The following is a 144,179-nucleotide window of genomic DNA, read 5'->3' on the forward strand; positions in this document are numbered from 1 at the left end:
TTGGGTCATGCCAGACACTATGTACAATCTGCTCAGCTCCCCCTGCTCTATAACATGCTGCCTGCAGATAGGACACTATGTACAATCTGCTCAGCTCCTCCTGCTCTATAACATGCTGCCTGCAGATAGTAAACTATGTACAATCTGCTCAGCTCCCCCTGCTCTATAACATGCTGCCTGCAGATAGGACACTATGTACAATCTACTCAGCTCCTCCTGCTTTATAACATGCTGCCTGCAGATTGGACACTATGTACAATCTGCTCAGCTCCCCCTGCTCTATAACATGCTGCCTGCAGATAGGACACTATGTACAATCTGCTCAGCTCCTCCTGCTCTATAACATGCTGCCTGCAGATTGGACACTATGTACAATCTGCTCAGCTCCTCCTGCTCTATAACATGCTGCCTGCAGCTTGTAGTGCATTCTCTAATAACACGTTATAAGTTAATCATTCGGTGTCTTCATAGCCCTGCTGGAAGGCTGGAGTACCCTGCTATAAAACACATGACCCGCCTTCAAGTGTTAAACATAGTGTGTGACACAGCACCCTGAGCACTGACCGGGAATAACACCCCATACACACTCATGTTAGGACCTGTCATACACTACTCAGAGGAGCTGAAGAAACTTTAGGGTAGAGTAGTATCACACGTGCCAGTGCCCACAGCTATGGCACAGGAACACAGAAAATGCTGGGAATAGCAGGAAGGAACAAAGGACCAAGATGATCCAGTACCTGAGAATCCGCTCCAAGCTCCTGAGGAAGGTCCTGCTGGTCCTGTGTCTCATCACCCTCTTAGGACTACTTTTCGCCCACAGGGACCAAATAGTTAATAATATATCGCCGAGGTTGACTTCCTATTACAATAGGTAAGAAACTCTGCGGATTCTTGGAGGAATGTCAGTGGATTGGCCATGGAATCCGGTATGGGGGCGCTCATCGGGGAGGGTGGGTATTGGGGGGCACTGAGGGTACAAGGAGATGGGGATGATTCTTGTTCAAAAATTGCAGCGTTTAGGAAGTGGATGTATAGGAAATTGTAACAGACAGAAGATGGGGGTGGTAGTTCCTCATTGTGATGCCAGAATAAACACATATGGATGTATGTTAATATTTATGCATCAGTGTATATACTCATATACACACTAGGAGTTATTATATGTAATAAAATTCACTGGAACTAAGTGTATATATTAGTGTATATGTTAGGACTTAGTGTATATATTAGTGTATAGGCTAGGACTTAGTGTATGTATTAGTGTATATGTTAGGACTTAGTGCATGTATTAGTGTATATGTTAGGACTTAGTGCATGTATTAGTGCACTGTATACATTAGTGAATCAGCTAGGACTTAGTGTATGTATTAGTATATATGCTAGGACTTGTTGTATGTAGTATTGTATGTATTAGTATATATGCTAGGACTAGTATGTAGTACTGTATGTATTAGTATATATGCTAGGACTTGTTGTATGTAGTATTGTATGTATTAGTAAATATGCTAGGACTTGTTGTATATAGTACTGTATGTATTAGTATATATGCTAGGACTTCTTGTATGTAGTATTGTATGTATTAGTATATATGCTAGGACTTGTTGTATATAGTACTGTATGTATTAGTATATATGCTAGGACTTAATGTATGTAATAGTGTATTACCTTGGACTTACTATGCGTATTCGTGTATATGTTAGGACTTAGTGTATGTAATAGTGTGTTCACTAGGACTTATTGTATGTAGTAGCGTATGTATTAGTATATATGCCAGGACTTAGTGTATGTAATAGTGTATTACTTTGGAGTTACTGTGCATATTAGTGTATATGGTAGGACTTAGTTTATGTATTAGTGTATTAACTGACAGTGTGTGTATTAGTGTATTTGCTAGGACTTAGTGTATGTAGTAGTGTATGTACAGGCGGTCCCCTACTTAAAGGAAACCTACCACCACAAATCTACCTATAAAGGTAGATCGGGTGGTAGGTGAATCAATGGGACGTGAGGATAGCCCTTTTAAGGGCTAATCCTCACGTCCCCGCACTTTTTTGTAAACTTTTATTACTCGAATATGTTAATTTTGTTATGTGGCTACTTGGGCGTGGAGTAGCCGCATCTGAGATTACACGAGGCGGCTACTCCACGCCCCGGTAGCCACTTTACCCCTCCTACTCACCATGTTCGGCGCGCAGCTGCTCGTAGCTGCGCGCCCTCGTCCGCCGATCCTGCCGTCTGCGGATGCGCAGAACAGCAGGCCCGCGCCTGTGCAGCCCCGGCTTCGGAGCAGTGACCGCGCAGGCGCGGGCCTGCTGTTCTGCGCATGCGCAGACGGCAGGATCGGCGGACGAGGGCGCGCAGCTACGAGCAGCTGTGCGCCGAACATGGTGAGTAGGAGGGGTAAAGTGGCTACCGGGGCGTGGAGTAGCCGCCTCGTGTAATCTCAGATGCGGCTACTCCACGCCCAAGTAGCCACATAACAAAATTAACATATTCGAGTAATAACAGTTTACAAAAAAGTGCGGGGACGTGAGGATTAGCCCTTAAAAGGGCTATCCTCACGTCCCATTGATTCACCTACCACCCGATCTACCTTTATAGGTAGATTTGTGGTGGTAGGTGCCCTTTAAGGATACTCAACTTACAGACGACCCCTAGTTACAAACGGCCCTCTGCATGTTAGTAATTTACTGTACTTTAGCTTAAGGCTACAATAATCAGCTGTAACAGTTATCACAGGTGTCTGTAATTAAGCATTATTGGTAATCCTGGTTTTTATGACAACCCAACATTTTTAAAATCCAATTGTCACAGACAGCAAAAAAATTTTGGCTGGGTTTACAATTATAAAATATACAGTTCCGACTTACATACAAACTCAACTTTAGAACAAACCTACAGAACATATCTTGTACGTAACCCGGGAACTGCCTGTATTAGTATATATGCTAGGACTTGTTGTATGTAGTACTGTATGTATTAGTATATATGATAGGACTTGTATGTAGTACTGCATGTATTAGTATATATGATAGGACTTGTTGTATGTAGTACTGTATGTATTAGTATATATGCTAGGACTTGTTGTATATAGTACTGTATGTATTAGTACATATGATAGGACTTGTTGTATGTAGTACTGTATGTATTAGTATATATGCTAGGACTTGTATGTAGTACTGTAAGTATTAGTATATATGATAGGACTTGTTGTATATAGTACTGTATGTATTAGTATATATGATAGGACTTGTTGTATATAGTACTGTATGTATTAGTATATATGATAGGACTTAGTGTATTACCTTGGAATTACTGTGCATATTAGTGTATATGCAAGGACTTAGTGTGTGTTTTAGGGTACTGTATACACTAAAAGTTTATTTATTAGGATTTAGTGTATGTATTAGTGTCTACTCTTGCACTTAGTGGGTGTATTAGTGCATTTGCTAGGACTTAGTATATGTAATAGTGTATTCGCTAGGACTTATTGTATGTATTAGTATATATGCCAGGACTTAGTGTATGTAGTGTATGTATTAGTGTATGTATACGCTAGCACTTAGTGTAGGTATTAGTTTATGCGCTAGGACGTAGTGTGCGTATGAGTATATTCACTAGGATCTAACAAGTAAACTGTATATTCTGTAGACAGTTATCTTTTGTCATCTCAGGCACTATGCATCTATGTAACCATTTGTCTATATGTATCTATATTGTATTATGTCATTATGCTTTATGTGCATTATGTATGTATCCATTTGTTTCATTGAGAGAATTGGGGGAGCTGTGAGTATTATGGGTGCATGTGTGTGTGTTTGCGTAAGAAACAAAATAAATCATTCTTTATTTCTATAGCACCATCATATTCCACAGCGTTGTACGGACAGAACAAGACATTACAGAGCAATAACAGATGAAACAATAGGAGTAAGGGCCCTACGCACAAGAGCTTACAGCCTATGACAGTGATGGCGAACCTTTTAGAGACTGAGTGCCCACAATACAACCAAAACCCACTTATTTATCCCAAAGTGCCAACATTTAAGTGCAATTTATGCAGTAACTTTTTGCTCCCTTCTAATGTATCAGAATCCTAAGAACACCAATAAAGTAGAAAGAAAGGGTGAGAAATTAATGTTCCCCTGAATAGGAAGAATTTTCAGGCCCTGAGCCAAAGCTACAATGATAATCCATATCTATCCACACCTTCCCATTCCTCCTGTAGTCACAAGCAGCACTGTTGTTTTAAGATAACACTGAGTGCAGAAAGTCCTGGGCTGTCTGGGAGTCCATGAAGATACCTTGTGTCCACTTTGGAGATGGCCCGGGTGCCCACAGAGAGGGCTCCAAGTGCCACCACTGGCACCTGTGCCATAGGTTCGCCATCACTGGCCTATGAAGTACTTCTTTATATGTGGTATATTACATGCATACATCATGGGGCTCATTTACTTACCCGGTCCTGTCGTGATCCCGCAGTGCGTTGTCCGACGTGGATTCGGGTCTGCCGGGATTCACTAAGGTCGTTCGCCCAATATCTTGCAGGTGTCCCTGCTGCGCCGAGGTCCGCCGGAGTTCACCTTCTTCTTCCCGGTGCGTGTAAGTGCTTGATCTTGTGACACATTTCGTTTTTTAAATTCCGCGGTTTTTCCGAATCCGTCGGGTTGTCCGACGGCCACTTCCCCAGATTTCTGTCTCGTGATTGCGCCAAAATCCGATCACGGGCGCCGATGGAAATGCGGCCGCGGAGCCCTTAGTAAACGAGCCCCCATATGTACATATTTATGACAGTACATACACTGGCGCACATTTACTAAGAACAGTGCCGTGTGTACTATGTGCAGTGTCCAGTGCAGTGTACAGTAGGCGCCAGATTCAGGATTTATGGCGTCCGTTCTTCATTAATCTGGCATCCCCTGCAGTGCCCGACAGAGTGCACCAACTTTTTTTTCGGTGCACCTTTAACATGGGGTGTAGAGCACTACGCAATTTGATGGGGCTTTATAAACAAAATATTATAATTTTGGGCGATCGACACATTTCTGGTGTACAATTGGTGTATGTAAATGTATTGGTGTCATATGTGCAGGGGGGTTTATATGAATGTATTATAATTTATGTATCTGTGTGTATGATAGGATATTGATCTGTGTGATTATTTGTGTGTATTATGTATCAGCAGGTTTATACCAGTCTATTAGAAGTTACATTGGTTTATTATAAGCATCATACAGCCAATAATAGTCAATATATTTTTGGATAGGAATGAGCTGGAGTATGTGGAGTCCTGCCAGACAGGGAGGAAGATATCATAAAAGATGTCAGCTGGCGTTAGAGATCCGGGAGTGTGAACGATTGCATAGAAAGCTGCTCCCTAAATGTGCCAAAGGATTGACCTTATGATATGATTGGACCCTAAGGTTAGGGTGTTGTCATTTATGCAATTCCCCAATACAGCCACAGCATCACAGAGTATTTCAGAACAGAAGTGTGGTGATTCTGTGCGCACTCAGTGTAGAATTTGGAGACAAGCGGGCATTCACAGGCTGATGGAACCGCTACAAGGCAGCACAGAGTGTTTCAGGAATTGGTGTATTCACTTTGAAGTGATCAGTTTCCCGGTAGGATATGAGGGTATGATGATCCAAGCTAAACAGAGTATTTCAGGAAGGGGAAAGTCATTCTGAATAGGGCGGCAAAATATCATAGTGAGGTAATGTGATGGTATCATCATGTGTGGAAGGAGGTTGCAACAAAACTTGTTCTCTCTCAAGTTATGGGATGATTTTAATAGTGGGACGTAATGTAATGGCTGGAATGTTAGGGGAGGAATGGAAAATATTACGTTCACAAACTGGGAGTGATATAGTTAAGTGATATAGTTATAGTTAAGCAGTACTTTTTCACTGCAGTACAGAGTGTTTCAGGAAATGAGATAATACAGCAAAGGGTCAGTTATAAGAGGACAAGATGGACAACAACTTCATAGGAAAAATATAGTGGGGAATTTATCAATTTTGGCGCCGGGTCTGTGTTATTGTCGTATCGTGCTATAATTTTCATTGGGAAAAAGAAAATCCACCAGAAAACGGTCGGAACGTCAATAACAATGCCCCCTTTGTACTTCATTTGGTGAATTCTATGAATGTGTAGTAGGCATCCAGATACAGATGGAAGCGGAGGGTATCGTCCAATTAAGATGAAAGATCACACTATCCGTGCACTTATATGTCAAGCCCCTTATCTGCCGTGTCAATCGCTCCATTGTTGTATTGTGCTTCTTACAGGGCAGCAAAACTCAAAGTCACAATGACATAAGTGTGACTGCTGCCTTTGGCGACCGAGAAAATATTCACCAAATACACAGTCCCATAACTTTTCTTAAAGGAGTTGTCTACTTTTCATAGATTTTTTAAAAAAATTTATTTACATTTTTGAATTTTTTAAGTGACCACCAATTATCGCTACATAAGAATCAAGTAGCAAGTGTGTGATTCATCTACAGTGCCACCACTGGTGGGATAAAGTACTGCACAGTGCCCCCCCCTAAAATCAATACATTAGTGATGGGAATTCCTGCTCTTCTTAGTGAGCTGGCTCATTAGGCTCTGCTCACTAAGAAGAGCTGGCTCTTATGGCTCCTGAATGGCTCCCTATTAAATATATAATAGGGATCCGCAGGCTAGTCAGTCACCAGACACCACAACACTTTTAACCCGGATTGGGGGGGGGGGGTTAGTTGGGAGCCGACTCCCGGCGTTCACGAAAAAGAGACAGCTCTTTGTGCCGACTCGTTCACGGACGACCCATCACTACAATACATGTTGGGTCCTCCATGGTGAGGTGCGTTTGACAAGAATCAAACTTTATCGAAAATTAGTGTAATGTCAGAGTACAGAATCCCTGGAGCTAGACTGTAGCCCCCATAAATGCTTTAGTCTATAAGGTGTGCATGGCTATAGGATGCACCCTATATAAGGGATCATATATATACATATATATACACATAAACAGGGAAAATTTCTTTGTTGCCCACAGCAACAAATCAGAGCTCAGATTAAATTTCTCAAACTGCCCTGGAAGAATGAAAGCTGAGTTTTGATTGGTTGCTAGGGGGCTGCAAAGACAGATTTCATAAAGGAGGCCTAGTCGACTATTCCAGGCCTCTTGACCCCTTCCCCATTTACAAATTCCAGACTATAACCCATAACCCCTTCCCCCATTAACAAACACCATGGGTTCCCTGTATAAAGACCCCAAATCAGAACCCAGCAGGGAGGTCAATATCACTTTACAGGCCTCAGACCAGATGTTTCTCAAGTCTGTGATTCCTTGACTCCCTGATGGGAGACATTACCACCCACAAGTGGAGGGAGGTGCAAATATGTGGTAATTGAGAGATTTTGACCCTCCTGGGAAAGCCTCACTTTAAAAAGACTTGTCAAACCTTGAAATAACTCAAGTAAGGAGTATCATGTGTTTAAACCAGCTCCGTCCCTGTTTACCCAGCATGCTTTAAACTGCAGCTCTACTTCTCTGTATAAACAAATACTCACCACCAGTGCATGGAGACCAAGCACAGAAAACTACAAAAAGTCAAAATCAAACAATTTATTTAATGAAAATGGCTGTAAGGTGGACCGTCTATTGGTTTGGAGGACCCAGCTTTTCCACCTATCTTGGGCAGCCCATAGATTTTCTATGCATACTCTGTAATACCTCATTCCCCCTGTGGAGGCGCTCGAGGTAGAGCAGGCCCTCTCTCCCAGGTTGTCCTGCATTATAGTCCGTCAGTTTTGTCTTTAAACGAACAGTATATCTAGTAAGTAGACGAAGTTGGTTGACAATGATTGTGGCGGCCGTTTTGGTTGTCACCCAGCTTTCCCAGAAATAGATATAACTAAGGAATCAGGAAGAGTCTTGTTCTTTACGGGTTTTATAGTTTTTATAGATAGTGGTCATGTTTTTTTATGACAGATGTTTCACTAGAAAGCATATCCTCAGGGAAGAATGCTAGCTATGTCTGAAAGTGATATCACCTCAGCAGTGGGACAGATGGGGCGGGCAGGCACGGGCTTCACACCTAACAGGGGGAAGTGGATCAAAGAGGCGCAGAGCAGCTGGATACTCAATGTACACACATCCTAAGACCCTTGTTTACAACAGGATTATGCGGCTTTTATGTGTCCAAGGGGGGTAACTTGTGGGGGGAAGAGGGGGTGAATAAACCTGGATCAAGGAGACTAAAGGGGCGTAAGGTGAAGGGATCTCTGTTATAAATGATGCATATAGCTACAGAGCCTGGCTCCAAATCACATCTATCTATCTATCTATAATAATAATTTAATAATAATTCCTTTATTTATATAGCGCACACAGATTAGGCAGCGCTGCACAGAGTTTGCCAAATCGGTCCCGGTTTTCAATGGGGCTCACAATCTAATCTACCTACCAGTATGTTTTGGAGTGTGGGAGGGAACCCACGCAAACATGGAGAGATCATACAAACTCTTTGCAGATGTTGACCCTAGGACTTGAACCCAGGTCCCCAGCGCTGCAAGGCTGTAATGCCAATCACTAAGCTTCCGTGCCACCCTATCTATCTATCTATCTATCTATCTATCTATCTATCTATCTCATATCTACCTATCTCATATCTATCTATCTCATATCTATCTATCTATCTATCTCATATCTATCTATCTATCTATCTTCTATCTATCTATCTATCTATCTATCTATCTATCTATCTATCTCCTATCTATCTATCACATATCTATCTACCTATCTATCTATCTATCTATCTATTTCTCCTATCTCTCTTTTTATCTATCCCCTACCAGTGCCAGGGACCAGGACCGGGGGCTATGACTGTAGTCCAGAAGCTAAAATGTGGCCGACAATAACCAACTTCTCTAACATTTGTTTAGAAAATTCCAAGAAAAACACAACCACTTCTAATGCAAAGCAGCGCTTTCTGTTTAAAACTATAGAATTTCAGTTTTGCATTTTTGGAAAAGTCGAGAAAGTGGAATTAATACAAAACATTTTAAAAAAACTGCATAAAAAGGATAGAAAATTATAAAACGCACTATGTAGTGCAATAATAAAAGTAGAAACTAAATTGTAAAATTTCTTTCGAAGTAAATTGGAATGAGAATTGTTTAGAGAAGAATTTTCAGAAATGAAAGGGGAAAAAAGTGGGCGAGGGGCTTATCTTTTAGGCTGTCTATTACATGGCCAGGGGAGTAACTTGAGGGGTGCAGATGCCAAGGTGGCCCATATACTGTACCTTTCCTATATGAAAAGATAAGTTCTATAAAAACTTCTGTACTTGGCCTCCATCTAGAAAACCCCCATTTTGAGAAGGTGGTCATGGAACATCACAGAATACCAGAAATGTCTCAGAAATCGATTTTCGCAATCAGATCTATAATATCTCTTGTGGTTTAAAAGTTATCACCTCCATGGATTCTCATGTAGGTTCATAAGAATCAGATCCAGCACCTTAAGCTCAGCACAAGGGACAACACGGAGGGGATCCAATATGGTGGCCTTCAATATGGAGGCTATGTTCCAGACATAGCATGAAAGATATGCATCCCCCCAGTAGTGGTTTATAATACAGGCGGTTTGGGTGGTATCCCGGGGCCCAAGCCTACTAGGGGGCCACCCAAACCACCCACCAAATTTTATACTGAGAATTTCACCTATGAAATCCTTGACCAGCTGTTCCTGCTCTCAATACACATGTGCACAAGAGCCATTTCAGGACCTTTGAAGGTCCTCCAAAGGTCCTGAAGCTTCAGAAGCTTGATCCTAGTATCAAATGTAGAAAGTGATTTCAGACTTGTAGGGGCTTTAATATTCATACAACCCAAGGCCCATGGCAGTCTTATCCACTTATCCACTCCTGCATACCCCCCCCCCCCCCCCCCTCTATTGCACGCTGGGTTATTCAGATGTGTAATTTTCCCTTTTGTTTCTGAAATACATGCGGTGCCCTACTTAAGGACACCCGACTTACAGACGACCCCTCTGCCCACTGTGACCTCTGGTGAAGCTGAAGGTGTCTGTAATGAAGCTTAATTGATAATCCTTGATCCCATTACAGCAAAAGATTTTGAGACTCCAATTGTTACTGCGCCCAAAAATTTTTTTGTTGGATCTACAATTGTAAAATATACAGCTTCGACTTGCATACAAATTCAACTTAAGAACAAAACTATGGAAGCTATCTTGTACGTAACCCGAGGACTGCCTGTATAAAGGGCGACTTTTGACTCCCCTTGTATATACAGTACATATCAACAGTTATAAAGAGTAAAGAATGTCTTCGCAATGTAAATTGTATGGTTCAACATTTCAAGGAGTTATAAAAAATGTAAAAAAAAAGATCTTAAAAGTCATCACTTATTGACGGAAAGTGACAATTTCTCCTATAAGATCATCACGATATCTGTGAATGCTCCAGAGCTGTAAACTGCCCAACCTTCTGCTTCTCTAGAGGTGGTCACAGCTACTGACGATCCTGATTTTTGGTGGATAACTATTGATCCTGTAGAATATGTTGTGTTGTTCTATAGCTGAGATTATATTTACCAAAGACCAGCTTTCTGTCATGTCCTAATAAGTAAAACGCTAAAAAAATTTTTTCTTTTGCTCGGGTATTGTAATAGTTGTATATATAAGGTATATAAAAAGTTGTGTAAACTAAGCTTGTATGTAAAACCTGTAGTGACAGGTATACGGCTCATTGAACAATTTTAACAAGTGTATATAAAATCTAAATAAACCACATAATATGTAAGATATACAAACTATATTAACATGAGCCATATCCCCAGTATGTAGCGCTGTATAAACTATACTTAAAAACCTATATAACCTGTATCTGCACATATAAACAGATGTATAACAATATACATAATCCAGTAGGTTTATATACAGGTTTATATGTCACAGGTTTATATATAGAAGCTTATAAACCATAATCTACATGACAAGTAGCCGGCGGAGACGTTTGTGCGCGACATGCTGCTATCAATGAGCAGTGTGTAATACTTCATTTCTCCTGTGGTGGTGCTGTTTGGAAACTGAATACTTGTCCCTTTACAGATTACTCTATGATCATCTTGTCTTCAGGAACTAAAAAAAGCCATCTATTTTCAGAATCAGACCGAGTGTGTTGCTAGGGTACTGCAACTCACCCCGATTTGTTTCAAATGTTGCTGTACTAAAATAACAAAACCACTCAGAGACAGGGTGGATGGTTTTGGATGAAGAAACAGGGAATGCAGGAAGATTTCAGATCTGAAGCATGCAGGATTATTAATTCAGCTCTGGAGGATTTAAGGTCTGAAGCCTGCAGTATTATGAATTCAGCTCTGGAGGATTTAAGGTCTGAAGCATGCAGGAATATGAATTCAGCTCTGGAGGATTTAAGGTCTGAAGCCTGCATGAATATGAATTCAGCTCTGGAAGATTTCAGCTCTGAAGCCTACAGTATTATGAATTCAGATCTGGAGGATTTAAGCTCTGTAGCCTGCAAGAATATGAATTCAGATCTGGAATATTTCAGCTCTGAAGCCTTCAGGAATATGAATTCAGCCCTGGAAGATTTCATCTCTGAAGCCTGCAGGAATATGAATTCATATCTGGAAGATCTCAGCTCTGAAGACTGCAGTATTATGAATTCATCTTTTAAATCTGCAATATTATGAATTCGGCTCTGGAAGATTTCAGCTCGGTTTATGAAATCAGCTGTGGAATGTTTCGGCTCTGAAGCCTGCAGGATTATGAATTCAGCTCTGGTAGATTCAGCTCTGAATCCTACTAGATTGTGAATGCAGCTTTGCAATGTTTCCAATCTGAAGCCTGCAGGATCATGAATTCATCTTTTAAAATTGCAGGGTTTTGAATTCGGCTTTGGAAGATTTCAGCTCTGAAGCCTGCAAGATTATGGGGCAGATTTACTTACCCGGTCTGTTCGCGATCCAGCGACGCGTTCTCTGCGGTGGATTCGGGTCCGGCCGGGATTCACTAAGGTAGTTCCTCCGAAGTTCCTCTGAAATTCACCGGCCTATACCTGGTGAAGGTAAGTGTAATTTTCGCGACACATTTTTTGTCTTAAATGCGGCGGTTTTTCTGAATCCGTCGGGTTTTCGTTCGGCCACGCCCCTCGATTTCCGTCGCGTGCATGCCAGCGCCGATGCGCCACAATCCGATCGCGTGAGCCAAAATCCCGGTGCAATTCAGGTACAATCGGCGCAAATCGGAAATATTCGGGTAACACGTCGGGTAAAAGCGAATCGGGCCCTTAGTAAATGACCCCCTATTAGTTCAGCTCTGGAGTATATTTAGGAACTAACAACATAAACTCGCAGAAGTTTCCACCAGTGGATAATCTTAGTTAATAATGAAGCTGAAGCGAAGATAAACATGGGCAGGACAGAAACCTTTAATCTGTTAGTATCTAAGGAATTCAGTTCATTCCTCCCCTGGACCCGGGCGACTAATATCTCATATAAGGGAAGAGCAGCCATAGATTTTTTTTACATATTTTGTCACCGACAACTGGATAAATATCTTGATTATTTGATATTCAGACATGTGATGTGCATAATGTTATTTAACATTCATCACAATGGAAATAAAACATGGTCGTGTATGATAAAGTAGTAACCTATGAGTAGTGTGAACCAGTGTTCAGCTCTGCTGCAGTGCCCCCGCAGGGGAAATGATGCATTACACAATTTCCATTAATATCAATGACCATATGAAGATGATGGTGGTGGAATATTTTTGTCGGTTTACTAGAAGATGACTGAAGTTCTCGTTGGAGGGTTTTGGTCACTTTGCCTTATTCATGGAATTTAAGTCAAATTTTTGTGTCCAAAGAGCAAGAAAACTTAACTCTTTCCTAATCTGCCTCAGTATATTTAGAAACTCATGATTATAACCTGTGCCTATACAATTCCTACACTTCAGATCTCCCTGGTGTGTAAATACAAGCCAATCCCAAATTTATTAGTCTTCATTTGTAGATCCTGGACAGATTATGTGGATATTTTGCTAAAATTTAGGTCAGGAATTCAACTTAATTTATGGAATTTATCTTAAAGTAGCGTAGGGATTGGGTAAGGAGATTTTAGTGGTCAAATTGGGTCATTATATATTTCCAATGTGACTTTTAATGAAAAATAACCTCTTGGACTGGTAAGAATCAGCTCATGGTTTTCAGAAATAACTGGAACGTAGTTGACCTCATTATCTTTTACAGCTTCCAACTTGACCCAATAGAAGACGATAGTGGCTCCATACGAACAGCAGAAGAACCAGTAGTAGCTGCACCAGATTCCCCAAAGTCTTCACCTAAGCTACCTGAAAAAGTCGTAGAAACTACACAAAACAGCCTCACCCTCCAAAACCGGCTAAACGAGTCCGTAATATCACCACATGGCATCACCCAAACACCAAATGTGGCTGCCAAACCCTCGACTGAAGCTCCAACATCTCCACCTAATTCGACTGCATTTAATCAAGTCCTCACCACCTTTAATCCTTTGGGAGATAAATATGCCACCGATGAGACACACGTCAATTCTGTAAGTAAAAAGTTTAGGAAGTGATGATACCATTGATCGTTTTGGGAAGAACTTAGTTGGTGACTGATGTTTAGTGTTGGTGATGCATCTTCCATGGTAGTGGACATTAGTCCAGGTTCAGGAAGGGGGTATAAGCCATGATATAAGAATAGAATGGTGCTACTTCATTCATGGTTTGCTCATCTACAATTTCTTCCATGCCAATTCCAGCCTAACCCGCTGATCATCTAGTGTGTATGGAATTCTACTTTGATGGCCAGCAGACCCCTTGTCTGCTGGTAATGGATCTCATACTGACTTTGAGAAGTGCCTTTAGACAAGTCTTAAGTTTTAGCAGACGTTCGAGACAAGAGGTAGGCATTAGGAACTCTTCTAGACGAGAGGTAGGTATTAGGAGCTCTTCTATATGAGAGGTAGGTATTAGGAGCTCTTCTAGATGAGAGGTAGGTATTAGGAGCTCCTCTAGACGAGAAGTAGGTATTAGGAGCTCCTCTAGACGAGAGGTAGGTATTAGGAGCTCTTCTAGACGAGAGGTAGGTATTAGGAGCTCTTCTAGACGAGAGGTAGGTATTAGGAGCTCCTCTAGATGAGAGGTAGGTATTAGGAGCTCCTCTAGATGAGAGGTAGGTATTAGGAACTCTTCTAGATGAGAGGTAGGTATTAGGAGCTCTTCTAGACGAGAGGTAGGTATTAGGAACTCTTCTAGACGAGAGGTAGGTATTAGGAGCTCTTCTAGACAAGAGGTAGGTATTAGGAGCTCTTCTAGAAAAGAGGTAGGTATTAGGAGCTCTTCTAGACAAGAGGTAGGTATTAGGAGCTCTTCTAGACAAGAGGTAGGTATTAGGAGCTCTTCTAGACAAGAGGTAGGTATTAGGAGTTCTTCTAGACAAGAGGTAGGTATTAGGAACTCTTCTAGACAAGAGGTAGGTATTAGGAGCTCCTCTAGACGAGAGGTAGGTATTAGGAGCTCTTCTAGACGAGAGGTAGGTATTAGGAGCTCTTCTAGACAAGAGGTAGGTATTAGGAGCTCTTCTAGACAAGAGGTAGGTATTAGGAGCTCTTCTAGACAAGAGGTAGGTATTAGGAGCTCCTCTAGATGATAGGTAGGTATTAGGAACTCTTCTAGACTAGAGGTAGGTATTAGGAGCTCTTCTAGACGAGAGGTAGGTATTAGGAACTCTTCTAGACGAGAGGTAGGTATTAGGAACTCTTCTAGACGCGAGGTAGGTATTAGGAACTCTTCTAGACGCGAGGTAGGTATTAGGAGCTCTTCTAGATGAGAGGTAGGTATTAGGAGCTCTTCTAGACGAGAGGTAGGTATTAGGAGCTCTTCTAGACGAGAGGTAGGTATTAGGAGCTCTTCTAGACAAGAGGTAGGTATTAGGAGCTCTTCTAGACAAGAGGTAGGTATTAGGAGCTCTGCTAGACAAGAGGTAGGTATTAGGAGCTCTTCTAGACAAGAGGTAGGTATTAGGAGCTCTTCTAGACAAGAGGTAGGTATTAGGAACTCTTCTAGACGAGAGGTAGGTATTAGGAACTCTTCTAGACGAGAGGTAGGTATTAGGAACTCTTCTAGACGAGAGGTAGGTATTAGGAGCTCTTCTAGACGAGAGGTAGGTATTAGGAGCTCTTCTAGACGAGAGGTAGGTATTAGGAGCTCTTCTAGACGACAGGTAGGTATTAGGAGCTCTTCTAGACAAGAGGTAGGTATTAGGAGCTCTTCTAGACAAGAGGTAGGTATTAGGAACTCTTCTAGACAAGAGGTAGGTATTAGGAGCTCTGCTAGACAAGAGGTAGGTATTAGGAGCTCTTCTAGACAAGAGGTAGGTATTAGGAGCTCTTCTAGACAAGAGGTAGGTATTAGGAGCTCTTCTAGACGAGAGGTAGGTAGTAGGACCTCTTCTAGACGAGAGGTAGGTATTAGGAGCTCTTCTAGATGAGAGGTAGGTAGTAGGACCTCTTCTAGACGAGAGGTAGGTATTAGGAGCTCTTCTAGACGAGAGGTAGGTATTAGGAACTCTTCTAGACGAGAGGTAGGTATTAGGAGCTCTTCTAGACAAGAGGTAGGTATTAGGAGCTTTTCTAGACAAGAGGTAGGTATTAGGAGCTTTTCTAGACAAGAGGTAGGTATTAGGAACTCTTCTAGACGAGAGGTAGGTATTAGGAGCTCTTCTAGACAAGAGGTAGGTATTAGGAGCTCCTCTAGATGAGAGGTAGGTATTAGGAGCTTTTCTAGACAAGAGGTAGGTATTAGGAGCTCTTCTAGACAAGAGGTAGGTATCAGGAGCTCTTCTAGACAAGAGGTAGGTATTAGGAGCTCTTCTAGACAAGAGGTAGGTATTAGGAGCTCTTCTAGATGAGAGGTAGGTATCAGGAGCTCTTCTAGACAAGAGGTAGGTATTAGGAGCTTTTCTAGACAAGAGGTAGGTATTAGGAGCTCTTCTAGACAAGAGGTAGGTATTAGGAGCTCTTCTAGACAAGAGGTAGGTATTAGGAGTTCTTCTAGACAAGAGGTAGGTATTAGGAACTCTTCTAGACAAGAGGTAGGTATTAGGAGCTCCTCTAGACGAGAGGTAGGTATTAGGAGCTCTTCTAGACGAGAGGTAGGTATTAGGAGCTCTTCTAGACAAGAGGTAGGTATTAGGAGCTCTTCTAGACAAGAGGTAGGTATTAGGAGCTCTTCTAGACAAGAGGTAGGTATTAGGAGCTCCTCTAGATGATAGGTAGGTATTAGGAACTCTTCTAGACTAGAGGTAGGTATTAGGAGCTCTTCTAGACGAGAGGTAGGTATTAGGAACTCTTCTAGACGAGAGGTAGGTATTAGGAGCTCTTCTAGACGAGAGGTAGGTATTAGGAACTCTTCTAGACGCGAGGTAGGTATTAGGAGCTCTTCTAGACGAGAGGTAGGTATTAGGAGCTCTTCTAGACGAGAGGTAGGTATTAGGAGCTCTTCTAGACGAGAGGTAGGTATTAGGAGCTCTTCTAGACAAGAGGTAGGTATTAGGAGCTCTTCTAGACAAGAGGTAGGTATTAGGAGCTCTGCTAGACAAGAGGTAGGTATTAGGAGCTCTTCTAGACAAGAGGTAGGTATTAGGAGCTCTTCTAGACAAGAGGTAGGTATTAGGAACTCTTCTAGACGAGAGGTAGGTATTAGGAACTCTTCTAGACGAGAGGTAGGTATTAGGAACTCTTCTAGACGAGAGGTAGGTATTAGGAGCTCTTCTAGACGAGAGGTAGGTATTAGGAGCTCTTCTAGACGAGAGGTAGGTATTAGGAGCTCTTCTAGACGACAGGTAGGTATTAGGAGCTCTTCTAGACAAGAGGTAGGTATTAGGAGCTCTTCTAGACAAGAGGTAGGTATTAGGAACTCTTCTAGACAAGAGGTAGGTATTAGGAGCTCTGCTAGACAAGAGGTAGGTATTAGGAGCTCTTCTAGACAAGAGGTAGGTATTAGGAGCTCTTCTAGACAAGAGGTAGGTATTAGGAGCTCTTCTAGACGAGAGGTAGGTAGTAGGACCTCTTCTAGACGAGAGGTAGGTATTAGGAGCTCTTCTAGATGAGAGGTAGGTAGTAGGACCTCTTCTAGACGAGAGGTAGGTATTAGGAGCTCTTCTAGACGAGAGGTAGGTATTAGGAACTCTTCTAGACGAGAGGTAGGTATTAGGAGCTCTTCTAGACAAGAGGTAGGTATTAGGAGCTTTTCTAGACAAGAGGTAGGTATTAGGAGCTTTTCTAGACAAGAGGTAGGTATTAGGAACTCTTCTAGACGAGAGGTAGGTATTAGGAGCTCTTCTAGACAAGAGGTAGGTATTAGGAGCTCCTCTAGATGAGAGGTAGGTATTAGGAGCTTTTCTAGACAAGAGGTAGGTATTAGGAGCTCTTCTAGACAAGAGGTAGGTATCAGGAGCTCTTCTAGACAAGAGGTAGGTATTAGGAGCTCTTCTAGACAAGAGGTAGGTATTAGGAACTCTTCTAGACAAGAGGTAGGTATTAGGAGCTCTTCTAGACGAGAGGTAGGTATCAGGAGCTCTTCTAGACAAGAGGTAGGTATTAGGAGCTCTTCTAGACAAGAGGTAGGTATTAGGAGCTTTTCTAGACAAGAGGTAGGTATTAGGAGCTCTTCTAGACAAGAGGTAGGTATTAGGAGCTCTTCTAGACAATGCCTATATCTTGGGACCACTTCTAGCCAAGTTCTAAGTCTAAGAAACACTTCTAGACATTCCCAAGATCTTAGGAGCTAGAACTATTTTAGACAAATCCTAGGTCTAGGAGCTTTTCTAGGCATGGGCTAGGATATTAAAAGTTCTTATGGACAATCCCTAGATCTTAAGAGCCTTTCTAGACTAGTCTTAAGTCTGTCTAAGGAGCTCTTCTATACAAGTCCTAGGTTGAAGAAACTCTATTGGACAAGGACTGCGTATTAGGAGTTCTTGTAGATTGAAGGAGCTCTTCTAGGAAAAGGCTAGGTATTAGGAGCTTTTCTAGTTCAGCTCCAGGAGCTCTTCTAGGAATGGGCTAGGTATTATGAGCTTTTCTAGTTCAGCTCCAGGAGCTCTTCTAGACAAGTCCTAGGTATGAGAAGCTCTTCTAGGCAAGGGCTTAATATTAGAAGCTCTTGGCAATTTCTTCTTGACGAGCCCCTGGTATGTTAATTCTTCTGTAAACATGAATCTCTTAGGGATTTATTCACGTCACCAGATACTTGTGACACATACAAGGAAGGCAATATTGATAGAGCAAACACTGTCTATAGATATCTTTGGATTGAAGAGTAAAAGTTGGAAATTCCAACATCCTGGAGCACAACTAATTGTCTACCAATGGCCATGCTCTTACATCCTGGTCATTAATGAGGTTAATAGGGTTTAGAGTCTAGTTGTGGGAAAGTAAATCTTGACTTAACCTGAAGATCCTGGGGACCAGAGTAGAAGTTGTATCTGGGAATGTCATACTACATGGTGAATTATGAATTTGCATGATCTTTATCAATAAATGTCATAGACAAGGTCAGTTTTAGGTGCAATGGAGCCTTGTTCAATATTGTCTATTGACCCCCAACATACTATATCGTGCCCAAAAAGGGTCCCGTCGTAATAAGCTGACCACAATGTATCGTCCTTCTGGGAGCCCCACCAATTAACTCATATTTGGGAACACTGCTACTTACTAACTGGCCCCAACATGAGTAGTTCAAGTACTGTCTATCCCTACCTTGTCCTAGGTTGGTAAGCTGACCAGTGATCATAATGTCCATTGGTGAAGTCTTAGCAACTTCCCTGCCCCTAGACTAACCTAATCCTCTGGAATCCTCTGGAAAAATTCTTGAAATTTGTAGAAACTTTGAAATGCATCTCTACATGGTCAATGTTTTTTTTTTTCACATATCCACAGAAATGTCCAAACCGCACCAGAGATAAGCTTCGGAGTGAGGAATTCAGACATATGTTTTTGGAAAAGATCCCAGTTTTACAGTGGAAAAAACACGCTCAAGAGTCAGAATACGAGAGACTTAGGAAGTACATTGGAGCTCAAGGCTGGATGGGAGTGACATGGGAGAGTAAGTTGTATTGTTATATCATAACCTACACAACTTATATCTAGTATGAAAGTCCTGGAGACCTGAGGTCTAGAATAATTCATAATTTGAGTAAGATGGTCCTAAATGGACTCTGAAACTTATCAGTGATTGAGGTCAATGGATGGTTTGGTCCCATAGTCTACAAAGATGAATAGATTGATCATCATGAGGGCCAGACTATGCAGACAATGGGGCAGATTTACTTACCCGGTCCATTCGCGATCCAGCGGCGCGTTCTCTGCGGTGGATTCGGGTCCGGCCGGGATTCACTAAGATAGTTCCTCCGACGTCCACCAGGTGGTGCTGCTGTGCTGAAGTTCCCCGGAATGCACTGATCTTCACCAAGCCGGACCGAGTAAAGGTAAGCGCGAGTCCCGCGACACTTTTTCTTTAAAATGCGGCGGTTTTTCTGAATCCGTCGGGTTTTTGTTCGGCCACACCCCCGGTTTCCGCCGCGTGCATGCCGGCGCCAATGTGCCACAATCCGATCGCATGCGCCAAAATCCCGGGGTAATTCAGGGAAAACCGGCGCAAATCGGAAATAGTCGGGTAACACGTTGGGAAAATGCTAATCGGGCCCTTAGTAAATGACCCCCAATATGTGGACTCCTAACTATCCCTCCTATATCAGCTTGCTGGACATCCCAGTCCAAAGCCATGATAGAGTTGGCCACTTTTAGCAGCCTCCACCTTTCTGTGAAGACTTTCTGAAATATCTAGGTTTTCAAGATGTGAAATTTTGTCCATTAAGCCAAAAAAGGATTTGCGAGAAGGTCTACCTTGCAGATAGTTTTCCTGTTCATCTTTAAGGTGTCCATTTTTGTAGAGAAAACAATTCCACTAATCTGAGGTCCAGTGATGATGTGCTTTACACTGGTGCAACAGATGCTTGGCAATGTGCACGACGTCCTTATGATTTATGGGCAGCTACTGCTCCATGGAAAGCCTTTCCATTACACTCTATGAAGTGACAAAGGACCGCATTGGGGCACATTTACTTACCTGGTCCAGTCGCGATCCAGCGGTGCGTTCTCCGACGAGGATTCGGGTTCTGCCGGGATTCACTAAGGTCCGTTCGCCGATTTCCGCTAGGTGTCGCTGCTGCGCCAAGGTCCGCTGGAGTTCACTGGAGTTCAACTTCTATTTCTTGGTGCAGGTAAGTGCGTGTCAAGCGACACTTTTTTTTAAAAAATACTGCGGTTTATCCAAATCCGTCGGTTTTCCGACGGGCACGCCCCCCGATTTCTGTCCCATGCAACCCGGCGCTGAAATCCGATCGGATGCGTCAAAATCCCGGCGGAATTTGGCACAAATCAGAAATCGCGCGATTCGGACCCTTAGTAAATGAGCCCCATTGTCTCCAAAATCAAACTTACCTCCGATGCTACCTCTTTCTGATGCTACCTGAGTTTTGGCCAGTCTTAACACCCAGTTCCCTCTCCAAATAAAGGAGAAGCTTGCTCTGCCAATCACTACCTACAGTCATGGTTGAGACACTGGTGGAGGTTGGGCACCTAATTAATTCTTTCTTGTATATTTGTTTCAACAGTTCTTAATGAAACCTTGAATCTGATGAACTCCTCGGGCAATGCCTACATGTTCGACACATGGCAGGGACAGTCACCTTGCATTCGGTGTGCTGTGGTGGGCAATGGTGGCATTTTGAATGGATCTGGTATGGGACAAGAGATTGATGCCCACGACTACGTCTTCAGGTATGAAGTTTCACTTATGGAACCTACTGTGGAGAACAAGATGGAGACTTATTAATCGTCTACTATCTTTTGGCTTGGCTTGTAGGGTGAATGGCGCAATTACAAAAGGTCACGAGATGGATGTTGGAAACCGGACGTCGTTCTTCTCGTTCTCAACAAATACTTTGATGAACTCCTTATATGTATATGGTGGACTAGGATTTAAGACAGTCCCTCGAACACCGGTAAAGCACATAATTTACATAGTTTTTACCGAATATTGGATATGTAAATCTTAGGAGGACCCTAGAGGAGTGAAGGAGAGAACCTCCCATCAAAACACCCTCATGGTCTACTAGAATAGACTATGCTCCATTGCAGGCAGGGGCATCACAATAGGTGGTGCAGATGTAAACACCGGTCAAGGTGTACAATGATAACTGTTCCACAAGAGGAGACAGATACTTATTAACCCTTAAATAATGACTATGGGTCCTACCTCTCTGTTATATTTTTCATCCGAGGCATCCTAATGCTTGTACCCTGGGGCCATATAGAGGTTGTAAAGTCAAGCCACATCTTCTTGAACAAACAAAGACTATGTTTTGGCTAGTGCAGAGTCTGCAGGGGCAAGGCATGATGCTGAAATTCCATGCCCCGCCCCTGCGGAGCCGTAATGATTGCCTCGGTTTGTAAATTATGTTGTAAGCTTATCAGTACGTGGTGTGTCCTGATAGCAGCCAAGGTTATAACCACAAATCTTCATCTCCACAGGAAACACGTTACGTCATCTTACCAGATCATAACAGAGATTATTTATTAGTACGGGCAGCGCTCACCAACAGCCTCATTGATCAGGGCAGAGACAAGGGCGTAAAGTAAGTCCTAGTATTCATCTTCTATTGGATTTCCTATCAGAACTTGATGTCTGAAAAAATGACTGCCCCACTACAGATCAGCCTAGATGTTTGGTGACAAGCTTGCTGACTGTTCCCACCAGGGGTGGACTAAGACTGCCCTGGGCTGTATAAATATTATAGCCCCGCCCCCTACAGGTCTGGAATCACTTCCTACATCTGGTACTAGAATCAGCTTCTTGGGGAATGGAGGAAGTGTCCCTTCTTCTGCTTTCAATCTGCAGTTCCAAAACCTTTGGAGGACCATCAAAGGTCCTGAAATGGCTCTTGTGTACATGTGTATTGAGAGCAGGAGCAGATATACAAGGATTTCATGGGTGAAGGTCCTTCTGAGTATAAAGTTTGCTGGGTGGTTCTGGTGGTCATGGGCATCCTAGAAGACTTGGGCCTCAGGCTACCACCCAAACCGCCGATAATATAACGCACTAACACATTATCACTTTCTTCTCGTTTCCTTAGTGTTTCCCGATATTTTGGCAAGAACCTCACAACAGAACATTTTAAGATCCTGCACCCAGACTTTATGCGATACTTGAGAAACAGGTGAGCAGGGTGACCGACCTACCTGTGACTTACTCTGCTATGGGAGAATTCTCCAGCCCTCAGTACACGCTCTGACTATTATTAGGTGGTGTAAGTAAATAGAAGCAGTTGTCAGTAAGGGCTTTCAAGCCCTTTATCTGTGTGTGCAGTGGTGTGTCCTGTTTATCTGCCTTTGATGGTCTTTATTGACCCAAGTCCGAGGCCCAACCTCCTGCCATAAAGATAAAAGGACATGGCTGACACCTGCACTAGTCACCTCCAAAGCTGTAGAGGAAATTCCAGCAGGGGCTGCATGTAACTGGACCTTACCTACTAGTAGTTAAGAGAAACTTTACAACTTTAGTGACCTAGTGGGAAGGTAAAAATTTCCTTCAGCCAGCCAGAAATACTGACATCTTCACGTCCTGGTAGTTGACATCACTTAAAGGAGATGTTTCACCAGCTCCAGGTCTCTGCTTCCTTAATAGATGAAGTTTTACTGATTCCCACCCACTTGGAAGTTTCTTTCTACCCCTCACCGTTCCCGAGCAATCAGTGCCATAAGTTTCCATTCCAGATATGCTAATTAGAGTCTGTACCATTAAGTGGGAGGTGCCTCTCTGCGCACATCAAGGACCGCCTACCTGACATTTCCCAGCACAATTAAGCTTATATCTCAGGAACGGTAGGGGCTATAGCAAAAATTCCAAATGTTCCAGAATCAGGGGAGAGACGTCTATGAAATGGTGGAAGAATGAGAAGTAGGTGAGAGGTCTCCTTTAACATGGGAGTCTCATCGGGTAAATCGTTGGAAAGGAGAATCATATAGCAGTGGAAGGTCCAATACTGGCGAAGTCAATGTCCAAAAAGTTCCTAGCAAACTACAATGTCAGGCATGGGCTCTGAAGAACCCCTAGAAGATCGTTACCGCTCTCTTGTTATTGGAGTTGATGGTGTCAATTTGCAATTATTTTGTTTTAAAACGGAGACGTCTGACACCCAGATATCTGACATATTCATGGGAATAAAGTTCATGCACTTTGTACTCTTTTGATAAATGTCATTAATAGAGTGTGTGACAGTCAGCACCTTCACTCGACTCAGGTCACTAGTGCCGAATATCCTTTGTTTCTCAAGAAAGCAGAAAATAAATCGGGTGCTTCCCGTCGGGTTGTAATTGCACACAGGGGCAGTAATATAGTAGTTATATTCCTGTACATAGGGATAGTATTATAGTAGTTATATTCCTGTACATAGGGGGCAGTATTATAGCAGTTATAGTCTTGTACATAGGGGGCAGTATTATAGTAGTTATATTCTTGTACATAGGGGGCAGTATTATAGTAGTTATATTCTTGTACGTAGGGGCAGTATTATAGTAGTTATATTCTTGTACATAGGGGGCAGTATTATAGTAGTTATATTCCTGTACATAGGGGGCAGTATTATAGTAGTTATATTCCTGTACATAGGGATAGTATTATAGTAGTTATATTCCTGTACATAGGGGGCAGTATTATAGCAGTTATAGTCTTGTACATAGGGGGCAGTATTATAGTAGTTATATTCTTGTACATGGGGGGCAGTATTATAGTAGTTATATTCTTGTACATAGGGGGCAGTATTATAGTAGTTATATTCCTGTACATGGGGGGCAGTATTATAGTAGTTATATTCTTGTACATAGGGGGCAGTATTATAGTAGTTATATTCTTGTACATAGGGGGCAGTATTATAGTAGTTATATTCTTGTACATAGGGGGCAGTATTATAGTAGTTATATTCCTGTACATAGGGGGCAGTATTATAGTAGTTATATTCCTGTACATAGGGGGCAGTATTATAGTAGTTATATTTCTGTATATAGGGGGCAGTATTATAGTAGTTATATTCCTGTACATAGGGGGTAGTATTATAACAGTTATATTCTTGTACATAGGGGGCAGTATTATAGTAGTTATATTCCTGTACATAGGGGGCAGTATTATAGTAGTTATATTCTTGTACATAGGGGGCAGTATTATAATAGTTATATTCCTGTACATAGGGGGCAGTATTATAGTAGTTATATTCCTGTACATAGGGGGCAGTATTATAGTAGTTATATTCTTGTACATAGGGGGCAGTATTATAGTAGTTATATTCCTGTACATCGGGGGCAGTATTATAGTAGTTATATTCTTGTACATAGGGGGCAGTATTATAATAGTTATATTCCTGTACATAGGGGGCAGTATTATAGTAGTTATATTCCTGTACATAGGGGGCAGTATTATAGTAGTTATATTCTTGTACATAGGGGGCAGTATTATAGTAGTTATATTCTTGTACACAGGGGGCAGTATTATAGTAGTTATATTCCTGTACATAGGGGGCAGTATTACAGTAGTTATATTCTTGTACATAGGGGGCAGTATTATAGTAGTTATATTCTTGTACATAGGGGGCAGTATTATAGTAGTTATATTCTTGTACATAGGGGGCAGTATTATAGTAGTTATATTCTTTTACATAGGGGGCAGTATTATAGTAGTTATATTCTTGTACATAGGGGGCAGTATTATAGTAGTTATATTCTTGTACATAGGGGGCAGTATTATAGTAGTTATATTCTTGTACACAGGGGGCAGTATTATAGTAGTTATATTCTTGTACATAGGGGGCAGTATTATAGTAGTTATATTCTTGTACATAGGGGGCAGTATTATAGTAGTTATGTACTTGTACATAGGGGGCAGTATTATAGTAGTTATATTCTTGTACATAGGGGGTAGTATCATAGTAGTTATATTCTTGTACATAGGGGGCAGCATTATAGTAGTTATATTCTTGTACATAGGGGGCAGTATTATAGTAGTTATATTCTTGTACATAGGGGGCAGTATTATAGTTGTTATATTCTTGTACATAGGTGGCAGTATTATAGTAGTTATATTCGTGTACATAGGGGGCAGTATTATAGTAGTTATATTCCTGTACATAGGGGGCAGTAGTATAGTAGTTATTTTCCTGTACATAGGGGGCAGTATTATAGTAGTGATATTCTTGTACATAGGGGGCAGTATTATAGTAGTTATATTCCTGTACATAGGGGGCAGTATTATCGTAGTTATATTCCTGTACATAAGGGGCAGTATTATAGTAGTTATATTCCTGTACATAGGGGGCAGTATTATAGTAGTTATATTCTTGTACATAGGGGGCAGTATTATAGTAGTTATATTCTTGTACATAGGGGGCAGTATTATAGTAGTTATATTCCTGTACATAGGGGGCAGTATTATAGTAGTGATATTCTTGTACATAGGGGGCAGTATTATAGTAGTTATATTCCTGTACATAGGGGGCAGTATTATAGTAGGTATATTCCTGTACATAGGGGGCAGTATTGTAGTAGTTATATTCTTGTACATAGGGGGCAGTATTATAGTAGTTATATTCTTGTACATAGGGGGCAGTATTATAGTTGTTATATTCTTGTACATAGGTGGCAGTATTATAGTAGTTATATTCGTGTACATAGGGGGCAGTATTATAGTAGTTATATTCCTGTACATAGGGGGCAGTAGTATAGTAGTTATTTTCCTGTACATAGGGGGCAGTATTATAGTAGTGATATTCTTGTACATAGGGGGCAGTATTATAGTAGTTATATTCCTGTACATAGGGGGCAGTATTATCGTAGTTATATTCCTGTACATAAGGGGCAGTATTATAGTAGTTATATTCCTGTACATAGGGGGCAGTATTATAGTAGTTATATTCTTGTACATAGGGGGCAGTATTATAGTAGTTATATTCTTGTACATAGGGGGCAGTATTATAGTAGTTATATTCCTGTACATAGGGGGCAGTATTATAGTAGTGATATTCTTGTACATAGGGGGCAGTATTATAGTAGTTATATTCCTGTACATAGGGGGCAGTATTATAGTAGGTATATTCCTGTACATAGGGGGCAGTATTGTAGTAGTTATATTCTTGTACATAGGGGGCAGTATTATAGTAGTTATATTCTTGTACATAGGGGGCAGTATTATAGTAGTTATATTCTTGTACATAGGGGCAGTATTATAGTAGTTATATTCTTTTACATAGGGGGCAGTATTATAGTAGTTATATTCTTGTACGAAGGGGGCAGTATTATAGTAGTTATATTCTTGTACATAGGGGGCAGTATTATAGTAGTTATATTCTTGTACATAGGGGGCAGTATTATAGTAGTTATATTCTTGTACATAGGGGGCGGTATTATAGTAGTTATATTCTTGTACGAAGGGGGCAGTATTATAGTAGTTATATTCTTGTACATAGGGGGCAGTATTATAGTAGCTATATTCTTGTACATAGGGGGCAGTATTATGATATTATGATTATTGTCATAGGTTCCTCTATGATCCGATTTTAAAAACAAGGAGTCGTGATATCTATCGGCCGTCCACTGGAGCCTCGCTGCTGCTTAGCGCTATACACACATGTGACCAGGTGAGGAGGGATGCTCACATTAATTCTTCACCTCTATAGACTACAAAGTATCGACCTCATCTGCCCATGACCATCAGAGATGCTAATGTTATCAGCCCTCGCTACCCTTGACCTGGGCACCATTGATCCGGAGATGAATACTTGTAGTTGTTGCTGCTAATGACCTCGTTGGCTCATATCCATGTACTGGCAGGTGTGGACGTGGTTTAGACAAAGACTACTAAATTAGACGCTCACAGGGAAATAACAATGTTTATTTAACAAATGGAGGAACAAGGAAGAAACCACAAGTCAATTATGTACTTTTGATAAGGAGCAACGTACATACGGTGTTTATTCCCAGAACATAGTGGATTGTAAACTGTCTCATAAGATCGCCCCCTAGAGGTTGGAATGCTGTAATTACTGTCTTTATTCGCTTTTTTTTTGCACAAACAGCACCACACCTGTTCACGGGTTGTACCTGGTATTGCAGCTCATCCCCTTTAACATCAATGGAGGAAATATGTGATAATAGGATCTAACTTGCTGATCAGTGCGGGTCTCAGTGCTGAGACCCCCAAAGAGCGCAAGAACGAGGAGCCCAACCGACCCCTCAGCCTTATGGAGCAGACGGTCGCACATAACCATTCTGCTCACGGAGATCCGTGTGATCGGCCGTCTGCTCCATTAGTCTGAGGAGCAGCAAAGGGGTCAGTCGGACCCCTCGTTCTCGCTATCTGCGGGGGTCTCAGCACTTAGACCCCCACTGATCAGCAAGTTAGGCCCTATCCCATGGAGAGGGCCTAACTTGCCCTCTCGGAAAAACACCTTTAAGAGTGCAAGGCTTCTAGAAAAGCTTAGTAATAGCCCAATGTCGGCGAATATGGACCCTGGAGAATACAGGCCCAAAGCCTGAGTCTGCAGTACTGAGACAGCACGATTCTGCCCGGTGCTGTGTTGTCATGGAGGTTTTGTGTGGATCCATCCACATCACTGATCTCTGGTAAATCTATACAGGCGGTCCCCTACTTAAGGACACCCGACTTACAGACAACCCATAGTTACAGACAGACCCCTCTGCCCACTGTGACCTCTGGTGAAGCTCTCTGGATGCTTTACTATAGTCCCAGACTGCAATGATCAGCTGTAAGGTGTCTGTAATGAAGCTTTATTGATAATTCTTGGTCCAATTACACCAAAAATTTTAAAACTCCAATTGTCACTGGGGCAAAAGAAAAAAAATTTCCTAGAACTTCCATTATAAAATATACAGTTTCGACTTACATACAAATTCAACTTAAGAACAAACCTCCAGACCCTATCTTGTATGTAACCCGGGGACTGCCTGTATATGGGCAGACAGTGATGGTGATGGACGCCATATTTGTTTCCATGGCTACACTGACAGGAATCTCTCAGCAGAGAGGCCTGTAACTTCAAGGGGCTTTATCACAGTATCTAAGCAGAGTATTAGAGTCATGTTTTCAGTTAAAATCGCCCCCTTTAAGCTGTGGTGACCCGTGGTGTTTACATTTGTTGTGAAATGATTTGCCAAATTACATTGTGTTAACACAGCGAATAATGTCAGCCGCCATGTGATTAGGCAAATCTCCTCAGGTTGTAGTGCGTTTCAAAACAAATGTAAATGGCAAGTGTGAACGCAGCCTTATACGTCAAAGTTCCCCTGCTTGGTTTCCATGACAGAAGTGAAGCTAGTGGTGGTCACACACAGGCCCGGACGTGACACCTCCTATAGCTAGGCCTCGCCATCATTTCACTCCATATTTGGTGACTGTCTCTGCCCAAAATAAGGCCCCAATTTTTGGGTCCCTGTCACAATTAACCCCTGCCTTTCGTGTCTCTTCAGGTCAGCGCTTATGGATTCATGACGCCAAACTACGCAACATTCTCAGACCACTACTACGACCGTGTCTATCGCAGGGTGGTCTTCTACGCTAACCACAGCTACCTCCGGGAGATGAAGCTCTGGCAGAAGCTACATAACGCCGGGGTGATAAAGCTCTACATGAGGAACTGAGGCTCGAATGTGAATGATAGGGATCATGGGGTCGGGATCATGGTGGGTCAGTTCATGGCCACGTGATGGACTCTATGAGGATTATCTCCTGAGGAATAGACTGGACCTCCAGCAAGAACCAACATGCAGCTGCCAGCTGACTGTGAAGTTTTAAAAAAAAATGTTTTTAATCCCAAACTTGAAAAGCACTTTCCAAAAAGGACAGCAACCCCCCTCCTCCCCCGATAAACACGGCTTTACGTTTTTTTCCCCAAAGCAGGGGTCACATCATAGTCACCAAGTGGTCACTATGTGTGTTTGTATGCAAATAGAGGCAAAAAAAAAAAACCTCTTAAAAGTTTTTTTTATGGAAAAATCACTTGAAAGATCACATGATCGCCGGCAATATGAAGTTGCTACGGTGGCCACTAGAGGAGTAAAGTGGTATTACATATTACTCATTATCTAAGCAGTGGTGTATATCGTGTACCCCGGCACCCATGAGCCCAAACAGGGGATTTTACTGGGGATTTTCCCTCCAGAGGTTTCTGAGAAAACTTCCAAAGCATAGGGGGCGCTCTAGGACCTGATTGTAGGATAGATTACAAAACATGAAGTTTTGCTGCAGGATCTTTTTTTGCGGTTACAGAGTTTTTCTTTTAGTGCACTTCCTCCATGATATGTGACTACACCCGGGGATTGTCTTCTCTGATCGTACGTTGTGTTTCTAAGCTGCAATTAATTTAATAATTTATTTTTTTTTTGTTTTTGGGAAAAATATCAGAATGATGTACAGGGGGATTATTGTATTTTTAATGATTATAATAAATTTCAATTTTGTTTTTTGTATTCATGAGTTGATTTTGATTCTGTAGGTTTCTGTCCTCAGCAGGACTGCACTCAGGACATTTTATAATAAATTTTCCTAAAATAATTAAAATGTAAATCGTGTGGCCTGTTACAGGGTCTATATATGCTGTGCCCATATATACAGGATAGGAGTAGTAGTACTGTGCTGTGCCCATATATACAGGATAGGAGTAGTAGTACTGTGCTGTACCCATATATACAGGATAGGAGTAATAGTACTGTGCTGTGTACGTATATACAGGATAAGAGTAGTAGTACTGTGCTGTGTACATATATACAGGATAGGAGTAGTAGTGCTGTGCCCATATATATAGGATAGGAGTAGTAGTACTGTGCAGTGTCACCATATACAGGATAGGAGTAGTAGTACTGTGCTGGGCCCATATATGCTGGATAGGAGTAGTAGTACTGTTCCGAGTCCATATATATAGGATAGGAGTAGTAGTATTGTGCTGTACCCATATATATATAGGATAGGAGTAGTAGTACTGTGCCCATATATACAGGACAGGAGTAGTAGTACTGTGCTGCGCCCATAGATATAGGAGTAGTAGTGCTGCGCTGTGCCCATATATACAGGACAGGAGTAGTAGTACAGAACAGTGCCCATATATACAGGATAGGAGTAGTAGTACTGTGCTGTGCCCATATATACAGGACAGGAGTAGTAGTACTGTGCTGTGCCCATAGATATAGGATAGGAGTAGTAGTACTGTGCTGTGCTCATATATACAGGATAGGAGTTGTAGTACTGTGCTGTGCCCCATATATACAGGATAGGAGTAGTAGTACTGTGCTGTGCCCCATATATACAGGATAGGAGTAGTAGTACTGTGCTGTGTGCATATATACAGGATAGGAGTAGTAGTACTGTGCTGTGTGCATATATACAGGATAGGAGTAGTAGTGCTGTACTGTGCCCATATATACAGGACAGGAGTAGTAGTACTGTGCCGTGCCCATAGATATAGGAGTAGTAGTGCTGCGCTGTGCCCATATATACAGGATAGGAGTAGTAGTACTGTGCTGTATCCATATATACAGGATAGGAGTAGTAGTACTGTGCTGTGCCCATAGATATAGGATAGGAGTAGTAGTACTGTGCTGTGCCCCATATATACAGGATAGGAGTAGTAGTACTGTGCTGTGTGCATATATACAGGATATGAGTAGTAGTGCTGTACTGTGCCCATATATACAGGATAGGAGTAGTAGTACTGTGCTGTGCCCATATATACAGGATAGGAGTAGTAGTACTAAGCAGTGTCCATACAGTACAGGATAGAAGTAGTAGTGCTGTGTTGTGCTCATACATATACAATAGGGGTAGTAGTACTATGCAGTATCCATACAGTACAGTATAGGAGTAGTAGTGCTGTGTTGTGCTCATACATATACAATAGGGGTAGTAGTACTATGCAGTATCCATACAGTACAGTATAGGAGTAGTAGTATAGTACAGGGTGGACACCCCGTCAGTGTATAAACTACTCCTTGGCTTCTCTCCTGCTACAATGTGACCACAGGACCTGCAGTATTGGACCAGGCAGTTCAGTTACTGGGGCAACCGCAGGACTCCTGAGGCTTGCTCAGGAGCAGCAGATAAGGAGCAGCTTTTAGGGGTAGATAAGACACTATTCCTTTTATCAGGCCACACGGGGCAGCACATGGCAATCTCTCCCGTCAGCTCTGTCATAGAATATATTTCTATTTAGGGATTTTTATATAACTCTTTGTCTCGCTGTTCCTCTGTTATTCCATCTAGAAATCTGTGAATACATTTCCAGCTGGGTGTTACCTTTCCCATATTGTCAAATTGGGCGTGTCCTTAAACAATCAGTCCTGATTGGACAGAGTCTGCAGGGACAATCTCCCACAATTGTTAACACCCAGTTGTCAATGTATTCATCCAAAAGAAGTCATCATGGCCGCCCGGGCTGAAAGGGGAATAAGAGGCGAGTGAATAACAATCACTGGAGCAGACGTCACTTGATTGACCTTTCTAGGACATTATTTTGTATTTTGGCTAGTGAGACCTTTCACCTCCCAAAAATGAATCCCTAGATTATTCCACCAGAACTGGAGGACAACATCCGCTCATGGCAGAGACTTTCCTCAATCTACTTGACCATATTATTTCGGTAAGTCATAAAAATGTCCCCAATTTTGGAGAAACCAATTACAGGACAGAGTACAATTATACATAGAAGACTAGCGAGTAGCACCGCCCACTGGACTCCTAAACCTGGACGGAACAGGAGTACGAGTGACCATAAGATAATGAGACGGACACCTAACATAAGGGCTTCAGTGGTGTCCTCCTTCTGGACACAGTCATGTGACGAGGACCTTACGTTCTCCCCTTTGCTCTTCTTTCCAGGTTCCTTCACCCGGGTTGGTGTCATCAGGATTCTGGACCTTCCTTCACCGGACCATGAAGAACTTTGATGTAAGTGGATCATATGTATCTAAGTTGGAGGCCACCTCCATGAAGATCCATGAGATTATATTGAATGATCCAATAGGAGGAGCATCAGGTTATTGTCCTTACACCTTTACAGTGGAGTCCTCCGAAATCTGTTCTGAGGTCAAGGGGGCTACAATAATTTTGGAACCCACATTTGAGGATCATATAGAGGAGACCAGGATTCTTGTCCAGGATGGAATTGGTTCTGAAGAACTGATTATTTAGTCTGAGCTACATGTAATGCTTCATTTCTCCTGCGGGGGCGCTGCAGGGAAACAAAACCCCTGCTGTCCGGTTTCCAAGCAGCTAAAAACCTGCCCCTAGTTAATTTGAAGGGTAAAATATGACCCGTCCTGCGGTTGGGCTGGACAACTTTTCCTAAAATCATCCGTTCTAGCTATATGGAAACCAAATGTTTCCAGAATATATCCATTAACTCTTGATTTACTTCCACCCACAGGGGCTCTTCATTGTTTTCTACCTCTGTTACACCGTGTCACTAGGTAGGTTTTAAGCAAGTATCACATAAAAGGTCACTAAATTTTCCTAAAAAGGTCCTGCAAAGGAGGCAGAAGCTGTAGGCAGTGAGCTCCCTCTAGTGGTGGAGACAGGTAGTCCGAGTAACAGCGTCACACTGGAGCAGATTTAAAATTCTGGAATTTAATAGGGAACCTGTCAGCAGATTTTACCCCATTAAACTTCCTACCCAGGGATGAAATGTTCTTTAGAATTCCCTCTTTTATGTGAAATTTCATCACTTTACTTATATATAAAAAAAAAAAATTCTCCTTCAAAGTCCTTTGATAATGAACAAAGAAGAGACAGATTTTTGCCTGAGATGAGTCACTTTTAGAAGCTAAAGGAAGACAGTCACTTCAGATGCCACTATCTTCTTTTCTATAGCATCTAGGAAGATGTTGCTGGTGTCATTTTGGAGATAGGAATCTCATCTTTCATAACACATCAGGTTTGTGGATCTGTCATTTACTAAAAACCTGGTGACAGGTTCCCAATAAATCAGACATGGCCGTGCCCTGACTGCCGTATTCCGGCTCCTTGGCGGGTCCCCCATTGCCAGTGACCTTACCCGTATCCCTCTCTCTCTACAGTCTATTACATCAGCCTGCAGGAGCAAAGACGGGCAGATCCATGAGGTGAGTGATGCTGCTCACTACTGCCCCCTGCAGTCTGTATCAGCTACTGCAAGAAGTGGGGGATGGGAATTGACAACTATGCCCTGTGCTGCACCCCTAGCAGGGTTTCAAAACACAGATGTCTAATATGAGTTAGAACATCCGGAAGACCCCTTTAATCTGCGCCGCCCCTTTAACAAGCCTCTAATAAACCAGGTCAGACCAAAAGTATTAAAAAAAATAATAGTTTTATAATTAGAAACGAGGCACCAACGAAAAGTGTGCAAAAGACAAAAGCACAAACTAAATGTCCTGCAGTAGTGTCTGTCACAGGTGAGGCACGAGCGGGCACACGGGGGGCAGCGGGGAGAACCAGGGGGTCACTTTAGTAGCTGCTTGCGCTGCTGTTCCAGGAGAGCTTCCAAGTGATCGGCCCTCTTCACTGCCGCCTGCAGGACAAAACACCGGAAGAGCCGTCATCATATGACTGAGGAGACCCCCGACCACTAGTCCCCCCCCCCCACCCACTGCCTCCTGCACTAACGAAGAAATTGTATTAACCCCAGAGCTGCACTCACTATTCTGCTGCTGGTGCAGTCACTGTGTACATACATGACATTACTTATCCTGTACTGATCCTGAGTTACATCCTGTATTATACTCCAGAGCTGCACTCACTATTCTGCTGCTTGTGCAGTCACTGTGTACATACATGACATTACTTATCCTGTACTGATCATGAGTTACATCCTGTATTATACCCCAGAGCTGCACTCACTATTCTGCTGCTGGTGCAGTCACGGTGTACATACATGACATTAATTAGCCTGTACTGATCCGGAGTTACATCCTGTATTATACACCAGAGCTGCACTCACTATTCTGCTGCTGCTGCAGTCACTGTGTACATACATGACATTAATTATCCTGTACTGATCCTGAGTTACATCCTGTATTATACACCAGAGCTGCACTCACTATTCTGCTGCTGGTGCAGTCACTGTGTACATACATGACATTACTTATCCTGTACTGATCCTGAGTTACATCCTGTATTATACCCCAGAGCTACACTCACTATTCTGCTGCTGGTGCAGTCACTGTGTACATACATGACATTACTTATCCTGTACTGATCCTGAGTTACATCCTGTATTATACCCCAGAGCTGCACTCACTATTCTGCTGCTGGTGCAGTCACGGTGTACATACATGACATTAATTAGCCTGTACTGATCCGGAGTTACATCCTGTATTATACACCAGAGCTGCACTCACTATTCTGCTGCTGGTGCAGTCACTGTGTACATACATGACATTACTTATCCTGTACTGATCCTGAGTTACATCCTGTATTATACCCCAGAGCTGCACTCACTATTCTGCTGCTGGTGCAGTCACTGTGTACATACATGACATTACTTATCCTGTACTGATCCTGAGTTACATCCTGTATTATACCCCAGAGCTGCACTCACTATTCTGCTGCTGGTGCAGTCACTGTGTACATACATGACATTACTTATCCTGTACTGATCCTGAGTTACATCCTGTATTATACTCCAGAGCTGCACTCACTATTCTGCTGCTGGTGCAGTCACTGTGTACATACATGACATTACTTATCCTGTACTGATCCTGAGTTACATCCTGTATTATACTCCATAGCTGCACTCACTATTCTGCTGCTGGTGCAGTCACTGTGTACATACATGACATTACTTATCCTGTACTGATCCTGAGTTACATCCTGTATTATACTCCATAGCTGCACTCACTATTCTGCTGCTGGTGCAGTCACTGTGTACATACATGACATTACTTATCCTGTACTGATCCTGAGTTACATCCTGTATTATACTCCATAGCTGCACTCACTATTCTGCTGCTGGTGCAATCACTGTGTACATACATGGCATTACTTATCCTGTACTGATCCTGAGTTACATCCTGTTTTATACCCCAGAGCTGCACTCACTATTCTGCTGCTAGTGCAGTCACTGTGTACATACATGACATTACTTATCCTGTACTGATCCTGAGTTACATCCTGTATTATACTCCAGAGCTGCACTCACTATTCTGCTGCTGCTGCAGTCACTGTGTACATACATGACATTAATTATCCTGTACTGATCCTGAGTTACATCCTGTATTATACACCAGAGCTGCACTCACTATTCTGCTGCTGGTGCAGTCACTGTGTACATACATGACATTACTTATCCTGTACTGATCCTGAGTTACATCCTGTATTATACTCCAGAGCTGCACTCACTATTCTGCTGCTGGTGCAGTCACTGTGTACATACATGACATTACTTATCCTGTACTGATCCTGAGTTACATCCTGTATTATACTCCATAGCTGCACTCACTATTCTGCTGCTGGTGCAGTCACTGTGTACATACATGACATTACTTATCCTGTACTGATCCTGAGTTACATCCTGTATTATACTCCATAGCTGCACTCACTATTCTGCTGCTGGTGCAGTCACTGTGTACATACATGACATTACTTATCCTGTACTGATCCTGAGTTACATCCTGTATTATACTCCAGAGCTGCACTCACTATTCTGCTGCTGGTGCAGTCACTGTGTACATACATGACATTACTTATCCTGTACTGATCCTGAGTTACATCCTGTTTTATACCCCAGAGCTGCACTCACTATTCTGCTGCTGGTGCAATCACTGTGTACATACATGGCATTACTTATCCTGTACTGATCCTGAGTTACATCCTGTTTTATACCCCAGAGCTGCACTCACTATTCTGCTGCTAGTGCAGTCACTGTGTACATACATGACATTACTTATCCTGTACTGATCCTGAGTTACATCCTGTATTATACTCCAGAGCTGCACTCACTATTCTGCTGCTGGCGCGGTCATTGTGTACATACATGACATTACTTATCCTGTACTGATCCTGAGTTACATCCTGTATTATACTCCAGAGCTGCACTCACTATTCTGCTGCTGGTGCAATCACTGTGTACATACATGGCATTACTTATCCTGTACTGATCCTGAGTTACATCCTGTTTTATACCCCAGAGCTGCACTCACTATTCTGCTGCTAGTGCAGTCACTGTGTACATACATGACATTACTTATCCTGTACTGATCCTGAGTTACATCCTGTATTATACTCCAGAGCTGCACTCACTATTCTGCTGCTGGCGCGGTCATTGTGTACATACATGACATTACTTATCCTGTACTGATCCTGAGTTACATCCTGTATTATACTCCAGAGCTGCACTCACTATTCTGCTGCTGGTGCAGTCACTGTGTACATACATGACATTACTTATCCTGTACTGATCCTGAGTTACATCCTGTATTATACCCCAGAGCTGCACTCACTATTCTGCTGGTGCAGTCACCATGTACATACATGACATTACTTATCCTGTACTGATCCTGAGTTACATCCTGTATTATACCCCAGAGCTGCACTTACTATTCTGCTGGTGCAGTCACCATGTACATACATGACATTACTTATCCTGTACTGATCCTGAGTTACATCCTGTATTATACTCCAGAGCTGCACTCACTATTCTGCTGCTGGTGCAGTCACTGTGTACATACATGACATTACTTATCCTGTACTGATCCTGAGTTACATCCTGTATTATACCCCAGAGCTGCACTCACTATTCTGCTGCTAGTGCAGTCACTGTGTACATACATGACATTACTTATCCTGTACTGATCCTGAGTTACATCCTGTATTATACCCCAGAGCTGCACTCACTATTCTGCTGCTGGTGCAGTCACTGTGTACATACATGACATTACTTATCCTGTACTGATCCTGAGTTACATCCTGTATTATACCCCAGAGCTGCACTCACTATTCTGCTGCTAGTGCAGTCACTGTGTACATACATGACATTACTTATCATGTACTGATCCTGAGTTACATCCTGTATTATACCCCAGAGCTGCACTCACTATTCTGCTGCTGGTGCAGTCACTGTGTACATACATGACATTACTTATCCTGTACTGATCCTGAGTTACATCCTGTATTATACTCCAGAGCTGCACTCACTATTCTGCTGCTGGTGCAGTCACTGTGTACATACATGACATTACTTATCCTGTACGGATCCTGAGATACATCCTGTATTATACTCCAGAGCTGCACTCACTATTCTGCTGCTGGTGCAGTCACTGTGTACATACATGACATTACTTATCCTGTACTGATCCTGAGTTACATCCTGTATTATACTCCATAGCTGCACTCACTATTCTGCTGCTGGTGCAGTCACTGTGTACATACATGACATTACTTATCCTGTACTGATCCTGAGTTACATCCTGTATTATACTCCAGAGCTGCACTCACTATTCTGCTGCTGGTGCAGTCACTGTGTACATACATGACATTACTTATCCTGTACTGATCCTGAGTTACATCCTGTATTATACCCCAGAGCTGCACTCACTATTCTGCTGCTGGTGCAGTCACTGTGTACATACATGGCATTACTTATCCTGTACTGATCCTGAGTTTTATCCTGTATTATACCCCAGAGCTGCACTCACTATTCTGCTGCTGGTGCAGTCACTGTGTACATACATGACATTACTTATCCTGTACTGATCCTGAGTTACATCCTGTATTATACTCCAGAGCTGCACTCACTATTCTGCTGCTGGCGCGGTCATTGTGTACATACATGACATTACTTATCCTGTACTGATCCTGAGTTACATCCTGTATTATACTCCAGAGCTGCACTCACTATTCTGCTGCTGGTGCAGTCACTGTGTACATACATGACATTACTTATCCTGTACTGATCCTGAGTTACATCCTGTATTATACCCCAGAGCTGCACTCACTATTCTGCTGCTAGTGCAGTCACCATGTACATACATGACATTACTTATCCTGTACTGATCCTGAGTTACATCCTGTATTATACCCCAGAGCTGCACTTACTATTCTGCTGGTGCAGTCACCATGTACATACATGACATTACTTATCCTGTACTGATCCTGAGTTACATCCTGTATTATACTCCAGAGCTGCACTCACTATTCTGCTGCTGGTGCAGTCACTGTGTACATACATGACATTACTTATCCTGTACTGATCCTGAGTTACATCCTGTATTATACTCCAGAGCTGCACTCACTATTCTGCTGCTGGTGCAGTCACTGTGTACATACATGACATTACTTATCCTGTACTGATCCTGAGTTACATCCTGTATTATACTCCAGAGCTGCACTCACTATTCTGCTGCTGGTGCAGTCACTGTGTACATACATGACATTACTTATCCTGTACTGATCCTGAGTTACATCCTGTATTATACTCCAGAGCTGCACTCACTATTCTGCTGCTGGTGCAGTCACTGTGTACATACATGACATTACTTATCCTGTACCGATCCTGAGTTACATCCTGTATTATACTCCATAGCTGCACTCACTATTCTGCTGCTGCTGGTGCAGTCACTGTGTACATACATAACATTACTTATCCTGTACTGATCCTGAGTTACATCCTGTATTATACTCCAGAGCTGCACTCACTATTCTGCTGCTGGTGCAGTCACTGTGTACATACATAACATTACTTATCCTGTACTGATCCTGAGTTACATCCTGTATTATACTCCAGAGCTGCACTCACTATTCTGCTGGTGCAGTCACTGTGTACATACATGACATTACTTATCCTGTACTGATCCTGAGTTACATCCTGTATTATACTACAGAGCTGCACTCACTATTCTGCTGCTGGTGCAGTCACTGTGTACATACATGACATTACTTATCCTGTACTGATCCTGAGTTACATCCTGAATTATACTCCAGAGCTGCACTCACTATTCTGCTGGTGCAGTCACTGTGTACATACATGACATTACTTATCCTGTACTGATCCTGAGTTACATCCTGTATTATACCCCAGAGCTGCACTCACTATTCTGCAGACTTCAGAGCTGAAATCTCCCTGCAATCCCCTCATGGTCACTAACCTCGCACTGCTTCCTCAGGCTGTTCACAGTCTCTTCTTTCTTCACTATGGCAGATTTCACTCTGAAAAAAATCTCATTATCAAGAAAGGAACAGAAAAAAAATGGACACGGCTGCCCCCGATCAGATCTATGAAGGGGTCACATCATTTTTGTTGTTCATACAGACATAACCTTATACATATGGCTGATGCTCTGTCCAGTCCTACAATTCACTACCATTCAGGTGCAGTACCATCCATAGCCACAACTCTTTTTATGGCACTGTGTAAACAATGCTAAAGAAATCATTTTTTTTAATCAGTCAGGGAGGTCAGGATTCGGATGTTCAAGAAAACTCAAGGAAAATCCATTATCCCATATGATTCGATTGACTTGGTAAAAATAACCAGCTTCACAGCAGCGCAAAGTGTTTCAGGAACGCATGACCCTGTGGGAACATTAAACAGTCCACTCACAGGTGAATGGACACCGGTAGAAAAGGGTCTCCCTCAAAATATTGGTCTTCTCATTTTACAAATGTCTTAAAGGGGTTGTCCTAGGTTTGATGGCACATTATAGACATTCCCTTTAAGAAAATTTTTGCAGGCTGCCCCATGCTCACCTCTTGTGCACCTCCTCCAGCTCCTCCTCCTTCTCCCGTGTCACCCTCTCTAGCTCCAGGCGATGGCGCGCCTGAGCCTCCGAGGACTCTATTTTTAACCTCTTGTTTTCCTCCTCAGTCGTGACAAGTCGATCTGCAAACTCCTGGCGGATCACGTCGGACAGGCTCCTCCTCTCCTCGTTCAGGCGCTCCGTAATCTGTAATAACAACATCAGCAGGAAGTAAAATTAAAGGCGAACTCCACTTTTTTTTACGTCGATTTAAATCGTGTCTCCTGCTCTAGTTACTTCCAGAGCTGCATTCAAAATCAAGAGGTTTGCGTTACCTCTGACAGTGCATTATGACAAATCTCACGCAATGTTGGGTTAGTTTAGTGTTTCCTTCAGTGCATTGTGGGAAATGTAATTTTTTAACTGGCCCTTTAAAGGGGATCCATTACTAACACAGCTGTGCTCTGTGCACTGAGCTGCTCTACAGCCCCCTCTAAGCAAAAGCTGTATCAGCCTCCTGGGTGCATACTACAGCAGTTACTCATAGCAGCAGCTACGGACTGTGCAGAAACTCAATGCGGAGAGCTAAGAGCACAGCAGTGTGAGAACTCAATTCAGTGCACTTGGAGAAGATACAATCCTGCAATCTAAATCCATCCTGACCCAGAATGTTATTCAGCAGACAGCAGAGCATAACGGTACCGAAGACTAGATTTGTTACAGTGTGTCAGGTTTTTAGATGCAGCTCTAGTTGTGACTAGAGAAATGCAAGGTAAAACAAAAATATTTGGAAAAAGTAACACTGTATTTTCCAGTAACAAGGAAAGAGACCCTCCCCTCACCTTCCTGAGGTCCTCCACCTCCTGCTCCTTCTGCTTCAGGAGTCCCTGCAGTCTGATGTGTTCTCCCTCCAGCTCCGTCACCCTCCCTTTTAATTGGTTGCAACGGTCATGTGACTTCTTCTCGGATCGCTCCAGTTCCTGCAGCTCAGATTCGTACTTTTCGCGAACTCTCTTAATCCTGTCGGGACACAAATGAGTCACATTGAGGTCAGTGGGGGTCACTTAAAGGGAACATGTCAGCAGCTCTGACTGTGCTCTTTGCAGCCAGTGTTAGTTATTGGTCCCGGGGAGGTGTGTAATCATAGCGCTGTGTATGTTAGTAGCAGCAGGACTGTGAGATGCAAGATTCTAATTCCAGGTATCCTCACACTGCTTTGCTCTTAGCTCCAGAGCCCCTCCCCCCCCTATGCTCCAAATGACGGCTTTAACAGTCTCTTAATCACTGCTGATACTGAGAGCAGATAGAGGAGGGCTGAAGAGAAGGTCAAAGCAGAGAGCTAAGAGCACAGCAGTGTCAGGATATGCCATTAGTACAATCCTAGAATATAAATCCATATTTTACGGTATGATTACACATCTTTCCAGGTACAATACCCAACACTGGCTGCAGATCCCTTTAAATGGCAGTTACTGCAAAGGAATGGTCATCCAGCTTTCCCAGAATCTTTAATACGAATATGGGTAGAGCGCCACAGTTGCCTACAGGCTGCGCCTGGTATTGCAGATCAGCTCCATTCATGTGAAAGCAAGGACCTGCATTACCATATTCAGCCTGTGCAAAAGGGTGGCACTGCTGCTCACAAATCCTCTATGTGCGCTGATTATCACTACACAAGGACTAAGTAGCCGGTACCTGTTCTCGGCGGCTCGCTCACATTCTTCCCTGGCGGTTGACATCTCGGCCTCCAGCCGCTGGATCACCAGTTCGATCTCCTTGTCCCTCCCCTTCCGCACTTCTTCCTTTAGTTCCCGCTCCCTGGTGAGGAGCCAGGATTCCTGAAAATAAGCGGATATCCTTAGATTTACAGAACTGAACCTTAAAGGGGAAGTACACCATTATTATATACATTGTGATGTGGTCACTTACCTCCCTCTTCCTGTAGTTCTGCTCCCACGCCTCCTTCTCTATTTCCAGCCGCTCCTTGATGGCCTTCAGCTCAATCTACATAAAGGGGAAGGTTACAGATGTCTTATGCTCCCCTCATCATCTATAGGCAGAGGATAGGTCATATCCAGGAAACCGTCTTCCCCCTCCCCAATGCCTGCACTGGGCTTCACCTGGTGGCGGCGCTCTTGCTCCTCCTTGCTCTTCTCGTACTCCTCCTTTAGGACCCTGGTGGCCAGGGAGCAGTTGTCTTCTAGCTGTTTCCGAAGTTCTTCTAATTCTGCTCTTTGCCTGTGAGATAATCACATAAGGGAATGGGCGGCTCTGTTATTCCTCCTGGAAATCTGTGGTCATCACTACTTTGTCATATCTGACTCTATCCAATCAGAGCTGCCAGTGCAGAGACACCTCCTCAGGGGATAGTTCACGCCCCTTTGGCAATTTATTACTTACATGAGGAATAACAGAGGGACAATGCCACTTACCCCTCTCCCTGGCAGTGCAGGGTAGTGACCCACCTACCGTGACAGTAGGTGGGCGTCTCTCACCTGGCGGCCTGCTGCTTCAGTCTCTCCTTCTCCTCCGATACCTCGCTGTACAGTCGCCTGCGCTGCTCCTGCAGGGACTGCTCCTCGTGTCCCAGCTGCTTCTCGTACCTGCACAGAGGAACGAAAACCTGCTGTGTAACATCACCAGCCTGTGTAACATCTGCATGCTGTTAGCCAGCCTGTACTTATCACAGCTGAGGGTTTGCTACAGTTGTATCCGGTCTAAATATCCCATCAGCAGTGGTGAGAGGATGTTACAGTAGTGCAAGTAGTTTGTATCCATCAGAAGTATCCAGGCTGGGTGCAATTGTAACAAACCCTGAGCTGTGAGTTTTAGTAGTCAGTGTGGCCCCTCACCTCTGCTTGGCCAGCTCCCGCTCCCTCTGGCTCACTTCCTCCTTCTCTCGCTCCAGGTTTTGGCGCAGTTCCTCGGCCTGGCGCACGTATCGCTGCGCGGCGCGCTCATCTGACTGCAGCAGCTCCGCCTCGTGCAGAGCCTTTAACTTGCGGATCTCCTGCTTGTGCTTGGATATAAGTCTCTGGATCTCAGGCTCCAGCCCTGGAGGGGGAGAAGAGGATACACGGCATCAGCCTGGGGGAGCAGCACACCTAGTGGTCACCGAGGGGAATTACAAGTTCTCTATGGTGTAGAATAACTGAGTCACTTCTAGGTCTACAGAGTATACAAAGTAACAAATATATAATCATATCTGCAAAAGACAATGTACATGTGTGTGTGATCACTGCCAAGAGGTTGCCTTTAAGGGGCTTCACCCTTAAATGTTCCCTTTAAGAGCAAAACTTGTTCAGATGAGGATACACAGGATCGCGGTGTTTCCACTAGTCAGACCCAAACTGAACTAAAACTCACAGTTTAAAAGGGAACCGTTCACCTTTCTAGAATTCACACTTTATAGGAAATCTCATCCATTTACCTATATAAAAAAAAAAATCTCCCCTAAAGACAAATATGACTCATTTTCACATGAGATGAGTCAAGAATAGTGGTTGCAAGGGGAGTTTCAATTCAATTCTGTTCTCTAGCACCTAGAAACATGCTGCTTGTGTCGTATTAAAGATAAGGATCTCGTCTTTCAGATCCCATGAGGCTTTTGTTTCTGTGAGCTTTAGAACTGGACATACAGGCAGTTAAAAAATAGGCAGGAATGGCTTCTTTACCTGCAGGTTGCATTTCCAACTATGTCTTTAGCTGCCAGTATCTCTGGTTCTGTAGCTCACACAACCATCTGGAAGATGAGATTCTTACCTTTAATATAACACCAGTAGCATGTTTCTAAGTGCCATAGAACTCAAGAAAGAAGCATAGGACTTTCCCAGGCAACCAGTAAAACTTGACTCATCTCGTGTGAAACTGAGATGAGAAGAGTCATATTTGCCTGACTTTGGAGGAGATTCTTTTACATGTAAACAGGTGAAATTCCACATAAAAGCTGGAATTCTAGAAAGGACATTTCATCCTCTACCTGAGGGGACAAGTAGTTTAAATCTGGTGACTTTAGTGGGAAAAATTATCTTTTGTGGGAAAACCCCCCCTTTAAACGTAACCCAGCTTTCCCAGTAATGGCTATAACTAAACCAGAAGGAGTAAAAATCTGATGCAGAGCGATGAATAAAGGGCCGATGGTAGTTTAATAACATTATAAAGAATAAGAATTTTTTTGAATCCGATATACAGCGCCACCCTCATTCATGGCCATATCTGGTACTGCAGCTCCTATTTCTACACATCCCCCTCACATTTACCCTTCACTGTGATCTCCTTGATCTTCTTGGTCTTCTCGTCGATCCACTTCTCCCGCCTCACTTTCTCCGTCGCTGTCATGAGCTCCTGCAGCTTCTTCATCTCCTGGAAGACAAGATGTCAAGGGACTGTTTGCAGTTTGTCTTTAGGATGCTGGTTAAGACCTGACTAGTCGCTATCACCTGTGATGGTGCCAACAGGGGGCAGTACTGAGAACTTTGGAAGAAGAAGTATCTTTTACCTGTTACTTTGCTCAAAAATCTAATGAGCTCCCCCTAGTGGTGACCGCAGTTAGACAGGATTTAAATAAAGGGGTATAAAAGGGGAATAAAAGGGGTTCTCCACTTCTGATGTACATTAGATGATGTCCCAAGATCCAGGGGAGTTGCAGTTACACTTACATAATGATTTGACTCCGTGTAATGTGGTCTTCCCCTCGCAGGAGTCAACGTGCCATTAGATCATGTGACCGGGGGTTGGATACAAGCTGTAGTACTAAAGAGATCCAGACCCCTTAGTCACAGAACTCGCTATGCAGTGCTCCATTTATGATCAAGGGAGCATAATAGGCCCCTAGGGGGCAGTATTATACACAGCTGTGCTGAAGTGTCACAATGACAATGGCCAGGAGAAGTGACAACCGCTTCCCCGAGTGTGACATGTGCTCCCTATAGTTGTCACTTCCCTTCCCCCACTCATACTAGACCATAGGGATTAACAATCAGTGTGGTTGTGCATGCGGATCAGGCAATATTTATGGTGTTACGCCCTCTTGAAACTTCATGCAAAGCAAAACAGAGAGACCCGGCAAACAGGAGACTGGCAGGAAACATAAGGGAACAATCAAGGACCAAATTATTGGTTCTTTTGTGAAGCAACAGCGCCCCCATTGTCTATGGGTTGCTTCTGGTACTACAGCTCAGTTCCTATGAATAACCTCTAAAGTTTCGCTAAAAGCTAAAAAACTCATCAAATCTACGCTGTTCCGATATTTTCCCCCTATCTATGGCGACCCATACATAGGGGGGATGCAACATGGTGCACATTTAAAGTGGGACACATGGGTGAGGAGCTGGACCTGTTAGTATAAAGTAGTGACAGGTCATGCTGTGGACACACATATAAGACAGTGGACTGGTGAGGTTTCTGCACAGTGTAACAGTAGGGGCGTGCAGGGTGCATGTACAGGGCTATTACCTCGCACAGGGGGCCCAGAGTTTGCCAAACCTGGGGGAAAGCAAAGAGAAGGAGGAAAAGGGGGAGGGGAAAGATAACAAAATCAACAAGAGAAGGCAATGAATCATTAGAAAGGTTGATACTTGGAGGGTGCTGAGGCTTAGAGACTTTTGAATGCAGCTTTGGCAGGGAATGGAGTATAAGACGGTTCTTCTTCTTACCATTTCGTGCTGCTCTTGCATCTGGGAGATCTTGCTGGAGTACTTGTGGTCCACCTGCTTCAGCTCACTTACCAGGGACTCGCAGCGCTCGCTCAGGGCTTTCTTGTCATCGATGAGCTGTGACAGTGCGGAGAGTAATGACTCGTCATGTCATGGACATCCCTCCCCCAAACCGCTAATTCATTACCTTCCTTAATAGGGTGTAAGTGTTGGATCAGTATCCCCAGTATAGGGGATAACGTGCTGATGCTGCATGCAGGATCCCTCACCCTATTTATTAGGGAGAGCAGGACCCCCATTCTTGTTATTGCTGTGGGTCCCAGTAGTGACTGATCCTCGGTACAATTGTGCGGGTTTGTATTACACTTCTTCCCTATTCACAAGACCTCTGCTTGAGGTCACTAAATAGAAGCATTCACTGCTCACACAGCTGCCCATCTCTGCCCATCACAGTGTGTCAGTGCAGGATGTGATCAACAAATATTTCCATCGCATGCACAGCTAGCAGAGATCTTGAAATGGTAATGATACACGCAGTATATGGAAAAGTTGCAGAACTTTCCATTATACAATAATAAGTCCTTTAATTTGCGTCTGCAGCGCTGCAGATCAGTCAGATCAGAACTTGTCAGATCAGTTATACAGTTTATGTAAAATACGAACACTGGGAGGTGTGGGGCAGCACAGTGGCTTAGTGGTTAGCATTACAGCCTTGCAGCGCTTGGGTCCTGGGTTCTAGTCTCAGGGTCAACATCTGCAAAGAGTTTGTATGTTCTCTCCGTGTTTGCATGGGTTTCCTCCCATTGGGGACAGGGACTGATTTGGCAAGCTCTGTGCTGAGCTGCGTAATTTGTGTGCGCTATATAAAGAATTATTGTTATACTGATGGGATACCTGGTCGATGAAGCTGAGGTGCCTCTGTATGGTGGCCTCGTACTGCTCGCTCTGCTGTTTTAGCTGGTAGCTCATCTCTTTCTCCGTTTGCTTTACATGTCGCACGGTTAATTCCCGCTGCTGGGCCTGTGGGGAGGGGGACACAAGATGATGGGGACATATTACAGAGACAGCTATCACTAGGGAGATACCACTGCCCATGTCTGCTACTAGGCCACTACTACTACCACTACTCAGTGAGAGCTATAAAAATTCATGTGTAGCTCCCCTCGTAGTTTGGCAATGGACTAACCTTCCCTGCTAGGGGCGGCAAGATCTTCTTTATATTTGGGGAGACTTCCAGACAATCCAGGGGAGTGGGCCCATATGCTATAACAGTGATGGTGAACCTTTTGGAGGCCGAGTGCCCAAACTGCAACCAAAATCCACTTATTTACCGTGAAGTGCCAACATGGCATTTTAAGCAGTAACTTATTGCTAGTTGTTCTTCCACATCTTTCAATCGTACCAGCCCCTGAGGCCACCAATACAGTCGAAAGAAGGAGGACAAATGCAGACTATCATTGTAGCTTCTATCCAGGGTCTCTCTGTAGAGGAAGAATGAAGGGTCTAGAACAGGGGTCTCAAACTCGCGGCCCGCGGGCCAACTGCGGCCCGCGGGACAATATTTTGCGGCCCCCACCGGGTCGCGCTGCATGGAGAGGGCTCACGGGCTGAGCCCTCTCCATAGCCGGTAAGTCTTTGCTGCATATTGCAGCAAAGACTTACCGGTAACACCCGCGATCGGTGCTAGCACCGATCGCGGGTGCTTTCACAGCGATGGCTGCCGACAAAGCTGCCGGCAGCCTCAAAAAGATAGCGGCGCATGGGCGCCGCCATCTTACCTGGGATCGCCGCTCCCCGTGACGTCATCGGGGGGCGGAGATCCGTCTCCATGGTAGCCTCAGGTCTTCCGAAGACCCGAGGCTATTTCATTTTAACCCCTTCATTACAATGTGCTGATAGCACATTGTAATGAATGAGGAGGAAAATCTCCATATACTGCCATACTGTAGTATGGCAGTATATGATAGGATCGATCAGACAACCTAGGGTTAAAGTACCCTAGGGAGTCTGAAAAATAGTATAAATAAAAATAAAAAAAAGTTTAAAAAAAAAAAATAATAATAAAAAAACCTAAAATTTCAAATCACCCCCCTTTCCCTAGAACTGACATAAATATAAATAAACAGTAAAAATCATAAACACATCAGGTATCGACGTGTCCGAAAATGCCCGATCTATCAAAATATGATGACGGTTTTTCAGTGCGTTTAACCCCGTTACGGAAAATATCGCCCAAATTCGAAAATGGCACTTTTTTGCCATTTTGAAAAATATAAAAAAATCTATAAAAAGTGATCAAAAGGTTGTACAGTCCTAAAAATGATATCATTGAACATATTATCAAATTTCGCAAAAAATGACAGCACCCACAGCTCCGTACACCAAAGTATGAAAAAGTTATTAGCGCCAGAATTTGGCAAAATAAAAAAAAATATTTTTGTACAGTAGGTTTTAATTTTTGTAAATGTATGAAAACATTATAAAACCTATACAAATTTGGTATCCCCTTAATCGTACCGACCCAAAAAATAAAGTAGACATGTCATTTGGGGCGCTCAGTGAAAGACGTAATATCCAAGCCCACAAGAAAATGGCGCAAATGCATTTTCATTGCATTTGGAATTTTTTTCCCGCTTCCGAGTACATGGCATGGAATATTTAATACCATCACTATGAAGTGCAATTTGTTGAGCAGAAAACAATCCATCACACAGCTCTTTACGTGTAAAAATAAAAAAGTTATAGTTTTTTGAAGGTGGGGAGTGAAAAATGGACATGAAAAAACAGGAAAGGGCCCGTAACCGGTTAATCCCCTTCCCTTCGGTACTTGAAGAAGATGAAGTCGCCGCTCTGAACGCACTTGGTGCAGGTCAGAGCGGCGACTTCATCTTCTTCGATGGGAGGGACACGGGGAGACAAGTACCGGGTGGGTGGGGGGGGGAATGGAGTGTCCCTGACTGGGCTCAGTGCGGTAGGAGCTTGGGACCCCTCGGTACACAGGACGCGTTCATAGAGAAAACACGTCTCCCAGCTCGGGGCTTTCCTTGCACTGGGAGACGCCGTGACATTTGAATCTGAATAATGATATTTTGTAAGCGCATTTTGTGTGGAAAACTTGATGCGGCCCAGCCTTACCCAGAATCTACCTCCAACGGCCCCCAGGTAAATTGAGTTTGAGACCCCTGGTCTAGAATGAGGACCTCTAAAGATATTGCAGTTCTGTCAACACCTTTTCACTTTTCCCTCAGTTCCAAACAGTCAATGAAGTGTCGCTTTATTTGGTGAACTCTGTCCTGGAGTGATGGTCTGAGTGCCCACAGAAAGGGCCCTGAGTGCCACCTCTGGCACCCGTGCCATAGGTTCGCCACCACTGTGCTATAATCTAGAGAACCCTAGCAGAATATGGTGAGACTTTGGGAATAGCTGCATAACCTAGAGTATAGTTACATAGATTCATTAAAGGGCTGCTACACTGCTGTGGTGCCCCCTTGTTCTGTCTCTATACTCAGGTCAGTAATTCCACAACCGGAGGACAACCTGGGGGCCAGATATCTGGCACACCAAGCATAGCTGTCAGGAAGTGTGTACCTCCTAACCATACTGTTGGGCAGGACTCCCTTCCCTGTCAGGATGTCACATGGGAGACACTCACCAGTGCAGTCTGCAGAAGACTCAGTGCTTTCTTCTTCTCCTCCAGCTCCAGTCTCATCTTCAGCATGGAACTGGTCACCTCGGTGGCCACAGCAGATGCCTGCTCCAGATGATTCAGCTCCTCCTCAGACAGCAGCGCCTGCACCCAAGACAGATGGGAACCAGATTAATAAACCTTAACCATAATAAATTCATAAATCTAGCACCCAATGTTCTCTTAAGACTTGTTCCCTCTGCCTTCTGTAATTTGTCCTCAAGGGGCAGTGTTGTACTGGAATCCGATGTAAGTGTAAGTGTATAATGATCTGAAGTTTTTAAAGGGAACCTACCACCCCGATTCTACCTATAAAAGGTAGAAGGGGTGGTAGGTGGATGAATGGGACGTGAGGATAGCCCTTTTTGGGCTAATCCTCACGTCCCGGCTATCTTTTAGAAAAGTTTATTGCAGGCATATGCAAATTTATTTATGCGGCTACTGGGCCGTGGAGTAGCCGGACATGAGGCTACTAGTCACGCCTACTCCACGCCCCTAGTAGCCACGTTACTCCGCCTACCATTTAATCTTCGGTGCTCAGCTCCTCGTAGCTGCGCGTCCTCGTCCGAGTCCCCCGGCATCTGCAGCCTTCTGCGCATGCGCAGTAGCTCCGGTCCCGGAGCCGCGCAGGCCTGGGAATAGGACGAGGGCGCGCAGCTACGAGGAGCTGCGCGCCGAAGATTAAATGGTAGGCAAAGTAACGCGGCTACTGGGGCGTGGAGTAGCCGCGACTAGTAGCCTCATGTCCGGCTACTCCACGCCCCAGTAGCCGCATAAATAAATTTGCATATGCCTGCAATAAACTTTTCTAAAAGATAGCCGGGACGTGAGGATTAGCCCAAAAAGGGCTATCCTCACGTCCCATTCATCCACCTACCACCCCTTCTACCTTTATAGGTAGATATGTGGTGGTAGGTTCCCTTTAAAGCTTTTAAAGTATTTTTGCTGCAATACCAGACACAGCCTATGGATATGAGTGGCACTGTATCTCAACTTATTTTGAAAGTAAAGTTATAGTAGATCTGGGTTAGGGTTACTTTACCCCTCGGTGGGTGTTGGAGCCAGAGGACCGGGGTCTTTCCTGTTCTGCTTTTTCCATTTCATCCAGAAAGCTGATGATGTTCTGCAGTTTGGCCTCAGATAGAAGGGTCCCAGCTCCACTATGAACCTCCTTCTGCTCCACCGGTCCGTTGCGGGTCATCTGACTGTGACGCTCCAGGTTATCAGTCGTGAGAGATGTATCAGCGTCCTGGAATAGAAGAAGGTAAATTATATGTAGTCTATGGCCTCATGTATGCAACAATGTGCTTTCATCTCTCCCGGCTGAGCAGACACACCATAAATACAGACAGGAATTTTTGGCTTGGTCATGGTGCGATGAGACACTATGGGGCATATTTACTAAGGGTCTGCGGACCGCATTTTCATCGGGTTTCCCAACTTTTTCTATTTGGCAACGCATTTAACTGGGGTTTTTGGCGCACACAATCAGATTTTCGCGCAATTGCGTCAACTTTCATGCGACACAAATCGGGGGGTGTGGCCGCTGGACAACCCGACTTATTCGGACTGAGTGCGGGATTTAACATTCAAAATTGTGTCGCAAGCCATGCACTCACATACACCGGGAAGAAGAAAGTGAACTCCTGCGGACCTGAGCGGGGAAGCGACACATGCAGGATATCGGACGCACAATCTTAGAGAATCGCGGCAGCTCCGAATCCTCGTCGGACAACGCACAGCGGGGATCGGGACGGGATGGGTAAGTAAATGTGCCCCAGTGTGTTCACTGCACCATGACCGAGGTGTAATATGCCTCTATGGGGGCTGTGAGCTTGCTACAATCATGGCCTCCAATATGGTTGCATAAGTTCTGAATCTAGAGATCCTCCATCTACCTGCAGCCAGATGACTCTCTTACCCCATCAATCCAGTGAAATTTGTCCTTGCCCTCTGTTCTGATTTCCATCAGTGGTTCTGGCTCTTCCAGCTGCTTCAGGGTGTCAAGCAGATCTGTCAGGGTGGTCTTGGAGTGGGCAGAGGCAGCTACATCCACTTCTCCCAGGCCCTGGTCAGTGGTAGATAGCGCCTGAGGATAATCACATAGGCAAAACAGGAATAATAGAATGGAAATGTGGAAAGGTGTTTTGGAAAAAGCTCTCAGGGAACAGTTCTAGGGGCTTCCAGTCCTGTCAGATTGGAACAAATGAGGTCACATGTAATGTGCATATGATGGCAGCAACAAATCGAGACCAGTGATTGGCTGAGCATGCATGTGCACAATGTATATTACTTTATACACAGGACTGGAAGCCCCAGAAACCCATCTCTCTTGAAAAGAGATTAATGTATTTTTAAGCTAAAGCTGCAGAATGTCAGAAAACCCCTTTAAAGTAAAGAGAAAACTTTAAAGGGGTTTACTGGTCCCCCCCAATTTCATTTTCAAAACGTGATGGCCCTTCCTCAAGGTACCTAGACCCATTTGTTCTATCGGTCTCTTGGCACAGGAACCAATACAGTGTATAGAGCTGGAAGCAGCCGGCTCTGACCATTGTAGAGCTGTGGGGTTGGTAAACTACAGGTCAGCTTCCATTCAGAAGGATGAGAGCTGAGCTGGCACCAGCGCTATACAAGGGACTGCACCTTCTGCATAGCTCCTGGCGCTCAGAACAGTTGATCTGGTGCAGGGTTGAGGTGTTGGACCCCCACTGATCACATACTGATGAAAAAGTGATCAGTATTACAGGGCATTACATGTTTCCTGAGCGCCTCACCTGGGCACTGTGCTCACTGCTCCTATAGTCCGGTGACGGCCTGAAGAGCGGGATCATAGAGTTATCATTCTCCAGCATATCCTGGACTCGAGAACCTAAAAGGACCATAAAGAACCTGAAATGTGGATATCCTGTATATACAGCAACATTAAAAGGAACAATCACAGCAAAACCCACATGCAGGGACTGACATCCTATATGAGTATTGCCTGGGATGTTCTACTCAATGTGATCTTATACTGCAATGTGACCTCATTCAAAACTGCTAGAGAGACTCCTCTAACCAGACCAGGCCCCTATCTTCATCCCATTTAGCAGCCTGACAATCCCTTTAATCCCAGCAGTGTATCTAGCACTATAGATGTGCATTATAGGATGATAACTTCTCTCTTACCTGCATTATTATTATTGGACTTGCTTCTCTGTAATGGAGCGCTGACCAGGTTCCTGCTGCCCTTCTTCTTCCCCACCTTCCCGCTCTTCTCCAGCAGCGCCAGCTCCTCCTCTACCAGTTTCTGGGCCTCCAGCGCCTTCTGTGCCCGCTTCACCTGCAGTTCCTATGATAGAAACAAAACATTGCCCACATCTCGTACAGAGGTCCATGGACTGTAGTCTGCCTGCCCGCTGCACCACCACCACCAGTCTGTACCTGGATGGCCGCCCGCCGCGCTTGTCGTGCTTTCTCCTCCCGGATTTTCTTACGTTCGTCTTCTTTGGACATGTGAGACTTTAAGAAACTTCCCTCATCCGCTTGATGCTGCCGTTCCTATAAGAAGAAAAAAGCTGCAACATCTCTTAGGGTTTCTAAAACCTTGAAGGTTCCTGTAGTCCTCATTACTGGTCCAACCATACAGAACGAGGTCATAGAGAAGTAGGAGCATGGCCGCTCTCCATATACATGTATGGGAACCAGGTCTGTCCTTAGGGTGCCGCATAACACACAGGCTATATATGTACACACACTGGGAGGCTTATAGTGAATTACCTCCTTTTTAGAGGCCAGCATGTGCCGCACAGCCTCCTCCCCAGTCCTCCTCTTCTGCCTCCGGTACCAGCGCTGTATAGTGACTGCCGCATTGTTGACTTGTAGAATGAACCTGTGCGGGAGAGAAGAGCCGCCATCAGTCCATCATCAGTATAGATGGGGGTGCTGTATGTAACACTGACCGGGGTGGAGAGGCCTCAGCAGACAGGGCCGGGCGCTCTGATAACCTAAAGGGGATTTTCATATCTAGAATTATGATCAGTGGTGGTGGTAATTTTAGGTTTGTATTTTTAGGTCTATAAGATGCACAGAAAGAGTGTGATTGTATAGCAGTACAGAGAGTGTTCATGTCAGTGTATAGCAGTACAGAGAGTGTTCATGTCAGTGTATAGCAGTACAGAGAGTGTTCATGTCAGTGTATAGCAGTACAGAGAGTGTTCATGTCAGTGTATAGCAGTGTCGAGAGTGTTTTATTTTACTATTTTGAAATAATATGATAAGTGAGGACAGAGCAAGTATCATAATATAAAAAAAGGGAGTGTGGACACAGAGAGGGGTTTTCATGTCCCCAGTGGCACAGAGTATCTCAGGAAATCAAAGCACAGATATGTTTAAAGAGGGGAATAAACTATTTAAAGGGAACCCGGCACCACATTATTCACAAATACAGGTAGTGACATGTTCCCACATAGCCCTAGTTACTAACGGACACCTTTCTTTTAGCTAAAAATTGTTCCCCTGAGATTCCCATATATTCAACTTTATAGCTTTACCTTGTATCTAAGCAGGGCTACAGAGAGTCCAGGTGGGCGTGGCCTCCTCGGGCAGAATCCAGCAGCTCCTCCCCATCCTATATCTATGCAGCTGCAATGTCATGTGACCACAGTGACATCATCGCAGGTCCTTTAGCATTAAACTGTACACTTAGCATATAACTCAGAAATCACAGCAGCCTGCATAGAGAGGAGTAGGAGTCCATGGATTGTTTTATGTGTCAGATATGCACATGGGGTACAGTTTGCTAATGTTAAGTAGCTTAAGGAACTGTGATGATGTCACCCTGGTCACATGACATTAGGTCACCCCCCCTCAACTTGTTCCAAAGATGCACAGATACCAGGCAAGATTATAACTCTGATTTTATAGGGATCTGAGGGAAACTATTTTTAGCTAAAAGCAGTGTGTCAGATAGTTACTAGGGCTCTATAGGAACCTGCCACTACCTGTATTTGTGAAAAACACGGTGACAGGTTCCCTTTAATACAAATGAATGAAATATGACTTCTCCAAGTATCAGTGCATGCAACACGGACATATGTTGGTCATGTTTCCTAAAATGAAATCTATGAAGAGACCCAGGTTCCATGCAGTCATCTATAGGCACCTAAAATGTGGTTCTATACACACAGCAGGACTACAGTACAGGACCTTAATGATGAGGGAGGCAGGGACTCCCAGAATCATAGAGGACTACAGATAACTGATGCATGGAGTCTGGATCCCTACATATTACTATATAATAAATGTACTATAATATCATTACTATATAGCCCACTCTATATATATATACATATACACACACAGACACTGACCGCTCGGCCTCCTCGGCAGTCACCTCCTTCCTCTTCTGCGTTGCGCTTCCTCCTGCGTTGTTGCGCCCCAGGTTGTTGGTGCTGGAAAGATTTTTCTGGGATTTCTGGAAACTGCTTCCCGATTCTTCACCATTGGGAGTCCTCTGGTTACTGCAGAGGGTTATATGACTGAGATAAGCAGCTGTAACACATGGCAGGCGCCTCTTATCTAATATACATGTCCAGGTCTATATGGGCTTCACTCATCCTGGGTACAGTCAGCTGTAAAGGTTTAATCTGCAATACCAGACACAGCCTAGCAGTGAGGGTGGCGCTATTGCTGTAGAGTCATGATTATGCATACTTTAGAGATGGAGCTTTCTGATTGGAGCTCTTGGCAGTGAGTCCTCGATCCCCGGAAGAGTAGTTATTGTGCACCATGGTGGTTACAGTGTTCCCCACGGTTCCCTTTATACTCCTGAAACGGTACAAGAAATGAAAGCAATGTTAAAGGGGATGTCTGCAGTATTTAACATGAAAAAATGCAGACAGTATTAGGTAGTGCTCCTTGATAGTAGCAGCAGAACTGTGAAAAATGGATTTATATTCCAAGATTGTACTGATAGCACTGCGAGCACATCCTTTCCCTGCTGTGTTCTGTGCTCTCTGCAGCCAGGGTTATGTATTGTCCCTATGGAGAGATGTGTAATCAGACCTTTGTGTTAGCAGCAGCGGGTCTGTGATATATGAATTTATATTCCAAGACTGCCCTACCTCCAAGTGCACTGGGGGTGTGTCCTCACACTGCTGTGCTCTTGGCACTGAATTTCTTGATAGCCACAACCCTCTGTGTCAAACTTTTGGCCAATTATGATCTCTTTAGGCAGAGGAGAGTGGCTGAGGAGAAACTCAGTGTAGAGAGCTATTAGAACAGCAGTGTGAGAAGTTACAATTCTGGACTATATATCCATATATCACAGTCCTGCTGCTACTAACAGCACACACAAAGGTAGGATTACACATCTGTCCACAGACAATACTTAAAGGGGTTATCCGGGTTTAAAAAATTTCTTATGGCCGGGCTGGGGAGGGCTAGTTAAACATAATAAACATGTACTTACCTCGTCCGGCGCCGCTGATGTCCCGCGCTGCGGTCACTTCGATCCGTGCCCCTGTTTGTTTACAGGGGCCCAGAAGCCGCGCACAGGGAGCTTCCGGTCCGCGATGTGGACGGCTCCTCCCATCCGTCCTCTCAGCGTTGTAAGCGCTGGGAGATGGTGCGCATGGGAGCTTCCGGACGGCCGGAATCTCCCTGTGCACCCTTGTAATGAAACCGGCGCACAGAGAAGACCGGCCGCGGCGCGGGACATCGGCAGCACCGGAGGAGGTAAGTACATGTTTATTGTGTTTAAATAGCCCTCCCCAGCCCGGCCATAAGAAATTTTTTTAAACCCGGATAACCCCTTTAACAGAGCACAGAAGTGCGAGAATAAACCTCCATTGCTTATGGAAAATCTACAATCCTGGAATATAAATCCATATAACACAGTCCTGCTGCTACTAACAACATACACAGAGTCCACAAAATAGAGAAAAGTATTTTCACTATGACCGGAGCTCCAAGGATTCGCCGGCGAAACCCTGGGTCGGGCGGATAGAAAGCTAGCGTCCCGTTATGTGAATTTGAGATATGCGCATTTTTAATGGGTTTTTGTGAGTATGATGAATTGGAATAAATTTTAACCTTGTTGGAACGTACCACACCATCTGCCTGCATATTTTCTTCTAGTTACAATACAATTAAAAGAGGAGAATGAGAGTGCGATGGTGTTAGTCTGAATGGTGACATACTTTCAGCAGGAGAAATTGAAGATTGGTGCTGTTCATCGAAGTTTTAAAATAAAATAAGAGGGAGAAGAAGAATCCTTGGAGCTCCGGTCATAGTGAAAATACTTTTCTCTATTTTGTGGACTTTTTCAAAGACTGTGTGGACCGGTCTTATACCATGAGTAGCTCCTTAAGGGGCAAACTGTGCACCACGAACAACATACACAGAGGCCTGATTACCCATCTCTCCAGGGACAATAACTAACACTGTCTGCACAGAGCACAGCAGTGTGAGTACACGTCACCAGTACAACCCTGGAATATAAATCCATACATCACAGTTCTGCTGCTACTAACAACATCCACAAATGTCTGATTACACATCTCTCCAAGGACAATACCTATACCCTCTGTAGCGTAACGAAAAATGTGCAATTTCAAAAAATGTCCATGTATAACCACACAACACAAAATACCTGTTGTTGGCTGGGAAGTTGGGTGCCAGGGCGGGCATGTCCTTCCTCTTCATGCCCAGGCTATGCACAGAGCTGGCACTGCGGGCACTTGAGGGTATAGGGAAAGCGCGAGGTTGTTCGTCCTGTGACGGAAGAAGGAGTCACATTAATCATAGATATCTCTACCACCAGGAATATAATGACATGCAGTAGTGCAGGCCCAAGACCAGCATGTAGGGGCCGTGCAAGTCAGAGCCATAGGACCCCCGCACAGCCTCTACATAGGGGTCCTCTATAGAGCCAGACCCTTATGCATCGTCACGTTCAGCCCTATAGACCGTCACCCCATGACTACTGGGATGCACCATTCTATTTCGGGATTATCTGTACTGATATAAGAAACGTACATGAGCAGAATATTTAAGAAATTAGTTTTTGGCAGACTCACCAGAATATTCCACGTGGTCTTCTTCTCCGGGGGGGTTTTGGCCAGTCCATGTAATTTCTTCCTCCCCACGGAGCTGCTGCTCTCAAAAAACGCCAAGAAATCTTCATGTTGATCTCCACTAAAAAAAGAAAAAAGCATGTTACATTCATGTTATCCCCCTGTGCAAGGCATGATGGGTCTTGTAGTCCAATAGGAACAATAGCCGTATATAGATAGAGATCAGCGGTACGGGATATCAGCACTACAACATGTCACCCAACTTTTCCATATACCTGGGCAAGCTGGGTAACAACCTGTACCAGTGATAGGTATGTATTGCTATTATCTTTTTTGGACTACAAGACCCATCATGCCTAGCTATTCACAAGTGGTACTGACATGCTGGATCTTTCCCTTATATCTGAATAGCAAGTCAGCCTGGGAAAGCTGAGTGACAACCCATGTTATAGTGATATCTATCAATGTATTGCTATTGGGCTACAAGACCCATCATGCCTTGCTAGTCATAGGTGGTCCTGGAATGCTGGATCTATCCCATATACATGTATAGCAAGTCAGCCTGGGAAAGCTGAGTTGCAGCAGTGATATCTATCACGGTATTGCTATTGGACTACTACTCACAGGTGGTCCTGACATGCTGGGTCTTGCAGATCCACAGTGATCACACAGGTTGCGGATCCCATGTTCTGCGCCTCCCCCCATCTCCGTAGCATCTCAGTGGGAAGGGGAGCTAAGCCGCCAGGTCCCCCGCTCTCCTTTCACCTTTTGTAAGGCAGCATTAGGAGTCTCCCTCCATGTGAAGAATGAAAGCAGATCATCTCCAGGGTCTGACAAAGAGCCCGTCCGCCCCTCAGCGCCTCCCTGCAGAACATCTGTCACATTCCAGCAGAGCTCAGCGCCCCCCTCCCCGCATGTATTTATACCCCCAGGGGGGCAGCAGCTGGAGACACAAAGGTCAGGATATGAATAGGCAGCTCCTCATCTGCCGAGCACCAGGGTCAGACATCCACTATCACTGCCGCCTGTCAGTGACGGGGCATATGAGGGCACTGCTTGCCAGGTCCTATCCGCTTACCTGAGCAGCGCGCCGTTTCCTGGTGTCACCTGGGTGGTGCTGTTGGACCTGCGAAGGTTATTGATGGCTCGAGGCGAGTCCTTCTGTGCAGGAGAGAGAGCAGAGGAATGGAGAAGGCATCTTTAATGCTTAAAGGCAATGTCCAAACAATAATAGTCTCCTAACCCCAGAACTGGGGAGAATATGTCATATAGAGAATATATCAGCGCCTGGTCCCCCCCCCAATAACAAGAACAGGGGTCCAGTTACCCCAATGAATGGAGCGACAGGTTTTGTAGTCATTCACGCTCTATGGGACTATTGGAGATAGTAAGGATCAGCCTAGAGAATGAATGGAGCCGACAATGGACAATTATTTTTGGGTAACAGAACCCATTATAGTGGAGGACAGGGGTCTCAGCAGTCAGCGTGTAACCCCATATCCTTAAATCTATCATGATAAATCAGGGACATTACTCGTAGATCCAGGCACCGGGAGTGTGGTATCTTTTTACATTTGTTATCCATGGCCTCCTAAAATCAACTTTTATAATTATGCTAATGCAGCATAAGGGCTCCTGGGGGTGTTACCAAAGCCCTGTTACCCTCCCCTGCTTCCTTAACCTGATGGGAAGGGGAAGTGCTTCCGAGCAGTGTAACAGCCTGTGAATCTGCGGGACAGTGGCACTTTGGTAACACCTCCGCAGAGCCCTTCTGGTTTATAGGCATAATTTTTAAAGTTGATTTAAGAAGGGAGGAGGCCATGGATAAGAAATATCTGAAAATTACCAGTCACGGTGCCTGGATCTATGAGTAAGTGCCCCTGGTTTATCATGATGGATTTCCTATGAGATGCCTCTGGCCACCACTAGAGGGGGTGTTCTGAAGGCAGGTTTATTATGAAGTGTACTGAAAAAGACTTAGTGAGCTCCCCCTAGTGGTGACTATAAGCAGATAAAAAAACTAAAGGGCTTTCCTTGTGATATGATCATTAAAGGGCTGATTACTAGGACCCCCAATGATCACAAGAACAGGGGTGATCTGTGTGAAGGGATTTCCGTGTATACTCGACTACTGCCGCATTATGTGTATGCAATGTCTCCTCTTACCACCTGGCTCCCTCTGCTCCTGGTGTCGGTGATGACGGAGATGGAGCGTGAGATGTGCTTGGTGCTCCCGGCACTGCTCGGCCGTCGGGTCACAGAGACCTGGGAGCCGGTGAGGGTGAGATCTCCATTATTCTCCACTCCCTGGTGGGAGGGGGCACCGAGAGGGCTCTGCATGGGCACCTGCTGGAGACACAAGTGGGAGACCTGACACCTCCGTGTACACAGCCTCCGGGTCACCCAGTCCCTGTCAGGATAGGGAGGACCAGATCAAAGAAAGCCGCGGGCTTATCATAGGATGGAACGAATTACAGGCAGAGCTGCAATTTAAAGCATGGGGGAAATAGAGCAGAACTCTGACTTATGACACAGCTCTCCCAGGATCCTGAAAGGAAAAGGACTCCAGAGACACGTAATATAGAGAAAAATGCTAGAGTCGAGGCATTAATCCGGTGCTCGCAGGAGGGGGAGGGGAGGTAAATAGCAGCTGCACTGAGGGGTCACTAGACAAGAAGAGTTCAGGGTCTGACAGGTTCCCATTGTTTGCCCCATTCAGAGAGGGAAAACTTTCAGTTTGGGAGGCGTCTTCTGATTGGCTGCACAATGATGGAGGGGCTGAGAGCGGTCACACAGGGACAGCGGCAGAGAAATCCTGGGGAGCCCCATCCATCAGTCTAGACAAGACGCCTCAATGTCTGTATTAGAGGCTCAGCCTCCAGGGTGCTGGTACCGGTTTGTATTAGAGGCTCAGCCTCCTGGTACCGGTCTGTATTAGAGGCTCAGCCTCCCGGGTGCTGGTACCGGTTTGTATTAGAGGCTCAGCCTCCTGGTACCGGTCTGTATTAGAGGCTCAGCCTCCCGGGTGCTGGTAACGGTCCGGTCTGTATTAGAGGCTCAGCCTCCCGGGTGCTGGTACCGGTCTGTATTAGAGGCTCAGCCTCCCGGGTGCAGGTACCGGTCTGTATTAGAGGCTCAGCCTCCCGGGTGCAGGTACCGGTCTGTATTAGAGGCTCAGCCTCCCGGGTGCTGGTACCGGTCTGTATTAGAGGCTCAGCCTCCCGGGTGCTGGTACCGGTCTGTATTAGAGGCTCAGCCTCCCGGGTGCTGGTACCGGTCTGTATTAGAGGCTCAGCCTCCCGGGTGCTGGTACCGGTCTGTATTAGAGGCTCAGCCTCCCGGGTGCTGGTACCGGTCTGTATTAGAGGCTCAGCCTCCCGGGTGCTGGTACCGGTCTGTATTAGAGGCTCAGCCTCCCGGGTGCTGGTACCGGTCTGTATTAGAGGCTCAGCCTCCCGGGTGCTGGTACCGGTCTGTATTAGAGGCTAAGCCTCCCGGGTGCTGGTACCGGTCTGTATTAGAGGCTCAGCCTCCCGGGTGCTGGTACCGGTCTGTATTAGAGGCTCAGCCTCCCGGGTGCTGGTACCGGTCTGTATTAGAGGCTCAGCCTCCCGGGTGCTGGTACCGGTCTGTATTAGAGGCTCAGCCTCCCGGGTGCTGGTACCGGTCTGTATTAGAGGCTCAGCCTCCCGGGTGCTGGTACCGGTCTGTATTAGAGGCTCAGCCTCCCGGGTGCTGGTACCGGTCTGTATTAGAGGCTCAGCCTCCCGGGTGCTGGTACCGGTCTGTATTAGAGGCTCAGCCTCCTGGTACCGGTCTGTATTAGAGGCTCAGCCTCCTGGGTGCTGGTACCGGTCTGTATTAGAGGCTCAGCCTCCCGGGTGCAGGTACCGGTCTGTATTAGAGGCTCAGCCTCCCAGGTGCTGGTACCGGTCTGTATTAGAGGCTCAGCCTCCCGGGTGCAGGTACCGGTCTGTATTAGAGGCTCAGCCTCCCGGGTGCTGGTACCGGTCTGTATTAGAGGCTCAGCCTCCTGGTACCGGTCTGTATTAGAGGCTCAGCCTCCCGGGTGCTGGTACCGGTCCGGTCTGTATTAGAGGCTCAGCCTCCCGGGTGCAGGTACCGGTCTGTATTAGAGGCTCAGCCTCCCGGGTGCAGGTACCGGTCTGTATTAGAGGCTCAGCCTCCCGGGTGCTGGTACCGGTCTGTATTAGAGGCTCAGCCTCCCGGGTGCTGGTACCGGTCTGTATTAGAGGCTCAGCCTCCCGGGTGCTGGTACCGGTCTGTATTAGAGGCTCAGCCTCCTGGTACCGGTCTGTATTAGAGGCTCAGCCTCCCGGGTGCTGGTACCGGTCTGTATTAGAGGCTCAGCCTCCCGGGTGCAGGTACCGGTCTGTATTAGAGGCTCAGCCTCCCGGGTGCTGGTACCGGTCTGTATTAGAGGCTCAGCCTCCCGGGTGCTGGTACCGGTCTGTATTAGAGGCTCAGCCTCCCGGGTGCTGGTACCGGTCTGTATTAGAGGCTCAGCCTCCTGGGTGCTGGTACCGGTCTGTATTAGAGGCTCAGCCTCCCGGGTGCAGGTACCGGTCTGTATTAGAGGCTCAGCCTCCCGGGTGCTGGTACCGGTCTGTATTAGAGGCTCAGCCTCCTGGTACCGGTCTGTATTAGAGGCTCAGCCTCCCGGGTGCTGGTACCGGTCCGGTCTGTATTAGAGGCTCAGCCTCCCGGGTGCAGGTACCGGTCTGTATTAGAGGCTCAGCCTCCCGGGTGCAGGTACCGGTCTGTATTAGAGGCTCAGCCTCCCGGGTGCAGGTACCGGTCTGTATTAGAGGCTCAGCCTCCTGGGTGCTGGTACCGGTCTGTATTAGAGGCTCAGCCTCCTGGTACCGGTCTGTATTAGAGGCTCAGCCTCCCGGGTGCTGGTAACGGTCCGGTCTGTATTAGAGGCTCAGCCTCCTGGGTGCTGGTACCGGTCTGTATTAGAGGCTCAGCCTCCTGGGTGCTGGTACCGGTCTGTATTAGAGGCTCAGCCTCCCAGGTGCTGGTACTGGTCCGGTCTGTATTAGAGGCTCAGGCTCCTGGTACCAGTCTGTATTAGAGGCTCAGCCTCCCGGGTGCTGGTACCGGTCCGGTCTGTATTAGAGGCTCAGCCTCCTGGGTGCAGGTACCAGTCTGTATTAGAGGCTCAGCCTCCTGGGTGCTGGTACCGGTCCGGTCTGTATTAGAGGCTCAGCCTCCCGGGTGCTGGTACCGGTCCGGTCTGTATAAGAGTCTCAGCTCCCGGGTGCTGGTACCGATCCGGTCTGTATTACAGGCTCAGCCTTCCAGGTGCTGGTACTGGTCCGGTCTGTATTATTGGTTCAGCCTCCAGGACTGATGGACAGACTGATGCCCGGTATGAATAATAATGGTGACCACTAACCTCCTGTGAGCGGCCTCCTCCCGGGTGTTAGAAGCTCCGTGTAGCCCTCCGGTGTTGGACCCGCAGTGACCCCGCGCCTTCCTTTACGGCACAGAACGGCCCGAGCTGACAAATGTTACACACAGACTTCCATGGCAGCGACACACAACAACCTAACGAACGTGCCAGCGCCGCCCGCTGATTGGCTGCCGCATTACATTACTTTCAGGTGATTGGCTCTCCTGCTGTCAGTCACATGCAGGGGCGGGACCGCGGGCAGCAGTTTGGTGGAGAACACAAGGGGGCGGGGCCAGGTTCCGTTATGTCGGCGGCCGCTGCCATTACTGAATGAAATCCTCCACAATACGGAGCGAACGGACGGGAAACCTTCCCCGTACACGACTCTATCCGTACTGTGCTGCTTCATCACTATATTGCCGCTAGTTTCACAAAAACCGCAATAAAACCGCACTGTCTGAATAGTCAGACTGCAAGACAATCTTTAGGCCTCTTTTTCCTTTCTGGGAAAGCTGAGTGACAATTTGACGATTTTTCGATATCAAAGTCACCGGGTGCTTGTATCAGGGTCAATAATTCAGGACAAAGAAGAAAATCCACAATCTCACTTCATCCTTTATTAAAGGGGTTGTTCATAGTAATAATAAAAACAATACAGCTGTTTTTATTGAAAGGCAGCGCCACCCCTTGGTCACAGGTCATGTGCGGTATTGCAGCTCAGCCCCACAGAGCAATTCACCGAACTAGTAGGCGGTTTCAATTTTGGACAATCCCTTTAAGAAAGAAATGAAAAAACAAAAAAGTTGCACAACCCCTTAATAAATGATGCACATTACCTCCTGCTCTCAATTTACACCTAATATAAAATCTCAGGCTTAAAGGGATTGTCCACAATTCAAAAAATGGGATGTTTTTTTTTTCCCACAGAAACAGCGCCACACCTCTCCATGGACATGGCCGGTATTGCAAGTCTTTTACATTCTTTGTACTTAGCCATCACACTGTCCCTGATGGTTAAAGGGATTGTCCAGGATAAAGGGTGATCCAGAGTTTGACTGCTTTTTTTCCCCAAAACAGCGCCACGCCTGCCCATGGGTTTGTGCCGGTATTGCAGCTCAGCTGAAGAGAAATGAATGGAACTTGGTTGCAATACCAGGTACTACCTCTGGTCAGGGGGTGGCGCTGTTTTTCAACCTCCAGACAAACCCATTGACTACTTTCAATAAAAAAAAACAGCGCCACCCTCTGTCCACAGGTTGTTTACAGTATTACATCTCAGCTACATTCACTTTTTATTTTGCTGCAATACCAGACCTGACCTGCAGAGAGGTGTGGCGCTAGTTTTGACACTAAATTCTTGTATGATGTGGGATGGGGGTGGTCAGACCTCCAGGAATTGCTTAGAGGGGGAGACGTCATGCTGGATTTTATAAAATTTCTCTGTATCCGCAACCCTCTTCAGTACATGGAAGGGCTAGTGTTCTCTGGTGTCTGCCGCACAGTCCAGCTGCTCCTCAGTATTTGATTCCACCGTCCTTCTTGGCCCCGCCCCTACCGCTAACTGTTCAAAAAGGAGAAAGCTGATAGGCCGGGCTTGGAAGTCCTCTCCTGTGGCACCGGGGGCTCCGGCGTTGGCATATTGTCCTCCTTCCCAATATTCCTTATAGGGGCCACTAACTCCATGCCCTCGAATAGTGAGCCCCGCCCCTGTGACTCTGCCTGGGCAGCCCGCTCATCACCTCTGTCCTCTGTATGGTGGATCCCATTCTGGACCAGTCCGCAGCACGAAGGGTCCAACATGGGGGAGGGAGGGACGCTCGTGGGGGTCAGAACATTTTCACCCCCAGTTTCTGGGAGGGCGTCCGTAAGAAGGTCCAAGGGGTTGGTTTGGGGGGAGGGCGGAGCCGGTAACAACTGCGGGGCGGAGCCATGTTTGGGAGAGGATTGTGTCAGGGCTTCAAACTGGAGAAGAATCTGAAAAGAGAACAAAAGGGGTTAATTCTGATGCTTTACATGTGTGGGGGGATTAGTCTTATACTCTAGTCACATCCAGATCTGCAATCGAAATCCTCCAATAAACCAATCGACTGCATTCAACTACCCCCAATACTCCATCATTACTAGACTATGGAGCACCCCCTTATAATAGAGACTCATAACACATGTGTGGGGGGGGGGATTAGTCTTATACTCTAGTCACATCCAGAGCTGCAATCAGAATTTCTTCAAATTACCTCTTATACTCCATCATTACTAGACTATAGAACACCCTTATAAAAGATACAGACCCATAACACATGTGTGAATGCAGCTTTGGGTGTGTTTAGAGAATAAAACCTGCAGATCAAGTAAAAGAAATTCAGTCCTAATGCAGCGATCTGTGAGGAAACCGCACCACCAGTAATCCACATGTAGTCTTATACTCTAGTCACATCCAGAGCTGCATTCAAAGTACCCCTAATACTCCAGCATTACTAGACTATGCAGCCCCCCCCCCCCCACACACACTATTATAAATACAGACCCATAAAAGGGTGGAGCAAAGACTTGGAGTAGTTTACTGTTAGACATTACCATAATTCTCAAAGCAGCTTTGGGTGTGACTAGAGTATAAAAGTGAAAATCCATCAAAATCAAGTCAACGGAAAACAGTCCTGGCGCTGAATCTGTAAGGAAACCGCTCCACCAAGACTGCGCTTGAAACTTGTAGTCTTATACTCTAGTCACATCCAGAGCTGCACTGGAAATTCTCCGGAATGCCTGTAGTACTCTATCATTACTAGACTATAGAGGACGCCTCTTATAACAGATACAGACCCATAAAAGGGTGGGGGCAAAGACTGACGCTTAGTTCTAGCGATAGTCTGAATGCAGCTTTGGGTGTGACTAGAGTATAAAAGTGAAAAACCATCAAGATCGGGTCAAAAGAATAAAGTCCTGGTGCTGGATCTGTAAGGAATCTGCACACTCCCCAGACTCTGTATGAGACTTGTCTTATACTCTAGTCACATCCAGAGCTGCAATGCTGCCGTTCCCTTCTGCCTCCTACATTCCTCACCTTCCTTGCTTTGTCCTTCACCGGTCCTGTAGGTCCCCGGCTCAGCGCCTGCAGATTATTCCTAACCACCGCTAGCATGTGGTCATGTGACAGCAGGTCAGAGGTCATGAGAGAAGCGATGGCGCACATAGACCGCTGCAAAAGAAACAAAATAACGGAAACTTGCAACTTTGTAACCACTAGGTGGAGCTATCTGCACAGAGTTATTCATAGGGCTCCATAGTAAATCTGTCTGCAGTGAGCTCCCCCTAGTGGTGGCGGCAGGCAGTGATCTTGCGTTTCCTCACCAGTCGGATGCAGGCGCGCTCATCCTCCAGCGAGCGGTTCAGCATCTCGAAGACGACCTCGCAGTTCAGCAGAGAACACCTGGAGAGGGAACGCAGACGTCAGAGCGTGTTGCATTGCATCCTGGGAGATGTAGTGCTCCCAGCGTATAGCAATGTCTTCAGTATAGCGCGCCCTAGTGGGGTGTACAATGTGGTCATGTGATCTCACCCTCTTACAAAATGCTGCACCTCCTCCTGGGTGAGGAACACCTTCTGCCCCCTGGTGATGGTCAGGACCAGCTGCGCCTCCTGCTGGCAGTCACCGGCATGTGCGGGCTCCACCCTGTACAAGAGAAGGGCACAGGACTGTCACTACATAGAGGATTCATTCCTAAAGTCTCCGCTTGGTGTCAGTGAATGGAAACATGTCTGTTTTTTTTTTCTGTCAACTGCATACATCTCACAGCTGAGGGTTTGTTACAAATGTATCCAGCGTGGATAATACTTTACACAATCACCTGCACCAGTCCTCCTCCAGCCCGGGTAGTTACAATGTATCACTATGTAACTAATCTGAAAACCCAGGCAAACCTTATTGTAACAAACCCTCAGCTCTGAGACGTACAAGGTTTTCCTGGGTCTTTATTTACAGTTTCTAGCACTGATACACTGTACCAAACTATTAGTCCAGAGAAAGAGGATTGTGATGTAATTACCTTCGACTAAACTCATATTATTGTAACAAACCCTCAGCTGTGAGATGTACAAGGTTTTCCTGGGTCTTTGGTACAGTGCATCAGTGCTAGAGACTGTAATCTAAACTATTAGTCCAGAGAAAGGTGATTGTGATGTAATTACCTTAGACTACACTGATATTATTGTAACAAACCCTCAGCTGTGAGATGTATATGGTTTGCATGAGTGTTCAGATTACAGTCTCTAGCACCGATACATTGTACCAAACTATTAGTAAAGAGGATTATCCCCTCTTGGATAATTAACACAATCTAGACTGATGTCATATATCTCACAGCTGAGGGGTTGTTACAATGATATGAGTCTAGATAGTCCCCTCTTAGTCGGTTACATCACAATCATCTTTTTCTGGACTAATAGTTTTGGTACAGTGTAACAGTGCTAGAGACCATAATCTGAAAAACCCATGTAAGTCTGATTGTAACAAACCCTCAGCTGTGAAGTATTGTCCCCTCTTATTCTAGACTAATAGTTTGGTACTGTGTATTAGTACTAAAGACCTGACACTTTGAAAACTGTATAGGTCTCACAGCTGAGGGTTTGTTACAACTGTACGCAGTCAGGACAACACTCTATGAGCTAATTACATCACCAACACTAATCTTCCTCAAGTCCTGATGGTCTGTTACAATGTATCAGTACAGAAATTTATCACTGTGTAACCGTATATATGTCACAGCTGAGGATTTGTTACACTATCAGTCTAGACAACCACCTATGAGCCATTAATATCACCAGCTCCAATTCATATTAAAAATTAGATCCAGAGTTAAAGCTCAGACATTTCTCAGCTGATGGTTTGTTACAACTGTTTCCAGTCTAGACAACACTCTAACCCGAGTCCTGATGGTTTGCTACAATGTATTAATGCAGCAATGTATTACTGTATACGTCTCACAGCTGGGGGTTTGTTACAATTGCATCCAGTCTAGTCTAAACACCTGTTTGTGATCCAAGTGCATATGCTGTAATTTGCTCCAATGTATTACTGTATACGTCTCACAGCTGGGGGTTTGTTACAATTGCATCCAGTCTAGTCTACACACCCCTTTGTGAGCCAAGTGCATATGCTGTAGTTTGCTGCAATGGGTTACTGCTGGAATCACACTGGATACACTGTAACGACCCCTCATCTGTGAGAAGTACCTACCTTTCGGCAATCTCTGTGCCCTCTCGGGTGCTGCTGCGGGAGTTGCTGCCGCCGTCTGAGGAGCGGCTACGGGGAGACTTGTCTTGTAAGGAGTCTTGGGAGCTGTGCCCGCTGTCCGTGTCGTCCCATCCTCCCCCTGGTACCCCCGAGCGGTGCCCATCTGAAAGGAAGGGTACATGAGCACCTACCGCAGGTAACCCTCACCCCGGTGCAGCCAGGGGCCACTTACCTCTGAAGCTGAGAGCGGCGGCGGGCACCGGCTTCCCTGCGGGTGGACGCCCCTCACCCAGCGGTACTGCCACCGGCTTATAGGAGTCCTCCGACTGATCCCTGAGACAAGGGGACGGTGTCCCAGCTCCGACCAGCACCTTCTGCGTCACAGCCACGGCGGCTCTGTGTATCCCGCTCAGCAGCGTCTCACTGGGGGTCCCTGTATGAGAAATGACCCTTGTTGCTTGCCGTCATCTAGCACTTTTCACAGCTGAGGGTTTGCTACAGTCACATGCATTATGGATAAGAAGCCTGAGGCTACCAGAGGTCCTTATACAGAGTTCAATGTTCCCAAGGGGCGCCAACGAGTCCCCCGATTGTGCCATCGAGCCCCCTGATTGTGCCCCCAATCCAATCAGCTGGAAGGGATCACAGCAGGACTGCAGTGCCATCTACTGTTAGAAATGGAGTATGAAGAGCGAATCAGAGGAAGGAAGACTGTGTCCTAAATTAGGGAGTTTTCTTCCTTCAGGAAAAGGGCAATTAGCATAAAATTGTGCACTGCAGGTAACCCCCCTGAGAGAGCTGTAGCGCCTCTTCAATGGTCTCTTCATCCTCAGGTTTGGGAACGGACCAACCCCCTAAAGTGGAAATGTGATTACAGCACAATGGACGTTACCTAAGTGTGACTTCTCCTGGGAATAGCCGAAGCCTTGGGAGCGGGAGACCTGAGACCCCATCCCTAAAAGTAAAAGACCGCAGAAAAATAATCAGAAGGCGTCTACTTAAAGGGAAGGTATGTGCGTTGTGGCAGCCAGTGTAATGCCCTTAAGAGCAGCCTAACCACAACCACAATGGACTGTGGGCGTGTCCTCACACTGCTGTGCTCTTGGCTCTCCGCACTGAGCTGCTCAATAGCTCCAACCTCTTGTTCTGAGTCACTGCTGTAGTTTTCAACCAGAAGCCATCCATTGTATTCAAACGGAGCAGAGTGTAGGGACCGTTAAGGGCTTAGAGCACAGGAGCCGAGGGTTTAGAGCACAGCAGTGTAAGGACACACCCCAAGAAGTTACTATCTTGGAATACAGATCCATATTTCACAGTGCTGCTGCTACTAACAACATAAACAGAGGTATGATTACACATCTCTGCAGGGACAGTACAGAGCATTGGCTGCAGAGAGCACAGAGCACAGCAGTGTGAGGTATGATTACACGTATCTCCAGGGATAGTACATAACACTGGCTGTGGTCTGTATGGTCACTCCCTTTAAGCAGAGGGGGTAATATAAGTACAAGTCATGCTGGCACGTTACCTGGCTGGCACCTCTCCTTGTTTGGCAGCATGCTGGAGGTACGAGGAGTGGGGTCTGTGTATAAGCTGCCCACTAGTTCCTGGAAGAAGCAGAGATAATGACTGATAGAGGGGAGATATGTCCCCCCATCCTGTTATATAGAGTATCACATATGTGTTCAGTACTTGTGGGATTGTAACAATTCTACCCAGGAACCAGGAAGATCAGGATGAGCATGGCTTTAGTGGCTTGATGTATAGAATTATATACCAAGTATAAATAGACATCACTACATCATGACTTACCTGAGTGGCTGAGCGCACCTTCTGGTAGAGGCTGATACCATGAAGAGGGTCCGGGGGTCCGCTGACCGCTGTGAAGAGAAAGAAACTTATTGTAAAGCACATCAGATATGTGGGAATATTACCCCTGTGTAATTGGAACTTTGTGTGTGTTGTTAGTAGCAGCAGGACTGTGATATATGGCTTTGTATTCTACTATTGCACTAGGTTGATGTCCTCACACTGCTGTGCTCTGTGCTCTCTACTGCCAGTGTTGGGTTTTGTCTATGGAGAGATGTGTAATCATATCTTTGTGTGTGGTGTTAGTAGCAGCAGGACTGTGATATATGGCTTTGTATTCTACTATTGCACTAGGTTGATGTCCTCACACTGCTGTGCTCTGTGCTCTCTGCTGCCAGTGTTGGGTTTTGTCTATGGAGAGATGTGTAATCATATCTTTGTGTGTGGTGTTAGTAGCAGCAGGACTGTGATATATGGCTTTGTATTCCACTATTGCACTAGGTTGATGTCCTCACACTGCTGTGCTCTGTGTTCTCTGCTGCAAGTGTGTAATAAGACCTTTGTATGTGTTTTAGTTGTCGCAGAACTGTGATCTATGGATTTATATTATTATATTTAAGCAGAAGCACTTGGAGGAGATACAATCCTTGTATATAAATCCATATATCACAGTCCTGCTGCTACTAACAATACAGAGAAAGGTCTGATTACACATCTTTTCAGAGACTGGCTTGTATGGTGACATCTGCACCACCAAAAAAAGGTTCCAATCCTCTTAAGGTTTGCAATTTTGGACAACAACCCCAGGGCCATGAAGAGTTGTCATGGGATCCCAGTCACAGCACGGCTTCATGTATGGCTGATCCTCCTACCTGAGGCCTCCTGTATGTACACCGCGTTGCGCCGAAGATCTTGGACAATCTGGTCGGAGCCGTGAAAACACAGATAGAGGAGGATTTTCAGCACCTGGAGAGGACACAACACTGAGAAGAGCTGGAGTGTCGTCACAATGTACCCACCAGCTCGACTACATTCTACTCACCTTCAGCTTGACGTGGCACGAGTGGTTCTGCAGCCGGTTCAGAAGATACTCCAGGAGGCACTGGCAGCTTCCAGAAGATTCCTGGGAAATCTCTGGATACTATGTCAGGGGGGTAACGATCCATGAAGAACATACAAACTCCAAGCAGATGTCACCCCTGGATGGGCTGGAGCTGCCGGTGCTAGAGGGTAGCGCTACTCATCAGGTCACCTGCATCAGAACGTCCAAGAGGAACAACCCAAAAACCTCAAGCGACCTCCATTCAGGAAGGAGGGGATTCATAGTGTTCACCATTCAGAAAGAGAGGGGGTCCTAGCGTTCCTCTCTAAGGGTTAAGGGGGCTCCCTAGCGTTCCTCAATTCAGATGGGGGGGTGGGGGTTACTCTGACCTGAAGGGGGAGGGGTTCCTGCTGTCCCTCCATTCGTGAAGGGGGGGATTGCCCCAAGTTCGCAAATCATACGCGGGGGTCCGTAGCGTTCCTCCATTCTTAAAGGGCAGGGGTTGGACTATCTAGTGTCCTCCATCTAGGGGGGAGGGTCCCTAGTGTTCCACCATTCTAAGGGGGGGGGGGGTTATCTAGTCCCAGGGTCCAGTCCATTATTCACCAAGCCCATCCATGATGTACACTGATCGCCAATCTAAGGCATCTATTGCTCTCTGTTATCAATTTATATGAAAGGGCTTTCCCACATACATAAGGGACAAATGTTTGATCAGCCGGACCCCCATCCCCCTGTGAATGGAGTTCTAGTGCACATGATGCTCCATTCTCCTCTATAGGACAGAGATAATGGAGTGCAGCGCTCCACCAGCCCTGGAGAAGTCATCATATATACGCTGGCACCCAGGGGACCCCGGTCTCATGAGCCCTGGGGGTCCTAGAGGCTCCCAGACACTTATCCCCTGATGCAGGGAGCAGAGAATGAAGGATACTGGCCATTTCTTCATACAGGTATCCAGGGCAGGGGGTGTCATCATCCGAGGTCCCCTTTAACAGCAGAGGAAGCTGAAATACAAATAAGACAAATATCATATAGAAGCTTCAGTCCTATTATCATCACTCTGCACCGACACCAGGGGGCGACAATCTGTGAAGCAGAAGGGGCAATTATAGAAGAGGAGATAATGAAAGGGTAAAATTATTAATTTCAGGGAGTGGCGGGATATTCATCTCCATGACTTGTTGCGTGACATTCCAGATAGATGGATGTAAGGGAGGCCGCCGGTTGCACAGAGGGGGCCACTGATTGTACAGGGTCCTATAGGGGAAGCATTAGAGTTATGGTCCAGGAGGTCACCGAGGTTTGTGACCTCATTACGGTGACGGTGGTCGCCCAGCACTGAGGGCTCTATAGAGTAATAAGAACAAGACCAGGACCACTTGGTTTAAAGGTAATGTACACAGAGATGGAGGAGTCCTTTAAGTAGAGGTAAGTGACTTCACTCAGACCCACATATCCATGAGATTGGGACAGCTGTCAGCCCACTGCCCACTTACCTGCTGCAGGAACGTCAGCTTGTCCAGCACTGCCATCCTCCCTCCTGTGCCATCCACTGGGGCCTCAATGACAGCCGGAACCGGCCTCCACCAATCACATCGCAGACTCCTCCCCTCCCAGCCAATCCATACGCAGAACCTCCCAGAGGAGAGCCAATAAGCGCTAGCCTTAGGGAAGGACCAATAGAGATGCAGACGTGGCGTCTCGGCGGCGATGATTGGTTGAGGCGTCAATATGGCTGCGCCCATAGCGGAGGAGTAGTGTCCGGTGTAATGAGTGCGAGGACGGGGGCTCCGGGGCGGTGGACGCTGGAGACCATCCCCCGGTTACTGGTGGAGTGCGGCGTCCAGGTGAGAAGACGCTCCAAGAACGCGCTTTACGGCAGCTGCTATCGAACTGCATGATGGGAGTTGTAGTCTTCTCGGTGTTTACTGCTGCGTGTCATTACACTACAAGTCCCAGCATGCCTCTCCCTGGAGTTCTCCTCTAATGACAGACTGACTACATAGTCCACTACAGAGACCGGCATGATGCTACTGTAACGAAACCGCAGCTCATATTGGACTTATTTACTTAGATTGTGCTGACCCTCTGTTATTCCTCCTGGACCTGTGTGCAATCAATGATGCAATTATTATCTGTATACTGGAGCCTCACCGATTGTCCGAGTATATCATCAGACCGCCTCTAGGAGGCGTCACATTGGAAGGAGACCCTTACTTGCAAAGTCTTGGGGTTCTGGTGATCGGCCCAAGTATTCAGAACCCCAGGATCTAAAACACCTTTCCAGTGGATGGCGGTGATTGCTTATGGCTGGAATATCCCTTTAAGTAACAAATTGATACATAAACCGCGGCTTTCTGGGAAGCGCTGACCCCACGTGACATTGTGCACACGACCCCTGACCGCCATGGTCGCGCGCCTTTCATTCCGAGCCAAAGGATGGGCTCAGTGGTCACATGCGCCGCCTTGTGATTGGAAAATGGAATATGTTTAGTTTTTATGTTTCCAAACATCTAAAAAGTGAGTGTAACTAATTTACCCTTTGCTTTCCAGTCCACAGCCTATGGGCGATGCGTATCTGCTGACGCCACTGGAAAAACGGAGCTGCGGAAAGGAGCCTGTGCAAAGGAGTTTGAAGAGTTAAAACGATGCGTCAGTAAGGCGGTAAGTTGTACCCCAGGAGCGCTCCCCATAGCGATAACCATTATTTTGGCCAAACACTGCCATGGATGGAAGTCGGGGTCCTAACTCCAGCGGCATTGACTTGCTATAGGGTTAGCCCCTCCAAACTTGTTGAAGGGCTCCTTCTATTGACTCCTTCCAAAAACAGCAACACCCATGTCCTCAGTATGTGTCTGGTATTGCAGCGCCTCTCTATTGAAGGAATTGGGGGTAAGTTGCAATACCAAACCAATCCTGATGACCCGGGTGGCGCTATTTTAAAATGAAAGGAGTCAAGTTTTTCAATTTCCATTAGTGCGTTGAGGGGTCCGATGTAGGTACGTGGGAACTCATCGGAGCCCTCGTTTTCGTGATCTGTGGGGGTCTCAGCAGTGAGACCCCCATTGATCAGCAAGTTAGGCCCTATCCTATGGTTAGGACCTAACTTTAGTTCCTGGGGAAAACCCATTCTAAATTCTGGATCAGTGTACAGAGAATTGTTTAGCTGGGTAAGATTGTACATAGCAACAATTCAGCTGTAACGAGTATTGGGATAGTTTAGGGTCAAGTCAAACTTTTTGTGACCGTTTTATGTATAAATTTATCCTTAAATAGAATATTCTAGGTTGTAAAAGTTTCTCTTATTCACAAAATTGGGGGGAAAACAAGAACTAAAACTTACATTTTGTAGATCTGACTTCTGCAGAATCTGGCGCCACATTCATTGGGTTTGAGGGGGACAGGATCTAATTGTGGTGTTCAGCAGGAATCAAAGCATCATTCCCCTGCTGACCAGGAGGTGACATTGCAATCTCAGACAATCCCTTTAAAGTGTAACAATTCTCAACAAGTTATTTTCCATTCCCTACCTGGAGTCAGATCTTGAGTGAGACATTGTAACAAAACATAGTGGATGGAAATTATGGATACATTGTATTGTACTGAGGATAGGGTTGGCAGGTATAAGTAGGATATGCTATAACTCAGTCTTCTCTCTTATTACAGGCAAAGCGTAGCACGAGGTGACATACAGCGCCTATCCATGTATCCCTATGCCCGGCCTCCAGTACTACAGCCTCATGTGTCCATTGTACCCTATAATAAAATACCGCTCTGATGTGTCACCAGCCTCACGAGTGTTGCATATACCATAACGCTAATATTGTGTGGGCTAAGGCAGTGAGGGTTCTTCTTTATATCCCTGGTGGTCAGGAGGCTTAAAAGACTTCAACACCAAGAAGATGCATCACCATAGACTAGATACTCTACGGTAAGCGCAGTGACACCATGGATCCCACTGCAACAGGATGTGACATCAGGATGATGTGACGTCTGATACATGTACAAGCTCAGGTTGATGTGATACATGTACAAGCTCAGGATGATGTGTTGTCTGATACATGTACAAGCTCAGGATGATGTGATACATGTACAAGCTCAGGTTGATGTGTTGTCTGATACATGTACAAGCTCAGGTTGATGTGATACATGTACAAGCTCAGGATGATGTGTTGTCTGATACATGTACAAGCTCAGGATGATGTGATACATGTACAAGCTCAGGTTGATGTGTTGTCTGATACATGTACAAGCTCAGGATGATGAGATGGCTGATACACGTACAAGCTCAGGATGATGAGATGGCTGATACACGTACAAGCTCAGGATGATGAGATGGCTGATACACGTACAAGCTCAGGATGATGAGATGGCTGATACACGTACAAGCTCAGGATGATGTGATGTCTGATACACGTACAAGCTCAGGATGATGTGATGTCTGATACACGTACAAGCTCAGGATGATGTGATGTCTGATACACGTACAAGCTCAGGATGATGTGATGTCTGATACACGTACAAGCTCAGGATGATGTGATGTCTGATACACGTACAAGCTCAGGATGATGTGATGTCTGATACACGTACAAGCTCAGGATGATGTGATGTCTGATACACGTACAAGCTCAGGATGATGTGATGTCTGATACACGTACAAGCTCAGGATGATGTGATGTCTGATACACGTACAAGCTCAGGATGATGTGATGTCTGATACACGTACAAGCTCAGGATGATGTGATGTCTGATACACGTACAAGCTCAGGATGATGTGATGTCTGATACACGTACAAGCTCAGGATGATGTGATGTCTGATACACGTACAAGCTCAGGATGATGTGATGTCTGATACACGTACAAGCTCAGGATGATGTGATGTCTGATACACGTACAAGCTCAGGATGATGTGATGTCTGATACACGTACAAGCTCAGGATGATGTGATGTCTGATACACGTACAAGCTCAGGATGATGTGATGTCTGATACACGTACAAGCTCAGGATGATGTGATGTCTGATACACGTACAAGCTCAGGATGATGTGATGTCTGATACACGTACAAGCTCAGGATGATGTGATGTCTGATACACGTACAAGCTCAGGATGATGTGATGTCTGATACACGTACAAGCTCAGGATGATGTGATGTCTGATACACGTACAAGCTCAGGATGATGTGATGTCTGATACACGTACAAGCTCAGGATGATGTGATGTCTGATACACGTACAAGCTCAGGATGATGTGATGTCTGATACACGTACAAGCTCAGGATGATGTGATGTCTGATACACGTACAAGCTCAGGATGGTGTGATGTCTGATACACGTACAAGCTCAGGATGGTGTGATGTCTGATACACGTACAAGCTCAGGATGGTGTGATGTCTGATACACGTACAAGCTCAGGATGGTGTGATGTCTGATACACGTACAAGCTCAGGATGATGTGATGTCTGATACCTGTACAAGCTCAGGATGATGTGATGTCTGATACCTGTACAAGCTCAGGATGATGTGATGTCTGATACCTGTACAAGCTCAGGATGATGTGATGTCTGATACCTGTACAAGCTCAGGATGATGTGATGTCTGATACACGTACAAGCTCAGGATGATGTGATGTCTGATACATGTACAAGCTCAGGATGATGTGATGTCTGATACATGTACAAGCTCAGGATGATGTGATGTCTGATACATGTACAAGCTCAGGAATAAACTGGATTCCTTCTTCAAAATGATATAACATGCTATGAGAACTAAATTCATCCATGGATTTAGTCTAATGGACATAGAATGTTTCACCTAAAGGCATCAACACTGTAGGATTATAGATTGGACTTATGGACCTGCGTCTTTACTCAGCCCTTGTACATATGGAATCATAGACATAAGGATGTTAGGTGGTCACCTTTAATATATGGAGACAATTGTACAGATGCTCAAACACAGCACGGGATAAGATTACGGTAAAGGCACAGTGTAAGGAAGTGATCGCCTCCTCGTCGTACAAAGAGCGTCTCTGTCCTGAAGGCGTCACTCCACGAGTGATAAAATAAGAGACAAATAAAAGACAACTCCCAAAATAAGGGACAAGGTTACTCTGGTGATCGGTGACTGGTCCTCCAACATATGAGAACAGGCCACCACTGGAATGGGTAGAAGCTCAGACACTGGTTCTGATCCATCTTCAGATGATCTGACCTAGGAGTAAGGATACCTGAGATGTACAGCGCTGGTTGAGTTTGCAGCATATTTTTGGAGAGGTTCCTCGAAATCAATCCTGACCACCTATACGAGAAGGTGCAAGTAATCCAACAACTGGATCACGCAAAGTCCTACCACAACTAACCCTGTCAAGTTCTAGGTGGGCCTCACACAACGAGGAGCCACCTTCCATCATCATCATCTTTCCTCTTTTTCCAGCACCTGCTTGATCTGCCGGCTGTACACCGCCTGGAGGCCGGCCTCTGCTGCCGCAGCGTTGAGGTGCGTCTCCAGCGCGGAGTGAAGGTCGTTAACTCTTGGGTCGGGAGCTTGGTTGAAACGAATAAGCTGAGTCCCGTCTTTCTCCAGATGTTCTTCAATCCCAAGGTCTCGCTTCTTCCTTCTTAGGTCTAAGTCGTCTTGTAGTTTCAGGTCCCTGTTTGGCTTCCCTTGATCGTTGTCCGGTGCGGCTCCATCGAGTTTGTCTTCTTCTGGGCCTGCTCCTACTTTGCCATCTTCAGCGTGGTTTATGGAGTCTCCTGGCCGTGCTACTTCCTTCACCGGATTTTGGGCTTGATTCTGCGGGTCCAGATTTGGTTGCTGAGCTTTCACATCTTCTTTGGCTGCTGGTCCATCTTGAGGTTGTCCCTGGTGCTGATCTACAGCATTGACCCCCGTTTTTACGACCTTCTCCAAAGGAGGATGCTCCTTCACCTTGTCTTCCTTGTCCGGAGACTCCAACACAACGTTGTTCTCCTTTGCTTTTACTACTTTTGCAGAGTCTTCCTTTTTGTGGAGGACCTGCTCTTGGATCTTCAGGGCTTCCTTCTCTTGCTGTGCGGGTTTCTGTACATTAAATTTTTCCAGAGATTGCTTTCCGGCACCGAGGTTGGGAGCTTCAGTCTTCTGTGGCTCGACCTTTTGAGCGACGGGAAGCTCGTTACTCTTTTTGACCTCAGGTTTTTGTACCATCACCACGTTCTCCAGGCCTTTGCCTTTCTCGAGCTCAGTATTTTTGGGGGCTGCTCTGTTTTCGGGTGGTGGGATGGCAACTTTCTCTGCCTCCTTCTTGGGTACTTCCTGGTGTTCCTCCAGGACTGGCTTATTTTTAAGGACAGAGTCTTTGCTATCTTCTCCAACTTTAAGATCTTCTATGTTCTTGGGAGGTTCCACGGCATGGCCTTCTGGTTTGTCACCTAGGAAAAAAATTGAGTCATGTTAATTATTATGTAACTGGGACACTTACCTCTCCTGCATCTCCTCCCGATGCTGTGACTTACTCTAATACTGTAAAACCGCTCCAGACACTGTAGTGGGACTAGGGCAGTGGTGGCGAACCTATGGCACGGGTGCCAGGGGTGGCACTCAGAGACCTCCCTGTGGGCACTCAGGCTGTTTCCCAGGCACAGAGTTTGCCAGACATGGCAAACTGCAGTCTCATACAGTCTGTGTTATTTTAAAGAGACCCATCTTAGGCTTCCTGGGACTGTAGGAATAGTGAGAAGGTCTGATTAAGGATGGTTTAGAGCTATAAGAGAACTTGCTCCAGGCCCCCACGACTCTTCCTGTTCAGGGTGCCCTTCCGCCTTTGAACTATATTAGGGCATTTAGGCAGTTATGTTACTGCCATGTTGACACTTTGGGAAAAGCTAGTGGGTTTTGGGTCACATTTTGGGCACTTGATCTCAAAAAGGTTCGCCATCACTGGACTAGGGTGTCCTAGATGTGGGCTTCAAGGCTGAGCCCATGAGGTCAAGCAACCAGACTTTACATAAACAAGTAGTCCACTGTGTGTATCTGTATATAATATGACTTGTAGTAGTTTCTCTGTGATTCTCAGAGCCGGTGACTAGATGCTATGATGTCTCCCACACACTGCACGCAGAACGCAAAGCAAACGTCTGTTACTTGATGGTCTCCTCTCTCACTCAGAAGCATCAGTAGGATCATACAGGACATGATAGAGAAGAACTAAAATGAATCGGGGGCTAAAAATAAGTTTCTCTCTCACCCCAGGTGCTTTATTTCCATCAGTGCCTCTCTATAATGTGCTATATGACCCTGCTGATGCTTCTGAGTGACAGAAGACAGACACAGTCACACACAGGGGGCTGCTGGAGCCAAAACATAAGCTTCTATCTCTCCCCAAGTGCTTTATTCACAGCAGTCCAGTCAGCGCCATATAATGTATTATATCATCTTGCTAGAGTTTCTGACTCCCAATAGACTATATCTTTGCCTACGTCTCATATCTCACTTAGAGACATAAACAGGGTCATATAGGACATTATAGAGAAGAACACAACTGTATTGATGTGAGGAAAGCTCTTGGGGTGACATAAAAACGTACAATTAGCTCCAGCAGCAGCCTCTGTCTGTGACTGTGTTTCTCCTTTTTCATTGAGAAGCATCAGTGGGGTCATATAATACATAATAGTGCTAATGTGAATTAAGCTCTTTGGGCGAGATTGAAACTTACTATTATCTTCAGCACCTTCTGTCTCTTCCTGTGTCTATCCTCTTCGACACAGTATCTGCCTACTCCTAGCCCCCCCTTACATCTCTATAGATCTCTGTGGATTATAAGATCTCGGTCTTGCTCTAGTGAGGTGGATTCAGCAGAGATTAAAGGGCATCTACCACCAGGATGAAAGTCTGTATGCAAATGGACCTGAAGGGCTCCAAGTTCCATTAACCCCTATGGAGCCCCTCTGGCTCATTTGCATGCAGTCCTTCATCCTGGTGGTAAATGCCTTTTAAGGAGGAGGAGGAAGTGAGTCTGATAAGTGGAGAGAGAAGGATTATCCTCATATATAATATTTTGCAAATTGGATAGTATGGACAAGTACTACTAAAGTTGAAACTTCTTTACTGAGAACTCCTCTGTTGTTCCTCCTGGAAACGTATGTATCAATCGGTATTTTGCTTCCCAATGTCCATTGGGGCATGTCCATATTTTGCGGATTGTATGCATGGACATCCTGACAAAGAGGGAATGGTAACACCCCTTTGTCGATTATTCATACATTAGTGGGAGGACTGTACTAATAGAGAGGACCACTTTACCAAACAGTTGGGATTCATGTAGGTGTCAGAGTGTGTCCTGGGACTATAGTGGGTCAGAGGCCGTGCTCCACGTCTTACCCTGCTGCTCGTGGTGGATCTCCATGTGCTGCTCTTTGATCACCTCCAGCAGCTTCTCCTGCTGGTCCAGCAAGCGCTTCTGTTGCTTCTGCTGCTCCTTGATGACCTCTAGCAGGATGGCGTGGTCCACCAGCTCCGCTTTACCCGCATCTACAACACAGAAACATCCAGAAATGGAACGGATCAAGTGAGGAGCCGCAGCAGAACCTCCATACTGCAACTTTATCCATTAAGCCCAGAGGTTAAAGTGAACTGAGGGTGGAGATAGTCATAGTAACACGTACACCCAAAATGGGACCGGGATGAGGAGCCAATCACACCAAAACATGAAGACACAGAGATTAGTCCTTCTACAAGATGGAAGGTCAAGTTAGGAGACAGTCACAGCACACAGGGCTCTACACTACACATACAGTATCTGTGCTTACGTTCTGCCAGCCTCATAAGCTGAGCTGTGAGATCCAGGAAAGCATGGAGGAAGGAGAGAAGAGACGTCACAACACAACAGCAATATATCCTACAACATTGTACTACTTATATCATAGGGGGCAGTATTATAGGAGTTATATTCTTGTACATAGGGGGCAGTATTATAGGAGTTATATTCTTGTACATAGGGGGCAGTATTATAGTAGTTATATTCCTGTACATAGGGGGCAGTATTATAGTAGTTATATTCTTGTACATAGGGGGCAGTATTATAGTAGTTATATTCCTGTATATAGGGAGCAGTATTATAGTAGTTATATTCCTGTACATAGGGGGCAGTATTATAGTAGTTATATTCTTGTACATAGGGAGCAGTATTATAGTAGTTATATTCTTGTACATAGGGGGCAGTATTATAGTAGTTATATTCTTGCACATAGGGGACAGTATTATAGGAGTTATATTCTTGTACATAGGGGGCAGTATTATAGTAGTTATATTTTTGTACATAGGGGGCAGTATTATAGTAGTTATATTCTTGTACATTGGGGGCAGTAGTATAATAGTTATATTCTTGTACATAGGGGGCAGTATTATAGTAGTTATATTCTTGTACATAGGGGGCAGTATTATAGTAGTTATATTCTTGTACATAGGGGGCAGTATTATAGTAGTTATATTCTTGCACATAGGGGACAGTATTATAGGAGTTATATTCTTGTACATAGGGGGCAGTATTATAGTAGTTATATTCTTGTACATAGGGGGCAGTATTATAGTAGTTATATTCTTGTACATTGGGGGCAGTAGTATAATAGTTATATTCTTGTACATAGGGGGCAGTATTATAGTAGTTATATTCTTGTACATAGGGGGCAGTATTATAGTAGTTATTTTCTTGTACATAGGGGGCAGTATTATAGTAGTTATATTCCTGTACATAAGGGGTAGTATTATAGTAGTTATATTCTTGTACATAGGGGGCAGTATTATAGTAGTTATATTCTTGTACATAGGGGCAGTATTATAGTAGTTATATTCCTGTACATAGGGGCAGTATTATAGTAGTTATATTCCTGTACATAGGGGGCAGTATTATAGTAGTTATATTCCTGTACACAAGAGCAGTATTATAGTAGTTATATTCCTGTACATAGGGGGCAGTATTATAGGAGTTATATTCTTGTACATAGGGGGCAGTATTATAGTAGTTATATTCCTGTACATAGGGGACAGTATTATAGTAGTTATATTCTTGTACATAGGGGGCAGTATTATAGTAGTTATATTCCTGTACATAGGGGGCAGTATTATAGTAGTTATATTCCTGTACATAGGGGGCAGTATTATAGTAGTTATATTCTTGTACATAGGGGGCAGTATTATAGTAGTTATATTCCTGTACATAGGGGGCAGTATTATAGGAGTTATATTCTTGTACATAGGGGGCAGTATTATAGTAGTTATATTCTTGTACATAGGGGGCAGTATTATAGTAGTTATATTCCTGTACATAGGGGGCAGTATTATAGTAATTATATTCCTGTACATAGGGGGCAGTATTATAGTAGTTATATTCCTGTACATAGGGGGCAGTATTATAGTAGTTATATTCCTGTACATAGGGGGCAGTATTATAGTAGATATATTCTTGTACATAGGGGCAGTATTATAGTAGTTATATTCTTGTACATAGGGGGCAGTATTATAGTAGTTATATTCCTGTACATAGGGGGCAGTATTATAGTAGTTATATTCTTGTACATAGGGGGCAGTATTATAGTAGTTATATTCCTGTACATAGGGGGCAGTATTATAGTAGTTATATTCCTGTACATAGGGGGCAGTATTATAGTAGTTATATTCTTGTATGTAGGGGGCAGTATTATAGTAGTTATATTCTTGTACATAGGGGGCAGTATTATAGTAGTTATATTCTTGTACATAGGGGGCAGTATTATAGTAGTTATATTCTTGTACATAGGGGGCAGTATTATAGTAGTTATAGTCTTGTACATAGAGGGCAGTATTATAGTAGTTATATTCCTGTACATAGGGGGCAGTATTATAGTAGTTATTGTCTTGTACATAGGGGGCAGTATTATAGTAGTTATATTCCTGTACATAGGGGGCAGTATTATAGTAGTTATTGTCTTGTACATAGGAGGCAGTATTATAGTAGTTATATTCTTGTACATAGGGGGCAGTATTATAGTAGTTATATTCTTGTACATAGGGGCAGTATTATAGTAGTTATATTCCTGTACATAGGGGGCAGTATTATAGTAGTTATATTCTTGTACATAGGGGAGAGTATTATAGTAGTTATATTCCTGTACATAGGGGGCAGTATTATAGTAGTTATTGTCTTGTACATAGGAGGCAGTATTATAGTAGTTATATTCTTGTACATAGGGGGCAGTATTATAGTAGTTATATTCTTGTACATAGGGGGCAGTATTATAGAAGTAGATTCATGTACACGGGGCAGTATTATTATTAAAAAACTTGTCCTTGTCTGTTTGTATGAAATGGATTTGGCACCACCAGATGTGCCAATGGGATGTAACCTGAAAACTCGTTCAGCATCAGAGTAGGTTAGGTGCAGCTGTATAATGGGGCATATATGTGTCATCTGGTGGTCTATAAATACTGGGTGCCATCCATGTGGAAAGCAGAGATGGCTGCCTCCCAGCTTTCCCAGAGACATATACAATTTCAAGGTCATTTTTAACAACCTGCCATAAAAGTAAAACTCAGAGTCTGGGACTCTGGAGACATTGCTGTGTCGGCGCAGTGCTGTGCGCTCAGGGGTCACGCTCGGCAATGCGGAAACCTTCTCACTAGCCTGGATGTTTCATGGCAGGGTGGACACACAGAATAGCACCCACCTTCTTGGTCTTCCGCAGCCTTCATCTCGACATTTTTCCCATCACGCTGCTCTGCTCCGGTGTCACCGGGTGCCTGCTCTTTCTTCTCATCTGGAAAGGTAGGGAAAGGTCAGGTCCAGCGCTCGCCGCCTCCTGTCTATGCACATCTAATGCTGCTACACAGCGCTGAGCCAGGGACCAACACACACAAAGTCACCTACTAATCACATGCCGATAGCTCTCCCCCTACTGGTGAAAGAGCGCTACTGCATTCTCATTCTCTTATATGCAGTAGTGAAAGACTTTACGCTGCTGTTTTAAACGGAGACCATCAAGATCTTAACGAGGTCGTCCCATAAGAATTAGACCACAGCCAATGTTATGTATTGTCCCTGGAGAGATGTGTGATCAGACTTTTGTGTATGCTTTAATAGCAGCAGGACTGTGATATACAGGCGGTCCCCTACTTAAGAACACCCGACTTACAGACGGCCCCTAGTTACAGACAGACCCCTCTGCCCACTGTGACCTCCGGTGAAGCTTTCTGGATACATTACTATAGTCCCAGGCTGCAATGATCAGCTGTCAGGTGTCTGTAATGAAGCTTTATTCATAATCCTTGGTCCCATTACAGCAAAAAAATGTTTTAACTCCAATTGTCACTGGGACAAAAACATTTTTTGTCTGGATCTACAATTATAAAATATGCAGTTTCGAGTTACATACAAATTCAACTTAAGAACAAACCTACAGACCCTATCTTGTACGGAGCCCGGGGACTGCCTGTATAGAATTATATACCAGGAGTGTACTGGGGACATGTCCTTACACTGCTGTGCTCTGTGCTCTCTGGAGCAGTGTTATAGATCTTCTCTGGAGAGATGTGTAATCGGACCTCTGTGTACACTGTTATTAGCATCAGGACTGTGAAATATGGATTTAAATTCCAGGATTGTAGCTTTTCCAAGTGCACAGGAGGCATTTCCTCACACTGCTCTGCTCTCTACATTGAAATGCTTTACAGCCTCTCGCTCTCCAATCTGATTGGCTGCTTAGGTTTTCAACCAGAAGCTGTACACAGTTTTGCCCAATTACAGAGGGAGAAGCTATGGAGCAGATTAATGCAAAGTGCCACAGAGGTAAGAGCACAGCAGTGCTAGGACATCCCCCCATTGAATTCTCATGAGGCTACAATCCTGGAAAATAAATCCATATATCACAGTCCTGCTGCTACTAACAACATACACAGCAGTCTGATTACACATCTCTCTAGGGACAATACATAAGTGGCTGAAGTTTAGCTTGCTTTACCCTACCTTTCGTGTAGATTACAAATTCTCCAGTTCCTTCCAACCCGGATATGGGTATAGCCTCCCCCCCCCACTTCTAGTTTTGGGTCTGTTTACAGTGAGCACATAGAGGTCACCAGCTGAACTCATCAAGTAGCTTTCGATCTCCCCCAGTTCCTCCTCCTCACCTTCTCTGAGCTGCTTCTCCAGGACTTTCTCCACCACGGCCAGGTCAATCTTTGGTAGTTCTCTTTCCACAATCTCTACATCCTTGGCCTCAGCCGCCTCCTCGACCTTCTTCTCCGCTTGCTCCTCCGGGGGCTGGACGTCTTCTTGTTTCCTCTCCGGCTCCTTGTTGGCTAAGCCTTCCTGCTGCGGGGGCTGCTGCGGAGCCGGTTCTTTATCCTCTTTACCCTCAGGAAGTTGCTCTTTCTGTTCGGGTTTATCTTCTACTTTTCCCTCTGGTTTTTCTTCCTTTGGAGCGACTCTGCCCTCATCGGCATCTGGCAGATTCTTCTCCTCAGACTCCTCCTGGTCCTTCCGTTCATCTACGTGGACTTCATCCCGTGGGACAGGAGGTTCATGTCTATGAGCTTCACCCACTGGGATGGCAACACCTGAACGGGAGAGGCGCAAAGGATCAGGGTGGTTGCCAAACATGGTGTGTACAGGTGCATAGAACATAACCAGATTGCCCCAAACCTTTACCCTACAGTGCCTCCGCAGGAGAACCGCAGCATTACACACTTCCCATTAGAAACAATAGGCAATCTGTGTAACAGCAAACCAGAAGTGATGATGTCAGATCACTGACATCACAGCTTCAGTGGTCGCTTGCTATGAATGCAGGTGTACCTACAGATGCCAGGGATTGGCTGAGCAGCCATGCAAGGTATGATGCCAGGGGTGAGCGGGGCATCTTTATTGAAAGGTACCTTGGTCAGGTCTGTCCAGTTGCACTTCTTGCTGTTTCTGCTTTCCCTCCTCCTTTTGTGGAACATCAATAGGTCCTTTAATCTGAGGCTGCTCCACCTCCACCTGCTTTGGCGGGAGCTTGGGTTTATCCCGGTCATCAGCTGCTTCTTCCACGATTGGTTTTTGGACTGCAAAATGGAAAAATTAAATAAAATAAATAAGAAACTAGCAGAATAATGAGTGCAGCTCTGGGGTATAATACAGGATGTAACTCAGGATCCGTAATGTCATGTATGTACACAGTGACTGCACTAGCAGCAGAATAGTGAGTGTAGCTCTGGGGTATAATACAGGATGTAACTCAGGATCGGTACAGGATAAGTAATGTCATGTATGTACACAGTGACTGCACCAGCAGCAGAATAGTGAGTGCAGCTCTGGGGTATAATACAGGATGTAACTCAGGATCAGTACAGGATAAGTAATGTCATGTATGTACACAGTGACTGCACCAGCAGCAGAATAGTGAGTGCAGCTCTGGGGTATAATACAGGATGTAACTCAGGATCAGTAATGTCATGTATGTACACAGTGACTGCACCAGCAGCAGAATAGTGTGTGCAGCTCTGGGGTATAATACAGGATGTAACTCAGGATCAGTAGAGGATAAGTAATGTCATGTATGTACACAGTGACTGCACCAGAATAGTGAGTGCAGCTCTGGGGTATAATACAGGATGTAACTCAGGATCAGTACAGGATAAGTAATGTCATGTATGTACACAGTGACTGCACCAGCAGCAGAATAGTGAGTGCAGCTCTGGAGTATAATACAGGATGTAACTCAGGATCAGTATAGGATAAGTAATGTCATGTATGTACACAGTGACTGCACCAGCAGCAAAATAGTGAGTGCAGCTCTGGAGTATAATACAGGATGTAACTCAGGATCAGTACAGGATAAGTAATGTCATGTATGTACACAGTGACTGCTCCAGCAGCAGAATAGTGAGTGCAGCTCTGGGGTATAATACAGGATGTAACTCAGGATCAGTACAGGAGAAGTAATGTCATGTATGTACACAGTGACTGTGAATAAGGGATACGTGTTGTTAGTAAGAAGATCCCTTTAAGGCCACCTTTAGTCTGTGAAGCAGTACACTCAGTAGACATTATATAGGAGGATGTAACCTATGATGTAGTTGTGGAGTGTAAACAGGACACAAGTGAATTTCCCTGGTGTTCCCCTGCAGGAGTATTTGAGGATATCCAGGTAGCAGCTGTGACCTCCTTTTCCTCCCTGTATTCTGCACAATGTCAGGAAGCAGCTGGAAAGCCCTGATCATAAACACTTATCTGAGACCAGAAGAATCCCCCCTGCTCCTTACATCAGCGCTGGATCAATGTGTCTTCAGATCTGATCTCACATTACAGATCAGCTACAGACACAAACAATAATAACCTGTCCCCTTCCCACGACAACTCACACAACCTGATACACAATTGTTTTTTATTGAACTGATCTTTAAGGTTACATACGATTAAAGCAGTAATGTCTCTTTTAGCTGGTGACAGGTTCCAGTAGCCCATGTTATGCGGATTTTATAAATGCCTTTAACAGCATTCTGAATACTGCCACTACTTTATAAAAATTTATTTCACATTACCTGCCTATAGTGTGTGAGTCCGGGGGAAGGGGGCAGTGGCTCAGTCTCCTCTCCTCCACACTCATCCAGCTCCCTCCCCCCTCCCCTCTACACGTCATGTCATGTGCAGTAAACAGGCAGAGGAGGAAGGGATGGTGCAGACAAGAGGAAGAGTGCATGAGGAGACACAGGCTGCAGCTGCTCCCCCCCCCCAAGATAATGGACGAGTTATCCATACAGGATCAATGCCTGCAAATTATGCACAGTTCAAGGGCTTAAAAGCAGACAGCACCGTATGCTCTGTAGTCGTGGTGTTGGGGTACTACACCTCCTATTGAGGCAATGATGCTCGGGGATCCTCACCTGATATTTTCGGGATGTCTGGCTCCAGTTCCAGCTCTTTGATCCCCTCTTCCACCTGGACATCTGGTTTGACTGGTACAGACGGCTCCTCGGGGATGGTCAGAGTTGTGTAAGTGCTGATCACCAGAATGACAAGGCCGACCCCTAAGATAAACTGTATAGAGGAGAAATCAACACAGCGCCACCTACAGGCTGCAGCCTGAGCACATATCACAACCCAACCCATTACTCACTACTGAACAATTAAAGGGGGTTTCCAGTTCAAGTTGTGGCCAGAACAAGTATGTAACATTTTTGGGGTTTTTTTTTTAGTCTACAACTGGAACCCCCCTTTAATGGCACAAAGTTCTCTAGTAATCGTCCTGGCAAGAGGCACTGATTATAGGCATCATGTGACTATACTACATGAAGAGGGAAGCCTGCCTTAAAGGGGAACACATTCGGATGACGACATTGATGACACCTGATTCCCCCCCCCCTTATCTGCAGCGCTTACCGTATCCAGCCTGCATTCACCTCCATGACAAATAACCTCTTACAGGAAATTGATTTGAACACGGAAACACCTGCTGACCCTGAGGTCAACTGCATCCTGGAGCAGACATCCTCACGCAGCTCTACAAAGGGTTAATCATGGCCCATAGTGGTCCCTTAGGGATGCCCTTTCTTGCTGCACAGAACTGGCCACCCATGGTGTCACTCACCCGAGCTCCAGTACTGCCCGGACCTAAATTTCCTAAGGCTGTGGTTTCCCTTTACCCTGTATGGCTGCCGCCCTGCTGCCAATGGGACCTGAGGTCACTGGAGCACATGGGCAAGGGCAGGACTTCATATTTCGGGTTGTCCTGGCTGGATGAATCCTGGCTTCAAGAATGTGCTCTGATACCTTGTAACAAGCCATGAACCTGTGCAGGCAGGACCTGGTCAGAGATGTCATGAGGCTGGATTCTATTCCATTGTAGCAAGCAGAGATATTGAAAAGAGATATTACAGGGAGGGGAGAACTTCAACACTGGTGTAATGTGCCCTCAGGGGAAAATAAGCAACAGGAGTTTAAAGGAGAACCTGTCAGCAGGTTCTATCCAACTGGAGTAGTCCTTTCTAGAACTCTTTTATGTGAAGTCTCACCCATAAAAAAAAAATCTACAAAGTCTACGACTCTCTTTACCTCATTCTCACATGAGATGAGTCAAGTTTAGCGGTTGCAGGGGGAATGTCACTTCAGACGCCCCTATCTTCTGTTCTATAGCACCTACTAGTGTCATATTAAAGATAAGGACCTCGTCTTTCAGATCACATCAGGCTTGTGGTCCTGTGAGCTACAGACCCAGAGGCAGTTATGGACATAGTAGGAAATGTGAGCTGCAGATAAAGATGCAGTTTCCCCCCCATTTTTTAACTGCCAGAATTTCCAGTTCTGTAGCTCACAGAACCAGATGTGATCTGAAAGATGGAGATTCTTATCTTTAAAATGACACACAAAGCATGTTTGTAGGTGCTATCGAATTGAAGCTACGTGGCTCCTGAAGAGATACTATTGCTGCAACCACTAAACTTGACTCATCTCATATAAAAATGAGGTGAGAAGAGTCATATTTGCCCGACTTTGGAGGAGATTTTTCATAGGTAAACGGGTTACATTTCCCATTATAGCGGGATTTCTAGAAAGGATATTTCATACCCTACCTGAGGGGGCTAGTAGTTCAGTAGGGTAAAACCTGGTGATTGATTCCCTTTAAAGGGGCGTTCTATCGCTCCCCTTTACATGAATGGAGATTTCGTGATCAGTCCAATTCTCCATTTAGCCTGGTTGTGGGGTCAAGAGAGCTTCCTTCTGCCGATAGATGTAGGTCCTACTCTGATCAGGTATGTACATATCCAGTGGATGTCTAATAAAATATCCCAAATTGTAATATCCCTTTAATATAACAGCAGCGCCTCCGCAGGAGAGATGACGCATTACAAGCTGCTATTGTACATCACTGCATTGCTTGTAATGGAACTCACCAAGTCGGGGGTCCTAGCGACATAACAAGGAGAGATTGCCAAAAGGCAAACATTCCCTTTAATGAGGACTGAAGGATCAATGTGTCACATCCCCCCCCTCTCTCCGAACTCCTCATCAGGTTTTACACCAGATCCAGGTGTCGCTGCCCTTAAGGGGTCACCAGGTGACCATATTGTCAGCCGGAATTGAGGGCCGCTGTGAATTAAAGGGACGGTCGCAGGTTCTCATCTCTTCACAGCCCCGATAATTTGCCCTTTTCAACTTCCGCCAGCCCGCATGGTCTCCCGCTTCTCCCTGGTCCCTAACTAAGCCGGTCAAGGCCGAGCGCTTCCTGAAGTGCCGTAATTAACTACTCGTTGGCAGAATTATAAGGCGTTGGCGAGCCGGCCTGTAACATCTGCACAGGGACTGGGGGGGGGGGGGGGGGGGGGGCTCAGCTCACAGGCTCCATGTTATACACCCACTGACCTGAGACGTTAGGCCCTTCTTGTGGATCTTCTTGTAGATGATGGCGGGGCAGATGAAGCAGATCAGGCTCCCCATGGTGGCTCCTGTCAGACCCAGGATCGTCTCCACTAAAACACACAAAGAAGAAAATTTATTACACATTATTATACGTTCATTCATGTAACTATAGAGGTATGAGATGCAGGACTGCAGTCATTTACTAGTCAATGGGAGGACTAAGATTGGCTGCAGAGAGCACAGCAGTGTGAGGACATGAGGAATTTCATTAGCTACAATCCTGAAATATAAAATACACATATCACAGTCCTGCTGCTACAGACAAAACACACACAGGTCTGATTACACAGCTCTCCAAGGGCAGATCCTAACACTGCTTGCAAAGAGAACAGAGCAAAGAAGTGTAAGGAGCCCCCCCCCCCCAGTGCACCCTGAGAAGCTACAATCCTGGAATATATATCCATATATGACAGTCCTGCTGATATTAACAACATACACAAAGGTCTGATTACACATCTCTCCAAGGGTAATACATAACAATGGCTGCAGAGGGCACAGAGCACAGCAGTGTGAGGTCTGATTACACATCTCTCCAAGGGTAATACATAACAATGGCTGCAGAGGGCACAGAGCACAGCAGTGTGAGGACACATCCCCAGTGCACTACAATCCAGGAATATATATCCATATATCACAGTCCTGCTGCTACTAACTACATACACAAAGGTCTGATTACACATCTCTCCAAGGGTAACATATAACACTGGCTGCAGAGGGCACAGAGCATAGCAGTGCCCCAGAAGCTATAATCCTGGAATATATATCCATATATCACAGTCCTGCTGATACCCTGTTTCCCCGAAAATAAGACAGTGTCTTATATTATTTTTTGCTCCTAAAGAGGCACTAGGTCTTATTTTCAGGGGATGTCTTATTTTTTTTTATGAACAAAAATTTACATTTATCATTGAACAAAAAATCAACTTCTCTAACATCCTTATGACTCTCCAAACTCTGAATTTCCTGCTGTATTTCTTGTGACTCCATTTCTATTAGAATCATTGGGCCCAATCTTCCATAAATGACCCTTCTTATCCTGGGAGCTGCTGGGATCACATTTGCAGCACAACAACCAGTGATTTAATTCCATGAATTCTTCCCCATGTCACAACCTTCTGCAGCAACTAAAACATTTACTAATAATAATGTATCGCATGGGGAGAGCTGCTGCAATGTCTGCCGCTAGGTCTTATTTTCAGGGGAGGCCTTATATTTCTAAGCCTGAACAAAATTGTACTAGGTCTTACTTTTGGGGGATGTCTTATTTTAGGGGAAACAGGGTATTAACAACATACACAAAGGTATGATTACACTTCTCTCCAGGGACAACACCTAACACAGAGCACAGCATTGTGAGGACACGCCCCCAGAAGCTACAATCCTGGAATATAAATCCATATATCACAGTCCTGCTGCTACTATACCGACAATACCTTAGTGTCTGACAGATTCATTTTAAAAGGAAATCTATTAACCCCTTCCTATTCTGTTTTGAAAACACATACACCCAAACGCCTAACCCACAGCCGCATTATTATAAAGATGTCAAAGGGAAGACTCCGACCCCGGGAGCTTTAACCATTAGACGCCTATAGACCACCGCATCTAATAAGGGGGCTCCCTCTGCGCCTACAAAAGTCACATCACTTTGCAGTTACAAAACAAACCGACTATTGGATCAGACTGGGTCATCGCCCATAGTCAGCGCTGTTTATGGACTCCTCATAGGCCTCATAGCTGCTCCACCCTCCGCCGGTCGGACCCACCGACTCCGGTTCTGTCTGAAAAGCGCCTTACATTGATGCCTGTTGGCTCGCCCTGTCTGTTTCGGGCTGAGTCACCCCAATGCTGCCAGTATATTGCAGGGTCTCGTAAGAAAGACACAGATTTTATTTGTGGCGTTTGCCAGGCGCGTGTTGTAACCTCACAGCGTGAATCAGACTCGGAGCCAAGTCACAGCAGCGTTGGCACCGGGGGCACGGTCTGGTCTCCCCCTCGTGTATGGTGGGGGAGGACACACTGGGAGCTCACTGTGCAGCTTCTGTACAACGCAATATCTGAAGGCTTCACCTAGGGGGTGCTGTTTATCAAGAAGAGCCTGCTGCTCCTCTGGAATACAGCGAGTCACTTAGAGAAGAGTCAGTTTTTAACATTTTATGTGAATTTCGAGTTACTTTAAAGTATAATGTATTTGTAAAAAAAAAAAATCTCTGGAAAGGCGTTATTTTAACTCAGAGTCTTGACTGAAGGTCTGTAAATTACCGTTTGGTATCAGGATTCCCCCCATCATGGTGCCAAAGACGACAACCAGAGTCAGGGCTTTGAAGCGTAGGGGTGGCATGTATCCTCCGGCTGCAAAGGTCCCATCTTTTTGCTGGAACAAAAAATGTAAAAAAACGGTTACGACCCTTATAATTTTGGGGTGTGGGGCTCCCCAACCTTGGTTTGCAATGCACTGCATTCCCTGGGTTTGGGTGGCTCCCCTTCTCTTTGTAATGTGGTCATCTCTCCAGCAATTTGCACCACACCACCAGAATCCCCATTAATCCACATGGGCTTTTAAAGGGATTATCTCAAGCTTCCATGTTATCCCCCTATCCACAGTGCAGTGGATCTACAGGGACCCCCACTAATCATGGGAATGGGGTCACATTAATGAATGAAATAAAAAGTTACTGATCAGCCCTGCTGCTCCATTCACTGTCTAGGGGAACAAAAGAGAGAATGAATCGAGGGGCAGTGCTCACGCTTAAAGAAAATCTACCATCACAATCCATCATGATAAACCAGGGACACTTACTCATAGATCCAGGCACCGGGACTGTGATAATCCGCTGATATTTAAATTATGCAAATGAGTCAGAAGGGCTCCAGGGGGTGTTGCCAGTGCCCTTCCATACTGTAGCTACAAAGACTGAAACACTGTCTCAGCCACTCTGCTCCCTCAGCACTCTTCCCGCCCCGCTGTAATCTCACACAGTGGGAGGGGGGAAGTGCTTCTGCACAGTGTAACAGCATGTGAAGCTACAGCACGGAGGGGCTCTGGTAACACAGCCAGAGCCCTTCAGGCTCATTAATATAATTTTAAAAGTTTATTTTAGAAGGAAGGAGGCCAGGGATAACAAATCTAAGAGCATCACCACAGTCACGGTGCCTGGATCTGAGTAATTGTCTCTGGTTTATCACAATTAATTTTCTTTAAAGGGCAGGGGTGGTAGGTGGATGAATGGGACGTGAGGATAGCCCTTTTTGGGCTAATCCTCACGTCCCGGCTATCTTTTAGAAAAGTTTATTGCAGGCATATGCAAATTTATTTATGCGGCTACTGGGGTGTGGAGTAGCCGGACACGAGGCTACTAGTCGCGGCTACTCCACGCCCCAGTAGCCACGTTACTCTGCCTACCATTTAATCTTCGTCCGAATCCCCCGGCATCTGCGGCCTTCTGCGCATGCGCAGTAGCTCCGGCCCTGGAGCCGCGGCCGTGCAGCCGAAGGCCTGCGTTCTGCGCATGTGCAGAACGGAGGGACTAGGACGAGGGTCGTAGCTGCGTGCCGAAGATTAAACGATAGGCGGAGTAACGTGGCTACTAAGGGTGTGGAGTAGCCGCGACTAGTAGCCTCATGTCCGGCTACTCCACGCCCCAGTAGCCGCATAAATAAATTAGCATATGCCTCCAATAAAGCTTTCTAAAAGAAACCCGGGATGTGAGGATTAGCCCAAAAAGGGCTATCCTCACGTCCCATTCATCCACCTACCGCTTCTACCTTTATAGGTAGAATCGGGGTGGTAGATTCCCTTTAACCTTCAGCTGTATTGGATAGGGGAAATAAGGACCCCTGTTCCTGTGATTGGTGGGACCCCAAGTATTCGGATCTCCATTGACCAACATGTACCGTGTATATAAGGGAACGCTGCATATCTACCTGCAGCGTCCTGTACTCACTTGTTGCTCAAACAGCAGTGTGTTCAGGGCTTGTCTGCAGGGCAGGATCATCATGGGAAACCCTACAGCCACCGACATCATGAATCCCACCCGGATCATCTCCGTCACCAGGTTTGAAGGAAAGTTCACCAGCACGTTACCGGCAATGGTGTCCGTAAAACTCACGTAGCCAAAGAAACCAACCTGGGGACCAGAGCGGAGGGCGTTAGGGTGTATGACCTGGAATTACATGCATTATCACACTCCTGACTCTAGGGGGCAGTGTTGCAGGAAATACATAGGACCCCTCTATATATATAGCTGCTGGTGGGCGCCATGGCTCCTGCGGCTGGTGAATATTCTTACCAACACGTAGAATCCGGTCACCACATTCAGGGACGAGGCAAAGATGGAGCTCATGGTCTTGACGGACGGCTCGTCCAGGCTGTCGTACGTGGGGAGGACTTGTCTAAGGGGACAAATAAGGACTTCGTTATAAAGCTGAGAACACTGAGCTGCTTTTGGAGGGAAACAGTCATATTTTTATAATCCTGGACATCCCCTTTAAGAGCAAACGTCCGCTGTTATATACAGCACAGTCATAGAGAAAAATAATATGTAACTTCTTCAATCGCACTGGGGTTTTGTACTCACACTGCTGTGCTCTTAGCTCCGAGCATGGGGCTGCTGCTCGGGTGTTGTGGGTTGAATTCTTTATCGGTCACCCAGAGGTGAGCAGCTCAAAGAAGTGAGCTCAGAGCACAGCAGTGTGAGGAAAATCACAGTCTATCCACAGTCCTGCTGCTACATAAACACACAATGGTATGGTTATATAGATCTCCAGGAACAATAGCTACAATGTCTTCTTTGCAGAAAACACAGAGCACAGCAGTGTGAGAAGCTACAATCCTGGAATATAAATCCATAGATCACAGTCCTGATGCTACTAACAAGATACACCAAGGTCTGATTTAACAGATCTCTAGGGACAATACCTAACACTGTCTGTAGAGAACACAGAGCACAGCAGTGTGAGGACACCCCCCCCCCATTACACTTGTAAAAGTTACTATCCACAGTCCGGCACTTACTCATAATATACACAATTGTGTGGTTATATAGATCTCCAGGAACAATACACAACACTGTCTACTCTGCAGAGAACACAGAGCACAGCAGTGTGAGAGGCTACAATCCCGGAGTATAAACCCATTTTTACATTTCTGCTGCCACAGTAAGATATGGTTATGGTTATACTACCTAACAATGCCAAAACTTACTATACGCAGCGCGCTTACTCCCTATACGCAGCGCGCTTACTCCCTATACGCAGCGCGCTTACTCCCTATACGCAGCGCGCTTACTCCCTATACGCAGCGCGCTTACTCCCTATACGCAGCGCGCTTACTCCCTATACGCAGCGCGCTTACTCCCTATACGCAGCGCGCTTACTCCCTATACGCAGCGCGCTTACTCCCTATACGCAGCGCGCTTACTCCCTATACGCAGCGCGCTTACTCCCTATACGCAGCGCGCTTACTCCCTATACGCAGCGCGCTTACTCCCTATACGCAGCGCGCTGACTCCCTATACGCAGCGCGCTGACTCCCTATACGCAGCGCGCTGACTCCCTATACGCAGCGCGCTTACTCCCTATACGCAGCGCGCTTACTCCCTATACGCAGCGCGCTGACTCCCTATACGCAGCGCGCTGACTCCCTATACGCAGCGCGCTTACTCCCTATACGCAGCGCGCTTACTCCCTATACGCAGCGCGCTTACTCACTATACGCAGCACACTTACTCACTATAGGTGCAGGCTGTGATACAAAATCCCTTTAAATTACAGTGGTTTTTATGGTCGCATCAATAAAGATTTATTTTTAATATCCCTCCTTCCTGCAACTCAAAGAAAACATGTTTTATCTATATCCATGGAAAGGCGCCTCCTTAACCTTCTCACAGCTGAGAGTTTGTGACATTGCTACCATTCTAGATAATGCTCTGGGTTATATTTTAGTGACAGTGGTATATTGAAACAAACTGGGACGTGACAGATTATGGTTTAGACTGGAAACAAGTGTAACAAACCCTCAGCTGTGAGAAGCAAAAGTTGTTTTTCGCTTTTGTTTTGGGCAAAGACCTTTCAATGACAGCAAGTAGAGATCCTGAAAAAGGAGAGAAATAGAAAAAAATAAAAATAAAATAAATTGCAGAACTTTTCTGATTAATGGATCCAGCAGGGGCTTCCCACAATCCCCCTGTAGCTCGGCATTCACACTGCGCTCCCTCTTCTCCTCCTGAGATTTCCAGAGACTGTGCAATGTTAACATTTCATTATGAACGTGTGAGAAAATGAACGAGCTGCCTCTGGATGTGAGAGGCCGGGGCAGGCGCTGACAGATGACGGGACGCCATGGCTGTGCAACCGGCAGCTACACAGGGGGCGGGCAGCAAAGAGGCACCAAGGATTACAGCCGCCATAGGGGTAATGTTACTGTAGTGGCCCTTAAAGGGATCCCGTCAACAGGTTTTACCCCACTAAACTACCGGCCCCTTGATGTAAGGGATGAAACGTTCTAGAATTCTCTCTCTTATTTGAATTCTAACCCGTTTATCTATATATATAAAACAAAAATCTCCTCCAAGGTCGGCAGAGAAGAGTCATATTTTACCCGAGAGGAGTCAAGGGAAGGAGCATTACTCCAGACGCATCTTCCGTTCTGTAGCACCTAGAATCATGCTGCTGGTGCCATATTAAATATAAGAATGTCATCTTTCAGATGACATCAGAACCCGGAGATAGCGGCAGTTAAAAGTTTCTTTTTTTTTAAAAAAAGACGGGAATTGGGTTTTCATTTAAAGCTCACTTTAGCGGCCGTATCTCACACTGCTGTGCTCTTAGCTCTCTGCAGGTAGTGTTAAGTATTGTCCCTGGAGATCTGTTTAATCATACTTTCCATACTTCCCTCCCAGTAAAAGATGGAGTAGACTTCTTGGCTGAATTGTAAAACATCCATGGTGGAGGAGTAGAATGCACAGAGCACAGCAGTGTGAGGCCAACGTCTGCTTAGTTACTGATCAACATATATGGTAGAGGTAGAAGCAGGGGGATGAGAAAGTGAGTGATGAGCTGTAATAGCCTATTAGATGCCACCCAGCTTTCCCAGAAGCCTGATCATTGGTCACACATTACAGAACCAGCGTGATGATATGTATATGTAGTGCCCCCATCTGATGGGGGGGGGGGGACACAGGCCGCCACGTCACTGTCACCTCCTGTGACAAGCGCTGCCCGCTGAATGAGGCCTGTCAGCGAGACTTCCAGGATTGCAAACACTTAGTGAAGGTGCTGAGAGACATATGGCATCTCCCCACCCCCCATCGTAAAGCCCTGATCCCTTTACAATCAAAGCCCCGGCAACAGGATGAAGTTCTACAAGCCGGGCCATGAAATCCGATCCTGGTGACACCAAACGGGAAGCGCGCCCACGGCTCTGCCACCGGGAGACCTCGTAAAGCCATCACTTTGAAGAACTTTCTAATCGTTTTACGGCCTCTCTATCAGGGACGTGGGTCCTGCAGTTCCGGCTCCGGTGCGCGGTGATGTGTGACAGACGCCCGTGGGGGCCTAGGGACTGCATTGAGATGTAATAACCTAGCACGGCCACTGTACAATGGATGGAGCCTGCTGCCTGAGGCTCTGCCTACTGTAACCAGGAGGAGCCATGTGTCTGATCCCAATAGTCACAGCCTGGTTCTGAGGGTCCAAACAAGCAAATAGAAATGTATGGGATGTGTCAGCAGGTAGGACAATACCGCAGCCATCTGGAGAGATGTGTAATCATACTGTAGTGTATGCTGTTAGTAGCAGCAGGACTGTGAAATATGGATTTATATTCCATTTCTGTTACTGTGTACTTACACTGCTGTGCTCTGTGCAGGCAGTGTTAGTTATTGTCCCTGGAGAGATGTGCAATCAGACTTTTGTGTATGATGTTTGTAGCAGCAGGACTGTGAAATATGGATTTATATTCCATTTCTGTTACTGTGTACTTACACTGCTGTGCTCTGTGCAGGCAGTGTTAGTTATTGTCCCTGGAGAGATGTGCAATCAGACTTTTGTGTATGATGTTTGTAGCAGCAGGACTGTGATATATGGATTGATATTCCAGGATTGTAGCTTCTCCAAGTGCACTGGGGGCATGTCCTCACACTGCTGTACAGTGTTCTCTGCAGCCAGTATTAGCTATAGTCCCTGGAGAGCTATGTAATCATAACATTGTGTATGTTGTTAGTAGCAACAGGACTGTGAAATATGGATTTATATTCCAGGATTGTAACATCTGGGGGCATGTCCTCTCACTGCTGTGCTCTGTGAGATCTTGAGACAGTGTTAGGCCTCGTATCTGTAAAGATGTGTAATCCTACCACTTTGTATGATGTTAGTAGCAGCAGGACTGTGATATATGGATTTATATTCCAGGATTGTATATCCAAGTGCACCGGAGGTGTGTCCTCACACCACTGTGCTCTGCGAGATCTTCAGCCAGTATTAGGTATTGTACCTGGAGCGATGTATAATCATTCTGCGGTGTACGATGTTAGTAGCATCAGAATTGTGATATATGGATTTATATTCCAGAATTGTAGATTGTTCAAATGCACCGAGGATCATGTCCTTACACTGCTGTGCTCTTTGATCTCTGCAGCTAGTGTTCGACATTGTCCCTGAGAGAGGTGTAATCATAACTCTGTGCATGTTGTTAGTAGCAGCAGCACTGTAAAATATACACCTATATTCCAGATTGTAGCATCTCCAAGTGCACAAGGGGGGCGTCTTTTAGCAGTAACCAGAAGCCTGCAACAGCTTTAACTCCGCTATAAAGTAGGTCAATGCAGAGAGCATAGAGCACAGCAGTGTGAGGACACACCACAAGTACACATGAAATATCTACAAACCTGGAAAATAAATCCATATATCACAGTCCTGCTGCTACTAACAACTTAAAAAAAATGATTACACATCTCCCCAGGGACATCACCTACACGGTCACACCTGCTGACAGGTTTCCTTTAAGACCATACACTGCTACACCGTGCTGTAACAGCAATAACAAACTAATCTCCAGTATATTCACAGCGAGGAAGATAAGGAATGGAGATACTCACGACTGGCAAGCAAAGGACATGCCGAAGATCGGTATGCAGCGGAAGACTCCCTCGAAGCGCACATAGCTGACCTCCTTCATCCACTCACCCCGGAAGAGGCCATGCTTGAAGGAGGACAGGATAATCTGTGTGCAGAGAGACCAGGATATAAGGCTGGGGGGGTTACAGTGTAATAATGTACCCCCTCCCCCCCTACACATTCCTGCAGATACCCAGGCCGCTTCATCCGGGTCATGAACATTATATATCAGATAAGTGACTGCACTGGTGGGATGTAGGGACACACTGACCCTTGCCTTTACCCTGCATATATCACACGCAGCCGAGCTGAACGTCCTGAGGCACCAGCCAGGGCCTAGAGGGAAACTACCTGGGGCAACGCTTGGCATCAATATAAGAATAACAGGTAGTGGGGGCTCTGCGTTGTGCCTGGTATCAGGGGGGAAAGCGTCTATGGGCGGAGCTTTGGACAGAGACCCCCTCCCACCACACATCTTAGCCTAATGTCAAGAACACTGTACAAACCCCCATGACAACAGTGCCTGGAAAATCTTAATAAGGAATGTGATATTCAGTGTCTGTTCTTATACATAGGGGGCAGTATTATAGCAGTTATATTCCTGTACATAGGGGGCAGTATTATAGTAGTTATATTCCTGTACATAGGGGGCAGTATTATAGTAGTTATATCCCTGTACATAGGGGGCAGTATTATAGTAGTTATATTCTTGTACATAGGGGGCAGTATTATAGTAGTTATATTCTTGTACATAGGGGGCAGTATTATAGTAGTTATATTCCTGTACATAGGGGGCAGTATTATAGCAGTTATATTCTTGTACATAGGGGCAGTATTATAGTAGTTATATTCTTGTACATAGGGGGGCAGTATTATAGTAGTTATATTCTTGTATATAGGAGGCAGTATTATAGTAGTTATATTCTTGTACATAGGGGGCAGTATTATAGTAGTTATATTCCTGTACATAGGGGCAGTATTATAGCAGTTATATTCCTGTACATAGGGGGCAGTATTATAGTAGTTATATTCTTGTACATAGGGGGCAGTATTATAGTAGTTATATTCTTGTACATAGGGGGCAGTATTGTAGTAGTTATATTCTTGTACATAGGGGGCAGTATTATAGTAGTTATATCCCTGTACATAGGGGGCAGTATTATAGCAGTTATATTCCTGTACATAGGGGGCAGTCTAATAGTAGTTATATTCTTGTACATAGGGGGCAGTATTATAGTAGTTATATTCTTGTACATAGGGGGCAGTATTATAGTAGTTATATTCTTGTACATAGGGGGCAGTATTATAGTAGTTATATTCCTGTACATAGGGGGCAGTATTATAGTAGTTATATTCTTGTACATAGGGGCAGTATTATAGTAGTTATATTCCTGTACATAGGGAGCAGTATTATAGTAGTTATATTCTTGTACATAGGGGCAGTATTATAGTAGTTATATTCTTGTACATAGGGGCAGTATTATAGTAGTTATATTCTTGTACATAGGGGCAGTATTATAGTAGTTATATTCTTGTACATAGGGAGCAGTATTATAGTAGTTATATTCTTGTACATAGGGGGCAGTATTATAGTAGTTATATTCTTGTACATAGGGGCAGTATTATAGTAGTTATATTCTTGTACATAGGGGCAGTATTATAGTAGTTATATTCTTGTACATAGAGGGCAGTATTATAGTAGTTATATTCTTGTACATAGGGGGCAGTATTATAGTAGTTATATTCTTGTACATAGGGGGCAGTATTATAGTAGTTATATTCTTGTACATAGGGGCAGTATTATAGTAGTTATATTCTTGTACATAGGGGGCAGTATTATAGTAGTTATATTCTTGTACATAGGGGCAGTATTATAGTAGTTATATTCTTGTACATAGAGGGCAGTATTATAGTAGTTATATTCCTGTACATAGGGGGCAGTATTATAGTAGTTATATTCCTGTACATAGGGGGCAGTATTATAGTAGTTATATTCTTGTACATAGAGGGCAGTATTATAGTAGTTATATTCTTGTACATAGGGGCAGTATTATAGTAGTTATATTCCTGTACATAGGGGCAGTATTATAGTAGTTATATTCCTGTACATAGGGGCAGTATTATAGTAGTTATATTCTTGTACATAGGGGGCAGTATTATAGTAGTTATATTCTTGTACATAGGGGGCAGTATTATAGTAGTTATATTCTTGTACATAGGGGGCAGTATTATAGTAGTTATATTCTTGTACATAGGGGGCAGTATTATAGTAGTTATATTCTTGTACATAGGGGGCAGTATTATAGTAGTTATATTCTTGTACATAGGGGGCAGTATTATAGTAGTTATATTCTTGTACATAGGGGGCAGTATTATAGCAGTTATATTCCTGTACATAGGGGGCAGTATTATAGCAGTTATATTCTTGTACATAGGGGGCAGTATTATAGTAGTTATATTCCTGTACATAGGGGGCAGTATTATAGTAGTTATATTCTTGTACATAGGGGCAGTATTATAGTAGTTATATTCCTGTACATAGGGAGCAGTATTATAGTAGTTATATTCTTGTACATAGGGGCAGTATTATAGTAGTTATATTCTTGTACATAGGGGGCAGTATTATAGTAGTTATATTCTTGTACATAGGGGGCAGTATTATAGTAGTTATATTCTTGTACATAGGGGGCAGTATTATAGTAGTTATATTCTTGTACATAGGGGGCAGTATTATAGTAGTTATATTCTTGTACATAGGGGGCAGTATTATAGTAGTTATATTCTTGTACATAGGGGGCAGTATTATAGTAGTTATATTCTTGTACATAGGGGGCAGTATTATAGTAGTTATATTCTTGTACATAGGGGCAGTATTATAGTAGTTATATTCTTGTACATAGGGGCAGTATTATAGTAGTTATATTCTTGTACATAGGGGGCAGTATTATAGTAGTTATATTCTTGTACATAGGGGCAGTATTATAGTAGTTATATTCTTGTACATAGGGGCAGTATTATAGTAGTTGCACAGGAGTCAATTCAAGTAAGCCGTGTACTTACCACAAACATAAAAATAGTGTAAAACATAAGCGCCATGGCACTAAAAGACTGTATGGACGCCATCATGTTACGTTGCAGGCTGAGTGGTAGGACGATGCACAGTGAAACCATGAACAAGAGAAAAATGCGAAAACCTTCTGTCACCTTGAGGAGAAAACAAACAAAAAAAAAAATTAAGAACCTTCATTATACTCATTGTCATACCCACTTTAGGAGTGTAAGGCCTGCATGGTAGATAGCCGCGGGTCTGGTGGGAACCTGCTCCTCTGGTTTTTAATAGCAGGGCAGGGGCAGCCTTGTGGTTCTGTGTGAGATGCACATTAGACATCACCTAGAATAGTCTAGAGCACCGTGAAATAGACATGGTCCAATTTACCTGCATTCCAAGTAACCGTGCAAAGAAGGAGGAACCGAGGTCTCCAATCACAACATAGAAGGCGATGCAGGTCCCCAACATTAGGCCGATCATACTGTGGAAGACAGCAAGATGAATGTGCAGAAGAAACCTGAACTTAAGTTATTATTTAAGGGGGGGGGGGGAGTTGTGCAGGAATATAATCAAGTACCTCCTTACACTGGAGGACCCGCTATGTAGCTACAAGCCCATACATTTTAATGTGAATTGTGCAATGCTTTACTTCCCCACAAGGGGTGCTGCAAGGAAGCTGAGCACTTGGCAGGTTTCAGCCAATCGGTGGGATCCAAGAAGATGACATCACAGCTTACCTGGTCTCCACCAACATCTTCCCTGCCTTCCCATAGGCATGAAAAGCTGCAAAAAAAAAAGATACACAGAATCAGGACAATATGAGATGTGAATATCACTGACCGGACAGACAGCAGAAAGTAAGAGGATTATTTTTGTTGCACATACAACCCCATTAGGCATCATATAATATGTTAAAGCATCACTGGGTCTCAGAAGCGAACCCCCCACAATTAAATACCAGCAGCTAAAAACATTGGAAATGGAAATGAAACGTTGGAAATGCTAGATAAAGATCCAGTTCCTGCTTATAATTTAACTGCCTGTAAATCCAGTTCTGTAGCTTGCAGAACTGCTGTGGGCTGAAAGATGAGATTTGTATCTTTAATATGCTTACCGAGACCCGCGTAGGTCCGCCGCTTGCTCATGCTGGCCGTTTTCACCAGGAACATACAGGACTGATGGGTCATCCAGCAGCAGAGCATGAGGAGAAGGATGCCCAGCACAAAGCCGCACTGCAAGAGAAGACACAGCGTGAGAGGACACGGCCCAGAACATGGCACATCCAACCAGGAGTCACAGCACGGTGCTGGGGCCCAGAACATGGTACATCCCACCAGGAGTCATGGCACGGTGCAGGGGCCCAGAACATAGCACCTCCCACCAGGAGCAACAGTACATAGAGAGGGGCAAGCACATGGCACATCCCACCAGGGGCCCAAAACATGGCACATCCCACCAGGAGTCATAGCACAGTGCCGGGGCCCATAACATGGCACATCCCACCAGAAGTCACAGCACGGTGCGGGGGCCCAGAACATGGCACCTCCCACCAGGAGTCACAGCACGGTGCAGGGGCCCAGAACATGGCACCTCCCACCAGGAGTCACAGCACGGTGCAGGGGCCCAGAACATGGCACCTCCCACCAGAAGTCACAGCACGGTGCAGGGGCCCAGAACATGGCACCTCCCACCAGAAGTCACAGCACGGTGCAGGGGCCCAGAACATGGCACCTCCCACCAGGAGTCACAGCACGGTGCAGGGGCCCAGAACATGGCACCTCCCACCAGGAGTCACAGCACGGTGCAGGGGCCCAGAACATGGCACATCCCACCAGGAGTCACAGCACGGTGCGGGGGCCCAGAACATGGCACATCCCACCAGGAGTCACAGCACGGTGCGGGGGCCCAGAACATGGCACATCCCACCAGGAGTCACAGCACGGTGCAGGGGCCCAGAACATGGCACCTCCCACCAGGAGTCACAGCACGGTGCAGGGGCCCAGAACATGGTACATCCCACCAGAAGTCACAGCACGGTGCAGGGGCCCAGAACATGGCACCTCCCACCAGGAGTCACAGCACGGTGCAGGGGCCCAGCACATGTGCAAAACCTACTGACTGTGAGAGTCACTGATTGTAAGATAAGCCCTGTCGCTCCAAATAAATGAAGCCGCTAGAGACGCATGCACAGCCGCTCCATCTAGAGATCTGATGTCTGCCCTGATTGGATGAAAGTCATAATGTGGTACCATGCCAATTTAATGCCTCCAGGTGCCAAGCACATGAGGGATTTTATCCAATCAGAGGGAGACTGAACATCACTTACTGTATTTTGTGCTTAAAGGAAACCTGGCAGAGCGATTTGGGACACCAAACTACCCACATGTCCTCATGCTTCGGTGGTTTAGTGTCCCACATTGCCCTCTACATGGTCGCATTAAAGGGCATCTACCACCTCGATGAAGGACTTTATGCAAATGAGCCTAAGGGGCTGCATAGGAGTATGCATTTGCATACAATCTTTCATCCTGGTGGTAGATGTCCTTTAAACAAAAAAAATTACCGTCACTCGGTGCTCCCAGCGCCTGCGCGTGTTGTGGCACAGGACCTGCAGATTTGAATCATCTCGTTCACATCTTTTTTAAATTGAGGCCATCCAAAGTTAATACACAGGTCAATTTGGGACCGTAAACCACAGGTCCATGTGCACCTGAAGTTGGTTTAGGGTCCCAAACAGACAGACCCACTTTAAATTGACTTGAGCTGTCACAGCTTCCTCATAGAGCCGGCCCAGGGACTAGAACAGGGCAGATCCTCAAGCTGAATGTAAACATGTACATATCCATTCACTGACAGCAAGCAAGCAGCCATCACACTGCACCTCCATGGACTCACCTGCTTGAAACAGAATGGCATGGTGAGCACGCTGACCCCCACGATGCTGTTCACGATATTCATGATGAGCCCCCAGTTAGAAGCCGCCATGTCTGCTACTAAAACTTTTTCTCTCTTTTCTATATCTGGATAAATTAGATTTAGGATTGTGCAAAAATATATTAAAAATGTACAAAAATAGTATTTTTTATTTAGCTCTTTGAAAAAAAATTCAAAAAAAAAAAAAAAAAACTCTATGGGTTCTATGCAAAAAGTACACTGGGCAGTAATACAGAACCTGAAGGCTTATCAGAACCGGTCTGGACGGACTCAATACTAAGGGAGGCGAATAGGCAAACGCTTATTATTTGGCCCAAAATTATCCAAAAATGTGAAGGTGGCAAGTGGATGTGATTGAGTTTTTTCAAAGCTATATATATATATGATTTCAGATTTTAAAAAATATATCTATTGTAAGTGGACAAAGTCAGGATTTAAAAATTTGGTCCCTTATTCCAAGAAGGCAGCGAATAGAATCAAATAACCGAAAAAAATAATAGTTATTTCTCCCAAAAATATTTTAAATAATTGCAACCCTATTTATTTTGTAGCAATCCAGGAATAATAAACAAGAAACATGGAAATTTGGGGTAAAAAAAAGGAAAAAATACAAAGACAGGAAAAAAATACCAGCAGGGGCAGCACCAATCAGATGAGACACTAAAAACCAAGGTTCAGTCTCAACTTAAAGAAAAATTTTCAATAAATAAATGCAAAAAAAACACCCAATAAATGTCACAAAATCGTAATAAAAAAAAAAAATTCAAAAATTGTGCAATTTTGGAGGGGAATTTTCCAAATAAAACAGGCAGGGGCAAGGCAGAAGATTGGGTCCGGATTCCTCCAGGGCAGTGTGTGTTGAGGGGGTCACCCTGCTGCACAGGCTCAGGCACAGCAGGGTCCCGGAGACGTCACGTGACCAGTAGTCCGCGGATGACGTGTCTACGGTAAACACAGCAGTGACGTGGCGCCACGCAGGATGTCACCCGGCCTCGTCCAGGCAGAGCTGCAGGTCCCCAGCCCCGACTCTACACCCGGAGACCCCCGTGCCCGTCCTCAGGTCACCATACGGGCTCCGTCCATGGAGCGACCACCGCTGTCCCGGGGTTACCCTGCGCTGACTGTAACCAGGAAACGTCCTGCACCAGCGAGAGGGAAGCGCGAGGATAGAGCGGCCGGCGGAAGCTGCGGGGAGCGCGGCGCCTACAGCGACACCTGGCGACTGGGAGGACTCAGTGCAGCTTAGAGGGTTATTCCCATCTGAGCATTGACAATTCATTTAAGGGGGTTGTCCAATTTCAGCAAATAATTTCTACATCTCTGCTTGCTGTCCTTCTATAGAAAGCTACTATGTTTACTTCCAGTAGATAGAAATGTCCATGTGATGGACACGCAGGTGCACAAGCTCTGATTACTCTCTGGGGCTCATTTACTAAGGGTCCGCGGACCGTGATTCCGTCAGGTTTCCCGAATATTTCCTTTTTACACCAAATTGTCCCCGGCTTGCATGCGACAGAAATCGGGGGCGTGGCCGTCGTACAACCCATGGATTCGGACAAACCGCAGAATTTAAAAACGGAATTGTGTCGCAAGATCAAGCACTGACATGCACCGGGAAGAAGAAGGTGAACTCGGGTGGACCTCGGCACAGCAGCGACACCTGCAGGATATTGGATACACAGGGGCAGATTTACTTACCCGGCCCATTCGCGATCCAGCGGCGCGTTCTCTGCCCTGGATTCGGGTCCGGACGGGATTTATGAAGGTAGTTCCTCCGCCGTCCACCAGGTGGCGCTGCTGCGCTGAAAATCATCTTAACGCGCCGGAATGTACCGAGCTGGACCAGGTGAAGGTAAGCGCTTCCCAAGCGACACTTTTTCGGTTCTTAAATGCGGCAGGTTTAACAAATACGTCGGGTTTTCGTTCGGCCACGCCCCCCGATTTCCGTCGCCGATGCGCCACAATCCGATCGCGTGCGCCAAAATCCCGGGGCAATTCAGGTACAATCGGCGCAAATTGGAAATATTCGGGTAACACGTCGGGAAAACGCGAATCGGGCCCTTAGTAAATGACCCCCACAATCTTAGAGAATTGCGGCAGACCCGAATCCTCGTCGGACAACGCACTGCGGGATCACGACAGGACCGGGTAAGTAAATCTGCCCCTCTGTGATACTCCTTTGTCCATCCGTGTGTCCATCACATGACCACGGACAGATTTCTATCCACAAAAAGTAAACACAGAAGCTTTTTATAGCAGGACAGCAAGCAGAGATCTACAAAACCACAAGGAATTGATACAGAAAAAGTATATTTGAAAACTGTATAACTTTTCCTTACACAAACCATATCAATTATTTGCTGAAAGTGGACAACCCCTTAAATTCATCTGCCATATACATACATAACCTTTAATTAGGAAAAATGTTCCAGCGTGAAGATAATTTTCCCATAAATGTAGCCAAGTTGTCCCTTAGAAAAGAGATAGGTGTCCTTGGATACAACCACTCACTGGCAGTGGTGGCCACATATGCGTTATTTAGTCCTGCCTGACCACCTGAATTTGCCTTTATTAATACAAGACGTTTGTGGGACACATCCAGTAACTCATTTCATATGTGCAATCACTCTAGCAGTGGTGGTCGTATCCAAAGACAACACATTTGTTTCTAAGGGACTACATTTATGGGATAGGAGCAGGGGGAGGGGTGGACAGTTTAACAGCCTGTGAAGCTACAACATGGAGGGGCTCTAGTAACCCTTTTGGCTTATTAGCATGATTTAAAAAGTTGATTATAGAAAGAAGAAGACCATGGATAACAAATATAAGAAGATTACCATAGTCATGGTGCCTGGATCTATGAGTAATGTCCCTGGTTTATCAGGATGGAGATTGACAGTAGATCACCTATAGTATAAATTCAAAATATTAAAAAAATTAAATTTGGGGAAAGTTTTTACTGTTTTTATGCGACTTTTAATGGGTTAGTCCCGGATTAGCAGAAGATGGCTGCATCACTCCAATAAAGAAGCAGCACGCCCCCCATGGATTGTTTGCGGCATTGCTGCTGTGGTATCATGGCGGTGACTAGCAGTACCGGACACAGCCTATAGACATGGGTGGCGCTGCTGTTCAAAGAAACCCCTTTAAAATATTTGAAGATTTATTAATCTTCGATTATTAGCTGTCTCCTCGTGTAATAGAGTATGGATGTCCTACACATGAGACTTTTGGGGCCTGGTGTGATTCGCAAAGGAGTCAACAACCTGTCAGGCAAATCTGATATATCTAGGCCCCGCCCCCTGTGCACTTGCAGCTTCACTGGGACGTCCATAATAAAACATTTACCTCAGCATTGCTTCATGGTTATGAGATTATGTCATCTGTGTGACGTACACGGCTCTGCCGCGATCATATGATGGCGGGGTCACCACAGCACAAATAAATCAGAACATGTAAACACGGCTTCAATTTTAGAAGGGTGCGGTGTCCCGAGGAAATGAGGAGGATGTCTGTATTCCTTCCTTGGCATCTAGGCCTCAGGCACAGGCCTCGTTTTATGTGTGTACATAGAGTGCGCCATCCTCTTACCGTGTTTATATAGTCTATTAGCTTTATTATTATGAGAACAAGGGATTTAATAGACTCTATAAAAGGGATTTATCATCTCTCCAGTTGTGGGGTTGGATTATCAATTGTTTAATTTGGGGTATACAGACATTTTATTTAGCCTGTACCCAGTGGCGTAACTTGAAGCTGATGGGCCCCAGTGCAAAGTCTATGCCAGGCCCCCGACTATAATGTATGGTTTATAGTACTAGTCTTCTCATATGGGAAATTGACGCTGTATGGGCCCCCTAAACCTCTTGGGCCCGGTTGTAACTGCACCCTTTCCACCCCCTCAAGTCAAAATAAAGCAGGATCGTATATTAGGATTTGTTCCCTTAAGCCAATGAGATGTGGGCGTTGTGTGACTGACACTTATGGGGCAATTTAAAGGAAACTGAACAGGGGCAAATAGAAGATGTGATGACAGGATTCCCCTTCCGCCCCAAATCTACTCCCCTTTGATTGATTAAAAGGGGATCTGACAGAGGAACCTGTAGAGCCCTTTACGTTGTAAGCTGCCGGATTGTAAAAAGTTGGTTATAAGAACTGCATTGAATCTTGTCCTCACACTGCTGTGCACTGAACTGCTCAACAGCCTTCTCCAATCGGCTCTCAGTAAAATCTGTAGCTGACTTTTGGTTAAGTACTACAGCAGTCACTCAGAGCAGGGGAAGCGGCTATAGACCAGCTCAGTACATGGAGACTCAAGAGCACAGCAGTGTGAGGATACACCCTCAGTGGACTTGAAGAAGCTACAATCCTGGCTTCCAGTTCTCCCACGACGCTGGTTTGGCCGTTAGTGGTGGGGGTCACCAGACCTTCTATAGTGACTCCCGTAGTAAGTGAAGTTTCCAGGTAACTCTGTGGCAATTGATTGGCCAATCAGCAATGAGTCCTGGGAGGTTACCACAATGCTGGAATTTCCAAATTCCTAGAAAACCCCTTTAAAGCGTTGATTCACAAGACTAATTTATTGGGGGTTACCCACCTCCGCCCTGATTTACTGTGTCTGGTGTAAACACGGAGGAGAAAGCAGTTGGCTCCGTGGTGACCTACACAGAAATCGGAGCCGCAATGGGGTCCGGATATTAGACCAACACAGATGAAACGTAACCCATGAATGTTAATTACAAAATAATCCCTTTTATGATTGCCTTTAGGGAAAAAATAAGCTCTCAGACAATGCAAACTAAAAAAAAAGCGGGAAGTAAAAAGCTGTAGAAGGAAGGAACTGGTAGAGGTTAAAAATTACTTTATACTCTCGGTTGTCAATTTTTGTTTTATTCAGTGTAAGAGACCCTCTCATAGTCATGTGCTCCTCTTCAGGTTCTCCTCAGAACCCCATATCTCAGCTTCCTCTAGTCTCATAGTCATGTTGTCCCCTCGGGTTCTTCTCAGAACCCCATATCTCAGCTCTTTCCCTAGTCATGTGATCTTCTTAATGTTGTCACCACCGACCCCCCACCCCCCATATCTCAGCTGTTCCGCTAGCCTCATAGTCATGTACTCCTCTTTAGGTTCTCCTCAGCTACCCATATCTCAGCTTCCCCTAGTCTCATAGTTACGTGCTCCTCTTCAGGTTCTCCTCAGAACCCCCTATCTCTACTCTTTCCCTAGTCTCATAGTCATGTGATCTTCTTCAGGTTATCCTCAGCTCCCAATATCTCAGCTTCAGCTAGTCCCCTAGTCATATTATCTCCTTCAGGTTCTTCTCAGCCCCCCATAGTCTCATAGTCATGTGCTCCTTTTCAGGTTCTCCTCAGAACCCCATATCTCAGCTCTTTCCCTAGTCATGTGATCTTCTTAATGTTGTCACCACCGTCCCCCCACCCACCCATATCTCAGCTGTTCCGCTAGCCTCATAGTCATGTACTCCTCTTTAGGTTCTCCTCAGCTACCCATATCTCAGCTTCCCCTAGTCTCATAGTTACGTGCTCCTCTTCAGGTTCTCCTCAGAACCCCCTATCTCTACTCTTTCCCTAGTCTCATAGTCATGTGATCTTCTTCAGGTTATCCTCAGCTCCCAATATCTCAGCTTCAGCTAGTCCCCTAGTCATATTATCTCCTTCAGGTTCTTCTCAGCCCCCCATAGTCTCATAGTCATGTGCTCCTTTTCAGGTTCTCCTCAGAACCCCATATCTCAGCTTCCTCTAGTCTCATAGTCATGTTGTCCTCTCAGGTTCTCCTCAGAACCCCATATCTCAGCTCTTTCCCTAGTCATGTGATCTTCTTAATGTTGTCACCACCGTCCCCCCCACCCCCCATATCTCAGCTGTTCCCCTAGCCTCATAGTCATGTGCTCCTTTTCAGGTTCTCCTCAGAACCCCATATCTCAGCTTCCTCTAGTCTCATAGTCATGTTGTCCCCTCGGGTTCTTCTCAGAACCCCATATCTCAGCTCTTTCCCTAGACATGTGATCTTCTTAATGTTGTCACCACCGACCCCCCACCCCCCATATCTCAGCTGTTCCGCTAGCCTCATAGTCATGTACTCCTCTTTAGGTTCTCCTCAGCTACCCATATCTCAGCTTCCCCTAGTCTCATAGTTACGTGCTCCTCTTCAGGTTCTCCTCAGAACCCCATATCTCAGCTTCCTCTAGTCTCATAGTCATGTTGTCCCCTCGGGTTCTTCTCAGAACCCCATATCTCAGCTCTTTCCCTAGTCATGTGATCTTCTTAATGTTGTCACCACCGTCCCCCCACCCACCCATATCTCAGCTGTTCCCCTAGCCTCATAGTCATGTACTCCTCTTCAGGTTCTCCTCAGCTACCCATATTTCAGCTTCTCCTAGTCTCATAGTTACGTGCTCCTCTTCTGGTTCTCCTCAGAACCCCCTATCTCTACTCTTTCCCTAGTCTCATAGTCATGTGATCTTCTTCAGGTTATCCTCAGCCCCCAATATCTCAGCTTCAGCTAGTCCCCTAGTCATGTTATCTCCTTCAGGTTCTTCTCAGCCCCCCATAGTCTCATAGTCATGTGCTGTTCTTCAGGTCTTCCACAGCCCCCATATCTCAGCTTCCCCTATTTTCATAGTCAGGCTCTACTTCATGTTCTCCTTAGCCCCTCTTATCTCAGCTTCTCCTAGTTTCATAGTCATGTGCTATTCTTCAGGTTTCTTCTCATTCCCCCATATCTCAGCTCCCCCTGGTCGCATAGTCAAGCACTCTTCTTGAGATTATCCTCAGCTCCCATATCTAAGCTTCCCCTAGGTTTTCCTCAGCCTCTGCTAGTCTCATAGTCATGTGCTCTTCTTCAGGTTCTCCTGAGACAAAGATAATTCAGCTCTTCGCCTAGTTTCATAGCCATGTACTTTTCTTCTGGTTTTCCTCAGCCCCCTCTTCCCCCATATCTCAGCCTCTGCTAGTCTCATAGTCATGTGCTCATCTTCTGGTCCTCCTCAGATCCCCATAACTCAGCTCTATGCCTAATTTCATAGTCATGTCACAGTCTGGTTTTCTTCATCATACCATATCTCAACTTCCGCTAGTCCCATAGTCATGTGTGCTTCTTCAGGTTTTCCTAAAGCTGCCATGTCTCAGCTTTTGCTAGTCTCATATTCATTTACTCTTCTTTAGGTTCTCCTCAGCTAGTCTCATAGTCATGTGCTTTTCCTCAGGTTTTCCTCACCCTACCATATCTCAGCTACGCCTAGTCTCATAGTCATGTGCTTTTCTTCAAGGTTCCCTCATCCTACCATATCTCAGCTATGCCTAGTCTCATAGTCATGTGCTTTTCTTCAAGGTTCCCTCATCCTACCATATCTCAGCTATGCCTAGTCCCATAGTCATGTGCTCTTCTTCTGGTTCTCCTCAGCTAGTCTCATAGTCATGTGCTTTTCCTCAGGTTTTCCTCACCCTACCATATCTCAGCTATGCCTAGTCCCATAGTCATGTGCTCTTCTTCTGGTTCTTCTCAGCCTCCCATTTCTCAGCTTTTGCTAGTCCCATAGTCATGTGCTCCTCTTCAGGTTCCTCTCAACTCCTATACTTTTCTTAGCCCCCCCCCATTTCTCAGTTTCCACTAGTCTCATAGTCATCTGCTCTTCTTCAGGGCATCTTCAGGTCCCCATATCTCAGTTTCTGTTAGTCTCATAGTCCTGTGCTCTTCTTCAGGTTCTTCTCAGCCCCCCATATCTCAGCTTCTTCTTGTCTCATAGTCATGTGCTCTTCTTCAGGTTCTTCTCAGCCCCCCATATGTCAGCTTCTTCTTGTCTCATAGTCCTGTGCTCTTCTTCAGGTTCTTCTCAGCCCCCCATATCTCAGCTTCTTCTTGTCTCATAGTCCTGTGCTCTTCTTCAGGTTCTTCTCAGCTCCCCATATCACAGCTTCTTCTTGTCTCATAGTCATGTGCTCTTCTTGAGGTTCTTATCAGCCCCCCCATATCTCAGCTTCTTCTTGTCTCATAGTCATGTGATCTTCTTCAGGTTTTCCTCTGCTCCCCAAATCTCAGCTTCTTCTTGTCTCATAGTCATGTGATCTTCTTCAGGTTTTCCTCTGCTCCCCATATCTCAGCATCTTCTTGTCTCATTGTCATGTGCTCTTCTTCAGGTTCTTCTCAGCCCCCCATATCTCAGCTTCTTCTTGTCTCATTGTCATGTGCTCTTCTCCAGGTTCTTCTCAGCCCCCCCCCCCCCCCACATATCTCAGCTTCTTCTTGTCTCATAGTCCTGTGCTCTTCTTCAGGTTCTTCTCAGCCCCCCCATATCTCAGCTTCTTCTTGTCTCATTGTCATGTGCTCTTCTCCAGGTTCTTCTCAGCCCCCCCATATCTCAGCTTCTTCTTGTCTCATTGTCATGTGCTCTTCTTCAGGTTCTTCTCAGCCTCCCCATATCTCAGCTTCTTCTTGTCTCATAGTCATGTGCTCTTCTTCAGGTTCTTCTCAGCCCCCCATATCTCAGCTTCTTCTTGTCTCATAGTCCTGTTCTCTTCTTGAGGTTCTTCTCAGCCCCCCATATCTCAGCTTCTTCTTGTCTCATAGTCATGTGCTCTTCTTCAGATTTCCCTCTGCTCCCCATATCTCAGCTTCTTCTTGCCTCATAGTCATGTGCTCTTCTTCAGGTTTTCCTCAGCTCCTGTTGTAGGACCCTAGTGGTTCTATAAATTGTTATGCAATATAACGATTAATATCACTACCTTCCTCGTTGTACTGTTTACTATATCTTATATCTTCTGTTTCTAGTCTCTGTATTGTACACTATAATTTACCACACTCAGGGTTAATACCAATAATATTTATTAACACACTAGAAGTATACAATGTTAATCACAATACCCACAAACCCACAGAATCCAACCCACCACAATGCATATAAACACACACACACACACAATATAATAATCCTTACACCTAACTATCCCTATTATTACAGAGAACGAAGGGGGACAGGGAGATTGACAGGAAAGCAGGGGTATAGAGATAAGTTAATAGATGGAAACAGGGAAGCAGGGGTACAGAGATAGGTTAATAGTTGGGAACAGGGAAGCAGGGGTACAGAGATAGGTTAATAGATGGAAACAGGGAAGCAGGGGTACAGAGATAGGTTAATAGATGGAAACAGGGAAGCAGGGGTACAGAGATAGGTTAATAGTTGGAAACAGGGAAGCAGGGGTACAGAGATACAGGTACTCAGCCCAATCCGGGAAGGTGATATAGTCTGTGGGGTGATCCTCCTAGCTCCTTCTCCCTTCCTTGCTGGTATTCAGGGCATATTCTTTCTCCTTTCCTAGTTGGTCTGTAGGGAAGATTTTCTTCTTCCTTTCCTAGCTGGTTTCCATGGAAGATTTCTTCTCTATCCTCCACTATCATCCCCTTATAAGTCTCTCCTCTGTCCCTTCCCCCAAGATGGTGGACAACAGATGTATATCCCTTCCTATCCTGTATTTCCAATACAGGGTGTGTATTTAGTCACCCATCCAGCCCCCCCTCAGGTGGGAATAACAGAGATCCCGGATTTCCATCCTGGCATAGAGGTGTGAAGTGTCTCTAGATAACTGTCCCTGAAGAGTTTGAGTGACATTCCCATAGTAAAAGGGGGTTGACATCCTGCTGTCCAAGGATACAGATGTGTGAGATTGCCCTCACCACATCCTGAGTAAGAAAGCAGCTGTGTTCTTTCCCAGGGGAATGGAATATGACAGAGGGACATTTTATACATATATATATATATATATATATATATATATACATATACACATATACACATCTACATACACAAATACCTACGTACATGGATAGACACTTCCCTTTACAATCGCCCTGTTGTCGGGGACTCGACAATTAAAATTTGAGGGAAGTGTTGTGTTGAACCGTATTTGCCTATTCAACCATATTTATCCCTGGTAGTGATTCAGGATGGAATGAAGTATAATTTTGCATTTAGGTACCAAGACATCACTTTCCCACAGAGCCACCTTCCTGCCCGTCACCGTAACCCAGTATCCTCTGCCCACAGAGAACGTCATCTTCTTGTCTCTTCCTCTCTGAATCACAGTCCTTTCAACTTTTCATCAGAGGTGTTGAAGAAGAACAATGAAGAACTTTGATTGAAGTGGTATCCATGGACAGAAAACCTGGATCTTTACCAAGGCAAAACAGCAGACTAGAATGGGAGGTGATGTCTCAGAACCTAAGGTCAAATTGTGGGGAGGGGCATTGCCTCCAATGTCCCCAATACCTGACATTCAATCCATCCTGTTATTAATCATACCATATATAAGGTTAAAAGGCAATTACTCACCGTAGTGTAGGGATACCTTACCTGTCCCTAAGGTCTCTACACATATTAATAACACAAGCACACTCTAAATATTGTGTCACCCTCGTCCCCCAAACACACAAATTCCCATCATTTATGAAATATAAAAATTAGCCCGATTAGGGTAAGGACTGTAGTCTGTAGTCATCAAGTTCTTAACGTCTGTCCTCTTATGAGTCCATGATGCTCTTCCTGTCTCTGTTGTGAGGGTTGATCAGTCCGCTCTAATTTTAACTTGAAAATAGTCCATTATATATAACAGAGACCAGGAATAGAAGAATCACTGTCATTGGGCAAATTAGCATATCAAAGAACAAAGTTGCTTTGGGGCTGTATCCAAACAGTCTCTCTGAGCAGAACACCGCAGAGCCTTTTTTCCAGGACATGGACAATCCCTGCAATCTTTATCTGGTCAAAGTCCTTGATTTTCATTTGGACAGATATCCACACACTTTTCAGGGTTAATTGATGTTCTTTCCTTCAGATCTGCTACATCAATACCTAAAAATAAATGAAAGGAACAACGGCCTCCTGGGAGGAGTTCTCCTCCTTTTGAGCAGTTAGTTTCATCCTGTGATACTATGTTCCAAATAAGTTTACATTTGACAAGATAAATCCAATGTGTAAATGTCCAGCACCCTCCTTAATATACTTAACAGCCATTTAAACAAACCATCTATATTGATGCTAAAGTTAATATATCTGCCTCTGGGACACTTCCCACCAGGAAATTTATATCTCCCACAGTATACCTCAGTCATAGGGGTCCCTACCATACAACAACTATTGGAGAATCCACTCCATTACATACCATATTCTAACTCTATGGATAAGTATCTGCCATTACCATTACAGTATCTAATACCCATTGTGCATAGACAACAAAGTTGTGTTATGCCACCTCCTGTACACAACTGTCCCCATAATGGTAAACATAAATGATTGTATGGAAGAAGATCCCTCTATCTGATTATGTATTTGATCCAGTACATCAGCCTGTACCTTCACACTGCGGCTCTGTATAAGCTTTCTAGTTTTGCTAGGCTGCAAATCATTTCATAGTATTCTACCAGAGTTGTTGCAGTATAACTTTAACATTTCAATTGGTCTTTAAATTGTCTGGGGCCTACATCCCCCTGAATCCCTCGGCATACAATATGCCTACAGGGTGCAGTTGACATATATGGATCTATCACTAGAAAACAAACATTACACATACAAGTTACACATAAAACCAAAGACAACAGGTAATCACAAGCAGACACCACATAGACAGGACCACAGAATGTAATTTAGGGCCTACTTGTGATTATCCTCCCCAGTTTTAGTTGGTCACTTTGAATCATCAGCACATGGTGGGGCACATGTGGCTGTGAAGAAACCTTTTTATATCCATTTTCTCTGTGCCACACTGATGAATTTTCTATGGTGACATTTCTAGACACCTTACAGCTACTTGCACTAGGGCAATGTCTAGCAATATGACCAAAGCTGCCACATTTAAAACATTTTACAAAGCAGTGTTTCTTCTGCCTTTCACTAGTTGCCAATTTACAATCCTTAGCTATATGACCTAAGCCACCACAAGAAAAACATGTAATACATTTCATACTTGGCTTAGGACAGTTAAGATTGTCTCTACATCTTCTAAACTTCTCCATAGCTAGGGATGCACTTCTAACAATCCTACTTTTGCAGGTCCTTACTATAGCAGAAAGCAATGTTTTACCTTTACCTTTCTGGCTGGGATCACTGTTGGGGATGTTTAATCTGTTGCCAGCTCTACTCCCCCCTTTTTGCCCTGCAGAGGGCAAAACTTCTGAGGACTCTAGCCTTGACTTTAAGGTATAAGACAAGGCTGGCACAATTTTGGAAAAATTACTAATGATGTCTTGCAAGTTAGATATCAGTTGAGACCGGGCTGCAAGTTCATCATTGAGCTTAGCAATCACTACATCAGTAGATGCTGCCTGATCCTTAAATCTCTTGACCTCGGTATAGGACTGAGTCAACTGTGCCTCAATATCAGCATTGTGCTTTCCAATTTCTATCAGTTTTGACTCCAGATTCACATTTTCTGCCAGTTGTGTCTGTAAAGCACAAACCTGCTTAGCGTTATAGACACAACATTTGCAGTGAGATTCTGGGCATTTATTACTTGACACCAAAACACCATGTTCTGGCCTCCACAGTGTCTCATTATAAACATAAATAAGTTTCGCCAGCATGTGGAGCCGTTTAGTAGCCTTATTTAATATTGACTGCTTCTTCATATGTTCCCTGTCATAATTCTGCATTTGTTCTAACAAATCAGACCACAGCGTTTCAGCTGACTTGTATGATGAGGGTGGCTCTGGGTTAAATTTACTATTCTTAGCTAACTTCGACAGTGTGGAAAGATCCATACTTACTTGTTCCATGGCCATCTCCGCTGTTGGCGCTGTCCTCTTTGTCTGCGCTGCTTGAAAAAGGTCCTTTATCTTCCGGAACGCCTTTTCCCGACCAGCTGGACTTCAACCGTACAACATGAACACCAACATTGATGCAGTGGAACGACACCCGGATGGATTTCTCTTCCAACTACTCCTTGTCAAAGAGCCTCACACAGATTTGCAAAGAAAACAGAAAATTATTAATAATCATAAAACAGTACACAAAAAAAATTAAAATAGGTTCTCTGTTATTAATTCTTCCTTGTCCTCTCAAGCACAGCTGTGATACCTGTCCGAACTTCAAGGCCTTGCACACAGTATGACACTACACTACACCGTGTACCAATGTCACCTGTCCGTGCTTCTACCTATCTTAGTTCACAGTATAAAACAGCTAAACTTAATGAACACATAAGAACAAATTAATTAACAGTCGTGCCTGGCTCGCCAATGTTGTAGGACCCTAGTGGTTCTATAAATTGTTATGCAATATAACGATTAATATCACTACCTTCCTCGTTGTACTGTTTACTATATCTTATATCTTCTGTTTCTAGTCTCTGTATTGTACACTATAATTTACCACACTCAGGGTTAATACCAATAATATTTATTAACACACTAGAAGTATACAATGTTAATCACAATACCCACAAACCCACAGAATCCAACCCACCACAATGCATATAAACACACACACACACACAATATAATAATCCTTACACCTAACTATCCCTATTATTACAGAGAACGAAGGGGGACAGGGAGATTGACAGGAAAGCAGGGGTATAGAGATAAGTTAATAGATGGAAACAGGGAAGCAGGGGTACAGAGATAGGTTAATAGTTGGGAACAGGGAAGCAGGGGTACAGAGATAGGTTAATAGATGGAAACAGGGAAGCAGGGGTACAGAGATAGGTTAATAGATGGAAACAGGGAAGCAGGGGTACAGAGATAGGTTAATAGTTGGAAACAGGGAAGCAGGGGTACAGAGATACAGGTACTCAGCCCAATCCGGGAAGGTGATATAGTCTGTGGGGTGATCCTCCTAGCTCCTTCTCCCTTCCTTGCTGGTATTCAGGGCATATTCTTTCTCCTTTCCTAGTTGGTCTGTAGGGAAGATTTTCTTCTTCCTTTCCTAGCTGGTTTCCATGGAAGATTTCTTCTCTATCCTCCACTATCATCCCCTTATAAGTCTCTCCTCTGTCCCTTCCCCCAAGATGGTGGACAACAGATGTATATCCCTTCCTATCCTGTATTTCCAATACAGGGTGTGTATTTAGTCACCCATCCAGCCCCCCCTCAGGTGGGAATAACAGAGATCCCGGATTTCCATCCTGGCATAGAGGTGTGAAGTGTCTCTAGATAACTGTCCCTGAAGAGTTTGAGTGACATTCCCATAGTAAAAGGGGGTTGACATCCTGCTGTCCAAGGATACAGATGTGTGAGATTGCCCTCACCACATCCTGAGTAAGAAAGCAGCTGTGTTCTTTCCCAGGGGAATGGAATATGACAGAGGGACATTTTATACATATATATATATATATATATATATATATACATATACACATATACACATCTACATACACAAATACCTACGTACATGGATAGACACTTCCCTTTACAGCTCCCCATATCACAGCTTCTTCTTGTCTCATAGTCCTGTGCTCTTCTTCAGGTTCTTCTCAGCCCCCCATATCTCAGCTTCTTCTTGTCTCACAGTCATGTGCTCTTCTTCAGGTTCTTCTCAGCCCCCCCATATCTCAGCTTCTTCTTGTCTCATAGTCATGTGCTCTTCTTCAGGTTCTTCTCAGCCCCTCATATCTCAGCTTCTTCTTGTCTCACAGTCATGTGCTCTTCTTCAGGTTCTTCTCAGCCCCCCCATATCTCAGCTTCTTCTTGTCTCATAGTCATGTGCTCTTCTTCAGGTTCTTCTCAGCCCCCCATATCTCAGCCTCTTCTTGTCTCATAGTCATGTGCTCTTCTTCAGGTTCTTCTCAGCCCCCCATATCTCAGCTTCTTCTTGTCTCATAGTCCTGTTCTCTTCTTCAGGTTCTTCTCAGCCCCCCATATCTCAGCTTCTTCTTGTCTCATAGTCATGTGCTTTTCTTCAGGTTTTCCTCAGCTCCCCCATATCTCAGCTTCTTCTTGTCTCATAATCATGTGCTCTTCTTCAGGTTCTTCTCAGCCCCCCCATATCTCAGCTTCTTCTTGTCTCATAGTCATGTGCTCTTCTTCAGGTTTTCCTCATCCCCTTGCTCCAGTGACCGTGATAATCTGCATTTTCCCAGGTTGAGGCAGCACGGGAGGGGTCGGACAGATCACCAGTCCTGCAAGTTTTCCGAATTCCTGATCTCTAATGAGGCAGATAACGCCGTTTTATTATTAATCATCGGCGCTTTCAGAAATTGCTTCGGAATGATCCGACTTCTGAGGAGAAATCAATAGGAGACTGAAATTGCATGTATGCAAATGACACGGTGACAAAAGCAGTCATCTGTATAATGAACACTTAGACTTCATTTACTCAATTATGTTTCTCAAAAGGCTTTCTCTCCCCCAAAGATTTCACTTCACATCGCTCCGACATCAACTTACAGCTATTTCCCTGCATAAAATTATTTGTTCAGTGTGAAATTGAGCTCCTGCTAATGGCGCGCTCAGGGCCTCTCCCTGCATTTCCCAGAATATGAGGGAAATCCAGTCTCTGGGGTCCCCCCCCCAATCATAGAGGGTACGGGGACATCCGCAGTGCCTCGGGCTGATGTTGGCCTTCTGCAGGACTAGCTATGCATGAAGGGGTCGTAAAATGTTCATCTCTCTCCATCCAGGATCTTTCTACTAAAAAAAATGGTCGTCCCTTGACCTTTTTTCCCCAATCTTCCGAGCTAAAATTGGCCTTCGCTATGAGAAATATGGCTTCCGAGCATATCCGAGAGCTCATATATCTAATTTAACTCCACCAAAAGAGGAGCCACAACTAAACTGACGGTTGGCATCCAGCGTCCGAAAGTAGAAGCCAAAGCGGAGGTATAAAGGGTCTTTTTTTCTCGGGACTAGGAGAAGCCTTCCTAGGAGATTTGTGTCTGTCAAGATTCCCCTAAAACTCAGATATATTTATATATGACATTACCAAAAGATGGAGTAAACTGAGGACTGACTTCTCATTAGAGGGGCACCTAGCATCCTACAATAGTGGCAAGAGTCAAGGATAAAAAGAGGGGTCAGTCCTTGACCTTTTCTTAACCAAAATATATCAGATAACTTAGGCTATATTCACACGAACGTATGGGGGACGTATATACGGCCGATATACGTCCCCCATACACTTCTATGGGCGCACGGCACCCTACGGGAGCGGTACGGTGCAGCACACGTGCGGCACCGTACCGTTCCGTACCCGGGAAAAAGATAGGACATGTCCTATCTTTTCCCGTAATACGGTGCCGTGCGCCATAGGTTGCTATGGAGAGGGGCGGGGGTGAGCTGCGCTTACCTCCTCCTCCTCTCCCCGTACACTGCCGTTGTCCGCTACGGTGCGGTACGGGCGGGCAACGGCAGTGTGAATATAGCCTAAGAGAAACAAAGAGAAGTATCTAGACTGAATACACTACTGTAGTCTTCTGTCTCCATTCACTGACAGCAAGCCATAAATATTATATATGATTAGACAATGGTTAAAACATGATATATAAAGGAAAGGTTTTTCTTGAAGGACTGACAAGTTTAGGAAGTTGAACATAAGGCGAGGTCCCAGGACTTCTAAGTATTAGACCCGGATCAGTGATCTAAGGAAAGTGCAGCCTGGATGGACGAGTCATGATGTGAATATATCAGCTTACACGTTACATGGGGGACAGTCTGGGAGACGTGGGCAGAGGACAGTGAATCGTGACTGGTGTTCGGGTTGGGTGGGCATCTTGTACGGAAAGATAATCTGACAAGACGCAGTGTAGTAGTGGGTATAACACAAACCTGGTTCTGAGGTTGGATCAGCGTAAACAAAACGTAACAGTAGTACAGGTTGTACTGTAGATGTGGCACATACAGCACACACTAAAAAGGTACAAACTGCCCATAGAAGCTCAAAAACGGGCACCAAGAACTTAATGAAATGGTCAGGGTCAGGTTGGCACACACATCACTATGCTCAATGCCAGGTAGCTGTTGTAGTGCTGGTGGTCACTCGAATTTGAAGCCACCATTATGATCTCCTTACATAATTACTTGGCCAAATCTGAGGACTTCCTCAAGTGCAACTCACCCTCCAGTGCACACATGACCCTCAAAATGTGTGCCGTTTACAAATTCCTTCAGAACAACTTTTACAGGCACAAAACTCCATATCACTGCCCATGGTTTTGGAACAGGATTTCCTGTCACAGACATGACAATTTGTTTTCCACACACTATTAACCATATGGCTTATCATGGTCGTATCATGGGTTACTTCTTCCATACTAGCAAGGTCAGCTCCAGATTGTCAGAGGAACATCACTTTGGTCCAGGTACAGTGTCTAAAATCTATCCATCTATTGTGCTCACAACTTACCACTCAACCTATGGTCTACTTTTGAGAACCCAATTTAAAGTCCACCAGAATACAATGAGTCAACTTTGAGTAGATACAGTTCATGAAGGGACAAGGAAGAGGAAAAAAGACAATTTGGAGAAATAATACAGAGCAAACTTTTGGAGAAATGACTAGGAGCCACCAACCACTTGGACAGAAGATAACCCATAGCCAACATCTGATGTGGCAACCAGAGCCAACTCTAAATGAAACCACAAAGGGCAAGCTGCTTAGACCACCCAGTCTACTCTTGAAAAACCTGAAATCAAATACCTGAGAGGCCAGAAATATTCAGATCCTGGTGAGACTATTCAAAAGAGGCAACCGAAAGTCAAGTCTTTGACATCTGGATGTGGCGTAAGAACACAACCACCCGGGTCAAGTCTCTACTCATCGACCTTCACCTTCCCTGGTGTATTCCACCTGATGTAGATTCCATATAGGTCCACAGAAGCCCTTAGATTAGATTGATACAAGTCCTATTGTGTGTTCACTTTCCACACTCAGATAATTGTATTCCACATGTGTAATACACCAACACTTACACCATTCCTTGCCAGTCGAAGAATCATGAATTAATTACACCTTGCCACTCAACCTTGGAGAAAAAAGCTATGATCTACTTTTGAGAACACAATTTAGAGTCCATCACAATACAATGAGTCGACTTTACGTAGGAACAGTTCATGAAGGGACAAGGAAGAGTCACCTCTTTGAGCGAACATCTGGAGACAGCTCTTGAAGAAGCCATACAAAGTCCATTCTTGAAAATTGTTTAGAAAGGCAGCCTATGGTGAGACCATAAGAGAGAGAATTTTGATCCATCTCTTGGAGAGACCATTTTGTGGCAACTCTAGTAAGGACCTGAAGAGTGACAATTTGGAGAAATAATATAGAGCCAACTTTTGGGGAAATTACTTGGAGCCACCAACCACTTGGACAGAAAATAACCCCATAGCCAGCATCTGAAGAGACAAGAGCCAACTCTTAATTAAACCACAAATGGTCAGCTATTTAGACCACCCAGTCTACTCTTGAAAAACCAGAAATCAAATACCAGAGAGACCACAAATAATCCTGGTGAGACTATCCAAAAGAGGCAACCCAAAGTTAAGTCTTCGACATCTGGATGTGGTGTAAGAACACAACCAGCCCGATCAAGTCTCTACTCATCGACCTTCACCTTCCCTGGTGTATTCCACCTGATGTAGATTCCATAGAGGTCCACAGAAGCCCTTAGATAAGATTGATACAAGTCCTATTGTGTATTCACTTTCCACACTCAGATAATTGTGTTCCACATGTGTAATACATCAACACTTTTAAGCCATTCCTTGCCAGTCGAGGAATCATTAATTCTAGCAGTGTTCAAGATTCATAAGAAGAAGGGAGTGAGTCCACAAGGACATCAGTGATGTGCTGAGCCTTGCAACACGTGATTGATTTCATTGCAATGAACAAATCACTCATACAGCAGCTTGGTATGAAAGCCGCAGCCCACACTGGAGACATGGTTTCTGCGCTGTTCCCCTTCCCACAATTAAAGTCAGTCTGCAAAAAAAAAACCAGTGTGTTTTGTGTAAGAACAATGTTTACTCAGTTTAGCTGAAATTTAGCAAAGTGTTTTGCTTGGATTAATGTTTACACGTCATTCTCCCGTAAAACGCGTCTGGTATTTTATAAATCTGTAGAGTGTCAGCTAAGGATTTGTACATGGGGAGGAAGGAGCACAAAACCAGGCAGAAAAAAAAGGACATTTCCTGGTAAGTTTTTACCACCCATTAGCACCAGCTATAATTCCTTGTAGACAGAGGCCACAGACGCCCTTGGTCAACCCCTGATGTGCGGGCAGTCAGGGTCGGATTCGGGTTGGTAGCGGTTTCTGGTCAAAAAAATACAGAGCCGTGAAGCAAACTTTTGAAATTTACAACTTTTGGATTTTACATTTTCACCCTACTTTAAGGAGTTGGTCTGAAAATCGGAACCGAGTACTGAACGGACATACTGCATTCAGTTCCAATGTAGAAGGTTTGGGCCAGAAACTCTGGAAGGCACACACAGGGCCGCCATCAGGGGGGGTTGAGTGTGACTGTGTTCAGGGGGCCCCAAGGAGGAGAAGGGGCCCAAAGTCACAGAAAACTATCCTCCCCTCCCAGGTGCAAGGAACTCACTGTGCACGCTAGGCCGGATTATCATTCTGTGATGGGGAGGGCGGGGAATTTGCCAGTCAGGGGTCCCAAACTTCCTAGTGGCGGCCCTGGGCACATGGTTGTAATCAACAGACCTAAGCAGAGTCGGCTCCAGGTTTCAGTAGGCCCATGGGTGACAGAGCCTCGGTGGCCCCTTTGCAGTGAACTCACGTGGCTGAATTTAAAATTTAGAAACTAAAACAGTTTCCTGTTCCCAAAAATATTCTCTAGTTTATCATCCCAAAAAAACCCTGTCATGGTTTATTTTATATAAGCCCCCCTCACCCCTTATGTATTCATTAGATACAGTCCCCCTCACACACTTTGGGGCAAATTTACTTACCCGGTCCTGTAGCAATCCCTGATCCGGACGGTCCGAGGAAGATGAAGTCCAGCGCGATTCACGAAGCTCATCCGCCCAATTTCTTGAATCTGTCGCTTTCCCTGCCGAGGTCCGCTGGAGTTCACCTTCTTCTTCCCGGTGCTTGTAAGTGCGTGTCTTGTGGCACAAAAAAATTGTGGCGCACATCGGAAATCATCAGGTATTTGATCCTGAAATCAAGCACCTTTAATGGGGTTGTCCATTTAATATAAGCGAATTAAGAAAGCCAAGGATCAGGAAATAATAGGGGATTCTGGGAAATATGCAAATATGTTTTCCAAGGTGGGAAAAGGAAAACAATGCCTATTTTTGCTACATTGAAATGGACATTGTTTTCCTTTTCCCACCTTGGAAAACATATTTGCATTTTAAAGAAATTTTAAAAATTGAAAAGAAGAAAAAAATTGTACACAGCTCCCATTTTCACGCTTTCTGATTCTCCTTCTACTTCCTGCTCCTCTTGACAGATAGGAAATGACTGTTCAGCCCATCAGTAGCTCAGGAGCCATTTCCTGTGTGTCAGGAAGCATCGGAACAAGATTGGAATTGGTGTTGCCTTTCAAGTCAATTTTTCTGAAAAGCCCCCAAAAAACCCTATAAAATATGTCATTTACTTGTAGAAGAGATCAGACTACACAGAAGTTGTTTGTAGTCTGTTACTACAGAGATACATAGGTCAGCACAGGAGCTGTAGACACAAAACTAAATATTTTTAAAATGTATATAAGTAATTTTAGGTTTTTCCCCTACTTATTAGATATGGTGTCATCTTTTGGATGAATAGGATTCTGATTGCTGAAATCAACAAGAATGGGGGTCCATTTCCTCTACTGATAAGGATGCAAGTCAAGTATGGGCTAGTTCAGTCTCGGTATTGTTACGCTCAGCCGTCCCGTGAAGATCAGTGAAGGGCCACACATGCTTGAACAGATGCTCTACTTACAAGAGGTCAGGGTCTATAATAGATTTCACCTTTTAGAATATTTGGACCTTAATACCGTATATACTCGAGTATAAGCCGACCCAAGTATAAGCTGGACCCTGCCCCATAGTATATAGCCAGCACCTGCCCCCCTGTATATAGCCTGCCAGCTCATATCCTCAAGTATATAGTCAGCCCCCTTCCCCAGTATATAGCCAGCGGGGAAAGCCGGAAAGGTGAGTTTTGATATATTTTTTTTACTCGAGTATAAGCCGAGTTTGGTTTTTCAGCACATTTTTTGTGCTTAAAAAACTAGGCTTATACTTGAGTATATATGGGGTATAAGTTTTGAGAGGACCTGTGAGAGGCTTTTGGAAGTACACAATATACTAGGTCCTTCAGATGGTTGTCCACTGCAGGACGACCATCTTTTCCATGGCTGGTCTCTTCAATAAGAACATTCTTTGAGATATCCATGAAATTATTGGTGGTCAAGGTTTCAGAACAGGTTCTTCAGCAACCAAAAAGATGGTTCTTTATCTTCATTTGGTCATTGAGAACTTGTTATTCAGTCCTTGAATGGTTGTCTACTATACTATATGGTCTAAACTATATGAGGATCTACTTACAGTCCATCTCATTAAAGTGTCTTCAGACGTTCATATCATATGGATGATGTCTGGGTCCTCACCAACATGTATGGTGCTGTAGCACGTATCATTCTGCACTGTGTCTTATACATATGTATGACCTTTACAGATAGATCAAGCAGACAGCTCAAGTTCAATACCTCCATGGTCAGACTCAAGGACACTGCTTGTATCCTACGGCAGTGAGGAATGTCTGCCAGATCCTTTGACAGGACATCTATTAAGTATATGACCACATGTTGAGGCACGCTCAAAATTAAAGAATGTGAACTACTGGAGAGAAAGAATGTAGGATGATTCCGCTTGGAATTACTGACACAGCACAAATATCCTCACATAGTAACACATAGGTCATGTGTGTACAGCCCCACGGCGGGAGAATTTACCTTTACCCCTGCTATTGTCTGATTAGTGTGTCTATTGAAAGATGTGACCCTCAGGATTGAGCAGATCTGGAGAATGATGTCATCTTGGGTCCCACCATAGACGTAGAATGACCCAGCACTGGAGGTCATATGGGGGCGATGAATGATAAGTCCTGGAGGCAGCAGAGAACTTGGAAAAGGATTTCGTTTTGGAAAACGATCTGGGTTTTGATGGTAACTGGGGACTACGGCAAATGTTCAGAAGGTTTGTTAAAAAGAAGATGGATCTTCTGATTCATGGTGGTTGACAACTCTTGAGGAACATCAGACCCTGAAGGCCCGAGAGGGGCACGGGGAGCAATCCGATCCTGAATCCTAGGGGGGTATTAAAAATAATTAGAGTTTTGGGTAGATAATATGAAATAATACTGTATATACAGACAATATATATATAAATATATATATATATTGTTCTGAATGAAGCAGCTCTCTCTGCCTCTATCACAGGATCAAGTCACAGCATAATTAAAATAATACATATAAATTAAGTATTTTTTTTCCATATTTTAAGGTGTTTCTTGAAAAACGGTAGGGCTTCTAATCCTGAGGCTGGTATATAGGGTATATATACTGTATATATACCCTATATTAAAAATATAGAGTTTTGGGTAGATAATATAAAATAACACTGTATATACAGACAATGGGGCACATTTACTTACCCGTCCCATCATGATCCCTGCCGTGCGCCGCCCGACGAGGATTCAGATCTTCCGCGTTTCACATAGCTTGTGCGCCGATTTCCTGCATCCGTTGCTTCCCCGCTGAGGTCCGCCGGAGTTCACCTTCTTCTTCCCGCTGCATGTGAGTGCTTGATCTTGCGACACAATTTAGTTTTTAAATTCCGCGGTTTGTCCGAATCAGTCGGGTTGTCTGACGTCCAGGCCCCCCCATGCGCCACAATCCGATCATGTGCACCAAAAACCCGGGCCGGTAAAAAGTCGGGAACCCCGACGAAAATTTACTGTTCGGACCCTTAGTAAATGTACCCCAATATTGTCAATATATACAGACAGCATAATGTCTGTATATACAGTATTATTTCATATAATCTACCCAAAACTCTATATTTTTAATATAAGGTATATATACAGTATATATACTCTATATACCAGCCTCGGGATTAGAAGCCCTACCGTTTCTCAAGCAAAACCTTAAAAGATGGAAAAAAATACTTAATTTATATGTATTATTTGAATTGTGCTGTGACTTGATCCTGTGATAGAGGCAGAGAGAGCTGCTTCATTCAGAACATCATGCAATTGCGGTAGAGACTTGTGAATTACTTGTGAACAAGAAAGGAAATGTTCAGATATACATTAGAAAAACCAGCATGATTACGAAGCTAACCACAAGGTCAATGTTTGGTAGAAAGCAAAGTGGGCAGTTGTCCAAGCCATAGAGGGCATACAAGGCTAAGGCTGATGAACAAACACTGGCAGCCCCTTGCTGGTGATGGAGGTTGATACTGTGCTGGTTGCAGTGTGATTGAGGCAATTTGTACTTGGAGGTCGCCCTAGACAGTGACATCACGGACCTTGGTAACCACAAGCTAAGGGTGCAGTTCCAATGTCATCAGACACGAATGTATGAACACCATATCTGCCCTGGCATCGGGTTCAGTGACCTTCTACAAGCCTCACAATCATTTCTGCATTGCTCACCATGTTTTTCGAGGCTGGCCTGAATCCATCTGGCAGGCTTCTAGTCTATACGTTCATGGTTGTCCAATCTGATCAGGTTGAGTTATTATACGCCTGAGAATCCAAGAAATAACTTTTCCACAATGATCACTGGCCCATGATATAGCACTATATCTATAGAGAGGGCGCCATTATCCGTTGTGAGGAAGAGGTCCAAGGAGTTTATTACAGAAACTCATTTCTTAACGACCAACTCTACCCTTCCAGTCTAAGCAACATGTTCTTCCTCCTCATGGAGAAATGGTCTTTCCTGGTGGATCCCATTTTGTGGCCCTCAAGACTTGTCAATGATTCATAAATTAGGATGGAAATGGGAAGAAGTACTCAGATTTTAGGACATAAGTGACCACTACACCTTCTAGGGGGCTCTTGGAGAAAGGGACTTGACCCTAGTTGGTTGGTTGAGGGCCTTCCTCTCCAGAAGAATTGTTTGATCATTGGCCACAGAGTCCTGTTATGGTTGGAGGACCCATTGCCTCGGTGGAAAAAAATTCACTAGACTAACAGAACTTTTTGTATGGAGCTCTCTTATGAGAAGATGGAGTAGTGAGTTCCGAAGGGTCCAAACCTTCGTAAAACACTAAACTATTGGCGCTCATTTACTAAGGGTCCGCAGAGCCGTTTTGTGCCATTTAACAGGGTATTTTGGCGCATCGGCGCCGACTTGCACACGACAAATCGGGGGGGGGGGGGGGGGTGGCCATCGGACAACCCAACGGAATTAGACTTCGGGATTTAACATTTCGAATTGTGTCCCGCACTTACATGCACCGGGAAGAAGAAGGTGAACTCCAGCGGACCTTGGTGGGGAAGCGACGGATGCAGGAAATCGGGCACACAAGCTTAGTGAATCGCGCCGGACTTCATCTTCGTCGGACCGTCTGAATCGGGGATCGTGAAAGGACCGGGTAAGTAAATTTACCCCAATGTCTTGTTAAAGTCTTGAATCTGTCATAACGAGTCATTGCTGAATGTGATGATCAAGGGGCCACCAATGGTAGTTGGAGATGATAGAAGTTGGTCAAGGGGAGCAGGAGAGTGAAGTGGCCACCATGTAAGACACAGTTCCTTGGGACCTCACTCTTTAGGCAAACATCTGACTTGGCAAATGTCCAATCAGGATTAGACTCAACATTCCATGGGGTTCTTCTCTCAAGAAGATCCTTTGTACTTGACTCCATGGACCTCGGCATTCAAGATTTCTGCATGATCTGGAAAAACAACCCTCTTAAGATGGTCATGCGATTCGACAACTGCAATCTTATGACAACATACACGTCGCCCCATATTGTCGTTTTCATTTGTCAAAATCTAAGTCTTGAGCTGACCTTGACCCCGTAGAGCCGGTTAATCAGAAGACGGGTTGAGGGGGGGGGGGGGTTAGGTGAGACTTGTCAAGGCAGGTGGGTCAATTCATTGAGCTTGGTGATGAAGTGTCGGGCCCGGGTTTTGGAAACGGTGAGGTAGACCTTGGGTTGGGTTCAACTGACTGAAACAATTAAGGAGCATTGATAATCGGACAGGTTCAGACAAAGTAGGCGCATTGTTCCAAGTGTCAAGACGTCCCATCACTCACCCCCCCCCCCCCCCCATGCTCGAAGGGATCATCTGTGACAAATCTAAATATTATTATAAAGTATATGAATGGTGGGAGAGTTAGAAGGTGAAGAAGAGATTAAGATCCTTCAAGAATATCGGCATCGTCACCGCATTCCACAGCGTGGCGGATGCGATTCCCTGCCTCTGCCAGTAGGGGGAGGTGTGTGTTCATTTTCCCGGCAGTTTAACCCTTTTGGTGTCAAATAAATATTTATCTGCTGTAATGGCTTTGATGTTTCACGTGTTTATTTTGTAGCTGTAGTCTGAATTTTCGGGCCACTGCTTAGTAAATTGTGTGGCTGAACCTGTAGTCGCCAGGGAATCTGAAGGAGTCTGTAATAAATAATTACAATCGGAAATTCCGCCTTTTTTTTTTTTTATTGGTGTTTCCCTTTAAACATTAAAAGGTAGGGTAGCGGCGTTTTTTATTTTTAGCGTTATGCCGGGCTGCTTTATAGTCGGTCGTCAACCCTGACGCAGATGTTTTATAGGTTTTTATTATGTTTTATATGATTTTCATTACTGTCCAGAATATTTGATAATCTGGCTCGAGTCCAATTCAAAGATTTTTACTTAGATTTTTTTTCCAGGCTTTAATTTCTTTGCCTATTTTTAAGTTCTCTCCCATAACCGCTGTTTGCTGTAGAATGGGCGCAATCTTTTGTTCTCTGTTATCAGCAATTTCAAACTAGGGACATCAGTTGACTTTTATTTTATTACAGCTCCTCGTCATAGGCAGTCAATTGTAGCTTCATCAAGCAGCATCCTATATCTAAGCTTTCTGAGTATGACTTGACGTTTTGATGAACCAGGAGGCCCTGGATGAACATTTTTTTTTTGGTATGGTATAAGGTCAGCTTAAACATCTGTACAGTGTCGGCAGATGATCAAACAATGCTGAACGTCTCCTCGTCCTTCAAGTGTAACACGGAGGGGGGAACGTTGTAGTAAACCGCATTTACAACTACGTAGTAATGTTTTGCACAGATGTGCTTTAATGAACCAGGAGGTTCAGGATGAGCACAGCTTTGGCACAGGGAAGTTCTACAGTTTCTTGAACAGTTAATACGTCTTCCTATCTGTGGTTGTTCACAGCTCGAAAGGCGGCAAAGACTCAATGGTGGAGATGGGAGCCGGCAGCTCCCTGCATCCCCATTGCATTCAACTCTATCAGCATCCAGAGATTCCCATTCACTAACACTATATAATGCTCTGATTCGCCTCCCCTCATCATTCCCCAGGGACACGGATAGAGTTGGGACATACCTCCGGCATCCCAAGACTAACAACTAAAATTTGGGAATGTCTGAGGATGGTAAGGAGGTATTCTAAAGCACCTTGTCATTGTCATGTGACCCTAAACCTATAACATGGCAGGTGAAACATTGCAGACAATGGGGGTCATTTACTAAGGGCCCAAATTGCGTTTTTCCGTCGCGTTACCCGAATATTTCCGATTTGCGCCGATTTTGCCTGAATTGCCCTGGGATATTGGCGCACGTGATCCGATTGCACGCAACGGAAATCGGGGGGAGTGGCCTAAGAAAACCCAACGGATTCCGAAAAACCGCCGTATTTTTTTTAAAAAAAAGCGTTGCTTGACACGTGCTTACCTGCACCCAGGGTAGGACAGTGAACTTCAGTGAACTCCGCCAGAATTCAGCACAGCAGTGACACCTAGTGGACATCAGACGCACTACCTCAGTGAATCGCCGGAAGACCCGAATCCTCCACTGAGAATGCGCCGCTGGATCGCGACAGGACCGGGTAAGTAAATCTGCCCCAATCTGCATCACAGGCTTTTGAGATTTAGGCTTTAATGAATCAGGAGGCTCAGGATGAACACTACTAAAGATTGATGGGGCCTCATGGAGCAGACCATGCAATAATAGGTTTTCTTCATGCCCCAGTTCTTGACTCTCCAGCATCATCCAAGAACATTCCTTCTGCTCCTCACTGTAATAAAGGGGACGGGACGAGGCCAGGAACGACAAAAAGCTTCCAATAATAGAGAAAGGTTGAGCTGGAAATCAAACATTGCAGAGCAAATAGCAGCTCCTCCGGGGGGGGCCGGGGGGCTCTATGCATCTGGGGAGGAAGTGAATTGGCTCCTTCTGAGATAAAGTGGAGGATCATTTAGCTGGAAGACAATGGAACAAACTACAATGTGAAAACTGGGGGTTCATGGGAGCTTTGACACTAAGCAAACCCCAAAATGTGACCTTCAAAATGCAAGGACAGAAGTGTAAGTTGATGTTTTGTGCCCTCAATCTCTTACACTCCAAGCTAAATGATGTGGCAGTAAGGACCATCAGGCTCTGTGTCCTGGGTATGACTGCTACATCTCCACCACCTATAGCTTCACGATGAGTAAGAATGAAACAAAATGGACCAAAGACATGGAATCCCTCATCCCAAAATCTCATTTCCAGCTTTGTTCTTCAGAAAAGTTTAGGAAGCTGAGATAAATGGAGCTGTTAGGTCCTTCAACCATACAGCTGCTTAATTGCTCCCTGGGGGTGGAGACTATGGTCGAAAACATCTCCTCATGTCTCATCTTCCTGGAGGTGAAGACCCTAATTTCCTCCAGAAGCCACCCATTTCTCTTCTATTCTCTACCAAGATCCCTGAGAAGGTTGAAGATCCATAGGTTCCTTTGTGCTGGCTAGACTGAGGTAGAAGGTTTTCCACCAGGAGGTATGGACTTTGCTGCAGGACAAGCCCAGAATAGTCAGCAGTTGACATTCAGATGAAGAAAGGATGACAGGACAGAAAACAGATGGAAAGATTGGGAATGTGGAGCCAAGACTAGAACATGAAACATGGGTTGGATCAAGGAAGTGGTCAGAAGGCAAAAACGTGATCAGGAACAGGACAAAAGCTTGTTATCGCAAGATGCAATACAGGAATGGCACAAATACACATACCAGATACTCGGCTTGGGCCCAGGCATTGGATGTGGGGTTCAAAAAGGAAAGGACCTGGAAGGGGATAGTTTGACCACCATTGCTATGATTGGTGCTGAAGCACCAGGATGCCACCAGGATGAAGTTATATTGTTCTTGGCACGCACCCAAGAGAAAAAAAATAGACTTTCATTTCTATTTTTAGATGATCTTCTTGAGCAAAAGTTTTTGAAGATGTCACATAGTCAATGTCAAGACTCAACCATGAAGAGGTTAACCATGACCCCTACTTAGCTGCCGGTCCCCCCATGGTTATAGAGCATAATTTCTCACAACGCAGCTTCTAATGTCACCACTTTATTGAAGATGGCTTTGCCAAAGTCACTGGTGCTCTCCTAATTGATGGTCGATACATCTCCTTGTTGACCTGTCCTTATAAAAAACCACAGACAACCTTTCTTCACCATGGTCAATATTGATTTTTGAGGTGGTTGTCTCATTAGGGGTCCGGCTTCCAGTACCTCCAGGATGCAGCAATAGGAGTGTGGTCTCCTCCTTGCAGGGAGATCTCCAATGGAAATCTTGCGTTATGTAAAACCCAACTAAAAAGTCCCCTTTTTTTATGTCCATAGATGATGGCACATAACCAAGCCAAAAATGTAACATAGAAACACCATGGCTTGTCATTGGATCACTATGGGGCACATTTACTTATCCGTCCATGTCGTGATCCCGATCCGGAATGTCCGACGATCATGCTTTGTGCCGCGATTCTTGTAGGTCATGCACTTGATTTCCGGAATGTGTTGCTTCCCCGATCAGGTCCGCCGGAGTTCACCATCTTCGTCCCGGTGTATGTAAGTGCATTGCTTGCGACGGGGCGACTACCGTTTGTCCGAAAGCCGACACAATTGCGACTAAATCTGAGGAAATGCGACCGTGGAACCTTTAGTAAATAAGCCCCTATAGGTCTATCGTATATATGTACGTTCAATCGTTCAGGCCCTAGAATCATTCAGACCTCACATCATAATTTAAACCCTTAATCAGAACCCAGACCCAACCCAATACTTTGGACAATTTAATTCAGCCCACAGGCCAGGTTCTGTGTTTAAAACAGAAGAACAGGAGCTAAAATTTAGAACCCAGATGCACACAGTCTTGTAGTTTATATACATTCTCTTGAACCCATCATTATCTGTTAGGCCATCATTTTTATTCTAGAACAGACCCTTAAAAATAAATCACAGTGATTGTGGGGATATACTTATATGTGCAGTATAGTGACTGCAGGGATATACTTATGTGTGCAGTATAGTGACTGCAGGGATATACTTATATGTGCAGTATAGTGACTGCAGGGATATACTTATATGTGCAGTATAGTGACTGCAGGGATATACTTATGTGTGCAGTATAGTGACTGCAGGGATATACTTATATGTGCAGTATAGTGACTGCAGGGATATACTTATATGTGCAGTATAGTGACTGCAGGGATATACTTATATGTGCAGTATAGTGACTGCAGGGATATACTTATATGTGCAGTATGGTGACTGCAGGGATATACTTTTATGTGCAGTATAGTGACTTCAGAGATATACTTATGTGTGCAGTATAGTGACTGCAGAGATATACTTATGTGTGCAGTATAGTAACTGCAGGGATATACTTATGTATTCAGTCTAGTAACTGCAGGGATATACTTATGTGTGCAGGATAGTGACTGCAGGGATATACTTATGTGTGCAGTATAGTGACTGCAGAGATATACTTATGTGTGCAGTATAGTGACTGCAGGAATATACTTATGTGTGCAGTATAGTGACTGCAGAGATATACTTATGTGTGCAGTATAGTAACTGCAGGGCTATACTTATGTATTCAGTCTAGTAACTGCAGGGATATACTTATTTGTGCAGTATAGTAACTGCAGGGATATACTTATGTATTCAGTCTAGTAACTGCAGGGATATACTTATGTGTGCAGTATAGTGACGGCAGGGATATACTTATGTGTGCAGTATAGTGACTGCAGGGATATACTTATGTGTGCAGTATAGTGACTGCAGGGATATACTTATGTGTGCAGTCCCCTTGGTTATGTACAAGATTCTTTTCAAGGTTCTGTAGGTTTGTTCTTAAATTGAATTTGTATGTAAGTCGGAACTATTTATTCGAAACCCATTTCACACTCTCTAGAAGTCATTTTCCTATAAATATGAACCCCCAGACCCCATCATTCAGACCTCCCTAATTACTCAATTCTGGTGCTTTTCCTCTGCATTTCTGATAACAATGTAACAATATGAGAACATTTTGTGGCACACAGGATTTCTGGATCTCCACTTTCCATATGAATGGATTAGACAATCGCTATATACTGAGCCGCAGCTTCTCCCCATAGTTTGCAGGGTGTAGATATACACATATATGCGTCTCCATATCCAGAATCCTTTGCACTGTAAGATATTTCATAAAGTTGAGTCTAAGTCCCATTTAAATACCAGGCTATTATTACACCATCTCGGCAAACATCTTGCTAAGACGATCAATCTCGTCAGTGATTGAGGAGGGGACGGCACAGCTGTGCAAATGGCACCTGAGCACCTGCATTGCTGTACACACCTCTGCCAGCCGCCACCTATAGCTCAGGCACCCAGAGAAGAATAGACCCAAAGGGTGTGTAGATTATTACAATCCCTTCTGTTATTGCCAGAAACAAAAAAAAATGAAATGCAATGAAGTCATAAAAATTAATGCAGAAACTTTCATCCCTTTTGGGGTAATGATTACAAAACTCTTTTTAATTAGGACCAGAACTTTGCTTTTTATGGTATAGACATTCAGGGGGTGATTGATCATTAGGCTCCTTGGGACAGTTCTATGTCTGTTTTTGGAGCTCCGCTGCCCATCAGATTTATTAAAGTGGTTTTGGCTTTAGCCTTCTAAGAAATGTTCTTATAGTCTATTTTCTGTCTGGGAATTTTTATTTTTTTTTTAAAAGTCCCAAAAAAGTCTCCAAATGCATAAAAAGTTCCAGGGGATGGAGTAACTATGAGGCTTTTTATGAGACTGTTCTTTTCATGGAGTCTGTTACATAATGTCCCCGTGCTCCTACTATGGATGTGAGTTCATGGCAGTATGGTGGCTCAGTGGTTAGCACTACTGCCTTGCAGCGCTGGGGTCCTGGGTTCAAGTCCCTTGGGATCTCATTCATGGAAGCACAGAGGCGCAGTGTGCTTGTATTATCTGGTGTTGGGGTGTCCTCTTTGTTATGGGGCTGGGGGTCTCATACATGGCAGCACAGAGGCGCAGTGTGCTTGTATTATCTGGTGTTGGGGTGTCCTCTTTGTTATGGGGCTGGGGGTCTCATACATGACAGCACAGAGGCGCAGTGTGCTTGTATTATCTGGTGTTGGGGTGTCCTCATTGTTATGGGGCTGGGGGTCTCATCCATGGCAGCACAGAGGCGCAGTGTGCTGGTATTATCTGGTGTTGGGGTGTCCTCATTGTTATGGGGCTGGGGGTCTCACACATGGCAGCACAGAGGCGCAGTGTCCTTGTATTATCTGGTGTTGGGGTGTCCTCATTGTTATGGGGCTGGGGGTCTCATACATGACAGCACAGAGGCGCAGTGTGCTTGTATTATCTGGTGTTGGGGTGTCCTCTTTGTTATGGGGCTGGGGGTCTCATACATGGCAGCACAGAGGCGCAGTGTGCTTGTATTATCTGGTGTTGGGGTGTCCTCTTTGTTATGGGGCTGAGGGTCTCATACATGGCAGCACAGAGGCGCAGTGTGCTTGTATTATCTGGTGTTGAGGTGTCCTCATTGTTATGGGGCTGGGGGTCTCATACATGGCAGCACAGAGGCGCAGTGTGCTTGTATTATCTGGTGTTGGGGTGTCCTCATTGTTATGGGGCTGGGGGTCTCATACATGGCAGTACAGAGGCGCAGTGTGCTTGTATTATCTGGTGTTGGGGTGTCCTCTTTGTTATGGGGTTGGGGGTCTCATACATGGCAGCACAGAGGCACAGTGTGCTTGTATTATCTGGTGTTGGGGTGTCCTCTTTGTTATGGGGCTGGGGGTCTCATACATGACAGCACAGAGGCGCAGTGTGCTTGTATTATCTGGTGTTGAGGTGTCCTCATTGTTATGGGGCTGGGGGTCTCATACATGGCAGCACAGAGGCACAGTGTGCTTGTATTATCTGGTGTTGGGGTGTCCTCTTTGTTATGTGGCTGGGGGTCTCATACAGCACATGGCAGCACAGAGGCGCAGTGTGCTTGTATTATCTGGTGTTGAGGTGTCCTCATTGTTTTGGGGCTGGGGGTCTCATACATGGCAGCACAGAGGCGCAGTGTGCTTGTATTATCTGGTGTTGGGGTGTCCTCATTGTTATGGGGCTGGGGGACTCATACATGGCAGCACAGAGGCGCAGTGTGCTTGTATTATCTGGTGTTGGGGTGTCCTCATTGTTATGGGGCTGGGGGTCTCATACATGACAGCACAGAGGCGCAGTGTGCTTGTATTATCTGGTGTTGGGGTGTCCTCATTGTTATGGGGCTGGGGGTCTCATACATGGCAGCACAGAGGTGCAGTGTGCTTGTATTATCTGGTGTTGGGGTGTCCTCTTTGTTATGGGGCTAGGGGTCTCATACATGGCAGCACAGAGGCGCAGTGTGCTTGTACTATCTGGTGTTGTGGTGTCCTCATTGTTATGGGGTTGGGGGTCTCATACATGGCAGCACAGAGGCGCAGTGTGCTTGTATTATCTGGTGTTAGGGTGTCCTCATTGTTATGGGGCTGGGGGTCTCATACATGGCAGCACAGAGGCGCGGTGTGCTTGTATTATCTGGTGTTGGGGTGTTCTCATTGTTATGGGGCTGGGGGTCTCATACATGGCAGCACAGAGGTGCAGTGTGCTTGTATTATCTGGTGTTGGGGTGTCCTCTTTGTTATGGGGCTGGGGGTCTCATACATGGCAGCACAGAGGCGCAGTGTGCTTGTATTATCTGGTGTTGGGGTGTCCTCATTGTTATGGGGCTGGGGGTCTCATACATGGCAGCACAGAGGCGCAGTGTGCTTGTATTATCTGGTGTTGGGGTGTCCTCTTTGTTATGGGGCTGGGGGTCTCATACATGGCAGCACAGAGGCGCAGTGTGCTTGTATTATCTGGTGTTGGGGTGTCCTCATTGTTATGGGGCTGGGGGACTCATACATGGCAGCACAGAGGCACAGTGTGCTTGTATTATCTGGTGTTGGGGTGTCCTCTTTGTTATGTGGCTGGGGGTCTCATACAGCACATGGCAGCACAGAGGCGCAGTGTGTTTGTGTTATCTGGTGTTGGGGTGTCCTCTTTGTTATGGGGCTGGGGGTCTCATACATGACAGCACAGAGGCGCAGTGTGCTTGTATTATCTGGTGTTGGGGTGTCCTCATTGTTATGGGGCTGGGGGTCTCATACATGGCAGCACAGAGGCGCAGTGTGCTTGTATTATCTGGTGTTGGGGTGTCCTCTTTGTTATGGGGCTGAGGGTCTCATACATGGCAGCACAGAGGCGCAGTGTGCTTGTATTATCTGGTGTTGAGGTGTCCTCATTGTTATGGGGCTGGGGGTCTCATACATGGCAGCACAGAGGCGCAGTGTGCTTGTATTATCTGGTGTCGGGGTGTCCTCTTTGTTATGGGGCTGGGGGTCTCATACATGGCAGCACAGAGGCGCAGTGTGCTTGTATTATCTGGTGTTGGGGTGTCCTCATTGTTATGGGGCTGGGGGTCTCATACATGGCAGCACAGAGGTGCAGTGTGCTTGTATTATCTGGTGTTGGGGTGTTCTCATTGTTACGGGGCTGGGGGTCTCATACATGGCAGTACAGAGGCGCAGTGTGCTTGTATTATCTGGTGTTGGGGTGTCCTCTTTGTTATGGGGTTGGGGGTCTCATACATGGCAGCACAGAGGCACAGTGTGCTTGTATTATCTGGTGTTGGGGTGTCCTCTTTGTTATGGGGCTGGGGGTCTCATACATGACAGCACAGAGGCGCAGTGTGCTTGTATTATCTGGTGTTGAGGTGTCCTCATTGTTATGGGGCTGGGGGTCTCATACATGGCAGCACAGAGGCGCAGTGTGCTTGTATTATCTGGTGTTGAGGTGTCCTCATTGTTTTGGGGCTGGGGGTCTCATACATGGCAGCACAGAGGCGCAGTGTGCTTGTATTATCTGGTGTTGGGGTGTCCTCTTTGTTATGGGGCTGGGGGTCTCATACATGGCAGCACAGAGGCGCAGTGTGCTTGTATTATCTGGTGTTGGGGTGTCCTCTTTGTTATGGGGCTGGGGGTCTCATACATGGAAGCACAGAGGCGTAGTGTGCTTGTATTATCTGGTGTTGGGGTGTTCTCATTGTTACGGGGCTGGGGGTCTCATACATGGCAGCACAGAGGCGCAGTGTGCTTGTGTTATCTGTTGTTGGGGTGTCCTCTTTGTTATGGGGCTGGGGGTCTCATACATGGCAGCACAGAGGCGCAGTGTGCTTGTATTATCTGGTGTTGTGGTGTCCTCTTTGTTATGGGGCTGGGGGTCTCATACATGACAGCACAGAGGCGCAGTGTGCTTGTATTATCTGGTGTTGGGGTGTCCTCATTGTTATGGGACTGGGGGTCTCATACATGGCAGTACAGAGGCGCAGTGTGCTTGTATTATCTGGTGTTGGGGTGTCCTCATTGTTATGGGGCTGGGGGTCTCATACATGACAGCACAGAGGCACAGTGTGCTTGTATTATCTGATGTTGGGGTGTCCTCATTGTTATGGGGCTGGGGGTCTCATGCATGGCAGCACAGAGGCAAAGTGTGCTTGTATTATCTGGTGTTGGGGTGTCCTCTTTGTTATGGGGCTGGGGGTCTCATACATGGCAGCACAGAGGCGCAGTGTGCTTGTATTATCTGATGTTGGGGTGTCCTCTTTGTTATGGGGCTGGGGGTCTCATACATGGCAGCACAGAGGCGCAGTGTGCTTGTATTATCTGGTGTTGGGGTGTCCTCTTTGTTATGGGGCTGGGGGTCTCATACATGGCAGCACAGAGGCGCAGTGTGCTTGTATTATCTGGTGTTGTGGTGTCCTCTTTGTTATGGGACTGGGGGTCTCATACATGACAGCACAGAGGCGCAGTGTGCTTGTATTATCTGGTGTTGGGGTGTCCTCATTGTTATGGGACTGGGGGTCTCATACATGGCAGTACAGAGGCGCAGTGTGCTTGTATTATCTGGTGTTGGGGTGTCCTCTTTGTTATGGGGCTGGGGGTCTCATACATGGCAGCACAGAGGCGCAGTGTGCTTGTATTATCTGGTGTTGGGGTGTCCTCTTTGTTATGGGGCTGGGGGTCTCATACATGGCAGCACAGAGGCGCAGTGTGCTTGTATTATCTGGTGTTGGGGTGTCCTCTTTGTTATGGGGCTGGGGGTCTCATACATGGCAGCACAGAGGCGCAGTGTGCTTGTATTATCTGGTGTTGGGGTGTCCTCTTTGTTATGGGGCTGAGGGTCTCATACATGGCAGCACAGAGGCGCAGTGTGCTTGTATTATCTGGTGTTGGGGTGTCCTCTTTGTTATGGGGCTGGGGGTCTCATACATGGCGGCACAGAGGCGCAGTGTGCTTGTATTATCTGGTGTTGGGGTGTCCTCTTTGTTATGGGGCTGAGGGTCTCATACATGGCAGCACAGAGGCGCAGTGTGCTTGTATTATCTGGTGTTGGGGTGTCCTCTTTGTTATGGGGCTGGGGGTCTCATACATGGCAGCACAGAGGCGCAGTGTGCTTGTATTATCTGGTGTTAGGGTGTCCTCATTGTTATGGGGCTGCGGGTCTCATACATGGCAGCACAGAGGCGCGGTGTGCTTGTATTATCTGGTGTTGGGGTGTCCTCTTTGTTATGGGGCTGGGGGTCTCATACATGGCAGCACAGAGGCGCAGTGTGCTTGTATTATCTGGTGTTGGGGTGTCCTCTTTGTTATGGGGCTGGGGGTCTCATACATGGCAGCACAGAGGCGCAGTGTGCTTGTATTATCTGGTGTCGGGGTGTCCTCATTGTTATGGGGCTGGGGGTCTCATACATGGCAGCACAGAGGCGCAGTGTGCCAGTATTATCTGGTGTTGGGGTGTCCTCATTGTTATGGGGCTGGGGGTCTCATACATGGCAGCACAGAGGCACAGTGTGCTTGTATTATCTGGTGTTGGGGTGTCCTCTTTGTTATGGGGCTGAGGGTCTCATACATGGCAGCACAGAGGCGCAATGCGCTTGTATTATCTGGTGTTGGGGTGTCCTCTTTGTTATGGGGCTGGGGGTCTCATACATGGCAGCACAGAGGCGCAGTGTGCTTGTATTATCTGGTGTTGGGGTGTCCTCTTTGTTATGGGGCTGGGGGTCTCATACATGGCAGCACAGAGGCGCAGTGTGCTTGTATTATCTGGTGTTGGGGTGTCCTCTTTGTTATGGGGCTGGGGGTCTCATACATGGCAGCACAGAGGCGCAGTGTGCTTGTATTATCTAGTGTTGGGGTGTCCTCATTGTTATGGGGCTGGGGGTCTCATACATGGCAGCACAGAGGCGCGGTGTGCTTGTTTTATCTGGTGTTAGGGTGTCCTCATTGTTATGGGGCTGGGGGTCTCATACATGTCAGCACAGAGGCGCAGTGTGCTTGTATTATCTGGTGTTGGGGTGTCCTCTTTGTTATGGGGCTGGGGGTCTCATACATGGCAGCACAGAGGCGCAGTGTGCTTGTATTATCTGGTGTTGGGGTGTCCTCTTTGTTATGGGGCTGGGGGTCTCATACATGGCAGCACAGAGGCGCAGTGTGCTTGTACTATCTGGTTTTGGGGTGTCCTCTTTGTTATGGGGCTGGGGGTCTCATACATGTCAGCACAGAGGCGCAGTGTGCTTGTATTATCTGGTGTTGGGGTGTCCTCATTGTTATGGGGCTGGGGGTCTCATACATGGCAGCACAGAGGCGCAGTGTGCCAGTATTATCTGGTGTTGGGGTGTCCTCATTGTTATGGGGCTGGGGGTCTCATACATGGCAGCACAGAGGCGCAGTGTGCTTGTATTATCTGGTGTTGGGGTATTCTCTTTGTTATGGGGCTGGGGGTCTCATACATGGCAGCACAGAGGCGCAGTGTGGCCATGAGTGTAGGGCTCAGTAATGCCGGCCAGGTGCTTTCTGGACAATGCCCGATATATTCCAGCAGCTAGCACTCATCTCTATGGTCTGTCCACATTAACCGCGCAATAAAGAGGCGAGCTGTGAGCCGGGAACAAGGCGTCTTTCTTCTGGAGCCGCTGCCCGCGGGCCCGGGTCCTGCCTTCCCTGCTCCTCTGGAAGAGCGGCTCTGTGACTCCTGAATGGACCCTTGTTTGCCGGGATGGAGCTGGAGCAGTGCGGAGAGACAGGAAATGTCAGGCTTGACCCCTTCTCTCTTTCTCCCTTTCGGGAAATTTAGAATAAAACTGTGACTGTCAAAAATTTATAGGGCTGTAAAATATTCCCATCATGCCCTGGGGGGGGGGGGCACATTTTTGGCCCTCATGGGAATTTACCACAAGTTTTATTTTTAATTAATTTTTCTCTGCTGTATCATGCACTTACAATATTTGTGACATCACAGCGATGAGTAGATGATGTCATGAGATTATGTCATGGTGGTGGTGTCTTTATCACATTTTTGGCCACCGAAGGTGTATTTCACGCTTATGTCAGAATCTCCGGATAGGGAAGACTTCTGAAAAAATTCCCAAGAAGACTTAAAGATGACTACAAGCTGCGGGGACAAGCGAGGTAAATATCGGCAGAATCTGGCCTGGGGTCTGTATTAGTTTAAGAGTCTAGTCTGGGATATTAGTTTAGAGGTCTGGGGTCCATATTAGGTTATGGTGTCTAGTCTGGGGTTAGTATTAGTTTGGTGATCTTGTCTGGCGTCTTTATTTCTATAAAGGTCTGGTCTGGGGGTCTGTATTATTATATATTTCCAGGCCTGGGGTCTGTATTATTATATATAGTCAGGTCTGGGGTCTGTATTATTATATATAGTCAGGTCTGGGGTCTGTATTATTATATATTTCCAGGCCTGGGGTCTGTATTATTATATATAGTCAGGTCTGTATTATTATATATAGTCAGGTCTGGGGGTCTGTATTATTATATATAGTCAGGTCTGGGGTCTGTATTATTATATATTGTCTGGTCTGGGGTCTGTATTATTATATATAGTCAGGTCTAGGGTCTGTATTATTATATATAGTCAGGTCTAGGGTCTGTATTATTATATATAGTCAGGTCTGGGGTCTGTATTATTATATATAGTCAGGTCTGGGTTCTGTAATATTATATATAGTCAGGTCTGGGGTCTGTATTATTATATATAGTCAGGTCTGGTGGTCTGTATTATTATATATTTCCAGGCCTGGGGTCTGTATTATTATATATAGTCAGGTCTGGGGGTCTGTATTATTATATATAGTCAGATCTAGGGTCTGTATTATTATATATAGTCAGGTCTGGGGTCTGTATTATTTTATATAGTCAGGTCTGGGGTCTGTATTATTATATATTGTCTGGTCTGGGGTCTGTATTATTATATATAGTCAGGTCTAGGGTCTGTATTATTATATATAGTCAGGTCTGGGGTCTGTATTATTATATATAGTCAGGTCTGGGTTCTGTAATATTATATATAGTCAGGTCTGGGGTCTGTAT

General features: G+C 45.2%; 5 protein-coding genes and 1 long non-coding RNA gene across 13 annotated transcripts; 2 read left to right on the top strand and 4 right to left on the bottom strand.

The window, feature by feature from the left end:
- Positions 1–526: 526 nt before the first annotated feature.
- Positions 527–29,657, top strand: LOC140065046 (alpha-N-acetylgalactosaminide alpha-2,6-sialyltransferase 2-like). Of its 3 annotated transcripts, none has more exons than XM_072112497.1 (9): positions 527–874; positions 13,289–13,613; positions 19,005–19,170; positions 20,741–20,906; positions 20,992–21,130; positions 21,660–21,763; positions 22,262–22,345; positions 26,710–26,809; positions 28,659–29,657. In XM_072112497.1, exons 1-9 carry the CDS (start codon positions 729–731, stop codon positions 28,827–28,829), a joined length of 1,401 nt encoding a protein of 466 aa, XP_071968598.1. In that variant the 5' UTR covers positions 527–728; the 3' UTR covers positions 28,830–29,657. The 3 variants fall into 3 exon arrangements, with proteins under 3 accessions (XP_071968598.1, XP_071968601.1, XP_071968600.1); XM_072112499.1 differs by lacking the exon at positions 527–874 and adding an exon at positions 7,169–7,395; XM_072112500.1 differs by lacking the exon at positions 26,710–26,809 and having other exon boundaries at positions 28,659–28,830.
- Positions 29,658–31,215: 1,558 nt separating this feature from the next.
- Positions 31,216–49,394, top strand: LOC140065048 (uncharacterized). Its single transcript, XR_011847853.1, has 5 exons — positions 31,216–31,819; positions 32,059–32,127; positions 32,606–32,648; positions 33,255–33,299; positions 49,242–49,394. It is a non-coding gene; the product is annotated as an uncharacterized lncRNA (long non-coding RNA).
- CEP131 (centrosomal protein 131) lies at positions 33,508–62,882 on the bottom strand. 5 transcript variants are annotated; one of them, XM_072112502.1, is made up of 27 exons: positions 62,709–62,882; positions 59,453–59,632; positions 58,365–58,447; positions 57,290–57,407; positions 56,863–56,984; positions 54,924–55,037; positions 54,581–54,730; positions 52,989–53,100; positions 52,653–52,769; positions 52,398–52,560; positions 52,004–52,098; positions 51,151–51,318; positions 50,272–50,478; positions 49,197–49,334; positions 46,439–46,564; positions 45,545–45,661; positions 45,345–45,374; positions 44,150–44,252; positions 42,743–42,944; positions 42,386–42,493; positions 42,011–42,128; positions 41,820–41,894; positions 41,586–41,728; positions 40,733–40,910; positions 39,901–40,097; positions 39,300–39,360; positions 33,508–33,727 (listed from the first exon to the last, which is right to left on the bottom strand). In XM_072112502.1, the coding sequence occupies exons 2-27, from the start codon at positions 59,624–59,626 to the stop codon at positions 33,659–33,661; spliced, it is 3,288 nt and encodes a 1,095-aa protein (XP_071968603.1). In that variant the 5' UTR covers positions 59,627–59,632; positions 62,709–62,882; the 3' UTR covers positions 33,508–33,658. The 5 variants fall into 5 exon arrangements, with proteins under 5 accessions (XP_071968603.1, XP_071968605.1, XP_071968602.1 ...); XM_072112504.1 differs by having other exon boundaries at positions 58,365–58,444; positions 59,453–59,635; XM_072112501.1 differs by having other exon boundaries at positions 59,453–59,635.
- Positions 62,883–63,302: 420 nt separating this feature from the next.
- TEPSIN (TEPSIN adaptor related protein complex 4 accessory protein) lies at positions 63,303–72,546 on the bottom strand. The gene is made up of 13 exons (XM_072112506.1): positions 72,283–72,546; positions 71,718–71,790; positions 70,784–70,875; positions 70,614–70,707; positions 69,745–69,812; positions 69,461–69,539; positions 68,825–68,887; positions 68,165–68,365; positions 67,936–68,095; positions 66,259–66,372; positions 66,051–66,129; positions 65,764–65,898; positions 63,303–64,679 (listed from the first exon to the last, which is right to left on the bottom strand). The coding sequence occupies exons 1-13, from the start codon at positions 72,529–72,531 to the stop codon at positions 64,263–64,265; spliced, it is 1,824 nt and encodes a 607-aa protein (XP_071968607.1). The 5' UTR covers positions 72,532–72,546; the 3' UTR covers positions 63,303–64,262.
- Positions 72,547–76,689: 4,143 nt separating this feature from the next.
- SLC38A10 (solute carrier family 38 member 10) lies at positions 76,690–106,487 on the bottom strand. 2 transcript variants are annotated; one of them, XM_072112507.1, is made up of 17 exons: positions 105,249–106,487; positions 103,468–103,585; positions 103,091–103,136; positions 102,741–102,834; positions 102,365–102,508; positions 99,286–99,410; positions 94,480–94,582; positions 94,135–94,317; positions 92,453–92,564; positions 90,134–90,240; positions 87,658–87,811; positions 85,669–85,836; positions 84,922–85,350; positions 83,466–83,555; positions 80,574–80,597; positions 80,146–80,295; positions 76,690–78,197 (listed from the first exon to the last, which is right to left on the bottom strand). In XM_072112507.1, exons 1-17 carry the CDS (start codon positions 105,336–105,338, stop codon positions 77,200–77,202), a joined length of 3,135 nt encoding a protein of 1,044 aa, XP_071968608.1. In that variant the 5' UTR covers positions 105,339–106,487; the 3' UTR covers positions 76,690–77,199. The 2 variants fall into 2 exon arrangements, with proteins under 2 accessions (XP_071968608.1, XP_071968609.1); XM_072112508.1 differs by lacking the exon at positions 80,574–80,597.
- A 7,458-nt stretch (positions 106,488–113,945) lies between these two features.
- LOC140065051 (uncharacterized) lies at positions 113,946–120,511 on the bottom strand. The gene is made up of 2 exons (XM_072112509.1): positions 119,686–120,511; positions 113,946–118,249 (listed from the first exon to the last, which is right to left on the bottom strand). The coding sequence occupies exon 2, from the start codon at positions 118,074–118,076 to the stop codon at positions 116,943–116,945; it is 1,134 nt and encodes a 377-aa protein (XP_071968610.1). The 5' UTR covers positions 118,077–118,249; positions 119,686–120,511; the 3' UTR covers positions 113,946–116,942.
- Between the last annotated feature and the right edge of the window lie 23,668 nt (positions 120,512–144,179).

The sequence above is a fragment of the Engystomops pustulosus genome, chromosome 6, assembly GCF_040894005.1.
Source record: "Engystomops pustulosus chromosome 6, aEngPut4.maternal, whole genome shotgun sequence".
NCBI lineage: Eukaryota > Metazoa > Chordata > Amphibia > Anura > Leptodactylidae > Engystomops > Engystomops pustulosus.

Coding starts and splice junctions, on each gene's coding strand:
- LOC140065046 (XM_072112497.1), top strand. CDS start 729: ATGATCCAGTACCTGAGAATCCGCTCCAAGCTCCTGAGGAAGGTCCTG. Junction 13,614..19,004: donor ATGAGACACACGTCAATTCT/GTAAGTAAAAAG, acceptor ACATATCCACAG/AAATGTCCAAACCGCACCAG. Junction 20,907..20,991: donor GCCCACGACTACGTCTTCAG/GTATGAAGTTTC, acceptor CTTGGCTTGTAG/GGTGAATGGCGCAATTACAA.
- LOC140065051 (XM_072112509.1), bottom strand. CDS start 118,076: ATGGCCATGGAACAAGTAAGTATGGATCTTTCCACACTGTCGAAGTTA.
- CEP131 (XM_072112502.1), bottom strand. CDS start 59,626: ATGCAGAGCCCTCTCGGTGCCCCCTCCCACCAGGGAGTGGAGAATAAT. Junction 58,448..59,452: donor GGAGCAGAGGGAGCCAGGTG/GTAAGAGGAGAC, acceptor TCTCCTGCACAG/AAGGACTCGCCTCGAGCCAT. Junction 50,479..51,150: donor AATTTCACTGGATTGATGGG/GTAAGAGAGTCA, acceptor CTTCTATTCCAG/GACGCTGATACATCTCTCAC.
- SLC38A10 (XM_072112507.1), bottom strand. CDS start 105,338: ATGGCGGCTTCTAACTGGGGGCTCATCATGAATATCGTGAACAGCATC. Junction 99,411..102,364: donor ACACTATTTTTATGTTTGTG/GTAAGTACACGG, acceptor CTCTGCACACAG/ATTATCCTGTCCTCCTTCAA. Junction 83,556..84,921: donor GGAGAAGCAGCTCAGAGAAG/GTGAGGAGGAGG, acceptor CTACCTTTCCAG/ATGAGAAGAAAGAGCAGGCA.
- TEPSIN (XM_072112506.1), bottom strand. CDS start 72,531: ATGGGCGCAGCCATATTGACGCCTCAACCAATCATCGCCGCCGAGACG. Junction 70,708..70,783: donor CGTGCCACGTCAAGCTGAAG/GTGAGTAGAATG, acceptor TGTCCTCTCCAG/GTGCTGAAAATCCTCCTCTA. Junction 69,540..69,744: donor AGGTGCGCTCAGCCACTCAG/GTAAGTCATGAT, acceptor TGCTTCTTCCAG/GAACTAGTGGGCAGCTTATA.